At 36.0% G+C, this 122,357-nt stretch overlaps 15 protein-coding genes, 1 long non-coding RNA gene and 1 pseudogene across 28 annotated transcripts in view; 6 read left to right on the top strand and 11 right to left on the bottom strand.

The window, feature by feature from the left end:
• Nucleotides 1-679: 679 nt before the first annotated feature.
• Nucleotides 680-5,228, bottom strand: TT16 (K-box region and MADS-box transcription factor family protein). Its single transcript, XM_059590838.2, is given in 8 exon segments — nt 680-769; nt 922-1,134; nt 1,325-1,366; nt 1,452-1,493; nt 2,388-2,555; nt 2,660-2,726; nt 4,634-4,855; nt 5,044-5,228. Coding segments are annotated over 7 exon segments (810 nt in total). The 5' UTR covers nt 4,822-4,855; nt 5,044-5,228.
• A 1,524-nt stretch (nt 5,229-6,752) lies between these two features.
• On the bottom strand, nt 6,753-19,634 carry LOC132177591 (lysine-specific demethylase JMJ25). 8 transcript variants are annotated; one of them, XM_059589969.2, is made up of 13 exons: nt 18,753-19,630; nt 18,566-18,681; nt 17,842-17,941; nt 17,592-17,733; nt 17,199-17,262; nt 16,377-17,106; nt 15,424-15,753; nt 14,274-14,792; nt 13,438-13,510; nt 13,249-13,319; nt 8,957-9,076; nt 7,406-7,467; nt 6,753-7,014 (listed from the first exon to the last, which is right to left on the bottom strand). In XM_059589969.2, exons 1-13 carry the CDS (start codon nt 19,284-19,286, stop codon nt 6,993-6,995), a joined length of 2,883 nt encoding a protein of 960 aa, XP_059445952.1. In that variant the 5' UTR covers nt 19,287-19,630; the 3' UTR covers nt 6,753-6,992. The 8 variants fall into 8 exon arrangements, 6 of the variants coding, with proteins under 6 accessions (XP_059445952.1, XP_059445951.1, XP_059445949.1 ...); XM_059589968.2 differs by having other exon boundaries at nt 13,234-13,319; nt 17,199-17,256; XM_059589966.2 differs by having other exon boundaries at nt 13,234-13,319; nt 18,753-19,629.
• A 2,165-nt stretch (nt 19,635-21,799) lies between these two features.
• LOC132178558 (large ribosomal subunit protein eL42) lies at nt 21,800-24,029 on the bottom strand. The gene is given in 6 exon segments (XM_088515704.1): nt 21,800-22,030; nt 22,119-22,193; nt 22,377-22,556; nt 23,871-23,897; nt 23,899-23,950; nt 24,019-24,029. Coding segments are annotated over 6 exon segments (405 nt in total). The 3' UTR covers nt 21,800-21,970.
• Nucleotides 24,030-27,537: 3,508 nt separating this feature from the next.
• Nucleotides 27,538-30,713, top strand: LOC132179997 (uncharacterized). The gene is made up of 2 exons (XR_009440001.2): nt 27,538-27,901; nt 29,432-30,713. It is a non-coding gene; the product is annotated as an uncharacterized LOC132179997 (long non-coding RNA).
• A 72-nt stretch (nt 30,714-30,785) lies between these two features.
• LOC132179996 (uncharacterized protein At5g23160) lies at nt 30,786-32,137 on the bottom strand. Its single transcript, XM_059592832.2, has 2 exons — nt 31,662-32,137; nt 30,786-31,542 (listed from the first exon to the last, which is right to left on the bottom strand). Exons 1-2 carry the CDS (start codon nt 32,058-32,060, stop codon nt 31,000-31,002), a joined length of 942 nt encoding a protein of 313 aa, XP_059448815.2. The 5' UTR covers nt 32,061-32,137; the 3' UTR covers nt 30,786-30,999.
• A 6,558-nt stretch (nt 32,138-38,695) lies between these two features.
• On the top strand, nt 38,696-44,197 carry LOC132178559 (Metal-dependent phosphohydrolase). Its single transcript, XM_059591001.2, has 7 exons — nt 38,696-38,898; nt 40,474-40,504; nt 40,820-40,838; nt 41,386-41,483; nt 43,378-43,476; nt 43,737-43,909; nt 44,033-44,197. The coding sequence occupies exons 1-7, from the start codon at nt 38,734-38,736 to the stop codon at nt 44,117-44,119; spliced, it is 672 nt and encodes a 223-aa protein (XP_059446984.2). The 5' UTR covers nt 38,696-38,733; the 3' UTR covers nt 44,120-44,197.
• Nucleotides 44,198-45,171: 974 nt separating this feature from the next.
• Nucleotides 45,172-47,565, bottom strand: LOC132179291 (Cytochrome P450 superfamily protein). The gene is made up of 3 exons (XM_059591996.2): nt 46,664-47,565; nt 46,116-46,461; nt 45,172-45,752 (listed from the first exon to the last, which is right to left on the bottom strand). Exons 1-3 carry the CDS (start codon nt 47,563-47,565, stop codon nt 45,351-45,353), a joined length of 1,650 nt encoding a protein of 549 aa, XP_059447979.2. The 3' UTR covers nt 45,172-45,350.
• Nucleotides 47,566-55,907: 8,342 nt separating this feature from the next.
• On the bottom strand, nt 55,908-61,376 carry LOC148586600 (uncharacterized). The gene has a single exon (XM_088515703.1). It carries the CDS (start codon nt 61,374-61,376, stop codon nt 55,908-55,910), a length of 5,469 nt encoding a protein of 1,822 aa, XP_088371829.1.
• A 10,842-nt stretch (nt 61,377-72,218) lies between these two features.
• On the top strand, nt 72,219-77,794 carry SCPL35 (serine carboxypeptidase-like 35). The gene is made up of 8 exons (XM_059592707.2): nt 72,219-72,560; nt 74,073-74,180; nt 74,782-74,970; nt 75,087-75,175; nt 75,448-75,726; nt 75,921-76,066; nt 77,037-77,129; nt 77,373-77,794. Exons 1-8 carry the CDS (start codon nt 72,293-72,295, stop codon nt 77,629-77,631), a joined length of 1,431 nt encoding a protein of 476 aa, XP_059448690.1. The 5' UTR covers nt 72,219-72,292; the 3' UTR covers nt 77,632-77,794.
• Nucleotides 77,795-78,078: 284 nt separating this feature from the next.
• LOC132179906 (uncharacterized) lies at nt 78,079-84,313 on the bottom strand. 4 transcript variants are annotated; one of them, XM_059592704.2, is made up of 4 exons: nt 84,096-84,313; nt 81,777-81,871; nt 80,373-80,647; nt 78,079-79,028 (listed from the first exon to the last, which is right to left on the bottom strand). In XM_059592704.2, exons 1-4 carry the CDS (start codon nt 84,123-84,125, stop codon nt 78,205-78,207), a joined length of 1,224 nt encoding a protein of 407 aa, XP_059448687.2. In that variant the 5' UTR covers nt 84,126-84,313; the 3' UTR covers nt 78,079-78,204. The 4 variants fall into 4 exon arrangements, with proteins under 4 accessions (XP_059448687.2, XP_059448689.2, XP_059448686.2 ...); XM_059592706.2 differs by lacking the exon at nt 81,777-81,871 and having other exon boundaries at nt 80,373-80,661; nt 84,096-84,311; XM_059592703.2 differs by lacking the exon at nt 81,777-81,871 and having other exon boundaries at nt 84,096-84,311.
• Nucleotides 84,314-86,341: 2,028 nt separating this feature from the next.
• Nucleotides 86,342-91,455, top strand: LOC132178397 (serine carboxypeptidase-like 34; annotated as a pseudogene).
• Nucleotides 91,456-94,398: 2,943 nt separating this feature from the next.
• Nucleotides 94,399-98,436, top strand: SCPL34 (serine carboxypeptidase-like 34). The gene is made up of 10 exons (XM_059592700.2): nt 94,399-94,683; nt 96,314-96,424; nt 96,501-96,596; nt 96,708-96,800; nt 96,910-96,998; nt 97,082-97,378; nt 97,486-97,622; nt 97,776-97,868; nt 97,949-98,054; nt 98,166-98,436. The coding sequence occupies exons 1-10, from the start codon at nt 94,419-94,421 to the stop codon at nt 98,313-98,315; spliced, it is 1,437 nt and encodes a 478-aa protein (XP_059448683.2). The 5' UTR covers nt 94,399-94,418; the 3' UTR covers nt 98,316-98,436.
• A 138-nt stretch (nt 98,437-98,574) lies between these two features.
• HEMC (hydroxymethylbilane synthase) lies at nt 98,575-103,434 on the bottom strand. Its single transcript, XM_059592701.2, has 5 exons — nt 103,056-103,434; nt 101,787-102,192; nt 100,851-101,057; nt 99,034-99,211; nt 98,575-98,914 (listed from the first exon to the last, which is right to left on the bottom strand). Exons 1-5 carry the CDS (start codon nt 103,301-103,303, stop codon nt 98,802-98,804), a joined length of 1,152 nt encoding a protein of 383 aa, XP_059448684.1. The 5' UTR covers nt 103,304-103,434; the 3' UTR covers nt 98,575-98,801.
• A 1,103-nt stretch (nt 103,435-104,537) lies between these two features.
• Nucleotides 104,538-105,572, bottom strand: LOC132179903 (nicotinamidase 2). Its single transcript, XM_059592699.2, has one exon. The coding sequence runs from the start codon at nt 105,436-105,438 to the stop codon at nt 104,851-104,853; it is 588 nt and encodes a 195-aa protein (XP_059448682.1). The 5' UTR covers nt 105,439-105,572; the 3' UTR covers nt 104,538-104,850.
• Nucleotides 105,573-108,338: 2,766 nt separating this feature from the next.
• YLS8 (mRNA splicing factor, thioredoxin-like U5 snRNP) lies at nt 108,339-112,155 on the top strand. 3 transcript variants are annotated; one of them, XM_059592698.2, is made up of 3 exons: nt 108,339-108,551; nt 110,408-110,745; nt 111,630-112,155. In XM_059592698.2, exons 1-2 carry the CDS (start codon nt 108,432-108,434, stop codon nt 110,714-110,716), a joined length of 429 nt encoding a protein of 142 aa, XP_059448681.1. In that variant the 5' UTR covers nt 108,339-108,431; the 3' UTR covers nt 110,717-110,745; nt 111,630-112,155. The 3 variants fall into 3 exon arrangements, with proteins under 3 accessions (XP_059448681.1, XP_059448680.1, XP_059448678.1); XM_059592697.2 differs by having other exon boundaries at nt 111,627-112,155; XM_059592695.2 differs by lacking the exon at nt 111,630-112,155 and having other exon boundaries at nt 110,408-110,982.
• An 804-nt stretch (nt 112,156-112,959) lies between these two features.
• On the bottom strand, nt 112,960-119,453 carry LOC132178561 (NADH-ubiquinone oxidoreductase 24 kDa subunit). Its single transcript, XM_059591004.2, has 10 exons — nt 119,292-119,453; nt 119,146-119,184; nt 118,903-118,968; nt 116,619-116,735; nt 114,540-114,617; nt 114,338-114,443; nt 114,170-114,216; nt 113,681-113,758; nt 113,513-113,578; nt 112,960-113,396 (listed from the first exon to the last, which is right to left on the bottom strand). The coding sequence occupies exons 1-10, from the start codon at nt 119,346-119,348 to the stop codon at nt 113,289-113,291; spliced, it is 762 nt and encodes a 253-aa protein (XP_059446987.2). The 5' UTR covers nt 119,349-119,453; the 3' UTR covers nt 112,960-113,288.
• Nucleotides 119,454-120,418: 965 nt separating this feature from the next.
• LOC132178627 (chaperone protein dnaJ C76, chloroplastic) overlaps nt 120,419-122,357 on the bottom strand; it is a 3,718-nt gene continuing 1,779 nt past the window's right edge. The window contains exons 3-4 of the mRNA XM_059591094.2: nt 121,307-121,490; nt 120,419-121,166 (exon numbers count right to left, since the gene is read on the bottom strand). Coding sequence (XP_059447077.1) covers nt 120,519-121,166; nt 121,307-121,490 — 832 coding nt within the window. The 3' untranslated portion in view covers nt 120,419-120,518. The remainder of the gene's footprint in view (nt 121,167-121,306; nt 121,491-122,357) is intronic.

Here is a 122,357-nt window from a genome sequence, read left to right as displayed (position 1 = left end):
AAGTAGAGGAGCAATATCATTGAACGATAATATCATTAACATCTAGGTCTGTACTTCTCTCTCTAATATGATAGTTGCTATAGTGCTTGGAAACTTAAAGACATACTTGAGTCAAATCCTTGGTATATGGATAAAGAGTTACTTCAATAACACACACAAAGAAATTATTTTTTCTTTAGCTAATTAAGTAGGTTCAGAAACATAAAAGCTGTCTTACTGTAGAATCTCCCATACAAGTAACATCTAGTAGAAACTGTAACCCTTCATCTTGATAACAATGTGAAATATTATTCCTTCATCCCCCTTCATGCTAGAAACCCATCTCACTGCAAATTCGTTAATTAATAGACATATCAGTAAGACATTCAAAGAAGAACTGGTACAGTTTTAACTTATGACAACTGAGAAAAATATGGATTGAATCACCAATATTGCTGATTTTTAGAGAGAGAGAGAGAGGGGAAGATCAGTACTAATGACTTCCACTTCATAAGGTGTATGTTAAATACTGTTTTCAGGCTAGTTTTATCAAGAAACCCATCAAGAAAGTTGCACAATCATTTCACCAACAAATTCACTCAATATGCATTAGTTTTATTTGCCGCCTGTTGCTGTGGATGTCTTGGAAACTATCTGATGCCTCCTAACTGAATTCCTAGATAGCACTCTAACCCACATCTCAACGATTGATTTGTTTTGATGGACATAAGTCAAATTTATAATCAAAACTAATGGCTGCACAAAACTGCCTGTTTACACCTCTTAGAGTCTGCAATTGATTTAAGCTTTTTGAAGCTCAGTGAGCCTACTGATCACTATGTGCAGCAATTCAGTTGCCCAAAATCTGATTTCATTTCTAGAACTATTATGTTGAAGATGATGACAAGATTTATGATGATGATTATAATTATTATGCCATACCTGTGGAACCTGAGACGAAAGTTAATCTTGAAAACTGGGCTGAGCAAGTTGAAGATGATATGGCTGAATGTCAGGAGGGAAAGTGGCAAGTTGAAGCACGCTACAGGGTTGCTCTCCATATAACTGGAATTGATCTACAACTTGATGATTCTCCACTGGCTTTGCCTCCATTGCTGCTTGCTGATACTCTATGGCTGCCTGGTGCTCCTGAATCTGTCCATAGCCACCAGTCAACGCAAGTAATTACTTTGAATCTCCACTGAACTATTTATTTCCTCTACAATTTAAACTGTTTGATACTTCTGCTAATTGAAGTACTCTGATCCCATTAGATGGTCCAGATAACCTAAGTAGGATGCTTTAACTGGACATCCATAGGGCTCTTTTGAAATCCTTTACTTACCCAACGGCACATGCTGCTATTTTCCTCCTCCAACATACGCTCCTAAATATTAACAACAAAAGAAAGTTTAAAATCTCATATTGGTGTGTTTTTGTGTGTGTTTGTTTTGCAGAGGGAGAGAGTTCACCTTCCTTCTCAGGTTGTCCAGCTGCTGCTGCATGAGCTCATTCTGCGCAGTCAAACAAATTTTTTTTTAAAAAAAAAAAAATGACAAAAAAAGAATAGTACGTTTATTAAAAATTCAAGGAGATCTCTATATATACATCTATAGTGCATGCTTTTATTATTACTTATATTTTAGTTCATTTTAAAATCGAGCTGTGAAACTCCATTGTCTTTCATGAAATCTCATATTGTTCGGGGTTTACTTGTACAGTCAGCTATGCAGTAAGCAGTTTCTCCTTGTTATCTTAAGAAGAAGAAAAAAAAAAAGTATGGCAAAACTATCTTGTGAGCTAATTGAAAGCAAAAGTATTCCAAAGGATAAATAATATTAAAGACTGGAGAGGAATGGCAAATTTAATAATTTCAAAATGGAACAATTTTCTCGATAGACAATTAAGCAGTGCAAATTAACAAAAGCACATTGATATCAAGTAATTCTAGAACTTGAGGAAACTAAATATATAATCCAAAAGTATCATAAAGTGATAGCTAGCCAAGATTGACTACAACAAGACAACACAAACATAATACGAACTCAATACGAAATTAGATGGATCGAGTTAGGATTGACTCATATAATCTTTTACTCATGTCTTAATACGACCTTAATACGACATGAACATAAGGGCTGTCAATTTTTTACAGGACCCACGAATTCAATACAAACTCAATGCAAAACTAGTTAATTATATATAATTGAAGAGTCTGATTCATTTAATCAAATGAGCCGAGTTAGAATTAACCTATATAATCTTATACTCATGCCTTGACACGACTTAAATCTAACACACAAATACGAATTGCCACCTCTAATTAATTTTATCATGATCATCAAGAAAGATGTAATCTGGATGCGGAAAAGCAGATTGAAAATAGTAGAAAATTAAGAAAGAAATACCTTCCGATCTCGAACCTTGTTAAGTGAGCGTTCGAGTTCCTTTTCAAGTTGATCCAAATCCTCATAGGATCGCAAGGAACTCAAGTCCTCGCCAGTGTAGCGTTGCATGCTTAGTTGAAGACGATGAGTTTCTCTTCTCAGCGTTGTCATTTCAGCGTATATTTCTTCCTACAATGCGATTCACAATTAAAAGGATCCATCAAATCAAATCTCATATATATATATATATATATATGAAAAACATAAATTTATAAATATATATATATATATACCCGGCCATCATGCTCAGGAACACGAGTGCCCGTAACCTTTTCGTACCTTTCTATCAGTTGCTCCATTCTGTGACAACATAAACAATTTTGTTCTAACCCATGACATTTATCTGCAGATCATATATCTAATTGAAGAAGAAACCTCCGAGTACTGTTTGCATGCAAAACTATAATGATTTTACTTGCTTATCTATATATAATTATTAAATTACTAGTCATTTAATGAACATGCTGCTATGGCTTGATTATCTACAACTACAAGTGTTTAATATTATTGGATATTTTAAATGATAATTAATTACCAGCCATTCATCTTAAAATTGCTATCAATAGATTTTGGTAAGAGCTAAGAAGAACCTAAGAATTACTTGCAAGTGCGATCGAGCTCACTGTCCCAAAAGTTCATGTTGGCAATATCCATAAATAGGAGACAACTTCAATTAACAAGATGTCACAGGAATAAACATAATTAATTTTGCTATTTATATATCTTCAGGTTCAGAAATATTCGTTGAGGAAGGGTTTGATTATGAATTAACAATCTTTTTATTAATTAATGACACTATTTTATTTTTTCTTAATTAACAGATTGAAATTAACAAGAACTCATGATTAATAAAGACTTCAACTGGTAAACATATTTAAATAATTGAAGTTGTTCATCACTGTAGTGTACGTGTTCAGTAAATTATTCAGGTACAATATTTGTGATCAATCTGGTAATTAAAAATAGATCAATCTTTTTCCAGTAAATTTATTGTAGGACTATAAGTACCAATTTATAAATGAATTTCCACATGCAAAAATTAATTAAAATGATGAAAATGGAATGTAAAATAATTATTAGCATTGAATATTTGAATTAATGTATACATTTGAGCTACAATTTTGCAAAGAAAAGATAATGCAGTGATGTAGCAAAACTCAACCAAACTTGCTGATTAATTCATCCCTAAATTAATACCGCAAAACATTAACAACATACTAGATGGACCACATACAATCACTTATATAATTTTGAGTAATGTTATTTAATAGACTTTTATTAATAATACCATACAATTAGGATGATATTGTGGCAATTAAAATCAACCCTTGAGCAAAACTATATATCACCATTTTTAATCTCACAATTATCTCGTAATGGTGACGTCACAATTCCAACCCCAACCCTTGAATTTTTTTTATTTATTTTTTTAATAAGAATGTATTGATCTAAGAATTGATTGAAATCGTCACGTCATTATTATTATGAGATAAAAATATAATGTATATTGTACGTTTATTGCGTCTTCACCCATTAACATCTTTTTTTTAAAAAAAAAAATCTAATATTTTAAGAGGCCATAAATCTCAATATCAGTATATATAGCTGGCAATGGTGCAGTTTAAAACCCATGAAAATTATTAACTTGTTAATTATCAGACGTGTGTGTATATATATATATATATATATATATATATATATATAGCACATTCTACTATTACAAAAAATAACAATAATAAAGTAGCACATGCATTCTGAACAATGTGGATTGAAAACCAAGGACCACACAGATCACAAGCTAGTATTTGTGACTCGAAAACGAAAAAAAGAAAAAGAAAAAGAAATTGTGGAGAAGATTATCAAAGTCCCTATTATAGCTGTTGACTGGGACTGCAACTGAAAAGAAATCATCATAAAGCTGCTTCAGCAAAGCTTACATCTTGCATGATATATATATATATAAGGAAAACCCTAATCTGTCAGAAGCATGAAACTAAGAGCGAGTCAAGCACTCAAGCTGGTCAATCTTTATTTAATGGAGGTTTATTAATTCGCCTTCAATCAGAGAGAGAGATTCTGAAGGGGTAATTAATTACTAAAATGAACAACCCTAGCAAACAAGCTAGCATGAGATAGGGAAAATGAAGTGATATATATATATAGATCGATGATGCAAAAGAAATCAAACAAGTTTTGTATATATATACCTAAAGGGGTGAGTGCAGTAGTGGCACAGCTTTCCAGTGCTTGAGAAAATGATGAGCCCAATTTGTGCATCACAAAGCACCGAAAGCTCGTGAGTCTTCTTCAGTAGCCCTGCCCGCCGCTTCGAGAAGGTCACCTGCCTTGTCGTTTGGTTCTCAATCCTCTTGATTTGTATCTTTCCACGTCCCATTTCCAGCCTAGTACCTTATTTTCTTTCTCCCTATCTTGCTTCCACTCAAATAAACAACAAATTAAACGAATTATATATTATTTCTACTCTTTTCCATGTTAATTTATTTCATAACAAAAACCCATTCATAACATTCTTAATGAAATTCCAAAATATTGTTGGCTAGTAATTTTAGTACTGCTCTGTATTCTTCCAAGAGAGAAAAAGAAAGAAAATGTATACCTGCTGATCAGAAGATGTTTCTTTTCTTCTCTTTTCTTGCTTGTAAATTGGAAAGAGTATTGAAATTTGAAGCTTATATGATCAGCTACTCTACGTGCTGATTACCTAAAAGCCCTTCTTCTTTTCTGCAAAACTACCAAAATGCACCTGATCATCTTGCATGAATCCCTCCATCCAGGAATATACAAAACCTAGACAGGCAGATCGAGAGAGAGAGAGAGAGGGGGTGGGCTTGGATTTGTTGAGGTGGCACTCTGATCAAGAGCATTTGGTCAAACGAACGGACGGCGATGATGCGACGGTCCCTCGATCAGGCGCAATTGCGATATGGCTGCTGTACGTACGTGAACATTATTATTTTATTGCCAAGGCAAAAATATGAATGGCAAGACTGTAATTTCAGGGAAGAAGGGTGGTCCTTGGACATACACTACAGATTGCTGTGGCCTAACCACCACTGCGGAGGTCCGCAAAGCAACCCTGACTTTTTGCCGATTATAGTAATAGTTGGAGAAACCGGACTTACCAGAAATAGAAATCCCGAGAAATAATAGGAAACGACAAAGAGTAACAATCCTCTTGGGGCAGATTTTCATTTATTGATATGTCATCTTGCATGCCTTTCTAATTAATGATCCAGCACCCTAATTCAATACTTTAACAATCCCCTAACGCTCTCTTAACTTCAAAACCCACACCAAAGATCTTTTTTTTAAAAAATTAATTATTATTTAATTAATACTTTAACACAGTTTCTTTACGTGTGGACCAGAGTTTTATTAATTTTTTATTTTATTTATAATTTTGTATTTAGTTTTACTTGGAAAGCAGCTCTGTTTGGCTACAGTGATCAATATTTATTAATTATTGGGTAATTTGGGTTTTGAATTATTTTATATTTGGTTTATTAATTAAGAGTATGTTCATGCATGGAACTGATTGTAAATGCTTGAAATAGTCCATGAAATGATGGTTGTGTACGTTCTCACTGCAGAAGTAAGCCTAATAAGTAAGCTATTTCTTTTTTGTTTTTTGTTTTTTTCCCTTATTTTGAAGATTTTCACGAGAAATTTTTGGTTTGTTTAAAATTAGATGGCTACACTTATTATGGCATTTTCCAAATACATAATAATATTCTAAGGTCAATTTTTCTGAATAATTGATGGTAATTGGTAAGTGCTTTTGTTAAATATAATATTACATCTATCAAAATAAACTTCCTTCTCATTGTTAAAAGTTTCCTTTTGATTTCTTGAAAGTGTGATGAGTCAAGGAAAGGAGTGATAGTGAAATAGGGTGGCAAAGCTTAGTCAGACTAACACGTCAGCAATGTCAGAAATAGGTAGTTGGTCCCCCCCAATTTTGTCTTTGAATCTCATTGTCATCATTATGATATATTCCTCCTAGCTACCTCCTGTCATGTAGTTTTTCAGCCATAGTCTCTCTCTCTTTCTCAATGAGGCCTATTTCACAAAGGCTTAGGTGGAATATCTTTCAGTAAATGTAATATGTAAAGTAAATAAAAAAAAAATACGTGCAATATTATCTCATTGGGGCCAATTGGTCTTGATGTGAATAAGTTTCAGTGAATTGAGTGTATGAAACAACAGCGGCGGTAAAAATGATTTTATAACTATTTTGCTCAACCGCTGGCACCATATATAAACACATCAAGAGAAAATTCAGGTGCACAACAATTGATTCTTTCAAAAAAAAAAAAAAAAAATTACAACTAGCACAATTACCAAAAGAAAATGAAATCCAAAGGCCGATACCACTGACAGAAATCCTACTGATGAATTACTTGAACAAAATTCACCATGACCTTTTCTGTTTGTAAGCAATAACTAGTTGCTGTATGCCCAAAATACAGAAGATACTTCTTATATTATACAAGTATCACTGTTGCAAAAATCACCACCAATGAAGTTGAACCTGCTTTGAATCTTCTAAGCAGTAGCTGTTTCAGACCTGAAATTCAAATATCCAGAACTGGTTTTTTCAGCAGACATCCATGTGTGCAAAAGCATATAATGCATGCGCACCGTAATGAAAGACGCATGAGGAGAGATAATTATCAAAACATTAAAGTATTTGTTATGCAGATCTGATGAAGGATATACATAAATGGTGTAATCTTAAAGGAAATGGGGTATTAATATTCATTGCAAATTTGACATGTGGTATCCTGCTCATTTGTAGCAACAAGGTTTTAATTCCAGATAGAATTGTATTTCAAATTTCACTTTTGTTTATCAAATACATATTATTGATTTCATAGATTGAGAAGCAGCCTGTTTTCGTCAACACCTACAGGCAAAAACTTTTTACACTATATGTGAATCCATGGCGATTAACTAACCTTGGTTTCTGATCCAAATTGTCCACAACCTCGCTAATCGCATGAACGATGATTTTCTTCACCTGTTTCAAGCAGAACAGCAATCAAAACCTCAAACACAAGATTCAAACATAAATGTTAGAAAGAAACTATTTCACATAATATAATTATCATAGCACAAAGTCCTAGCTACCTCGTATTTCAGCCAAACCCAATTGTGCTGAGCTCATTCCAAAATAAAAATAAAGTTAATGCACACCCAAGTCAACATTTATCGACATAAGCATCATTCAAAAGTGGATGAGGCAATTTTGCTACAATTTATCAAGAACTTGTGCACAGCAACAAAGTAGGTGCCAGTGCATTATGCACACTGCACACAAAATGATTATATGTAACAAAGTGGAGGTAGAATCATGGTAGTGGACTGCTGAAGGATGAGAGGTGATTTCTGGTGCCATATAGATGCAGTTAGCTCAAAATGAGGAGGGGTATGAGAAATGATGTATCACATAGTTGCGGTTGTGGGAAGAGGGGAACATTGTGATGGCAGCAATAATAGTGATCCGCAGCAGTAAATGAATAGTATTACTGAGGTTTCTTTGTTAACACTTAAATGTTTTATTCAAAATAAAATGATAAGACCCTTAATGATGATATTGTTGTATTGTTACAAACATTTTTTAGCCGTTGGTCATTAAAATTGCTTCAAATGTTTTTCAGTTTGATATTAAAAAAATTTCATGAGTTTTAATGTGGAAAAAAAACTATACTTTAATTGGTTTTACGTTGTTGACCGTTGGACTTTTATAAAGTTTTTATGGCTTGACCATTTGCTAACTAACATAACTTTTTCAGTTTTGACGTTGTGACCATTTGGTCATAAGATTTTTTTTTTTTTTTGTTTTTTGGAAAACCCACCAGCACCATATATATACACACATCACCATTTCTTTGGTTTAAGTGGCTTTTGAAATTTTTTACTACATTTGGTTTTTCGTGCATTGTATTAGTATCTGTTATTGCCGTCCACTAGCAACTATTTTGTTGTTATATTTCATAATTCACTTTTAAAAAAAAAAAATAGTTGCTCTATTAGCCTTTATTCTTGAAAGTGCATCCTTAACAAAGGTAGACGCTATAATCTAATTCTAAGAGGTTGCATGTCAAGGGATCTGATTATATCGAATTATATATTCCAAGAGGTACAAATCAACCTTTAAGAACAATGCTCTTGCGTGATTCAATAGCATTGTAAGATCTTTCCATTCTCCACTTTTCATTTCATATATTTTATTTATCTTATTGTTAATTTTTGAATTCGTATTAATTTATTTCAACATTTTTGCACCATCCAAAATTTTGAAAGGCCTAAACTGAAACAAATAAGATCTAAGAAAAACCAGTAGCATAACAAGATCTAATTCAATTTCGGGAACCAAATTCTCGACACTTTTTCACGAGTAAAATAAGAAACCAAACTCTCAACAGTACTCATGAAATAGCAAACTATTTGCAACATTGTACAATAAGCTCATGTGAAACATGCTGTGGATAAATGCAATGACATACCTCCAACTTGTCCTCTTTAGCCCTATGATCCTGAGGAAGTGTACGGAATTCCTCTGTCAATCTGATGCACTCACCAATATTTTCAGGTGAGACAAAGTCTAGTGCAACCTTTATGCATGACTGAATAGAAGAAAAAATTTAAATCGATCAAAATATATTTATATGTGTATATGGAAACATATCTATCAATAGAAATCAATTAGAGCAAGGGGCATTCCCCACTAAACCATTCCATTCCAAGTTAATGCTAACGTGTGTGCATTTGGCAATATGACTCTTTATAATAAAAAATAAAAAAATAAAAAATAAAAATAAAAATAAAAACCTAGAGAAAATGACATAGATGCAAGAAATACCAAACACAATGTAATTTAGGAATTAAACATCTCAAGCATACAAATGCATTGATACGATTGCAATACCAATGTAACATTTCACTCCGGCTTGGATTCAAGTTCATGGTTGTGTCAATGCATACATATATATGTGTGCATTTGGGCATATGTATTTGAATTGAAGCATCTAGCCATCAACACATGTTAGCTGTACGCCTGTACAGTTGAAAAGAGGTGAATATAACCATGATAAGAAATAATTTAAGAAAGCAATTCCTATTTTCAAAAGTGGAAGCATGAGGTAGATAAGCATGTCAATCAGAAATCTTCGAGGCAATTCCATAAGGACATCAATTTACATTTATTAGAATGAATATATGAATGTGTCGAATGGTGTGTAATTTTCCAAGGGTGTGAGGAGTGGTTTGTAAACCTCCTAGAAGAAGACTAGGAGCTTATTTGGGATTGCTTTTGAGAAATAGAGCTTTCAAGTCAAAAAGAATTTTTGGACAAAAGCTTTATTTTAAAGCTTTTGCCAAAAGTGTTTTTTGACCATTTTTAGGCTTCTTGAACCATTAAAAGCGCTTTTAATTTTTTTACCAAACGAATACTTTTTCTTCAAACACACTTTTTGTGTTAAAAGCACTTTTAGGCATTTCAAACACAATCTCAAACAGGCCCTAAGTGTCCTATAGCTGTCAAAATATTCCCATACAAACATCTATAAATAAAGGAAGGGGATACAAAATGGAACAGCTTCATTTCATTTTCATAAATTATCCATTTTCATTTTATAGAATTCGTTACATGGTATTAGAGCATGTAACAAAATGTGCCAAGAACATACTCTTGGGTGCCTCATCTTCTAAAATCTTGTCTAATAAGGTAGGATCTTACCCAGTTAGCCCAAATAGATTGGTCACCATCAATACAAATGTGCCAAATGTATTTGAGCATAGCCACTCAGTCCAAACTTCAAAATTTGTAATCCTAAGACCACCCTCCTGCTTAGGAAGAAAAATTCTCGCCCAAGCAACCTTTGCCCCACCATGGCTGATGTCACTCTCCTTCCACAGGCAATTCTGAAGAATTTGCTCCACCATCTTAATCACTTTTAGGCAAAATGAACAAGGATGACCAATATGTCTGGATGGCAAAAAGAATGAAATTAATTAATTGCAACCTGCTTGCGCAAGACCTCCAAGATATGAAAGGGGCTATGAGAAAATAGTAATAACAAGTCATTACATATTTTCTCTTCTCCAAAATGGCTTACAAATTGGAAATATGCTTATGGACCCAATTTGCGGCCCAAGAAAAGCATGGAAAAGAATGGCCGAAACGGCTCATTCGACTGACCGAAGGAAGAGAAGATACTTCATTTTTAGTCGCCATTGAAATCCCAAATTCAAAGAGACGTCGATGCCTTTTTCGCGGGGATCCTCTGCTCAATATCTATAGTGAGCAGCTGGAAACCTCCACTTATTATAGACTTAAAAGTAAATCCAAATACTTTTGAGGCTACCTGAAAGCAGTAAGTTGGCCTAGTCTCTCGCCCATCCTTCGCCTTCTTTAGCAGACAAGTTGAAGCATTCAACAGTTCTTCGGCCTACCACCTTTCTTTTTCAAGGTTGAGCTTGTTCAATTGAAGTTAATGTTATGCTACCCTTCCCTTGTTCAAGAGAAAGCAAGAACTTTCTTTTAGCTACCGGCCCAAACAAAAGAGATTAGCCTCTTGATAGATCAATTGATTGGATCAAAGTACAAAGCGGTTGATTGAAGTGTGAGATCACCCCAAGACTAAGGCTGTGCAGACTCCATGAAAACCAGTAACCACAACCAACACTAGAAGTAACAACCAGCAAGCCGAAAATACAACCCGACACCAAAAGATCAACCAGCAACTATCAAATTTTAGCAAAAACAAACAGTACCAAGAAACCAGCAAACAACCAAGCACAACCAACAGCAAAGGTAAAACAAGAAACTAAATGTGCTGGATGAAACAGAAGAAACAGAGACTAAAAGTGCCTGACCTGACTAAAACTAGGTAGTATATAACTACCAGAAGTCTGAATTTGGACAAAAGTAGGTATGGCTTGGCCGAAATGAGAATGTACCAATTTAAATTGGAATAAACTGACCGAGTGTAACACCCTAACCTAGCCAAAGACCCTATTTTTTAAACCCTATATCTCCTCACTAGTCAATCCTCCTCAATCTCCACTCATCATATCTCCTCATCAACCCCGGTCATCAGATCATCTCTCTCGTATGGTTGTCCTTCTTGGATCTCTTGTTAGAAACAAGTAACAATTTTCATTTTTTTATTGTTCCTCTATTTTCCTTCAATTTTCTTTTAATTTTTCATGCTTTTATGCTGATTGGCCTTCTTGTTGTGATATTGTAACGTTTTGTGGTCTATTAGTTATGGGGTGTGTTTTTTGATAGTGTTGGTTCTAGTGGGTCGCATTTATCGGGTAAGTTTGATTATGGGGCTTAGTATCCAATCATGGGAATGCAAGTGCAGAAGATTTGAGGTCGTGGAGGCCGAAGGTGGTTTGTGGGCACTAGCTGGTCATGATTGGCAAGTCTGAGGGTATGGTTGTTGTGGCATTTGGGGATTTTTCAGCCACATCTGGGGTAAGCTCACAAACCACCCCCAACGAAGAGGACATCTCGACCACCCCCTCTTCAAGCCCCTTTTATTTTTTATTATTATTATGGGTGACACATGTCATAATTTCATTCGATTTGACATGGCATACTAATGGAATCTGTCAAATTTTTTTACGAAATTTAATAGTAGGGAATAGTTTGTTATTATGGCATACCCTAGAGAGCTCTCATAACATTTGGATTCCACAAGAAACTTATTACAAATCAGGTAAAACAAAATGTTACAAATCAGGTAACATTTTGTGTAATTTTCCTTAATTTTATTACAATGTTGTTTTAGTTTTCTTTAAATTGTTGTGTGGTAGTTATTTGTTTAATAACCTCTTATAAATTAGTAGCTTTAATAGATGGGCGAATGAGAGGGCTGAAAAAAGAGTTATAAAGAAAAATGGTTCAATTTTACAAGGAAACCTGAATATTTACTGCTGCCAGATTGTACTCAAAATAACCTACGCTATTGCCCTCAAACCTAGCTCAAAAAACTGATTCTTTTTTCAGCCGTCAGCCAGCTCATAAATCCCAATTAAAACCCAAAATTTCCCTTCAGCCGCCAGTACTTTCAGCCCCATATACACCCAACATGATGTCTTTCTCAGAGTCATTTGATATGGTACCTTCTACAAGTGCATTTGCATGACATTTGGACTCATTTTGTGCATACTGTTTCTGGCTTGCAGACTCTTACAATTGACTCAATGATGAGGCTAAACAGAATGACATTGGGAGAACAAAATTTCCCCAAAATACACTTGAGACACTTTCTACTTCAACTGGCAAACCTAATATGATGCAAGCAGTAAACCCACTGCAACAGGCAAACTGGACCATAAGACGATAATCAAGAGTCAAGGAATATTTAGTTTTCCACTGGAATGGGTACATCGAACCATGAATTACGTTGGGATAAAGAAAAAGTGAATGTTACAAGATGGAAAAAAATAATAATAATAAGCATATATAAACCCACCAACTTAAAAAATTCTCTAATTTCACTTTTATAGGCCATCCTATGTCAAGCTTAGAAAATAAATAAGCATGACAGATGTATTTTGGGGGAAAAGGCAGCACAATAACAATTTATAGCCTTTTTTTTTTTTTTTCACATGTCCGCACAAGGAGAGGGGCATTCGAATTAGTGACCTCTGCTTCATTGAACTATCCCTTGGGGACAATAACAATGTATAACTTATAACTAGGCACTTCAAATTCATATCCCATTTTTTATAAACTAAAATGAAAAAAAAAAATAATAATTTGCTTTACCTTTAAGTTTCTTACTTGATGAGGACAACCGGCAGGAATAAAGACAGCATCTCCAAGTTTTTGGACGAATGTCCATGGTTCAATTCCTATATGATAGCATAGTAGCATTAAAATATGAAGAAGATAAAATAAAAGAAAATGGACTGCCGCATTCAATCCCTATATACATACACGTGAGAGAGAAAGAGTCTAAAAGGAACTAACCATATTCCTCCTTGAGCTTCCTTTTATGATCCAAAGTGAGATAAAAGGTCTGATCATGTATAGGATGAACAACCTATACCGCCAAAAGATGTGATAATTTCCATTAAAAAAATCTAATAAACATCTGTAATCACGCATGCACAGGTATATACATATCAATCAGTAATACTGGCTGAAACACACAGGAAAGATAATGCAACTCCTAGCCACAATTCATGAAATTGACCTGAATTTTTAAACATAATGACTTATTTTGTTTTTTCAGCTCTCTAACTCCATCACTGCTATATCCCAATTTGTGCTATCCAATTCAAATTTCCCATGGTTCTCTTTTATACAACAAGATCATAGCTATTTTAAGAGATTAAGAATATTTTTAGAGAAAAATGACATATCCAGACTAGTTTAAAAAAAGTAATATCATTCTTAGGTATTTTTAGGCAACTAAGTTTCTCTTTCAACCATCAACTTTTACTTGCTAAAAATACTTTATCACCAACTTGTAGTATTTCCAATCAATAGGGTTATTTGAATCATTACAAAAGACAAAGTAAAACACCATTTCTCTTTTGTTAAATTGTAAATTAAGCATCTGGTGAGCTCAAAACCACAACTTCATCATCAAATTATTACAAGGGGAGAAGGTGCTATTTGAAGTTAAGCCCATTCACAATGTCAGGATGATTGACCAAAAGAATAAAATACTCTGAAGTAATTTTACCACGACCAATATAAAGCAACAATCATCAAGAAGAAAACATTAGTTAACGCTTCATCATAATTCGAAAAGAAAAAATCATTGCAAAAATTTAATTAACATTGCTTGACTAAGTTACCTGCTGCAATGGACAACAATGAATGTGCCTAAATTCCTTGAAGTGCTTTTTAAGATATTCCTGGAGCTTAGGAACATCTTGTCTCCGAAAAATGTCCCACAAGGCACCACCCTCAGAAGCTTCTAAGCCTTCCAACTTATTTCTAGAAACTCCAGGACCACCACTCCCATCATTGTTATTTTGATCGACTTCTGCCTCAGTCTTTTCCAGCTCTGATCCCCTCAAAGAATCATTATCATTCATCCCAGTATCACCAGTACTACCAACAAGTTGAAAAATAGGAGCAGCAAGTTCTTCAGTTACATCTTGGTTTTGATCACCAACTTCACTAAATTTATCATCATCACTTTTACAAGATACACCATCAGAAATATTATTCTCAACTTTCCCATCCACAGCCTTAATATTTCCAAAGAGTTCAATTTGGTCTTGCTCAAAGTGTTTCTTTTTCAACTCCTCTATATTCGCAAGATCTTCATCTCCAAGCGTAACTTCGGCCATATGTGTCAAAACATTTACCTGAAAATGTGAATTTAAGAACAAAAAACATTAAAAAATCAAATGAAAAAATATAAGCCTAATCTTTCTTTTAACTCAAATACAGCCACTAAAAAATGCAAGGATTAACCGAGGAAATCAATCAAGTAATCAAACTCAACTATTTTATGATTAAAAATACAAAGAAATAAAAACCTGGCCCAACACAGCCCAGCTGACCTAAACTGTGTTTTGACTTGATCTTGATGCCCATTGAAACCAAGCATAGATGTATGTGTCTAACAAACTTAAAACATCTTTTTTTTATGAATAATAATTTATTGAAAAAGAAGAAAGGCTGAACAAACTATAAACTCCACACCATATTCAATTTTAAAGGGTTATAAAATGTCTCTGTTATAAAATTTATCTAATTAAAGCATGGAATCATATCATAAAGCATTTCCGATGGACAATAATTGACAGAGCTCACAGGGTTCACCTAATGCCAGCCCTTACCCAATTCGTCAGGTCCTTACGTATACTTCCTTTAACCTTCCTTTACAAGTTAAAAATAAAAAATAAATAGATCCATGCAGTACCCAAACAGTACAGGAGTCTTCCTTAGGGGAAGACAAGGTAAAGAGTAAGTTTCAAAAAAAACCAAACATACCGCATCAGACATATCACAATGAAGTTTAGTGACAGAGTCTCCACGGCCAAGTTCCTGAGCAAATCCGTAAGCAATATAGGTCTTTGGACCCAAATCTGGCTTTAGAGATTTCTCAGGCAATTTGACAACAAGATTTAGAGGGCCCTTCTGTGGATGGGTATATTCCTTAAATGGCAAGCAAGAGAGAAACTCAGTACAATGACGTGGCAAACGTTCTTCAAATAAATTAGATGGCGGCCAATCTTTCAGTTTCAGTATCTGGGGCCACTTATCACGATCGGGTCGAAATTTGTTATACCCAATAAAGAACTGGTGGATATTGATAGGGCCCTACAATTCAATACAAGAGTTAATATCACAAAGCAAAATCATCACCAACTGAAACAACTTTTACTTATCATATTCAACCCAGATGGACATGAGGAAAAAATAATTATTAAAGAAGCGCAAAAGCTCATAGAAACCAGATAAAAGTTAATGAAACAATTACCCATTAAATACAAAGATTAGGCATTAACAATCCTTAAAGAGAATGAACAGCAGGAACATGGTGGACCTAAAATTTTCAAATAGAGGCTGAAAGGATGGATAAGAGAAGCAGTTATCATGATGTTCCCTTCAAAATCAATCTAAGGAGGGAACACGTGCAGCTGCTGATTCTAGAGTGCCAAGTATTGATTGTTAATGGCATGGGATACTGATGAACAAGTTGCAAGTCAGTGCTTCCTTTTTTCAGTTATTTGGATTAAGAAAGACAACTGTACTCAGCCCTTCTTTTTATTTCTTCCACTTCCAATCCTCGTACTTGAAGAACTTTCGAACATGTTCTCACAAAAAATGATAAAGTTATCTAAAAACAATAATTAGACACAAAACATAAAATCAATTATAAGCAGTTAAACGCCCAAAAGTAAGATGCTTTCACATATAAAAAAGGACTAAAATGAACTAACCTCACACCAATCTAAGCAATCAATGGCCGTGACTTCCAGATCTCTATCATGCTTGATATGTTTCAACTGACGGACTGCACGCCACATAACCAGTGGTTCCCAGCTTAAACCAGATGCAGATTCAAGCACACAGCTTACAATCACAGGCTCACCTCTGCTCCAATGCCACTGGAAATGCTTCAAATCCCCATGGTCTATATCTTGTGCCCTCGGACAATATAAGTAGTTGTCATCAGAATCTTCTCGAGAAGCCGCTTTCCTTAACTCACCATTGCTTAGGTCAACATCACCCACCGAGTTGAAACACAAGCGCTGCTGTGAAGGAATTGCAGCCACATCCATGAGTTTGTAAGTTCTGGCAATTTCTTCTGCTTTTCTCAGCAACTCTGAAACCAGGTTTTCTGCGAAAATACATCTTAATTCTAGAATACAATGACCACAACCACCCATGTCTTCTGGAGGGCAAGGAATGCTACCATCTTTTTCCGCTTTCCACCAAGATTTTGGCTTCACGTGATCCTTAGGGCTAGGCTCAGTAGACATTTTCACTTTTTTCTCCTTTCCACCATGCAAATAGTCAAATCCCCGGTCAATATACTGCATAGTCACCTCCCCCTCGCCTCCCTGCAGGTGTCCGTCACGAAGCTCTTGACAACAGATAAGGCAGAGATCAAAAGAACATCTGGGACAGCTTCTGTGGAAATCAAAAATAGAAGTTTTGCAGTTGTTGCTGAAAAGGCAAGAGGTGACAAGGTAACATTAAAACATTTACAAAAATATGGAACAAATGGCAACAAAAATCATTTCTAAAAAAGATCTTACCAGTACGTACGCTCATCAATTGGGCAATATGCCTGTTCTATCTTTAACTCTGGAAGTACTAACCCTACCAAATGAACACTCCATAAGCAAACCCAAGAGTACATCCAAAAATAAATAAATTTTAAACTGAGTATTACGATGCAACCATGAGTAATCAAAATTAACATTGACCCACATCAAGGTGTAGACAGAAGCCAAATAATATTTCTCATCAGCCAGTAAATTAGCAATTTTTGCATTTCTGAGAAGTCAGCCTCTGGTTACCCAAAAAAGGAGAAGCTAGCCCTCCGATCTAAACAGACTAAGGAAATCTGTTCTCTTCCAAACTAACTAACAAGATGTGTACTGCAGATGAGTTTCTAAGCTTATTTGACAAGGACTGAAAGAATATACCTTGTATTTTAGCCTCCATTTCCTTCTCGATCATTTGTTCGTCATTAATCCGTCTCAAAAATGGAAGCAATGTTTGTAGCACAAACTTATAACACTCAATTTGCACATCTTTACTGACCTCTAATTCTAAGTTCTTCAAATTCTGCAGCAAAAGATAAAAAAATTTGTTGATCTTGACAAACATAACATAACTACTTCAAAAGAAAATACCACCAATTCATGAGAAGTGAGGGGGGGAAAAAGAACTAACTTTCACAGGTACATCCAATCGCAAGCAGGCTTTGCAATTGCAAATTCCACGGCATACTGGACAAGACTCGGCAATAAAATCCTCCACTGTATCAGGATACCTACGCAACACAACCCAAATAGTATTCGCAATTACAAAAACAGAAGCTCACGCGTTTAATGAAACCAAGTAATTCACAATGGATTGGCTCATTTCAAGATTAAAGCCATGATTTTCTGCCAAAGTATAATAAACCAAGATCACTTCAATTCAAAGTGCCAAGACTACCTATACAAGTTAACCACACCAATTTTGAAATTGAACAAATCCTCCATACTATAAGCAAATCTTCAAGAAAGAATGTCAGCCAGGCAAAACTCACAGAAACAGAAGAATTAAAAACAGAAAAAAGATTTTTTTTTTTTTTTTTTTGGTAACTTGAAATCTGATAAACAGGGGAGAAGACAATCGACAAGTATAACGGAAATCTATCACAGAACAAACATAACAGGAACGACAGTCACACCATTCTGAAATTTAAACCCATAGAAACAGCAATCACGCAACCGATGAGAGACACTAAAAGACAGGAGGAGGATGTCATCTTAGGATTGGCCCATTTAAAAAAAAAAAAAAAAAAAAACGTTAACTGAAGGGGCACTATACAAATCGACAAGTTACTAGAGAAAACATAAGAAATATATAAACAAACTATTTAAGAAAAAGAATAAAAGAAATGAGTTACCATCTAGTCAAGCAGGGGATACAATATCGTTTCCTCTTACATTTCTTGCACCGAACAACCCGGCCATTATCATTCCTCTGACACTGATGGCACATTAAGGACTTCTCTTCAATCCACTATTGAATACCCAAAGTAGTCAGAAACAGAGCCACAAATAGATGACACTGTAATTAACAACGAAACTTACCTTTGAATCCCGTTTACTTGTTGTAACCGTGGCTTGGTTTTGAACCTTCTCCTTTGCATTGGCAATGTTGGTCTTCTTCCTTGGCCTTCCAAGAAGCTTCTTACCTCCATTAACTTTCTTAGCAGATGAAGTCTGGTTTTGCCCTACTCTCATCCTCTTCCTTCCACGCTTCTTCACCACAACCCGATCTTCATCCTCATCACCTTCTTCGCCCTCGCCCCAGCTTTCGTCATAGTTCACCTTCCTGGCCACATTTCTGAGCCTGTCTTTCAAATAACCACCTTCACCCTTCTCCCCAGCCCCAGAATCCCGCTTTCCCACCACTTTCCCCTTCTTCCGACCCCTCCGACCGGGCCTCTTCACCCCCTCATCAGCAACATTCACTTCCATTCCTTTCCCGCCATTTAGCTTCTCCAAAACCCCTTCCTCTCTCTTCCCCTTCTTCACCGCCTCCACTCCTTCCCCCTCCGTCTCAGCACCGCCATTACTTTCTCTCGCTTTCTCCGTGCTCTTCCGCTTTCGACCACGCGCCATTAGTATCACCAACAAAAAAATAAAAAAGCGACTTCGAGAGTAGCAAAGAAGAAGAGTGTGGTGATCGGAACGGACCAACCAGCTTCCCGAAACTCTGTGCGTTAAATGTTTATTAATTAGTTTTTACTTATAGAAAGCTGTTTGGGGGGGAAACTCCGCATGGGATTTTGAATGTTTAGCGCCGAGACTAAAAATTATTACATCTTTAGGGTTTCCATTTCCAACTAAACGTTACGTACACCACTTAATCGTATCATACCAACCTTCTTCTATCTAAGGAAGATAATTCTTCCGTCACGGAAGAAGTAAACAAAACATACGAAAAAGTAGAAGAACCAGGAAAGTGAGTCGTCAAATTGTACGGTGTGGTGGCAGGCATGTCAATTGTCAAATCACCGATGGGTTGAGCAACGTGCCGTGGCCTTGGATTTGGAAAGGATTCAAGGGAGTAGTAGTGAGAGAGTTGGGCCTCGACGGATCGGATTCTTACAATTCTCTTGTTCAAAATTATTAGCTGTTTTTTTTAGTAAAATTATTAACTGTTAGTATAATGAATGTAAGAATATTTTACCGTTACCAAGTAATTACGTTTTTTTATTATTATTATTTTGAATAAAAGGTGACATTTAGCAACTTATTAGAATAGGTTAAGATAATTTTTTTTCAAACCAATTTATCTAAATGAACAAACTGTCACTTGTCACACTCAGCTTGTGAGCTACCACTTTCTTTCTTTCTTTTTTTTCCATTAAAAGCTGGGCAGGGGAAAACGGGATGAGAACTTCCATTTTCCTTTTTAAAAGAAAACGTATTTAGTTAAAATTGTTTTTAAAAAAAGTGAAATAACAAAAATACCACAAGTTTAGAAACTAATTACTTAATAACCTTGAATTTTAAAATGGACAAAATAAATAAAGCCAACGAAAAACAGCCACAAGTAAAAAAAACCACACCCAACATTTAGGGGTGGTTGGCCAAGCCACTAGAGTGGTTAAGTCATCCCTTAGAGCATTATTATCAGCCTTACCAAATTTTATTCACCAAAATAATTAAAAGTATACTTTTTTAAAAAAAAACACCCTAATAGCATTACTATTTTAAATATCAACTTTTACTATTCTATTTAAATATTATTTTTCAAATATTTTTTCTTCTTTTTCAAAGAATAAAAAATTAGAGATAAAATTTATATTATTTTATATTCATTTGGTGAGTGAATAAAGTATTTATTTTGGGTTAAAATGGCGAGACTTAAAATAGAGAATTTTAGCCACTTTCATCAAATTGCCTCACCAAAATAACCAAAAAAATAATTTTAATGAGGCTGCAAAAAATGCTCTTTTGGGGGTAAAAATAGCAAGCAAACAAAGTTAAATCTAACATAATCCGTTTAGTTCTAATGGCATTATTTTTTAAGGCCATTGTGTTCGGAAGGATTTATTTTTTGGTTTAAAAAACATGGTACAAAGGGAAAAGAGATTTTATGTTTTGAAGAGTGTTTTATGTTATTTGATAGTGTATTCGTGTTGGAAAAACAATCAAAAAAATAAAGATATGGATTAAGCCCTCTCCTCTATCTCCTGACTCCAGCCACTTGGAGCATCTCCAAGAGAGTAGTCAAATGCATGAAAAGAGCTAAATTTGGTTATTTTGAGCTAAATTTCATCTCCAGCAGAATGGTTAAACTAACTTTTTTTTTTCTTTTTTCTTTCTTCTTTTTTTTCCAACATGAACAGTGAATAGGATCATTGTACACAATAGAAAAGTTTTTTAACATTATTTTCTCTCTCCCCCTTTCTGTCTCGCTCTCACTCTCTCTCTCTCTTCCTCTGGTCTCTCGTTTCATTCACCCATTCACCCAAACCAGAAGCTTAGGCTGAATGCTCTGGTACGACTAGCATAACAGAAACTCCAACACCTGACGTTGGGCTCCTTTGCTAGTCCCAAGCAAAAGATTTTTTTGGGAAATCCTGGGTTTGTTTTGGTTTAGATTTTGAAACCTGATTCTTTATCTGAGTTAATTTTTGTTTTGATTAATTTAACTGGGTTATTTTTGTTTTGATTAATTTTGCATGTCTGGGGCTTATTTTGGTTTGGGTTTTGAGGGACTACAAAGGCCATTCGGATAGTGGGAAGGTGAAAATTTTGGATGGCAGAGATGAAGTGGCAATGGGACACGGTTGGTTTGTAGCACGGTGTTTGGGCGAGAAGAAAATTCAGGGGAGGAGCGGGTAGAGAGAGAAGTGGGAAAAAAATAATATTTAAAAAAAGTAGAGTTATAATAAATAAATCTGTTAGTTTGCATTAAAAAATTAGTAGCTAAAATGTAAAAAGGTGCACTTTGAGTGGCTAAAATAGCCACGCTTGCTAGAGATGCTCTAAGTGGTAGCTGACAAGTTCTTTTTCAGCTATGACGCATGCGCCTCTACTGGGTTCTCAGAAGACATTTCACAAACTTTCCAATGACTTGTTTAAACAAAATATTAAGCACAACTGCAATAATGATCATCAAATTCAATCTCTAACCAAAGCTGATATCATAAACAGTGATCAGAAACAACATGATTTTTTGCTAAGAAAACATTAGACTAACAGAACAAACTGAAGAATTATCCGATTGTATCTTTCAAGCTCCAACAAGATTGAAAAGCGAAACAAAGTAAAACAAGACCAACAAAATGCATTTAGAAAAGAGAAGTTCCCTTTCCCTTCTTATCTCCGCCAATTTCAAAATGTTTGCACCTCTGCAAATACAGGTCAACAACCAAGCATTAGCAACAAAAAAAAAAGACAAAGGAACAAGGAAGCCAAAGAACAAATGCAATCACTAACCTTGATCGCATGCTGGGACACATGCTTGCAACTCTGGCACTGCAACCTCAGCACAATCTTCTTGGTAGTCTTGGCCTGTGGAGCAAAAAAATAAGTAAATATTAAAATCCAACTTTAATTTTCATAAATTTCTAATGAAAATGACAAACTATAATTTAATTCATCTCCTAATGGTACAAGAACAATTCTAGACATCCCATATCTTTCAAGCTAAGCATCGATTCATGCAAGGTAAACAAGTGAACATTAAATTTACACCTTCTTGTGGAAGACGGGTTTGGTCTGTCCTCCATATCCAGATTGCTTGCGGTCATACCGCCGCTTTCCCTGAGCAGCAAGGCTATCCTTACCTTTCTTGTATTGTGTAACCTTATGCAAGGTATGCTTCTTGCATTCCTTGTTCTTGCAATAGGTCTTCTTCGTCTTAGGAACGTTCACCTGCCAAACACAGGATATCATTAGATTTGAAAGGGGAAAAAAAGGACTGAGAGCATTACAGATTAAGATAAAAGCACAATCACATCCCAAAAATTTAAAGCAGCACATCATAGTACAACAAATATAATATGACCAAGAAAAAAAATATTTAAGAAACACAACCATAATAAATTAAATCTGAATTCTTTTCAACTTGATTAGCATTCTCAATTCAAGGCGAAAACATCCCCTACTTTCATAAAACATTCTTGAAATCTTGAATAGCACCCTTTTGTGGCACTATCCTCTAAATCTGGCTAACATCTATGATCCTTCTAGTTCAATTTAAAATTTCGGACACTCTTCCAGTTAAACTGTTCACGTAAACACAAGCCTTTTAAGTCATATCGGACATTGTACCAGCAATCAAAGCATAACCCCAGGATGTCTCCAACATTCTTATTCTAAAACCCATCCTTGCAATGTTATCTTCTACGCAATTCATCTGAACTTAACCTCATCTCGACTTGATTATTGAATAGGTCTCTTAACTGCCTAAAACTTTTGAAGCAGGTGCTCCAGTGCACAAAGCTCAACATTTGACCATACCATTTCCAGTTATTCCATTGTTTGATAACTTTTTTAGTCCCAGTAATAGGCATTCATCATTCTTGTCAAAAAGGAGAATGACACTAGATTTTAAAAATCTAGTTTTTTAGCTATTCCTCTAAAAAAGGAGAGGAATAGCGATTCACCATTTGATCTAGAGCTCATTGGAATTAACACTAGATTTTTGGCTCTACAATACTACTTGTCTTTTTGTTTTAGCTAGCAAATAGCAGTCTTACAAACATCTCTATGAAGAAGACAAATCAAACGTAAAATCTAAACTTTGATACAAGGAATAATAAACACACGCATAACCACCGCATAACCACCAAGTAATATCCGAGTATGGGCAAGAAATAATGTTTGATTTGCCAAGAAAACGGGAAAATATGAGTTCTAACTCACGATTTGAGTTCTTTTTTTTACCAAAAACGAGAAAATCAAATGGTTGTGCTCGGTTTGATACATTTAAATGGCGGGTTTCAGTTTTATCCGCTCCCGAATATCGAAAAGCTCATAAACAAAATTTCGGATTCATTCCCTCTTCCCACGTTTTCTCAGCAGCCAAACACAACATAGGGGGATGCGCAAAGCAAAAATAGGAAAAACAATGACCCACTAATCCAAAAGACAAAACAACAGATCGCCACGAAGTAAGAAATACAAACAAGTAGTATAGATCAGACAAATATAATGCTTGAAAGGTCCGAAATCGAGAGAGAGTACCATGGCGAAGAATTGAGGTCTGCGCTGCTTCAGAAAACCCTCGGCGGTGAACAAAGAGGCTGCGTATAAAATGAGTTGGGCTTTATAGGGGCGTGTACAGAGAGCAAAGGCTAGGGTTAGGGTTTTGTTCGGCTCAATTATATACAACCTCCGACCCATTTGTTCGGGTCAAAAATAGATCCAAACCGACTGAAATAATGGGTTTTAATTTTTTTTTCTTTTTCTTTTTTTTCTTTTTTGTAAAGAGGGAAATGTTTCTTTTTTAACTATAATTAACCTCCCCAAACTACACGCTATTTGCAAATAAGTCCCCAAACTTCTTAAATAAACACATTATTGCACATGATACGGATGTGCTAATTTTTTACTTAAAATATTTAAATTACCCTTCAAAATTTTATATCACCCCTTATCAAACAACCTCCAAAACCTTATAAGGTGGCTTGGCTACTCCTCGCTATCTTTGTGTGATTAATAATTGATTAATGCTAGGGATTATTTTTTATTCTTCTAAAGTTGATGTAACTTTTAAAATCATCATTAAATTTTAAATGAATCATACTTGAATTTTGATCCAATGGTGATTTTAAAAGTCATTTCTACTTTAAGAGGATAAAAAGATGGTCTCGATGGTCTCTAGCATTACTCTTAATAATTAGATTTTGTAATTGTAATGTTTGAGTTCTCAACAAATTTTGAAATAAATTAGTAGGCTTCAAGTATTCTAAAACTATATTTCTTTATTCTACTTCTTCTTGCAAATATTAGAGATGCTATTATCCTTCTCCTCTAAGGATCAATAATAATGAATGTATAATATCTTATTAGATATTTGACAGAGCAGAAGAAGGGCGAGGCACTCGTCAGTTACAACAAGCTACCCAAGTTACAGCTAGATGGCAGAAACCGTCGGAAGGTTTTTTTAAAGCTAAATTGGGATGCTTCCATTGATGGGGCTCGACAAAGAATGGGGATTGGAGTAGCGGTCCGAAACCATGAAGGTGTCCTGCTGGCTTCCCTGTGTGCAACTAGAGAACTGATCACGAATTCTGGGATTGTGGACTCCCTGACTGCGTGGCACGCAGTAGAGCTTACACAGTGGCTAGGATTTAGGTAGGTTGTTCTAAAAGGAAATGCATCGGGGATTATTAATATCTTTAAACTGGATGGAGAATGGCTAGGTAATTATGGTTATGTGATCCAAGATGCCAAACACATTTTGGGGTGTTGTCGGGAATGGAGGGTTAGCCATATCTATCGTGAGGGTAATGGGATAGCTCATAGTCTTGTGAAGTTGGCACTTTCTCTAGGCCAGGATATGTTATGGACCGATTACTTCCTTGTCTGTATTCAGGAACTTGTACTTGCTGAGTAAGGTTTGGATTAATCAATAAAGTCTACCACTTTTCAAAATAATAATAATAATAATATCTTATTAGAGTATATAAGGAAATATAACTGATGGAATGTATTTTTTATTTTCAATAACAAAAAGCTGTTTTCGAAAACAGCATCCAAACATGGCTGCAAACTTTTTTCTATATTTGAATCAAATCCAATATGATATAATATTATAATAATATAAGTAATTGTCCACATAAGATAAAGAAATTTGGGTGTAACTATTGTGAATTTGGTTAACATACCCGCACGGCCAACAGAGGTTACATACCATGGTTTGAAACTGGTCCTATCGCATCCATGTAGTAGGGGTTTTATGGCCTGTTTGGGAATGTGTTTAAGGGGTCTAAAAGTGTTTTTAACACTAAAAAAACATGTTTCTAAAAAATAAAAAACTTATTTTAATGGTTCAAAATGCCTAAAAATTGTCAAAACACACTTTTGGCAAAATTTTTGCCCAAAAACTATTTTCGACTTAAAAACTCTATTTCTTAAACGTAATCCTAAACGAGCTCTTACCCCCCTTTACTAGTAAAGTGCACTCCAAGCTTAATAAAAGTGATCAAGTCAACTACACAATATACCCTCCTAATTTGTGGGATATTGGAGGCTTAAGCCTAGGCCATCGCAGGGGCACTCACACACAAGGATTGGTACAAAAACATGAAAACAATCACACCATAATCACTATAAAAAGGTAAGTCCAAGGAATATAAAAGGAATTTTTGGCCCTAAGCTAAAAAATTATACTCAAGAGCATTTGTATTTGTCTATTAAATACTATTAACTTAAGTATCGGAACCATCCCCCCATTGGTACTCTCCAGCCGGCTTTATTAATTTAAGTATCATAAACCATCTCCCATTATTTCATTTTTGTAAGGGCAATTTAGTCAATTAGTTGGCACTAGGAAACTGTTCTACGAGTAACAAGCCAAGTGATTATTTCATGTAAACTTTCTCCATTTAATCATCATATAACAAGAAATTTTGAACATTCAACTAAAACAAATGTTACTCAAATTAAATAAGAAGATAAATTAACACCGGAATAAATTAAGGAGATTTTCACAACCAAAAAAGGTATTCTTCTAATCAATACCATGCCCGTATACAATCTCTAGGGGAAAATACATTTTACCATTTTAAACTATCAACATATTTGCACTTTTAATCTCAATGTTTAAAAAGTAACATTTTACTCTCCTAAAGTATCTGACATTAACACTTGACTCCCGCAAAATATATTTTACCCCTGGAGTATTTTGAGTTGACACTTTACCTTCGAAGTAACTAAGACTTTTGAGTAGATAAAGTGTCAATCTAAAATACTTCAGGAGTTAAAATGTACTTCATGAGTGTCAACTGTCAATGTTAATACTTTGGGAGGTGAAATGTCACTTTTTAAACATTAGGGTTAAAAGTGCAAATAGGTGGATAATTCAGATGAGTAAAGTGTATTTTCCCCTATTACCAACCAACCATATATTTAAAGGGGGAAATACATTTTACCCTCCTGAAATATCTACATATTTGTACTTTTAACCCCAATGTTTAAAAAATGACACTTTACTCCTTCAAAGTATCTGAGATTGACACTTAAACCTCCTGAAGTACATTTTACCCCATGAAGTTTTTGAGTTGACACTTTACTCCTGAAGTAACTAAGTTTTAGGGGGGTAAAGTGTAAATTCAAAATACGTCAGGAGGTAAAGTGTATTTCATGGGGTCAAATATCAATATCAGATACTTTGGATGGTAAATTGTCACTTTTTAAATATTATGATTAAAAGTGCAAATGAGTTGATAGTTTAGGAGGTAAACTGTATTTTCTCAACTTTTAAATGTATAGTGATTAGTGGATTTATTATTTTTATATAAGAAAAAAATCTGTGCAAATTTATTTATTATATGAAGTTATGTGAGGATTTTAATAACTTTTATTACACATCAAACATCCTTGAATAATTATAGAATTATTGTTGAAATGATTTTTGTTCTCTCGCTGTAATGCATGTAAAGAATCTTTTGATGCCTTCGAACCTTTGATCTTCATTATCTGTTGAACCGTTCAACTTGACAGTTACGGTTTACCGAAACATTAATGATTTTTAGTGGGTGGAAATTTGGCGGTATACAAATCCTTGACATGTATGATAATGATAATGATCATGATTTTGAAACGTGTTTTTAATGGAATATATATATATATATATTTAAAATGTGTTTTATGTTTTAATGTTAGTTAATTGCCACGTAGACAGCGTCTCTGCCTTCTTCGTTTCAGTGCGGTTATATATATGAAAACGTCGTACAATACGTGTCGTTTCCATCAAAATGTCGTCGTTCCTTCGTCTTTTCGTCTGCACGGCTATGGGTGAAGTCATTCACCTTGCCAGACGACAGCTCTTCGTTTCTCCGATTCATCATTTCTCTCTCGCAACCTTTCCCTCTCTCCACCCTAATTTTGTGTTTTTGTTTTTAGATCTGATTCTGAAATTTCGTTTGGTAGGTGTTAATGGATGCGATTATGAGTTTCTCGCTCTCAAACAATTTCTCAGAAACCGAATTGGAATGAAACCTTGGAGACGGGAAGCCGCATAGACGAGACCCGCTGCTATTATTTCCACGGTGAAATCTACGTCCCTTCATTTCCTTTTCCATTACTTAAAAATTTTAGGCTTCTATTGAATTTGTGAAGAACGAAAAACAATTCTTCTATTTCTTAGATTAAGGTGGTGGTATTTGGTGAACATTTTTGTTTTAAACCTTTTGTTTATGGTCTTTCTTTTGTTATGGTGGAGCATCCAATTTTTCCCTCATTAGTGGTGATTATTTGTTTATTTTCCTGCATTAGTTTACGTTTTATGATTGTTATGAAAATTTCAAATGCATTGGCCATTGTGTTAATCTTTTACATACGTTTTATATTTTTCCTTTCTCAATAAGACAAAGCTTATTACAAAATGGGTTCAAACCCCTTGAGAGTTACTTTTACCCACGGTAAGACACGAAGTTATATATGTTTGTAACATAGATTGTTCTTCTTCTTGAGCTAAATTATCTGACAGTTAATAGTTTGTTTGTGATTTGATTTGATTTGGTCAAGTTTTTTACTAGGTCAGGTTTTATCAACCTGGGAGTACTTTATCAATCTTTATTATAGGACAAAGTTTCTTTCAAACTAGGTTGGAGAATTTCTTATGTTCGTCTCTTAACATGTGAGAAATACGTGCTTTTTTAATAGCATTAAAATTGTTTGTGGAAATTATTTTAAAAAAGTGCTTATGTTCCCAGAATCTTATGAATACTGAAATATAACTGCTTTGTACTTTTAATGGCTTAATAATAGCTAGAGAACTATCCATTCCAAGATAATTATGATTATTGAAAATCTGCATTGTCTATATGATTAGCATAACTTTGAATTACATTTGTAACTATAGGTACATCACAACATCTTTGGTTTCCTGAAATCCCATGCCTTCTAGGTTGTATATAAGAACAAATGGTTAATTATTTTTTTTATACATTTGAGTCAAAATGCATTAGACAAAATAAAATAAAAAATCAGACAGTTACCTTGTGTTCCTGGTGATTATTTGAAACTTAAAGAATTTATGTGAGAAATTATCTACTTTATGAATATTAGGAAGTTAAGAGATTCCTTAGAGGAGCTCAATTCCTTTTTCTTTTTTTTCCCTCTTTACTTGGACAACTGCTTATTTAGCTCATTTAATTATTAACTTTTCACATTTCCTTGTTCTCTTTTCTCTTTCTTTCTAGGTGTTCTCTTATATACTCATTGTGTACTAGGGTTACACCCCTCTGCGCTTTTGATATATACAACATTACTTATAAAAAAATAAAAATAAAAAAAAAAGGAAGTTAAGAGATTTCTTATGAAAATTGCATGCTACTACTGTAATATTCCTATAAATTTGCAGTTTCAGTCCCTCACAATCCTTGGTAGATAATAAAATTAATGAGCACTGTAATATAACAAGAGTAAGTGTTTTAGCTTTGCCACCTCTAGCTTTGCCACCTCTGTCTTCAATTTAACAATAGTCAGTCATACTATAGTCCTGGTATTGATTGTACTTAAAATTTCCTGCAATATAACAGAAGGTTAAGAAGTTCTTTGACTGTTTGAGTGTGCAGGAGTTTGGTAGAGGAGAGGCTGGATTTAGAGAAGATGATGCTTGGGAATAGGTTCACTATTTGGGGTTAAATTGCCAAAACATTTAATTGATGCAACTGAGTGTATTGTACAGCAGAGAAATTAGAATGCTAAAGAGGGAGAAGTGCTGTTGTTAATTGCCAGATGACATATTAGCTCTCTTTAAATGCATGTTATCAATTGCCCTGGCACTATGTTTTTTCTCTGTAGCTGTTCTTAATGTGGTTTCTGAGCTATGCATCCACAGATATGTTGAGGTTGTGAATTTGTTGGCATAGTCAAATTGCATAGAACTTAGCTCATTCCCTGTATTCTTGTCTTTGTTTAGAAAAAAGAAATGGTAAATGTTCTATTGCTTTCATTATGAAGTTGTTCCAGATAAATTCTTCCAATCCTGAAATTTATTGCAATCGTATTGGTTTTGAGGAAATCAGAAGAAAATAGTTTAAGTTGCCCTGAACAAAACAAAGACAATTATTTTTCAGGCCTTTTTGCTCCATGACTTAATACATATGTATTTTTGGATTGTTGAGAATTAGAAGGAAAAAGGGAAAAGAAAAAGAAATGAAAAGAGTATAGCAGCAGTAACATTTGAGAGGAAAAAAAAGGTTATAAATAATCCATGTGTGAATTGGGTGTCACTTTCTGTCTTTTGTGGTTTATTATTTACTCTATGTTAGCCATAAGTTTTTTCTGATGATTTGAATGAAAAATAAGAACAGGTTTCCTTGTTATATATTTTGACATCAATAATGCAATGTATTTTGTAACCGAGGCTTTGGGAATTTCTCAGTTTAGATAAAGGTGAGCAAGAGATTTCAGTTTCAAGGCCGAAGTTTAAACCACTGCTTTCATATATTAGAGAAGTAAAGATTGGTGTAGGGAAAAGATGGGAAGTTTATGGAGGGAATAGAAAATTGAAAGTTTTTGTCTATTAAATTCAGTTCATAGCTGAGGAAAGAAAGAACAATGTGAAATTTGACTCTCTCAATTTGTCAGTAAAAATGAAGATAGCCATGGTTTGATCAGTATTGGCTGATGCTGACATTTTGTATATGCCTGCAGCAGCTTACAGGAGAAGACAAACTATTGAGAAGATTGGGTTTTAATATTGCCTTTTCTATATGGGTGCCGGATTCTAGTCTATTGGAGATTTGTTCTTTCGGCTCTAATTGGACGATACGATCGAGCTTTTTGTTTGGATCTTTATGGTTTAGATGCTGATCCACAGGCATATCTATCAATAAAGGCTTCTTTTGAATACGATGCATACCTTTTCTGGGGAAAAAAGGTGCCATTCTTACCTTTATGCCCTAATTCGCCCCAAGACCAAAATAATAAAAATAATAAAAAATATATTTAAATGAACAAAAATGAAAAAGAAAAAAAAGAAAGAAAGGGTACTATCTCAAAAAATAACAGACAAAATCAAGCTTACAGAACTAGTACTATAGACATTTGTGATTTATCTGTAGCTTATTTACACAAAATGCCATGCCGCTCACTGTAGTACAACGAATACGTCAACAGCTGATAACTACTACAAAGTTCACCCAATGCGGTGGTTCCTTTCAAGAAATCCTTCCAAGACCACTTTCTTCTTGTACTCCTCAGAATCATAATCCTGATCGAGTGAATTTGGATTCTTTTCCACGACATCATCAGATTTCGTCACATTTCTTAAACGTGGCACGAAATAAAACCACGCCGACGTACAAAGAATGGCACATATCCGACCCCAAAACAACATTATTATTAAGGTTACCATGATAATAGACAGACCAACCAACGGGTCAAGTTTCTCGGCTGATCCATCTATTTTCCGGGCTGATTTCTTCACCGTACCTCGAGCAATAGTCGATGAGGGGTTTGCTACCCGTTTTGTTTCGAGTAAAGGCGCGGAGTGTGAAATCGCAGCGGGTCGAGTGGGCTTGGGCTTGGCCTCTGGTGAACCGGGTTGGCTGCACCCGGCTCTGATGGCTTCTATTTTCCGGCCGAAAGAGCACCGTTTTTGACACGTGTCGTCCTTGGAAGCATGATTCACACGATCACGTTTTTCAAGGATGATGTTCTGTGTTGGTCCGTATGCTGTCTGAAACAAAAAGTACCAACGATTTTGTTCTTTTCAAAAACCCAAAAAGGGAAAGTTAACAAAAAGAGAGGCACCATGTGTATGATTAAAGAAAATACAAACGAACACAGATCGCATACCTCTTCACGTTTTTCCTGAGCGGCTTGATCTGAGGCTACTGGCACCACCACCGGAATCCGACTTGGCAGCTGATGATTGGTTACCCAAGCACGAGGCTTCGACGCCGTGAGCTTGTCGGACTTTGACTTCGACTTCGACTTCGACGCCGGAAGTTTGTTTTTCAGATTCGCTTTCTCTGACAGAGTGGCTTCGACCGGCACGGTTTTGGCGCCGGAATTCTTCATGCAGAACTTGGACGGAGAATACCAACGCCAACGCGTCTTCTTCTTCTGGCCATCGGATCGGGTAATCTCATCGGGCCTTTGGTCGGAATCTCCGCTAGAATATCCAAAGCAGCAGCGTAGGAAATGGGTGGTTGGGGGTTTGGTTTGATGGGTTTTCTTTTGGGTTTTGGCCATGGAACCCGCAGAGAGGAATCGGCATGGATTAATGGGAAGACTACTGGCACGGTTGGGTTGGGTCACTATATCTGAAATTCCTGTAATAAATGTTGACAAAGAAATTAACAATTTTTAATCCGTAGATATTATATATATATAAACATTACATTTTGATTTAGTTAATTCGATTGATAGTAAATGCATTGGTTTTGGAGGGACGACTTGGACTTGGTGGCTCAGTCGCAGTCTTTACACGTTTCCACCTTCTAGGTTGCCTTGTTCAACACCGAAGTTGCCAACTGGGCAGGCTTTGGCGCGTGAGTTGGTTAATGACCAGTGGCGGCTGGTACAGTTGGCGATTGGTGAAGTTTTTACTTGACCACGTAGCATCTCAATTATGAGCCCCCTCCTCCTCCGTCCTTTTTGAGGAAGATTCTTTCATTAAAAAGCTCAACTTCTCGGAATCCCACGTAAAAGTAAAAGGGTCCCCAATACCGTTGAGCAATAATGATTATACCTTTGGGATTTCCGAAATGACGGTGAAACCAACGTGTAATATTCGAAATTACTCAACAAAAGAATAGAATTTCCATTGTTACGTTCTCTTTCCACTCGGTTATTATCAAAAGGATTATCAAAAACTAGCTATCACATCTAAGATCCTATGTTATCTGTTATTATACAAAAAAAAAAAAAAAAAAAAAATCAACCATATTAATTAATTAATTAATTAGTAACCAGTCGATTTTAATATCTATTAAATTTGAAGTGAATAAATATGATCAATGAGAAGGCACTTTTAAGGAGGGAGAAAAAAAAAAAAAAAGTTGAAACGGGAATCCACGTCTATTTGAAGGGGACCGAAAAAAAATGTGTAAAGGCAACCTTTACACGTAACTCTTTTTTATTTTTATATTTCGTCTTTTCTTGTCCTTTAATTTGGTGGGTTCAAAATATATTACATCTTATACACTTCACACTAGCTCTCTAAAAGGAAATAGGATTCTCTCTAATTTATTTATGGACGGGAGAATATCCAGTTTATAACTAAGATTTATTCTTAAAAATTCTAAATGCATAAATAAGACACATGCCTACTAACTAAATAATAATAATAAAATATTATTTTAAATTAAAAATTAAAAAATATTTTTAAAAAACTAAGGGTGGCTGGCCAGACCACCCTTGCTGGCTTGGGGTGGCTTCGGCCACCCCAGACCGGCCGGTCTTCGGCCACCCCATGGCCCAACGGGGTGGTTCGGCCACCCTCTAGGGCCAAACGAATTTTTTATTTTTATTTTAGTTTGGCCGTTGGGGGTGGCCAGACCACCCCCATGCTTCGGCCACCACAGACCGACGGACCACCCTTAGTTTTTTAAAAATATTTTCTTATTTTCTTATTTTTTTTTAATCTAAAATAGTATTTTATTATTATTTTTGGTTAGTAAACATGTGTCCTATTTATGGCTTTAGGATTTCTAAGAACAAATCCTAGCCATAAACTGAATATTCTCCAGTCCAAAATGAACTGAAAAAGATCTTATTCCCTCTAGAAGTAGCTCATATTAATAAACCTTATCCGTTAACCAATTTTTTTTTTCATAAATTATCTTAAGCAAAATCAAAATTTCATACCTTAAACTGTGGATGGAGAGCGCAGGTAAGCTACATATAGAAAGGACAGAAACAAGAATACTATAAGTGGAAAGAAAACGAGGCAGGTTGAGGTTGTTGTTATTTTATTTTATTTAAAAAAAAAAACATAAAAAGGACCAAGTTGCCAAATAATTCCACAATGGTAATTTCCTCATTTACAAGATTTAATCGTGGATCATTTGACCAATCATTGTATTTTCCTTTTTTTTTTTTTTTTGGTTCACAACTTGATTGATTTGTGACCCTTTTGAAATTATAATTAGTCTTTCATAATCATTCAAATGCGTGGAAATTTCTTGGCTGGAATTATTGGTAAAGTTAGATATATATGAAATGCATAATCAGGTCAAAAAACAAATATATATATATATATAAAATCCAATGAGCCATTTTTTTAATAAATGAATTAGCCAATAATTTTGAAACATTATAAACACTTAAAAGGGTAGTCAAGGCATAGGGGAATTAGCCATTTTGCTTGGTTCCGAAGGAATGACTTTGACTTTTTGCCGTTTATTATGTAGCGTCCGGTCAATTACGTCTGTTTTGTTCACTCAAGGACGGCAAATACTTTTGGTTATTTCAAAACGAGTATATAGATTCTTGTGATATGCTTTTTGTAACGAGATGATTATTTAATATAAATTTAGGTCTTTTTTTTTTTTTTTTTTTTTTTAGAGCTCTTGTGGAATTATAATTTTAGCCTCAAAAAAAAAAAAAATTTGTTTAAGAACAAAAAGACTTGATTTAACGGTACCTCTCATAACCATTTTTGGGGTGGCTTAAAACCGACTCATGGAGTAGTCAATTATCCTTATAATTGGTTTTTAAGGGGGTGTTTGAGCTACCTCATAGTTCAAGGATGGTTCGATTATTTCCAAAACCGATCATGGGGTGGTCAAACCATCCCATGACATTTGATCGAGATAATTTAACCACCTCTAAACTAACTTTTGAGAACAATCAACCTATCTCCCAATACCCTTTGAAATGGTGGACCACTCCATAACAATCTAAAAGGGTGGCCGAAACCACTAACATAAGCTTATGGGGGTGGTTCAATCACTCTCGAAATATATATATTTTTTTAAAATTTTTTTATTAAGGGTAATGTTGTAATTTACAATAATTATGTCAGAAAAATAGCTGAACATTTTACATATATATATATATATATATGTGGAGGAATTATTTTGTTATGTAAGCATATATACCATATATATTTATATACTGATTTTGAAATCGTAGAAATTTATTTATTACAAGATAAAATTAACCATAACTTTTTCTAAAAGCTAGGAAACCCAACCTACCCCGTTAAAAAATGAGGCAAGGGCCATTATAACATAGCCGTCATTGGCCTACACTACTTTGGACTCTATATGTCCACGTAAATCCTACCAAGTAGTCTAAAGATTTTATAGGTCCCACAATTTAGATTCTTCTTGCTACATGACAACATAATGTTTATTAGTGCTCTGTAACAACCAAAATATCATACGACGCCAATCTACCCCACGAAGAGGATATATATGCTATATATAATATAAATAAAAATAAAAATAAAGCATTGAAATCATGAAATCCATTTCACTTATTATAAACATATTTTAAGTGAAACAGATTGAGATTTATAAACTCCTCGACGCCAAGTCAAGTGAATGAATTTTGAGGAATTCATTGCACTTCTTAAATTTAAAAAAGAATTACAACAAAATAAAACACAAATTGGACGAGCAACCCAAACAACGGCCCTTAAACAGCGAGAAGTTGGTAGGGAAGCTAAAAAACTATGAAAGGCCGAAGTACTAGCTAGATCGATAGTATGTCCTGGACCGCAAGTAAACTATAATCTAAAACATGTTTTCTCCACCTTAATTAAGAAATCAAATAGAAAGTGATAATTAATGAGTCCAGAAGGTATTTAATGACAATTGTGTAACTTAATTCATAAAAATAGATGCTACGTACTCAACTGTACGTAGAATAATATTGTGAAATTGGGTGTAGGCAATGATAAACATAAAGACATGTTTTCAGGAAAACTTTAATTTAAAAAATAAAATAAAAGCATGGGCTTTTACCAAGTCATTTCGGCAAAAAAATATATGGCACAACATGGCGGCATATATTAAGGATTTGATAGAACGTCATGGGATATGTAATGCGAGCTTGTCGAATTAAAATCCTGCTGGCTGGCAGGGACAGAAAATCAAAGCTCTGACGTCGTGAGCCATGTCCCATGTCAACGCATAACGTGAATCACATGCAACCCTAGCAAGCTAGCTACATATTTTATGTCGCAATATGTGTTATAAGACATAGATTTTGTTTATGTATTTGAATTCTGATGATGCTGCTGCTGCTGTATTTTGTTTTTTGTTTTTTTAAAAAATGTTATTCTACACCTACCATTCTTTCCCAAGATACTTCATTTTATGCATTGGCTATTCTCTTTTATGTCTTCTTCCTCTTCCAGCAATCTATCTGTCTTTTTTAAAGAAGAAAAAAAAAAAATTGTCAAGTGAAACTCACACTAGTTAACCAGTTGGACTAAGTTTTAAAAAGTAGACAGCTATGTATATATAGATAGTGGGTATAGACAATTGATTCAAAAAATGAAAGTGGTCGACATTTTGAAGATCTCCCAATTATTTATTTGGACTTTTTATTTCTCCATATATTTGATGTGTGCATCTAATGGTTTTTGTTAAGCAGATTTTTTAAGAATCAGTTGGCTGTGCGCCAAACTTGATATAATATGCCTGCAAAAAATGAAAATAATTTTTTAACCCCGGCCTGACTAAGCTCATGTTGCTTCTTGACAATGCAATTTTTCGGGGAGAGCGCGCCCAAGCCCCCCCGAGCCTTAATGTGGTTACACCCCTGACACTGAGGGTGCTTGCTGACCCCTCGATTGTTGAAGCAATTGAAGACCAACCCTTCTGCCTTGAGTCCCTTGACCCTACAACCGGAAGTTATGTTTCTTTGGGAGCACACACTTAGGAGGAAAAGTAAAGGCTACTTTAATATATGAGAAATGTTATATTTATCAAATTTCCTACACGGACTCAAATATTTTTTCCACTTTTTTGGTCTCTTTCTATTTTATTGAAGTGCTAGTGGTCTGTCTGAATTGAGTTTTTAAAAATAATTTAAATCGGTTGAGTTTCAGATTTTGAGTTTGTGAAGGGAACCATTTTTTTCTTGTTCTTTGTCTACTTAATCGGTAGGAAACTTGTCTAGATTCATGTTTTTATGGGTTTTCATACTCTAAATGGTTTTATCCATCCTAATATGCAATGACTTTCATCAACTGTATTCGCAAGTGACTTCAACTGTTCTGGTCTCCTTCTAGTTTATTGAGGTACTAATTATCTATCTGAATCAAGTTTTCCGATTGAACTTGTATTTATCTTTTGTTTTGTTTTGTTTTTTTTCTTCGTTGTAATTTCCTTCGAGTGAATAAATGAATTTTCTTACAAAACAAAAGAAATAGCGGTCAAACTTAGAATTCCTCTATCTCTTTTCTTGTAGACAACACCAAAAAGAACTTCAAGAGAATGTAAGTTCTAGATCTAAATCTTCCCTCCTCCTATTTCACAATAGCAGTGCTCGGTGTATTATCTGTAAATTATACCGGTCTCTGTTTCGGATGGGTTGCTTTAAATCTAGTTTGTAGATCTAAATCCAAATCTAGTCTCTTCAACCTTAAATCTGATTGTCTCCTTCGGCTAAAGCGTGTCTTTCGAAGAGATGTCTATGATACCGTACTCCTCCGCTGCTGCTTATGATGTTTTTGTGTTTTATTTTTTATTTTTTATTTTTTTTATTTGTCCTAGCCTTCAGGTTGGGGATATAATAGATCGGTGTAGGGACTTAACTTTCATGGCCGAATTTTTAGTTTCTAATATTTTTTTAAAATTTTAAAATTTTATTTTTTTGTATTTGGGCTACCCATGCTAGATGTACGAAGCATATATATTCCTTAAATGTAATTGTACATGAGTAAGCAGAAGTTTAAAGTTATTTTTATGACAAGTCAACGGACGCAAATGACGCCGAGGTTCTATTTCCACCAAAAAGCTCACGCCGTCGAGAATATTTTCTTTCACGCAATGACGCCAATGGGAAACTTCTTCACCACTCTCTATTCCCCATACCTACTCCCTTCGAGAAGGGCATTGACGAAGTGATTTCCTTCTGTTTTTAACTTTTTTTCCTCAAAAAAGTGTAGGAGGGAAACTGTGCATTACACCTAGATTGGAGCAAGTACAACCACTCTGCAATATTCTTATTTTCTGCACTTAGATATTAAACAAAAGATAATACATTTTTTTGTAAAACAAAGATGGATCATTTTGCTTTGATTGAAATTATTATATCAACATTTTATTATAATTATAAGATAGAAATATAATTTTTAGCATTATTTCATTTAAAATTATTTAAATAACTATATGACATTAGATAAAATGAACAAGTCCTTAATGGACAACTTAATCGGCTGAGAATTACGCCTTATGAAGTGGAAGTCACTAAGGTGCGTTTGAGATTGCGATTTCACAAAAATAATTTACGTTTTTAAAAGATATCGTAAAACATAAGGCGTTTTACATTGTTATTTAAAAAGCATTTAATTTAAAATAGGAAAAAAAATCTGCGATTTCAATAAGTAGACTAGGGGTGCTTATTTGAAAAAGTGTAAATTTAAACCAAAATCATGAATTCACATAACAAATATTTAATAAAAAAAATATTTTTTAATATATTTTATCAAACGTTTTTGCGATTTAAAAAAGTAGCGATTTCGAAAACACTATTTTTAAAAACGCTAGTTTTAAAATCACAATTTCAAACGGGCTCTAATTCAAAACCTCTTCCCCGCTTATGTGGTTATGTAAAAAAAAAATAATAATAATAATAAATAAATAAAATGAAGAAAAACTTATATTGATCATTTTTTTTTTTTTAATTGAAACAAAAACCCACGAAATGCATAGGCGCGTGCCCGCAAACACACAGTCAGGGAGAGATGGCAAGGAAAGAGACGGTGAGGAACGCAGAGAAGCTGGTGGAGAGAGCCATGAGAGGGAACGATGCGTCTCACGACGCAGCGCACGTGTGGAGGGTCAGAGAGCTTGCCCTCTCCCTCGCACGTGAGGAAGGCCTCTTCTCCAACCCTGACTCCATGGAAATAGTAAACCACTCCTCTGTTTTCTACTTAGCTATGTAGTCTGTTTGGTTTCCAAGAAACTTGAGCAAAAATGAAGAAATGGTAGGAAAATAGAGACCTTTTGCTTCTCTTTGAATTGCGTTGTTAATTATGTTTTTGGTACACTCATTTGGCTCAATTAGTTTCCTTTATAGTGTTTTCTCGCAACCAAGCAGTGGGGGTCTTAATTTTTGTGCATGAAATCGTGGATGCTCAATTTATATATGCTGAAGGGATATGAATTTGTGGGTTTATGAGATTTAATAGAAGATAAATGCTACACGTACTTCAAGGGTTTATTCCCAGCTGCATACTTCGTGGCATTGAAAATCACCATTGAATTTGGAAGGATTAATCTATATACTTCACATCAATGGTGATTTTCACTGCCATATCAGGGAGTAAACACTTGAGAGTAAGCACTTGGAAAGTACATACAACATTTCTCTTAATAGAATGTTGTGGATGTGAGGAAGGTGTGAAATATTGGTGTGAAATATGGTGCGGCTGTTTTTACCTTTCTTAATAAAGAATGAATTTCATGACTGGTGTGAACTTTAATTTCCCACCTAATTGACATTAGCTGCCACTTTTTTCTATTTGGGGTTACAATTTGTAATAATTGCAGCCTATGACTTTTTAGCATCCTTAGAAATGTTAATCTGTGGCATGATGGGGACATGTTTTGGATTCTCCTCTCTGTCAGAACATCATGTTAGGGAGTTCTTGGAGAATTAGGAAAAATGATCAAATAGCAGTCTTGGCAATGAGTAGTTCGTGAGGTCTCAAAACCAATTTTCAAGCTGCCCATATATATGATTGTTTCACATTTGTTCGTTACTTTTTTTTCTAGATTGACAAATCACCCTGTCCCCTGCCAATATGTGTGTCTTTGGTTGACACTAGAACTATTACCTGTTTATGTTGCACATACTTAGCTCTATCGTTCATATTCCTCAGTACCACACAATTTAAAGAGAACTTCAGAATGCTTTTGAAAACTTTCAATTAGCTAGGAACACAACATAAGGTACAGTAGATAGTGAGAGATTTGAAAGGCAAGTGTAGGGCTGAACTGCTCCATTATGGCTATATTACCTTCTTGTCATGTCCTACCGTCAAGTAGGATGATTTGGTAAGTGGGAGCCGTCATCTTGAATAATCAAGAAATCGAGCTGGTAAGAATTGAAACTTGTAACATTGACGCTAGCATTCTTTTTGGTAATGGCTCTTATTTCTTATAAGAGAAATGCTACATGTAATTCCAAGTGCTTACTCCTTGACGTGGCAGTAAAAATTACTATTGGATTTTAAAAGGGTTAATATGTATATTTTACAACAATGGTGATTTTCATTGCTATATCAGGGAGTAAGAACTTGGAAATACATTTAGCATTTCTCTTCTTATAGCACAATTTTGAGAGTTTTTATTTTTATTTTTTTAAATTTTTTATTTATTTATTTTTAAATATCTTCAGCTCATCCACGCATTGCTTCTTTTATTTTATTTTTTCAAATTTGCCTTGACATCTTTCTAAATCCTAATTTTTTCCTTGGCAGGTAGAGCTTGCTGCACTTCTTCATGATATAGGTTATTACTCCTCACTCTCCTACTAGCAGACATGCTTTTTATTCTAAATTATGAATGTGGTGTAGGTGGTTAGTTGTACCATTACTTATAAAAATAAAAGCACAACAAACATCCATATGTACCCAAATATGTACAATTTTTATTTCCCGCATAATTTAAATTGTTTTCTTTTCGTTTTCTGCATATGTGCGTTTGTGGGTGCAAGGTTAAAACACATAAAAACAAGAAAACATGTGTGCATGTGCGCGCACACATATATTGTAATGTGATCCTATGAAGCTACTAATCCTTTTAATTATTGGTTGCTGCATGCAGGTGACTACAAATACTTGAGGTTTGTATTTCTCTTGCTTGCTTAATGTAAGAAACTGGTTCTTATTTTGCTTCAAAATGCAAAAAAGGCTGTGGGTTAGGATTTTATAAACTGATACTTACCAATGAGTTTTCTTATGATTATCTTTAGTGAATTAGTGCTCAAAGACGTGAATTGTATTATTGAGGTTTTGTGACCCATTTTCTACTACTGAAGGTTATCATTTTTATTTTGTTGTTGTGGTTTTCCACAAATGGCACACACAAGGATTTCTAACTCTGATTACTTTATGCTTAATTACACTGGACAAAGACATAAATACATATGTTCACTCATTATTGCATACACATTTAAAGCTGTATCCCCTCAATTGTACTCCATTATGATTGTTATGCTGTGAAACTCATGTTTGTCTGGGTAACCCATGACTTTGAGTTTTTGACTTCCCAATTTGTAATTTTTTTTTCTTCCAGTTTTGGGTTTTAAGTTATTTATTTATTTACTTTTCATTTAGTTTTTTTTTTCTTCCCTCTTTCTGTGATCTATTAGCTGCTATTGTGACATGTAGAGATCCATCTGAGGAGAAAATTGTTGAAAATTTTCTCGAGCAAGAGTGCATAGAGGAGCACAAGAAGATGAAGATTTTACAGATTGTCAAGGGAATGGGTCTGTTCTTTGGAGGCTATTGTTTGTGACTTCTAAATATTAGCTCTTGTTTCAATTTATTTTCTTCTTATTTTGGTACCATCTCAAGTTTAAGATTATGACAATAACTAAGCATATAGATATCAAGTCAGGTTCTATTTTTTATGGTAAAACTATAGGTGAATAATTTTGAAAATTGTTAGGATATTGTAGTCTATTTTGTTCCTGAAAGAGGAAAAAAAAAAGAAAAAGGTTGTTATTTAACATATATGAAGTACGCATATTCTACTTGTTCCATCGAATATTTACTAACTTGTAGTCTAGATGGAACTGGTCTTTTGTCATTGTGATAAATTTGACAGCTGTCAAACTTTTTGAGTATATGTGGTTATGATTGTGTCATATTTTATAGTTCTGAATATAGATCATCTGTCATGCATAATGTTGGAGAAGAGATGGATTCTTGTATGATTTAATCCATCCTTTCTGATTTCTGTCTCATTAGTTCTAATATTCTCCCTCTACAACAATTAGTTTGACAGTTGGACTTTGGCATATTCTTACACACTATTTTTTGCAGAATAGCCTTGTATTATTACTGAAAAGAATAGACATGACATTTGAAACACTCAGCACTGGCTATGATTTTCCTGATACTCTTAGCGTGTGTTATATTTTTGGAGCCACCCAAAATGACATTGAGAAACTTTTTTATTTTTCCTGGCATTAGTTGTTGAATAATCCTTGCATGTAATTGTCTACAGTATCCATAGTATCCTTTTTCTTTGATATGAATACCTGATCTTAGTTTGCAAAGACTAGACTTTGGGGGGAGGCTTCATTTAAATTACGTAGAAACATATTACTGGTTTTAGTAGGAGTTTAAGGAATATGAGCCAATGGAGTGATTTGAACAAACCCTTAACCACATGGACAAATTTAGTAATTTTCTCTAAATTTTATGGACTAATTAGTGATTGCCAATAAATTCCCATGAGCACTATCTTTTGAATAAATGTAGATTTGGTGCAAGGTATTCTGTTAGTACGCAACATAGTGACTTGAACATTATTCTTACTGACCAGAGTTGTGTTTACCCAAAGCTTCTGGTTGGTTTGGCTTATGAACATATCAGTAGATACAGTAAATGTTCTGTGAATGTATAATTATCCAAGTTCTGTGACATGACATGCACATTTCTTTTTACACCCAAATCCCCCGCACAACACACGCATTACTTAGCTGGCCCTGGTTTCTTACAGTCCCTCTCTTTTTGTAGAAATATTTCTTTGCATATCAAACTTTTTCTTATCTCTTTTGCAGCATTTTCCCCCTGCTCTTTGATAGCAAATCTCTCTCTCTCTCTCTCTCTCTCTCTCTCTCTCACACACACACACACACAGGCAAAAAGACGTATCTGTGTTAATATTAATCATTGCATTCTATTTGGATGTCAAAAGGAAATCATTACATGATTTTGTACGCCAGTAAATCATATGGATGCTTAGGAATAAAAAGAAGTTTATAGTACACTTTCTCACGTCAAATAATTTTTCCCTTATTTTAGTTTAGATTTCTTGGTCGTTGTCATAAGTATGAATTTCCTCCATTTCTTGTTGCAGTGTGCACATTTTATGTTTAAATTCAATCACAATTTGGAAATTTTAGGTGTATACCTCATTCATCTTTGAAGAATTTTATTTTAGCTTTTAACATTATTTTACTCTATCTCGTAATGCTTTTAGTTTGAAGCACCTTTCTTTCGGCTATTACCTTAATTTTGTTATTTGTTGAAACACATTATATGCTTGTATGGGCATTAAACTTCTGAAAAATTTGCTTCTTTTAACTCTTCACTATAGTTCATATTTTTCCTGCAAAAGTAATTAAGGCAGATGTACCTTTAACTTTTCAGGTTTTAAAGAGGAGGTTTCCGGGCTTGCAAATGGTGAACTTTTTCCAGAATTTGGAATTGTGCAAGATGCTGATCGTCTTGATGCAATTGGTGCAATTGGTAATGTGCCCTTTTGTATAAAATGCATCCATATTATTCTGGGTTAGCTACTTGAAAAGTGAGCTGTACATTAAGATACATGTGTGGATAAAGATTTTCTCTTTGTTTATTCATATTTTTACTTTATTATTTAATGTACTTGTTTCTTTTGCTGATTTAATTCACCTTGTCGATGCCATTATTTGATACTGCATTACACACTGGAATAAATTCTTTATTGACAAGCTATGCACAAATCTTAAGCTGTCTCTCAATTTCAGGTATTGCTCGTTGCTTTACTTTTGGTGGAAGTAGGAGCAGGGTGCTACATGATCCTACGATTCAGCCTCGATCAGATTTATCCAAGGAACAGTACATGAAGAAAGATGAGCAGACTACTGTGAATCATTTTCATGAGAAGCTTCTGAAGCTGAAGGATTTGATGAAAACCAAGGTAAAAGCAAACTCGCCTGCCCAGGTTTTCTTATCATTTGTGTGCTTAATATGAACTTACAACACAACAGATGCATGTGCATTATTAGACTTGTATACATTTATATTCACTATATAAATTCAGGCTGGGCAGAAGAGGGCTGAGAAAAGGCACAAGTTCATGGAGGAGTTTCTAAAGGAGTTCTATGAAGAGTGGGATGGGAGAGCTTAAAAGAGAAACCTGTTGTTACTGTCAGCAATTTGATCCTTCAATTTAACACAATAATGAAATGATTTGATTTCCTAGTTCTTTTACATTCCAACAACACACATGGACAAAACGCCAATTATGTTTTGGATGAATGGACTTTGCATGTTATTGAAATGGTAATAATTCAGAGTGCCATAATTTTTTTAGCTAAAACTATGAATATTTTTTGTTGTTGGAAAGTACATGTACGTTCAACACGGATAACACATGAACTAGACAATTGTAGTTGGCATTAGTTGCATGAATTAGCCAAAACTCAAACTACCACCAAATTAACAGTATCTCTCATACTTTTAATTGGGACATTGTCCTTCTTAAACTATCAAAAAAATTGACAATGTTCTTCAAAGCTAATAAAAAAACTAACTTTTTTGAATTTTATTAAGGGTATTTTTGTTATTGAGGGATATTTTCAATTTTTTGATAGTTTAAGGGTAGTTTTAAAAGGGGTACTTGAACTTTCTAAAAATTATATATATAGCTTATGAAATACTATGGATCCATCATACATGCCGTGTTTGATTTGATAATTAGTTTTTTTGGGGCAAATGAGTGAAGATATGGAATATTATGGGTCCATCATCCATGCCGTGTTTGATTTGATATTTAGTTTTTGGGGCAAATGAGCGAATGGTACTTTTAATTGGTAGCTCACGCAGTTTGGGGGGGTGGTTTATCCAACTTTACCCATTTCTTTTTTTTTTTCTTGAATTTTTGAGCTGCTTTCTTTCATGAGGTGCCATCTGTCGTCCTTGATGGCCATCTCCTTAATTCTAAGCTCGTCAAATGCTCATTGGAAGGAAGAATTATGTTTTCAACCCCTCCTTTTTTTTTTTTAAACGAGAAAAGGGATCACGAGAGAGGGTTTTTCCCATTTTTATTTCAAATGGGAGATCAATTGGAAATACTTCTAAAACACGAGGTAAGAAGTGACCTTCAAAATATATATATACTCTTTGAAGAAGAAAGCAGATTACTAATTAACTATCAAATTATGAAATCCATTATTCAAATGTATAAGGTTGCTAAACACATAACCAAACTGCAACCTTCTGATCATTGTCTCTCACTCTACAGTATTTCATCATTTTTCTTTAGTATATGTTGATCTTGATCATATGTATATATATAAAAGAAGAAAGAAATAGAAAGTCATGATTATTGACACCTCCATTAAAACATCCATTAATATTTATTTAATCTTGAAGTAGTTTTGAAGCTCGGACTCGTCACGCCTATGAAGATTCACCTTCAACCCATGCTTCATGTACATCGTCAATGCGAGCTTTGGTAGCACTGGGTGATTCTCCACCACCTTGACACGATACCGATAAATGATGGAGGCGGCAACGAATTTCATTTGATAGTAAGCAAAATCCTTTCCCAAACAAAGGCGTGGGCCGCCGTTGAAGGCCGTGAACTTGTACGCCGATTCGCTCATATACCGGCCATCTCTCAGCCATCTCTCCGGCTTGAACTCTCGGCAATCCATTCCCCATAAGCCTTCCATCCGCCCCATTGCATAGATTGCGTATATCACTTTTGTTCCTTGTTTTAGCACCGTCCCATCCGGAAATACATCATCTTCAACAACCTAAATTAATAATGTTGAGATAATTAGAAAATAATAATAATAATAATAATAATAATAATAATGTTTAGTTTAATTCTTTTATTTTACTGTTATTTCGTAATTTTGAATAGTCCACGTTCTTTTTAAAGTAGGCCATGCATGCAATTAAAGCATTGGGGTTAGGTTAACGATAATTTGACCCAATATATATTACATCTATGATGGTTGTTCTTATCTTTTCCAGTTCTCCAAGTACAAAAGCAATTTACGCAAATTAAGAATTTTTTTTTTTAATTATCTATTTTACAAATATTATGAATAATAAAAGTCCATGAAATGGATATGAATTTCTTCGTTTATAAAATTTATTCATTAGCTACTTGCCTCCTTGTGATCCACCGGCACCGAAGGATACAACCTGAGAGCTTCCGATAGAGCGGCATGCAAATAATCCATCCTCTTTATCTCCTCCGCTCTAAATATCAACGGACTTTTGCTCTCTCCCCTTTTGACCTCCTCTCTTTCACCAACCATCCCGCAAATCTCTGCAAGAATTCTCTCTTCCACCGCCGGATTCTGATCAAGCAGCCAGAAAAACCAGCTCAATGCCACCGAAGAAGTGTCTCTCCCGGCAAGTATAAAATTCACGCAAATATCCCGCAAGAACTTGTCCGAAAAAGGTTGTCCATCCTCGTCTTTCAGTCCCATAAACACCGTCAAGAGGTCCGACCTGTTATTATACGTGTCGGGTCTCATGATGAATAAAATTATAAAAAGTGTTACATATTTTAAATTTTCTTTTTAAACGATGGATCATAATTTCATGAAATTTATTATTTTGAGTGACACATCATTTGAAAATTAATTTTTGAAATAAAAATTTTGAATGTTTAGCATGAATAAATAATATATAATTTCAATGAATAAATAACCTTTGCTTCTTAATATCGTGGCATTGCAAAGAGAGCTCCTTCTTTCTCGTCCGAATCACGTCGTCGGCAAACTCGTCCACTCCTTTTATCGACATCTTCAGCTTCTTCTCCGTCCCGACGTTGAAATGCCTCATGGCCTTCCATACGCACGTGGGCATGACGAAGCGGAACATCGTGGCTTCCGTCGCGTCCTCAAAGGCTCTGGCAAACGGTATTTCGGGCGAACCCGGGTTTAAACACCCGGGATCCGCCCCGAAAGCTATCATGCAGACGTTATCAAAAGTCAGGCGTAATAAGATGTCTTGGAGATCAATGGGGATGGACTGTTTGACTGAGTTCTCTAACACGGGCAAGAGCCTGGAGTGGACGAGTTCGAGCAATGACTCAATGGTCAACTGCCGGAACTTAGCCGAGTGGAATTCAATGCTCGCCGTCTTCCTTTGTCGTTGCCACGTGTCATCGTCGGCGCTGAATATCCCGTCGCCGAGAAGATCACGAACGGTGTCTCTGAAATACGGCCCTTTTGGAAAGTTGGGGAACTTGGACTTGAGAAGATGTTCCAAGTTACGGGGGTCTGACGTCACGACGCAGTTGAGACTACTAAACAAAGGGCCTTTGAATCGAAACGTTCCGTTTTGATGGCGAAGAATGTCGGTGAGCCAGTCGTACATGTTGGTTCGAAGGCCGACCGCCAAGGAAGGTAACATGCCGAGGACGGGCCAAACGGGTAGGCCTTGAAGCTTCTTTTGCCTTAGCGAATGAATGGCTACGAAAACAAAAAGAGCGAGGAGAAGCTCTAGGATTTGGAAATCCTGCAAGAAAAAGAGCCGCCGGAAAGTGAAGTATCCGGCGACAACTTCATCGGAAGAGGAGGAGGAGGTGAGGTTGCTAGGGGTGATCATGGTGTTGGGATGATAGGTAATGTGAAAGTGCATGCGCTTGTCACGTTTTATATATGGGGAGGAATGGGATGGTACTTAATTGCTTGTGTTTCTTGGCGTGCATGATTTTACCCAAGCGTACGTTATGATCATTTGGTGAGCTGAAATATTGTGTGACTACCCAACAGGTCTTTATGGTACATATTCTTTCTTGGGCTATAGTGTTCACCTCGGGAGCTAGTGTTTAATTAATTTTTATAGCTTGGACAACTTGGGAATGTAGGGCACAATTTGGTTGACACCTTTTGTGCGTAGGAACAATGGTGGGTGCGGCTGATAACCTAAGTGCAACTATATGTTGATATATACAGTTTAAATTTCCCAAGTTTCCAAACGCGCCTTATTATATTAATTCTATTCAAAATAACCATATAACCATATATATATATATATATATAGAGAGAGAGAGAGAGAGAGAGAGAGAGAGAGAGATACTGTGGGTGGAATTAAGTTGATCACCAACACATGACAATATGTGGGAGAAACTTGGATAGATGGCTAAAACTTTTGACCCTTTCACTTTCACGGGTTGTAAGTCTTCAACCCAGTTGAGTCGTTGGCTCATTTCTTGTATTTTCTTTTCTGCTTTGATTTCAGGTTGACGTACTCAACCACTAAACTTGTGTGATAAGTTTGGTTTTGATCAATTAATTATATTATACTAATTACTATATATATTCTTTGCAAATGGGTTGGACTAGTATGCATTGGTTGGTGGTTGGTAAGTTCAATTCAGGTTATCAAGTATTAATTAGACCAAAAAATAGAATAAAATAAACCAGTTTTCTGGCTTGCGTACGTAAGGGATCCTAGTATTTCAAAAATAAGTGGACGGTAGTATTTCAAAAAAAAAAAAAAAAAAAAAAAAAAAAAGAAAGAAAAGGTGGACACTGGACAGCCAGACAGACAGGCATTGATCTGGCAGATTCTGAGGCTGGGAAACGTATGTATACTAGGAACCAATATTTCTGAAAAAGAGGAAAAAAAGAAAAGGCATATGCATATTCTGATTAACACACATTTGGGAGTTGCATGCTGCATCTTACCTAATTCAATTCCAGCTTCACATATTGTAGTGTGTATAATTAACAAGTGAAAAATACAGGCAGCTAAGAAATCCAGCCATCTAAATGTTAAGTTCAGTATGTTTGTTTCGACGATGTAAAATGTTTTCTGTTGAAAAATGTTGTTAATTGAAATTGTTTATACTTTTGATAATTTAAGTTAAGGTAATGTTTGTTTTCGTGTAAAACATTTTTTGACGTTTGGCTCGTATAGGAAATTAGTAAGTATTTTTTATATTTTTATTCAATTATATTAACCTATAAATATCAATTTTGATTCGCAATATAAAAATATTAATATAAAAAAATTCAAGAGGTTTGGTTGAGACTACCACATTAGCATTGTAAGATAGTTGTTAGATAAGAATATGATTTCTAGCTAGCATTACTCTTTCATTAATTTCATATAATATGAGGAGTTGCAAGGAAGAGAGAGACAACGAAGAAGAGAGCGTATATGAATGTATAGAAAGCATTCAGGAGTGGGATTGAGATTCATATATATCAATTGTTTGTTCACATTTCTTAAAATTTGGGCAGGCACTTATGATAGGGTACTTGTGAAGCCCTGGGGCAAGTGTTTGGATAGCCTGAGACTTATTCGGGCAAGTAGACCTCATAAAGGATCAATTCTCTCACAATTGTCTGCTCGAAAAGTGTGTTAGAGAGCTGCAAAAAATAGTTTGTACAAATGAGAAGCATTAAGATTATTTTCCTTAATCAAGTGAAATCATTTTTAGGTTGAATAATATTTTGGGTAACACCCAATACTTAAAAAAATAAAAAAATAAAAAAATAAATTTATATTACAACATGCTATATATATATATATATATATAAACATTCCATACTCATTCATTGATAAAAGGTCACGAGCAAAAACTCTTATAAATAGAGCAAAAAAAACTCTAAAAGCAAATCATCGCCGAAGCTAAAGTTACAGACGTCAACAACATACCAATCAACCATAACAAAAAACATCCGCTAACCCATGACTATACATCGGGTTTAATATCATATCTGCACCAAACATACACCATTCAATGCATATATATGTAGCGCTTATTCCTCAGCCTTGAGAGCAAAACCCCCATGCCGAAACTTATTATCCTAAACCCGAAAAGCCAGAATAACGTTCACATCCACAACTCAAAAGTTCTGAACAAAAATATCACAACATGCTATAGAGAGCATAGAGGGGTTGAAGTGTGCATGCCATAATTAAGCTCCATCAGATCCCCATCTACAGCTAATTTTATGGAGGAGATCGGACGTACGTACGATGCACCTGAAGTAACAGTTTAATAACTAGCTACTAAATAGATATCATATTTTAATTTAATTTAAAGATTATTATTTACGAAATTATAGAATCAGCAAGTGTTTTAACTCTTAAGGTGTGAATCTAATTTGTTAGCTAGAAGTTTTTCACGTCAAATTTAATAAGGGTGGGGTCGTTTTTTAGATATGCCATAATGACAATGAAGTACGTAGTCACTTCAATTTATAACTCAACTAAAAAGATTATATTTATTGAAGAAATTTTATTTTTCTAAATTAAAACCTAGCTAATTAATGTGAAAATCTGTCGGTTGCTATCATATAAATTCAGTATCTAATGGGGGATAACTTGAATTGGATTATTAACCGTACCTTTCAATGATAGGAACATTTGGATCATATAACATGCAAATTAAAAGCTTAGAGTTGGGCAAATTAATAAAAATCTATACGGCTAAAGAATCCATGGAAGAGGAGTTTTACAAAGCTCTACATAGTATTAAAATAAATTGGGATGTAGCGATAAATAAAATTAAGAAGCAGATGAACGTATGAATCATTCTTAGATGGAATCTGTAGAGCAAAAAGTGTGGTTAAGGTGTGGGCATCGCAAAAGTTCGTAAAATTTTGCAGAGATCTAAAGCTCCAACGTGTCATGATGATTGAGAGAGATACATTAGAAATAGTACACGCTATGTGAAGGGATGGACGTTGTTGGAGCAAGTGATAGAGGATGCAAAAACTATGCTGCATGCAAATAGGGATATGGACGAAACGGCTCACTAGTGAAAGCAGCAATTCTCTCATTCTTAGAGCAAGTGTGGATGGAAGAATATATATATATATATATATATATATATATATATATATATATTGTATTTATTTGAAATATAATACTTTCTATTAGATTTCTTTGAACACAACGTTTTGGGTTTTGACTCCCATATATAAATCAATGAGAGAAATTATCCTTTATTTATAGTAAACCCACATGCAATTCATGAGTTATTACACGTTACAATACACTTATTAAAACTTTAAACCTCAACAATTTTCCATTATACGTTACAAACTCTTCTACTTCAAGTAGTGATTTGTATTTCACGTAACTTCTCATTATTACTATAACTCCTATGACTTTTGTATAGTTTTCTCTGAATATTCTTCTTATCCTTCAAGAATTTGTACTTCCTTGATTTCAATGGAAGTATGTCCAAAATATATATATATATATATATATATATATATATATATATATATTGTTATGAGACTTACAAAATGACCTGTTAACTTGTTCTGAAAATAATAAACATGTAAGCCGTGCCGCAATGGGTTTTTTTTTTTTTTTGGGGGGGGGGGGTCATTTCTGGGTGTCAAAGCTCGTGGGCATCGCGTAAAACACGAAAATTTTGAGATCATACTTCCACCTTGTTGATGCACAGTTTTCCAAAAGATGACGTGGCACGCCTGCCGAGTTTGAGTTGAACCAACTCACGAACAGTTTGACTGCACAACAAAGAAGAAAGAAGGATCGAAGTGACCGGGGGTGAGCCGGCGTGGGCACTCCGATGCCTAAGTCAGAATGGGAAAGGATATTTGTAACAACTATAGAGCTCAAATTATGAGAGTTGTGATTACCTTTGCTTTGATCATATGACTTGTATTTATAGGCATTGGAGGGAATTTGATTTCCCACTTATTAAGGAATCTTATCCCTTGATATCGGCTGAACAAACATTTGAATGAAAAGATCATGTTTGTTAGTTCTTCCGCGATTTGAGCGACTTGAGATCAGAGGATCAACTTCGTAATCTTTTAAGATATCAGAGTTATCCCTTTTACTGCGACTTAAATGTCCTGAGTTATTCTCGGACTTTATGGTCTCGGCTAGGGGTTGCCTCGGATTGGAGGTCTCGGATCTCATGAGTAGTCCTCGTCTCGGATCACTTGAGAAGGTCTCGTCTCGGATCACTTGAGAAGGTCTCGTCTCGGATCACTTGTGAAGGTCTCGGGCTTGGGCCTTTTGAGCAGGTCTCGGACTTGGGCCTTTTGAGCAGGTCTCGGACTTGGGCCTTTTGAGCAGGTCTCGGACTTGGGCCTCTTCTGGCTGGGCCCAAGGACTGCTCAATAAATGATAAGCTAGTTCATGACCCAACAGTTACCCCCCAATTTCGAAGTTTGTAGAACTAAAGAAATTTCATGTCTTGATGGAATGAACCGAGGCCAGCTTTTCTTAAGAGAGATTCCAAGACAGTCAACGTCTTTCCGACTCCGTCCCGGATAATAAGGCGGCAAAATTTGAAATTTAAACTTCAGATTCAAAATTTAAATTTCAAATCTTGGAGAGTACATTCAAATTCAAATTTCAAATATTAGGGGGAATTTTGACTCTCGACATTCCAGGTGTCGGTTGAAATTCCGAGACCCTATCGCTTCATTAATGCTGGCTCACACGTGTCATCTACAGGCGGCGTCGGTTGAGCTTCCGAGGCCCCGTCGCCTCATTTAAGGCTGGCTTTTACACGTGTCATCTGCAGGCGGTGTCGGTTGAGCTTCCGAGGCCCTGTTTCACATGGCGCTTTTAATGCACACGTGTCCGAGGCGGTCTTATTTATAGGACAGTATCTTCTCTTTTTCCATTCTTTCTATCCTCCGCAGCAGCTTCTAGCTTTTCTGTTTCCTTCTTTATCCTTCGAGAACTCTTTTCGTTTTCATAAACCATGTCTGGAGATGAGGGATCAGGGTCTGATGGCCTCGGCGACAACACCTACCCAGCCTGTTGGCGGCCATTGTTAACTAAGGCTGATGAAGCCAGAATTCGGGAGGAGTGTTTTATCCCCAAATCCGTGAAGCTGCGATTCGATGATGAACGGATAGGTGCAATAGTGCGTTCTGATGCGCACGAAGTTTGTCTGTACGAGACGATGTTCCGTGCTGGTTTTCGCTTACCCATTCCGCCGACCATTCGAGAGTTACTGAGCTATCTGAATCTAGCTCCCCATCAGATTGTGCCCAACGCATGGAGACTTATCCATGCCTGCGTGTTGCTTTGGCCTCTGGCACTCGGACCGGGGCATCATCTCACAGCCCGGGAATTTTTGTGGGTATATCGCCTTCAAAAGAACCCAAAGTGTGATGGTTTATACAATTTCCAGTCACGAAGGGGGAAATTCGTTCACGTAGATGGTAAATATTCCAGCAACCATGCGTGGAAGGGAAAGTACTTTTTTGCAACAGGGAGGTGGGAATTTCATCCTACCGAAGTTGCCCAGGGTCCGAGAGTGCCTCGGGAAACCAGTGTTCCTGCAGCGAACGCTTCTAAAGAGCCAGCCCTTACCGATGACGAACAACAGCGTGTAAATAAAGTTTTAAGGTGGACTCAAAGACACGAGAATTTACTAAGCTATTCATTGCTAATGAATACGGCCTCGCAAGGAGGGGGCCTCGTCAGATTGGAAAAAGGCAATGGCGGAGGTAAGAAGGGACCTGTTTCCGCGGTTGTCCGAGACCCAAAGGTTCCTGCCTTAGACCCTCCAGCGGCCAACACCCGAGGAGCTACCCCGCGGAAGACCAGGCTTGATAAAGGTAAAGGAAAACTGGTCGAGTCACCCAAGCAGAAGAATCCTCCACTTCAAACTGGGGGGGCTCTAAGAATTAGTGGGAGAGTGGATCCTCCTGGTGCTGCACAATTTCGAACTACAGGGCCTTTGAAAATGGCCACAAAACCTAACCCTCCAACCCGGGCAGCTAGGGCTCTACACTTGGTTGACGAGCCTGAGGGATTAGGAGAACCTGAAGCTCCTCACCCTAAAAAGAGGAAGCTGGTGAGAGCAGCAGAAGTGAAGGTACAGGATCAGTTTGCTAGCTTGCTAGCTGCTAGGCGAAAGGCTGCTCCTGGACCTGTGGTGAAGTCAGTTGCAGAGGTTGAGGCCTTTCTGGCCAACGAGCCTGTTCCTGCACGTCCATTAAATGCCACTCCTTTGGCCTCGGATGGCCTCGAGGCTAAGAATGCCATTCCCATCCAATCTCTCTTGCTCCAACCCCTGGGATCCAATATCCAACACATTTTGGATGATATAGAGTTGGTGGAGCATTCGGATGGCTCCGTAGAGATGGTGTGTGAGAGGACCAAGGGGTCATCTGCAGCTGTCGAAGGAGCTAAACCTCTTTCCCCTGTTGACGAGGCTGAACCGGAAGTCCACGCACCTCCATCTACTAGGGCTCGGACGCCGACTCCTGTCGAGAAGGTTACCGAGAAGGCATCGGCTAAAGAGACGGAACCTACTGCCGAGACCTCATCTTCTTCCGCCTCGGCTATTAGGCCTCAAGGAGTAGACTGGACTGTTGGCGGACGTCTGGCAGATTTTAGCGGTGATTTGAAGGGTAATCCCTTCTTGGCACTGGTAAATTTAATTCCGCACGAGAGCCTTACCATGGAACGCGACATCTCTGCTCAAGGCATGACAGAGCAGATGATTTATTTTCAACTTACTGTAAGTATACTACCTCTTTTTTCTTTTTACTCTATGCATAAACATACTGACAGAATCTTTGCCACAGGCTATTATGAGGTCGTTGGTTTGGTACTGCTATTTCCGGAAGGTAACCCAGGAATCGACCAACAAGACCGACATGCTCCAAGGCTTAATCACTGACCTGGAAGCCGAAAATACCAGGCTAAAGGAGGTAGTGGCTAAGCAAGATGAGGAACTATTGCTCTCGGGCCAACAGCAGTCAATAATGCAGGCCGAAACATCCGAGATGGCTGCGGCTCGGACAAGGGCTGAGTCTGAGGCTGCGGAGTTTGCGGCCGAGATTAGGGGTCTTCGGGCTGAAATAAGCCGACTCCAGGAGGACAACTCCATTATAAGAGAAGATCGGAACCAATTGGAGGAAAGGCATTCGAGCGTCTCGGATCAACTGGAATTGGCTCGGGCTGAAATTCTGGAGCAGAAAACCTTGGTGGCAAAAACAAATGACGCCAAAGTGATTGCTGAGGAGAAACTGAAGTTCTTCAAGGGCAAATACGCTCAGGTCAAAGCTCGATTGAAGGAGGCTAAGAGCCAAGTTGCCAGCTATTTGCGCCAGCTATCCTTTGCTTCATGGGTCCGAAACTCTGCCTGGGCTGACGGACTCATTCTTGGCTTTGAAACCTTTCGAGCATGGGCTAAGGACTCGACCCGAAAAATAGATCTTGACAGGATAAAGATCGAGGACATCCCTTGCTCGGACGCAGCTATGGCTCAACTCGTAAACCTAGGCCAAGAACAAATGCCTGACGCCGCAGGAATAAAAGAATTTTTCTTCGACCCCTTCTCGGCTCAACATCGCCAAGGTGCCGAGTCTGATCCAGATGACACCCAGTCCGAGGCCGTTTCTGCTGAGTCCGGCTCTGCCGAGGCCCCCGATGCTAATCTTGCTTCTGCCCCTAAGGCAAAATAGTGTAACACCATATAATAGCTCTTTGTATATACCTCAAGTTTCTTAATTAATGAAACAAGTTTTTGTGTTTATATGAGTTTCGGAATAACTTTTATTGGTTTGTTACCCAAGGTAGTTAGGGATTTTATATTTCTCCGAGTTATATCTTGGAGATTTCAAATTAATTTTAATTATACTACCTCGTAATATTTGATTGTTACTCTGAGTTAAGTCTTGGAGAGTTTGTTTGCTACTCCGAGTTTAGGTCTCGGAGAATTTGTTTGCTACTCCGAGTTTAGGTCTCGGAGAGTTTGATTGCTTATCCGAGTTGGGTCTCGGAAAGTTCAATTACTTCTCCGAGTTGGGTCTCGGAAAGTTCAATTACTTCTCCGAGTTGGGTCTCGGAAAGTTCAATTACTTATCCGAGTTGGTAATTTAATTTGTACATATGTACCTTGTATACTGCATAACTCCGAGATGCTTTTATTCATTGAAATGAAAATAATGAAATGGCAAATAAATCACATATCACTGTGTTTAGACATAATACTTTTTAAGGTGCTCAGCGTTCCAAGGCCTTGGTAAAACCTTACCTCTGGAATCTTCCAAGTGGTACGCTCCAGCTCGTTTGCACTCAATCACCTTATAAGGTCCTTCCCAATTAGGAGTTAGCTTTCCCTCAGCTGGGTCCTTGGTTGCGAGAGTAGTCTTACGTAGGACCAGATCTCCAATTTTGAAGGTTCGAGGCTTGACCTTCTTGTTGAAATACCGAGTCACCCTTGCCTGGTATGCTGCCATAGCCACCTGGGCTCGATCCCGCTTTTCTTGAAGCAAGTCCAAATGCAGTTGTAAACCCTCGTCATTAGTCTCGGATCGGAAGGTCTCTACACGATAGCTGCCTGAGCCTATCTCGGCTGGAATGACTGCTTCAGTTCCGAATGCTAAGGCATATGGTGTTTCTTCGGTTGGAATTCGCTTGGTTGTTCGGTATGCCCACAAAACTTCTGGAAGGTCTTCTGCCCAGTTTCCTTTCCGATCACCCAGCTTCTTTTTCAAAATTTTGAAGATAGTCTTGTTGGTAGCCTCCACCTGTCCATTAGCCTGGGGGTGCCCTGGAGACGAGTAATAATTCCTTATTTGGAGTTGGGCACACCAAGCTCGGAATGAGTCGCAATCGAACTGCTTGCCATTATCTGTGACAAAAGCATGAGGAATACCATACCGGCATATGATGCTCTTCCATAAAAATCGCTCAATTGCCTTAGCTGTGATATGCACTAAGGCTTCGACCTCTGCCCATTTAGTGAAATAATCCACAGCAACAACAGCAAATCTTAAACCTCCTTTGCTCCGAGGCAATGGTCCTACTATATCTACCCCCCATTGAGAAAATGGCCAAGGTGAAGAGATTGCACTCAAGTCTTCCGGAGGTTGATGAGTTATATTACCGAACCGTTGGCATTTGTCACAATGTTTGACTAATTCTGCCGAGTCCCTGCTCATGTTGGGCCAATAGAAACCCGCTCGGACTGCTTTATGCGCCAACATTCTAGCCCCCGCATGGCTTCCGCAAATCCCTTCGTGGATTTCTCTAAGGATATAGCTCCCTTCTTCTTTTGAAACGCACTTCAAAAGTGGTAACATGAAACCCCTCTTGTAAAGGATTCCATTTACCATTGTAAACCTTCCTGCTCTTATCTTCAACCGGGTAGCAAGCTTTTTATCTGAAGGAAGTACTCCTCTTTCCAGGTATTCTACGATTTCATGTTGCCAATTAGGCATGGTCTCGGCTGTAGAGACCGACACCGTCTCGGTAACCGATGACTGTAGAAGAATTTGGATAGGAGTCTCGGTTGTGACCTCTCCATTAGCAGTTGAGGCTATTCGGGCCAATTGGTCTGCTTTTTCATTCTCTGGTCTCGGAATTTTCACAATATCAAATTTGCTGAACAATGTTTGCAAATCCTGTACTTTGGCTAAGTACAACTTCATCTTGTCTCCCTTGGCTTCGAATTCTCCTCTAATGTGCCCTACAACAACCTGGGAGTCACTCCGTATTTCGACAATTTTGGCTCCCATTTCAAGAGCTAAACCGAGTCCTGCCAAGACTGCCTCGTACTCGGCCTCATTATTCGTCGTCTTGAACTTCAACTTCAATGCACTACATAACTCTTCCCCATCGGGAGTAATCATGACTATCCCTGCTCCACCATGCTTCTTCGTAGATGATCCATCCACATAAACTACCCAGGTTTCATCACTTGGCCAGCTGGTGATGTCTGGCAAATTAGTGAATTCTGCTAGAAAATCAGCCAGTGCCTGGCCTTTGAGGGAATTTCGAGGGAGAAACTCAATATCGAATTCTCCTAGCTCAATGGCCCAGTTAGCTAATCTTCCCGACAGATCTAGCTTTCTTAGTACTTTCTTTAATGGGTATTCAGTCAACACTCGGATAGTATGAGCTTGGAAGTAGGGTCGGAGCTTCCTGGATGCTATAATTAAGGCAAAAGCCAGTTTTTCCATCTGGGGATACCTTTCTTCAGCGCCCCTCAAAGCTCTGCTTGTGAAGTATACAGGCTTTTGAATTCCTTCCTCTTCTCGGATTAATGCCGCACTAACTGCCGTTTGAGACACAGCTAAATACAAATATAGCACCTCCCCTGCCTTTGTCTGGCTCAGCAAAGGAGGGCTCACCAGATATTTTTTCAGCTGTCCGAAGGCTTCTTCACATTCGTCTGTCCATTCAAAAGCCTTTCGCAAGACTTTGAAAAACGGAAGACACTTATCGGTCGACCGTGATATGAACCGATTTAGTGCCGCTACCCTTCCTGTCAATTGCTGGAGCTGCTTCAAGTTTTTCAGAGATTGCATATCCAAGACAGCTTGTATTTTTTCAGGATTGGCCTCTATTCCTCGGCTGGATACCATGTAACCGAGGAACTTTCCTGATGAAACTCCGAATGCACACTTTGAGGGATTCAACTTCATCCCATACTTCTTCAAGGTTGTGAACGTCTCTTGCAGGTCGAGTGCGTGGTCCTGTGGCAGCACGCTCTTGACTAGCATGTCATCAACGTATACTTCCATATTGCGTCCGATCTGGTCTCGAAACATCTTGTTTACCAGCCTCTGGTATGTCGCCCCTGCGTTCTTCAAACCAAAGGGCATGACCTTATAACAGTACAAACCTCGGTCAGTTATGAACGCAGTTTTTTCACGGTCCTCTGGATGCATATATATCTGGTTGTAACCAGAGAAGGCATCCATGAAGCTAAGTAATCCATATCCAGCTGTTGAGTCCACCAATGCATCAATACGAGGTAATGGAAAACTGTCTTTTGGGCAGGCTTTATTGAGGTCAGTGAAATCCACGCACATCCTCCACTTCCCATTGGACTTTTTGACCAATACTACATTAGCCAACCAATCGGGATAATATACTTCTTCAATGAAACGGGCCTTGAGAAGCTTCTCTACTTCCTCTGCTATGGCCACATTCCGTTCAGGGGCGAATTTTCTTCTTTTCTGCTTTACTGGTTTCACACTTGGATCGACATTTAGCTGGTGGATGATGTCTTCAGGGTCAATTCCTGGCATGTCTTCGTGGGTCCACGCAAAAACTTCTAAATTCCTTCTTAGGAAGATGGTGAGACCGTCTCGGATTGTGGGACTGAGCTGCGTCCCAATCTTCAAAGTCTTGTCTTCACTTATCACCACATCCTCCAAAGGTTCAGCTGGTTCCCCCTTTGGGTCATTCCTGTTATTCCCACCTACCGTACCAATTACAATAGGAGTCGGATCCGAGACCTTCTTGAGAGACGTATTGTAACATCTTCTTGCCTGGGTCTGATCTCCCTTCACCTCTCCGACTCCGTCCTCTGTTGGGAACTTCATCATCAAGTGGTATGTCGAAGTTACGGCCTTTAACTTATTCAAAGCAGGTCTACCGATAATGGCATTGTAGGCACCTGGTCGGTCAATAACCAGAAAATCTACCATCACAGTTTTCTGCTTAGGTGCTGTTCCTGCCGTGACAGGAAGTGAAATAAGACCAACTGGCTGGACCTGCTCTCCTGCAAATCCAACCAGGGGAGAGCTAAATGGTATGACCCTATCTCGATCGATACCCATTTGCTGAAAAACTGGCCAGTACAATATATCAGCTGAGCTTCCATTATCCACTAGAATTCTGTGGATCATGTGGTTGGCCACTGTTACAGTTACGACTAGCGGATCATCATGGGGTTGCATTACCCCCCTTGCGTCCTCTTCAGAGAAAGAAAGGATCAATGAATCCTTTTTTGCAACTTTGGACAGTCTCTGCACTGTGAAGACCTCCTCGGTATGTGTTTTCCTAGCATGGGCTTTCCTGGCCGAATTAGACTGTCCTCCACCAGCTATTCCTCCGGCAATAGTATGAATTTCTCCTACTACTCTTTGATCCCGAGGGGGTCTCGGATCTTCTCTAGGACCATCGTCCCGATCACGTCTCGGCTCCTGTGCCCTTTCAACTCGGTTTCCATCTAATAGGAGAGGTTGTTGATGCACTGCGCCTTGGTTCCTCTCCCCTGCTAGGAATCTTACCAGCCTTCCGTTTCTGATGAAAGTTTCGATTTCCTGTCGCAAGGTTATACAGTCTTCCGTCAAATGGCCGTGATCATTGTGGTACTCGCAGAACTTCGTCCGATCTCGCTTCCTCGGATCACCCCGCAACTTATTTGGCCATCTGAAAGCTGGATCTCTTCTGATTTCCATAAACACTTCATTGACCCTGGTATTCAAAGGTGTGAACCTTCGATCTTCACGTCGCCGGGGTTCCGACTTTGGGACTGATGGTACAGTCTTCTTTACTACTCTCTTCTGAAACCTTTCTTCCTTCGGAGCAGATGCTACAGGTGGCTCCTTTTTGGCATCCTCTTCTTTTTTGGCGTCCTCCTTCTCCCGGTCTTCTTCCTCCTGACCTTTCGTGAGAGCTTTAATCATTTCCTCCTGATTAATATACTCCTCCGTCTTGGCAATAAACTCGGGAAGAGTTATTTCTGTCGAACTTTTTGATACTTCGGCCATTAGAGGCCCATTTGGCCTAACCCCATGCCATAACGCAGATAACACCGTTTGATCCCCCGGGTTATCCACTAGCAATTTTTCTTTATTGAACCTATGCATGAAATCTTTCAGGCTTTCCTCCTTCCCTTGACGTAAAGATAGTAAGCAAGCCGAGTGCTTTCTCCTCTTCTTGGTAGCCAGAAATTGGCTTAAAAAGAGACTTCCAAGTTCTTTGAAACTGTCTATTGACTTGGCAGGCAATCTGGCAAACCAGTCTTGAGCAACTCCTTCCAAAGTGAGAGGAAAGGTTCTGCATGCTATTTCATCCGGAAACCTGTGAAGGGAGAAGTGAACACGGACGCTTTCCATATGCTCCGAAGGGTCGCCACTACCATTAAACTCCTTGACGCGAGGCATCTTGAAGTTTTCAGGCAAAGGGAAATTTAGCACTCGATCAGTAAAAGGCAGGTCGGTGTTATCCATGAACCCCGAAGCAGGGGTTTTCTCATCCCTTGCAGCCAACTTACGGGTCAGCTCTTCGTACTTCTTCTTCAGATCCTCCATGTCAGCACTCATCTGGCCGTCATTTTGCCCATGGGGTTGTTCCTGTCGAGGCCTCGTGTGCTGGGACCTCTCCTGCTCATGGTGCTCCTCATTCTGGACAGTAGTATGATGGCTAGCTTGGACTGAACTTGCTTCTTCGTCACGGTGCGAACCAGCCGTCCGCTTTCCACGGCGAATTTCCCTTCGCCTTTCCTTTTCACGCCGTTCATCACGTCTTCTTTCTCGCTCTTGGTCCCTCTGGCTATTACGGCCCTCAGCAGCTGTGAGCCTTACAGCCAGGTCTTCATTTTGCTTCTTCAGAGCCTTCATGGATTCAGACATCTGCTTCATTAATTCGGTTAGATCGGGTGGTGGTGGTGCGTTGGAGGCTGCAGCAGTGGAACGGGTAGTCACCATTTTGGATTAGTAGCGAACTGATGAAAATCGAATTCCCACAGGCGGCGCCAAACTGTTGATGCACAGTTTTCCAAAAGATGACGTGGCACGCCTGCCGAGTTTGAGTTGAACCAACTCACGAACAGTTTGACTGCACAACAAAGAAGAAAGAAGGATCGAAGTGACCGGGGGTGAGCCGGCGTGGGCACTCCGATGCCTAAGTCAGAATGGGAAAGGATATTTGTAACAACTATAGAGCTCAAATTATGAGAGTTGTGATTACCTTTGCTTTGATCATATGACTTGTATTTATAGGCATTGGAGGGAATTTGATTTCCCACTTATTAAGGAATCTTATCCCTTGATATCGGCTGAACAAACATTTGAATGAAAAGATCATGTTTGTTAGTTCTTCCGCGATTTGAGCGACTTGAGATCAGAGGATCAACTTCGTAATCTTTTAAGATATCAGAGTTATCCCTTTTACTGCGACTTAAATGTCCTGAGTTATTCTCGGACTTTATGGTCTCGGCTAGGGGTTGCCTCGGATTGGAGGTCTCGGATCTCATGAGTAGTCCTCGTCTCGGATTACTTGAGTAGGTCTCGTCTCGGATCACTTGAGAAGGTCTCGTCTCGGATCACTTGAGAAGGTCTCGTCTCGGATCACTTGTGAAGGTCTCGGGCTTGGGCCTTTTGAGCAGGTCTCGGACTTGGGCCTTTTGAGCAGGTCTCGGACTTGGGCCTCTTCTGGCTGGGCCCAAGGACTGCTCAATAAATGATAAGCTAGTTCATGACCCAACACACCTGTCTATATATATATATAAATCTCGATTTAGTATTAAAATGCAAAAAAAAAACAAAAGAAAAATATAAAAGAAAAAACAAGGGTGTTTCCAGTTCAGAGGTTGTCCTCCACCCCCTTACTGACATTGCCAATGATCAACCAGATATCCCCAGAATGATTAATTGCTTCTTTTCTTTTTTCTTTTTTTTCTTTTTTTTTTTTTGTTTTCTCTCTCTCTCTCTCTCTCTCTCTCTCTCTTATTATTATTATTATTTTATAATAATATATAGTGGACAAAGAATTAGTTGGGATGTTTCATGTTTATCTTCCTGACCATACCCCTTCATTTAAAGCAGCATCTAGCAAACATTAATTAAGCATTGGGTACGGTCCAACCAAGCATATCTCCTAAAACATGCTTCTTTTACAATTACGTGCATTATATCTGACCACAAAAAGAACGTACATAAATAGTCCTTATTATTATTTTATAAAAGTGGTAGTAATTCCCCGTTAATCTAGAATATTTGGTGAGGATACTTGTAATTTGGAGGTGGCCATCAAAAGGAGATGGAGGGTATAATTTTGTGATAAATGTGTATGGGTAGAGAGTCTTTTCATGTTACCTGAGAGGAGAACATATGTACGTAACATGCAAGATTATAAGCACATATGTAATATACCTCAATCTCTATTTAACAAACACATATAGCTATACTACTTGAAATGCAATCCTTTCAGCTAAAAGCCGACGTACAAATTACAACTTATATATATATATATATATATATATATAGTTGTAGATTTTCTAGGGATCTGAACATTAATGGAACGCCAATTAGGATCTCTCTCGATTCATGTAAGAAATACAAGAAGTTGTACAAATTTAATATTTATTACATGTTTTATTGATGGCCATCAAAAGGAGATCACATGGAGGATATAATTTTGTGATAAATGTGTATGGGTAGAGAGTCTTTTCATGTTACCTGAGAGGAGAACATAAGTAAGTAACATGAAAGATTATAAGCACATATGCAATATGCCTCGATCTCCATTTAACAAACACATATAGCTATACTACTTGAAATGTAATCCTTTCAGCTGAAAGCCGACGTACAAATTAAAACTTATTAAATTATATATATATAGTTGTAGACTTTCTGAGGATTTGATCATTAATGGAACCCCAATTAGGATCTCTCTCGATTCATGTAAGAAATACAAGAAGTTGTACAAATTTAATATTTATTATATGTTTTATTGATGACCATCAAAAGGAGATCACATGGAGGATATAATTTTGTGATAAATGTGTATGGGTAGAGAGTCTTTTCATGTTACCTGAGAGGAGAACATATGTACGTAACATGAAAGATTATAAGCACATATGCAATATACCTCGATCTCCATTTAACAAACACATATAGCTATACTACTTGAAATGCAATCCTTTCAGCTGAAAGCCGACGTACAAATTACAACTTATATATATATAGTTGTAGACTTTCTGGGGATCTGATCATTAATGAAACCCCAATTAGGATCGCTCTCGATTCATGTAAGAAATACAAGAAGTTGTACAAATTTAATATTTATTATATGTTTTATTGATGATATAGTTACTACATTTACATTATAAGATTATTTAATGTTACTTCTTTTTAACTATAGCTATTATTTTGTTGATCAATAAAGGAAGTGGTTTCCTGATAATTGGTATGCATGCATTGGGTTACAACAAATATTTCTCTAAGATACAATAGAGCTCATAATACTTTTGTAGAGAAGCATGCTAAGATCCAGTATTAGAGATACAAATCAGTGAAAAAAATTTCCGTCAAGCTGGTGGTAACGGCCGGAGTTATGTTATGAGCATGTCGGTTTCCGCTCCTATTAATTTTGATGGCAGTCTAGCTCACTATCAAAAGAGATAAGAGAACCAGAGGTATCAGAAATAATGAGGACAATTTTCGAATTAGACAGATAAAGAATCTATCATCTATTAGTATAAACATATCCAAATTAGGAAAGAACCAGTACAAAAACATTTTGTAATGTTTTGTACTAGCTGGTTGGTAAATAAGTAGCACTTTTTGTCCCTTCATTTTCTATATCTATTCGATTTGCTAGCTAGTTGCGAAATAACTAGCACTTATTGCCATTGCAGTTTATATTCCACTTGCTAGTTGGTAAATAAACTTAAATTCTCAACTCCATCTGCAGCTTCCTTTAATTATGTTATGTTTGAAGCATGGAGTTCATTTATACTTCAATATTCTAACCAGCGTTCTATCATTCAGATTTTCAATCGTATAAAAAATTAACAGCTTTAATTTGGAGGCATGCATACAAATACATCCAAAAAAAAACATATTTTGTTGCGTCGTTAGAATATTGGTTCAAAGGTGTTCTTGGGGTTGATAGATGTAATAAAATGAAGAAAAAATTGAAATCAATCCTTAACAAATTATATGATCACTACAACTCTAGAGAGAGTTCATTTCAAGTTCCACATAGTATTGGATTGCTTCAAGGTTCCTCAATGAAAATAGAAGAAAGTGAGAATGCTAACCTCTACTTCATTAATAGGTTTCATAAGTACTTAACTTCTAAAAGTGATATTGAAAACAAATCGGAGATGGATCGATATTTGATGGAGGATGTTGAAAAAGCAAATGCGAATTTTGATATTTTAAATTGGTGGAAGGTGAACTCAACCAAATTTCCAATAGTTGCCAAAATAGCACGAGATGTGTTGGCTATTCCCATTACAACAATTGCTTCAAAGTCGGCTTTTAGTACCGGAGGACGTGTGTTGGATCCTGTTTCGAAGTTCATTGGCCCCAAGTGCGGTTGAAGCATTGATATGTTCACAAAATTAGTTAAGATCAAAGCTCCTAAGTTCTAACTTAGATATGGTTGATGATGCTGAAAGTTATAAGCTCGATTTAGGTCAGTTTTTCATCATTTATTCATTTTAGTTTGCTTAATATATTTTGCTATTTACAAATTTCATTTATCGGTTTCAATTGATATTGTAATGTGTTTTTTTTTTTTTTTTTTCATTCTTTGTAAAAGTAACTTTGAAGAACATCAGCATTTTACTTGGGGATGATTAGTGACTTGAAGTTGAAGTTGCATTCTGAATGATTGGTCATTTTACTTTAAATTGCATTTTGTTGGGTTTTGTTGCTTTTAGTTTGAAGTAATGAATTTTTGTTGTTGCTTTGATGTAACTATAAACTATGGGTGTTAAGTAATTTTTCGGTTTGTGTTTTTTCCTCATCTTTTTGAAGTTACTTGAGGATGATTAGTGACTTGAAGTTGAAGTTGCATTATGGATGATTAGTCTACTTGAAGTTGCATTTTGTTGGGTTTTGTTGCCTTTAGTTTGAAGAAATAAATTTTTATTGTTGCTTTGATGTAACTATAAACTATGGGTGTTAAGTAATTTTTCGGTTTGTTTTTTTCCTCATCCTTTTGAAGTTACTTGAGGATGATTAATGACTTGAAGTTGAAGTTGCATTCTAGACTTGAAGTTGAAGTTGCATTATGGATGATTAGTCATTTTACTTGAAGTTGCATTTTGTTGGGTTTTGTTGCTTTTAAATTGAAATAATGAATTTTTGTTGTTGCTTTGATGTAACTATAAACTATGGGTGTTAAGTAATTTTTCGGTTTGTTTTTTCCCTCATCTTTTTGATAAAAAAAGAAAGCTAACCATATTTTTATGAAAGCCAAAATATCATTTTATGAAAGATTGAAAGCCCAAAAAAAGAAGCCAAAATATTATTATAAGTGTAGCCTTTTAGGCTAAGGCCCAACAAAAAGCCCATATTCGTTCAAAAATAATTAAAAAAGCCCATATAGGTGTGGCATTTTGGGCCTAGCCCAAAAAATTGAATAAAGTAAATTACAAAAATGCCATGCCAATAAACCCGACCTGACCCGCAAACCCGCACCTATTTAACCCGCACGCAAATACCCGACCCGCGTGAATCTTGGTCATTGGGCTCGGGTGGCGGGTTGAAAAATCCCAAACCCGCAAGGTGCGGGGCGGGTGGGAAAAAACCCAATACCCGCCCCGACCCGTGCCCAGCCCTAGATCCAGTATTAGAGATACATAACAGTGGAAAAAATGTCTATCAAGCTGGTGGTAATGGCCGGTGAATTATGTTGTGAGCATGTCGGTTTGCGCTTCTATTAATTTTGATGGCAGTCCCGCTATCAAAAAAGATAAGAGGACCAAAGGTATCAGAAATAATGAGGACAATTTTCGAATTAGACAGATAAAAGAATCTATCATCTCTTAGTATAAACATATCCAAATTAGGAAAGAAGTTTTTGTACTATATTAATATTGTACTAGCTGGTTGGTAAATAAGTAGCAGTTTTTGTCCTTTCATTTTCTATATCTATTCGATTTGCTAGCTAGTTGCGAAATAACTAGCACTTATTGCCATTGCAGTTTATATTCCACTTGCTAGTGGGTAAATAAACTTAAATTCTCAACTCCATCTGCAGTTTCCTTTAATTATGTTATGTTTGAAGCATGGAGTTCATTTTTACTTCAATATTCTAACCAGCGTTCTATCATTCAGATTTTCAGATCGTATAAAAAATTAATAGCTTTAATTTGGAGACTTGCATACAAATACATCCAAAAAAAACATATTTTATTGCGTTAGAGAATTAATATTTCCGGGTTATGTGACAGCACCAATGAGTTTAAGCTAATCTCAATCCTAGTGTGGTTGTGGTCCTAATAAGATGAACATTTTAGCTCAAAAAGAAAAAAGAGATGAACATTTTGATAGAGGAAATGCAAGTTTATATGCCAAATTTTAAATAAATTAAAATGGTGGGCTACATATATAATTAACTAAAGCTAATTCTAAACCAACATGGTGGTAGAAAATTCAACCATCATGAATGAAAGGAAGGATTGTTTTGGGTTGGCCAAATGAGGCAACTTCTTAAATGATAACAAAATATGAAAAGCATGAGCATTCATAATTAGCTCAACTCATCTGAAACTGATCTTGTGCACAAACCTTACTCAACATTTTTTTTCTTCTTTTAATAATTATTTGAGAAATATATTAAGTTAATTAAGCTTGAAAATATACTCGACCTTGCTCAACTACAAAGAAGGAGAAAGAGAGAGCCAATCAAGCATTTATTGTGGCTCGTTGGAATCTCTCAAATTAAAAACTAGAGCCTAGGGTTGGGTATTGATTAAATCAGTGTTGATAAACCTATTTTCACTTACCAAACTGACCAAGTCAGTTAAATTGGTTAATTAACCGACTTTATATCGATATATATATTAATTTCGACAAAAATGGATCTATTTAGTAAAAATCCTTTAAAAAAATCATTTTGTCAACTATTTCTCTAAAAAAAGAAAAAAAAAAAAAAAAAAAAAAAAACCAAAAGGTTTTTTGGGGAAGCTTGAAAATAAGGCTTCCATTGGTAATTAAAGATATTCGACAAGCTTCGTAGATAGGAAATTCTTGTTACTATCTAAAACGCTACCTAAATTCTTGTTCCATTGTCTAGCTTTTGAAAAACAGTTTCCTTAACTAACAATTCTATGGCCATATATATAATTATTAAATTTGTAGATTAGAGAGATAAAATAATAAAATTGTATCTGGTTAACCACTTTGATAAGAGACCAAGGTGAATAATAATCTTGCTACATGATTAAGTTGCCAACTAAATACCATAAATTATTGAAAAGAGACCTACCAACCGAACCACCCCCACCAAGAGTTGAAGTTCAACCTCGGAAGCTCTACCTAGGAAGCAGGGGCCAACCACCTTAGCAAAAACAAATTATAAAATATACCTTAAAAAATTATTTTTGCCCCTCAAACTAAAACTTATAGTTCCGCCTTTGCTAGTAAGAATAGATAGGTTCATTATCCCAGGAATACTATTGTTTGTCAAATTCTTAGCATCCATATAATGCGGTAATAAAAATTTCATTTATAATAGATTGTTATACAACTGTCGTACAATTTGATATAATCTAGTAATAAAACCAACTCTTGATTTTTTTATTTATCGAGTGTTAATTTAAACGCTAATTTTTTTCCTGCTACATCATCAAGTTGTGTATTTTTTAAAATCGCATCCCTTGTATGCACTGTTAATTTTTTCAAATGCATTCCCAAATTGGACATTTTTAGGAATTCTGTTGAAAAGCACTCTTAAAAAGAACTAGATATGGTCTCCAAAAGGTAATTCAATCGGTTAGGGATCACGCCCCATGAAACAGAAGTCATTACTTTGAATTCTCCTCCTCCTCTTATGCGAACATGTCAAAAAAATATATATATATAGATATGAGATGGTCCCACACCATTTTACTCTTAAAAAAACACGCATATCTATGGATGTAGAACTAATTGGGGAAGCCTTTGAGATGAAAAAGGGCTCAAAGGAGGTATTATTGTGGGTGGGGGGCTTAGAGATGGGCCGACAAATGGGCCGTGTTAAAGGTTTTGGAGTTTGATCTAAGCCATTTGTATTTTTAAGCAAAGAAGGTGGATCGGAGATGGTGATTCCCATTTGGGTTCTCCCTACAGTTGAGGATGCAAAGACGAAGACAACACCTTTTGACACAAAAGGACAACTTTTGATCTTCTTGTCGCGATCTTCCCGTTGTATGATTGTATCTACTATTACTCCCACCGCGAAATTCACTTCTGCATTAAGGGTATTATCGTCATTTTACAACACAGAAACACTTTTTTTTTCTTTCTTTTTTCCAGCTTGAATTTATCACTAAACTCAATAATATGCTCAAGTTCGATCAATTTATTTATTTTTCAGCCGAACTCGAGTTTGTTGATAAGCTTCGTAGTTAACTTATTCCTTCTGTATATAAAGTGAATATCATAATTATTATTATTTTTAAAAAATTAATACTAATCATTAGTTAATTAATTATTGTTAAGGTTTTATTATTTGAGTTAATCGAATAAATTACCTTGAATCTTAAACTTTCCAATCGTCTATATATATGTTTTATAATATATGTATATAAATTAATTATGCGCGCACACACATATCTATACACACAAAAACACATATATTTATGTCAAGATTCATACTAACAATAATTTAAACTATATCTATCATATTAGGAATTTATACAACTTGAACCAAGTTTATATGAATTGACTCATTTAGAGCTTGTTTGGTATTGCATTATGGATGGTAAAAATTAAGAACCTTTTTTTTTTTTTTTTTTTTTTTTTTGTGAATCAGTACATTTAATACCTAGAAAGTTGTACTAAAAAAAAAGCTAATATGTTTGATAAAAATTTCAAAAGTATTTCTTTGATTTTTTTACTCTAAAAATGACTAAAACCCACTTTTGGAAAAACTTTTATTTATTTATTTATTTATTTACTTTAAAAGCTCTACTTTCAATGCAATTCAAAACATGTTCTTACTAAAAGAGTTTGAATTTTTGTTCAAACTCAATTTATTTAATAAACAAACCGAATTCAAATTCAGTTTATACGAGTTGCGTCCAAACTATTTACAAACAACTCAATTGAAAAATGGATGAAAAACATAATCACATTGGGTGACATTTCTTACTTAAAGTGCCAACTTGCCCTGATTTTACATGTTGGATTGACATAATTAACCACCATTAAATGGCCAAAAATGCACTTGTGAATCTTGTGATTCACATATATATATGGGTTAATACAGAAAGGCTAAAGTACCTTTAATAATTTTTTTTTTCTAATTATTAAAGCAGCTTTAATAATTGGATGAGAGGATGTTGTTTGCAAAATGCCCTCGAGTTACCCTAATCAATAATGATGACAAACGATGACAAATCTGACCGTATTAACGCTAAACAAATGATGTTAAGTTGTTAACTGCGATTAATGCCCCAAACTTGTAAGAAGAATGTCAGGAATACCCATTATTACCAATGGCGCCAAATGGCAATATTACCCTTGATATGCGAAGATTATATATCCTTCATTTCACAGAGTAGTACTGCGTGCCCTCATCTTTTTGTTCGTGGTCTGAAGCTCGATCTCTTTCCCTCTGTCATATCGCCGTAATCGATGATGAATGTCGTGAATGTAGGACATAGAAGTACTAGGGGCAGAGTCACGCTATGTTTGCCACTAAGCCTGAATCAGTTACCAAGAAAGATCTCCGAGCTCTTTTGATTGGTTTCAACGATTAATTAGGGACGGGTATTATTCCGTCTGTGTGATGAAGGTCGGTTGGGGAAACTTCAGAAAATCCCCCTGAAGTTCCAGTCGATTTGAAAAGATCCCCCTGAATTTTCAAAGCTTTCACTTAGACCCCCTGAACTTTGGTTTTCTCTCACTTTGGACCCCTTTAACATTAAACTACGTCGTTTTGGATGTTTTATACCCATTTTACCATTCCTCAAAACTATGTCGTTTTGTGTCCTAAAATCACAACACATATCCAGTCCAAAACGACGTCGTTTTAAGCATAATTTTTTTTTTTTTAATTAAAAAAAGTAAAATATATATATAAAATTTTTTTTTTTAAAAAAAAAAAAAAAAACGGGGGTGGCTATAGCCACCCCCTAGCCGATCTGGGGGTGGTTCGACCACCCCCATGGCCAAGGGGGTGGTCCGGCCACCCTCTTGGCCAAAAAAAAAAAAAAAAAAAAAAGGGATGGGGTGTTTTTGGGGGTGGCCGGACCACCCCCAAGGGGCTGGGGTGGTTTCGGCCACCCCATACCGCCGGTATGGGGTGGCCGAAACCACCCCAGCCCCTTGGGGGTGGTCCGGCCACCCCATATGCACCCCCCCGCCCTCCGTTTTTTTTTTTTTTTTTTTTTTTTTTCGCCCCTTTTGGGGGTGGCCGGACCACCCCCATGGCCAAGGGGGTGGTCCGGCCACCCCCAGACCGTCCAGGGGGTGGCTGAAGCCACCCCAGTTTTTTTTTTTTTTTTTTTTTTTTTTTTAAATTTTTTTTTTTTTTTTTTTTTTTTAAAAAAAAAAATTAATGCCTAAAACGATGTCGTTTTAGGCTGGATAATTTTAGGACACAAAACGACGTAGTTTTGGGGAAGGGTAAAATGAGTATAAAACATTCAAAACGACGTAGTTTAATGTTAAAGAGGGGTCCAAAGTGAGAGAAAATGGAAGTTCAGAGGGCTTAAATGAGAGTTTTGGAAATTCAGGGGGGTCTTTTCAAATCGGCTGGAACTTCAGGAGGGTTTTCTGAAGTTTCCCCAAGTCGGTTAATAGTTGGTTATAAGTTTTTATGTTAAGATTTATGAAAATCTCATTGTAACTACACGATTAATAAAGCATATGCTTTATAAATAAAAATAAAAAGTAAATTCATAGAACACTTAGTTACCAAAAGGACAACCACGAATTATTTGGACAAAATAATAAGAAAACTTAATAAATAAAATTCAAATTCACTTGAAAAATGAGTTAAGTCAGTTAATTGACAAAAAAAAAAAAAAAATCGACCGCCTACCAATCGAAGTTAAAACAGTATTTTTATTTCGTTTACCAACCGCTAGAAGTCAAACGATCAATTAACCCACCCCTATTCAACATATACATATAATACATACCCTTGCTCAAGGGTATACAATTATTAGATTTCTTAAGACAACGGTCCAATTAATTTACTAGCACGTGCGAATTTTTGGTATCTAATGCCAAAGCTTTGGAAGAGTTCCATAGTGAAGCTAGGCATATATAAATACGTGCATATCCACTTTGGTCTTCTAATATTTAATTAGGAATTCTTATCCCTTAAGGACCAGAAGTATGTCCAAATTCATATATTAATTCCGGCCATGTCCGGTAAACCGACCTAACCGTGTCGGGATGGGTCGAAATCGTCCGGTTGACTGGTTTGGATTGACCCATTACTTTTAAATATCAAACTATAAATTTAAATAGATTTTTGTTGGATAAAAAAGTTGGGCCTTTAGCATTTCTCTTTCTCAAATTAACAGCATCTTTTAAAACCGATATATATATAAAAGGTTTCACGGTCACACAACTCACACACACATTCTCTCTCTCTCTCTCTCTCTCTCTGACGCACGCGCAAAGCAAGGAGTGGAGGTTCTAATTATTTAAAAGTTGCAGCGTCTCCAATGGCGCTTGTCTGGAACTTGCTTCTCTGCTGTCTAGCCGCCGCTCCGGTAGTCTTCACTGTGGCTACCACACAAGAAATTCACGGCGAAGAAGCACAGCAAGAGGCTGACAGAGTCACCAACTTGCCTGGACAACCGGCGGTGAAGTTCAGACACTACGCCGGCTACGTCAAACTAAGGCCTCAAGATCAAAAGGCACTCTTCTACTGGTTCTTTGAAGCCCAAGAAGCACCGCCTCTCAAGCCTCTTGTCCTTTGGCTCAATGGAGGTCCCTCTCTCTCTCTCTCTCTCTCCAATTCTTTAGATTCAGAGTACATTAAAGCTTCGACATTGCTCTTTTTTTTTTTTTTTTAGTTTTTACGCCCAAAATCGTTTTCATTTTCTGAAAGTTACATTGAGAAGACACTAGCAATAATGACCAACAGAGAATGTAGTAGTATATTATTTTGATTTTCTTGCCTTAGTTTCTGTTTGTTTATATGCGTCCCCTATACAAGCAAAATATTTTGAAAACGAGAAAAACAAAAAAAGTAACTTATCGCCGTTGTCTTTGAGAGCGGCAGGAATAATCCCGCCGTTATCTCTGCGCACGAGATTGCATGTGCGTCTGTCCGCTAACGGACTTCGGTTCGGTTAGTAGCAGAAAAAGTACTCCGTCACTTTTCACAGAAATTAAAAGAATATTCCGCGCCCCCCTTATCTTGAACGGTTAGCAGGTCAGAAAATGTAAAAAGAAAAGAAAAGAAAAAGTTTCTTTTGATGTGAAAGCTCATGACCACATTTAGACAAAGTTTTCACTGTTCAATACGTGTGGAAAATTGATTGCAATCTTTCAAAATGACAACTAAGAAGCTACAAGAAGTCGGATGATCGAGGATACAATTAATTGTTGGACCCTACCGGAAATCCGAAATCCCGATATCTGAAGAATTGAAAGGTTAACCGTTGAAAATATGCTCCCATTTTAACTAAATTGAAAAGAGTAGTACAGTAGTGGGCCACATCCATTGTTGGACAGATCGATTAATTTCTTATGTTTCAATCATGGATGGGAGGATTGCCATTGGATCATGAATTTGGTATGAACACACTCTAGACTGTAGGCTGTCAAATGCACTAGAATTTGTCTCCCATCATTATCATCATGCTTTTCTTGCTTTACTTGCTTTCATTGCTATCTGCCTTTTTCCCTTATCGCCTTTTTTTTTTTTTTTTGCTTTAATTTAAATTTTCTTAATTGGTTTCTTCACTTTTGTCTTGTACGACAACCTCTTTTTCCTCTTGGTCTTAAGACGATTTTCCTTTTATGAAATTACCTCTCGACCTAGCTAGTAAAGTTAGTGCATATATATATATAATTAAATAATGTTATGTCAACTTTAAATTTTAAAAAGAAAGAAGATACTTTTAATTTTATTTGAAAGGCAGAGAATTCTGTTCAAATGCATTTATTATATGAACTGTCCTGATTTTTGTTGTCATAAAAATAATAATTACAGTTTAGTAAAGTTTTATTTTTCAATTGCAGAGAGATCGAGGTTAGTGTCTAGTTTGAAACAAGGAACAAATACAATGCAATTAATTAAGAGAGCCTTAAGGGAAGTTAAAATAATTTTCTCTAAACAATAATTGTTTTCACTATGATAAAAAGTACTGGGGAAATTTTGTGTATCTATACTACACCCTAATTCCCTCCAATTTTCCCCTATATTGCTTTGGTTAATTTCCATGTAACTCCGACATCCTCAATGATCTCAACAAAAGATTTGTGTATCTTCAGGACCTGGCTGTTCATCCGTAGCATATGGAGCTGCACAAGAACTCGGACCATTTCTTGTCGGGAAAAATGGAAACCAGCTCAATCTTAACAATTTCTCCTGGAATAAAGGTAATTTAATTTGCTTTTAAGTTCCACTTAACAGCATTCACAGTGAATTCTTTACATTTCTATCTAAAATAGATAATTTTTATTTTTGCTAATAACTTGTCGAACGCATTAATTCTACGATTATCTATTATTTTTCCATATCATTTAAATATAATTTCTTTTATTTCATTTTCCAAACATATACTTTAATTGATGGAGAAAAGAGTAAGAGTGAGAGAGAATTAATGAATAAAAAGAAAGAGAGAGAGAGAAAAAAAATGCATTTATCTACTGTTCTTTCCTACATTTAGTTTAAAAAAACCCGATGAAAATGTTTTTTAAGGGCTTAATTAGCCATTTTACATAGAAATCCAAAATGCATAAATCATTGCGGACGCTCTTCTACTAGTGACTAATGTGTTAAAATATTTATTAAATAATTAAATTCTCGGTTTCTAATCAACTAAAATTTTTAAGGTAACTAATGATTTAACATATTATAAGAACAAATGTTCTGATCGAGTTCGAACCTTAATTCTACCTACTCTCATCTCTCAGTTCATTTTATCTTTTTGCCCCCCTAATCTTTTCAAGTGTATATTACGTTGGCTATAATGATCAGTTGCAAATATGTTGTTCCTGGAGGCACCTGTTGGTGTGGGATTTTCGTATACAAACAATTCAAAAGATTTAAGTGTGCTTGGAGATCGAATTACAGCTGAGGACTCTCATGCCTTCTTGATTGGATGGTTCAAAAGGTTTCCAAGCTTTAGATCCCATGACTTCTACCTTGCTGGCGAGAGCTATGCTGGTAATCTCTCCTCTTCACAAAAGATAGAGACAACCTTAACATTCTTTTCGGTTGCTTCATAAAAATTTGCCTCTTCTTTTATTTTTACTTTTTACCTCTCTCTGTGTCTGTGTCAGGTCATTATGTTCCCCAGCTTGCGAATCTCATTTATGACAGAAACAAAGGAGCCAGCAAAAGCTTGTACATAAATCTAAAGGGGTTCATGGTAAGCCGGCCCTATCTACCTTACCTACCTAGTCAATGTAGTCATTCACTTCAAAGGCTGCTATTGATTGCATGTTTCCTTAGGAAAAGGGAATCACGTTCTGTCTTTTACTAAATTGTCCGAACCCCACCACAATGCGACAAAAATTTATTGAATTCGATGTGTTCGAGGGGTGGTTCTCAACTTCTCAGACAAAAAAAAAAAAATTTTGCTTAAAAGGTATTCTAATTATTATGTAGATTAGACTAAGTGCACAATTATTGTGAATATAGATTGGGAATGCTGCGCTCAATGATCAGACAGACGTTCGTGGCATGTTTGAATATGCATGGAGCCACGCGATCATCTCCGACCAACTTTACAATAATTTGGTGAAGGAGTGCGATTTCAAGCATGAAAACCAGACAATAAATTGCAATACCCATGTGAGGGGCTTCCTGGAAGAATGCTCTAAAATTGATATCTACAACATTTTCGGACCCATTTGCCTCACTTCCTTAAATAGAACCTCCCCAAAGCTCGCTGTTGCGCCCCGTCTCTTAACACCACATGTAAGTCCTTCTTTGTGCATTAATTCTGTCTGCAAGAGAGAGAGAGAATAGTACTGGGTGCATGGAAGAACCTTTGTGTTAGAGACTGTTTGAAATTGTGTTAGAAAATAGAACATTTGTTTATAGAAAAACATGAAAGAACCTTCTTCTTTCAAACGTAATTACTTGTGTTTTTTCTGTTTTCCTGAATTCAGGACCTCTGGCATAAGATTAATAAGCTGCCGTCAGGCTACGATCCATGTACAGGGAACTATGTGGAGAAATATTTCAACAGAATGGATGTTCAGAGGGCACTACATGCCAATGTCACTAAACTGTCCTATCCTTACACCCCATGCAGGTAGGTAACATATAGAAATATACCATACAATCCTCTCTCTCTCTCTCTCTCTCATAATGTAATGCTTTTACTCTATTTTAGACTTTTACCAAAGAACGAAAAAATTCACAATCCTCAATCCCTTAAGTAAACTCATGCATGTGCTATATATTGTTTGATCCAAAGAAACTCATGCATGTGCTATATATTGTTTGATCCAAAGAAATCCCTTATTATTAGCTTAATAATGCTCAAATTTCAAAAAGCATGGAGTTCTAAGGTCCACCTGTTCCAAACAGTTTAAGATGCAGGATTCACCAACCCAGAGCATGTGAGTTGTGCAACCTCCTCTCTTCAAGCTGTTCAAATTTCTACCTAATAACATCCAAATGATAACCTACTCTAAAAATGCCAATTTCACATCCAAATTTTGCCAATCCATTGCGGGTACGTTTGTTAAAATTAGGATGAATTGTGTGTCATAAATGTAGGTATTAATTGATTTGCCTGTTGGGTACATCTGGGGGGACAGGCCAGGGGTAGCTAAAAACAAATCCTTTTCACTTTCAATTTACTTGGAGTATGTGTCGAACTGGAGCTTTCTTTCCGTCTCCCTGCCATAACACACAATCAATGAATGAAACGTTGCAGCGGGCAGTGAGATTGAACTCTCCTTTTCATTTTCATCTCTCGTTAATAACTCTCTCCACCTTGTCCCAATCATTGCAGCTGTTATTTTCTTCTTTTTGTCAGTAAAAATCGCATTATCATGACAAAGGTGTAGAACCATCACACCATGGCTGTGGTGGAGAGAAGCAATATTAAAAATAAAAAGAAAAAGAAAAAAAAAAACCCAGTAGTCTTTTTAATAGCACACAAATAATGACGACTGTCATTATCTTATCTAGTAATTTGATGAATCATGAATCATGAATGAATATATATAGAAAATTAAGATCCTCAGATTTTGAAATTATGGTGTATACTGCAGTGATGTTATCAGCGACTGGAATGACTCTCCCGACACTGTACTGCCTATCATTCAGAAGCTCTTAAGTGCTGGGCTGCGCATTTGGATTTACAGGTACACCCTTCAAACTTCAAATTCAACCCATGAATCTTCTGCAGATCTTTGCTAGCTGTATAAAAATGCATTGAACGGTTTCAAAAATAAAATCAAAATGTTCCATATAATCTTTCTATTTTGAAGAACAGTATATATATATATATATATAGTATTGGTAATTATATATAAGGAGAATAAAATAAAATGAAGAAAATAAGAGAAAGAAAATGTGTCAGTATTGATGATTGGCGATGCATGCAGCGGTGACACGGACGGGAGGGTGCCGGTGACATCAACAAGGTACAGCATAAACGAGATGGGGTTGAGAGTAGAGGAAGAGTGGAGGGCGTGGTTTCATAAAAGCCAAGTGGCCGGGTGGATGCAGACGTACGAGGGCGGGCTGACATTAGCCACAGTAAGAGGCGCGGGCCATCAGGTCCCAGCCTTTGCTCCTCATCAGTCCCTTTCTCTCTTTACCCATTTCCTCTCTTCAAAAACCTTGCCGGCTTCACGATTTTAGCTGCTGGCTCGTGCATGCAGGCTGCGTATGTCTTTTGCTCCACATTTTCAATAAATTGACCAAAGCCTGACAGCCTATTCAACTAATTATTATCCTCTTTTTGTAAGTTTTATTATTGTCTTTGAATGTGCTATAACAGTACAACCACAGCCATTATTGTCTTTGTTTTTTTTGTTTTTGTCTAATATCGATTATCAAAAGAAAAAGTAAGCACAATCAAACTTATTAACTTAAGCATCGAGTAGTACTTTCTTCATCTAAGGCTGTAATCCAACAAAAAAAAAATTCCGCATTCTGCTAGCCATTTTGATTAAAGATTCAACTGTGCTCATAATTTGCTAAATACATAAGTTAAATTAATAATAGAAAAAAATCTTATTCTCTCTCTTTTTTGAGAATAGTGAAAATAGATGAAGATAATATTCTAAATGAAATAGAGAAAGTGAGTACCAAAAATGCCGAGAGGTTTGCAATTGCAACTGCAAATCAATTGAAGTGAACAGTACAATAACCATGAAAAAAGTACACCCAGGGTAAGAAGGAATCCAATGCAGTTAGGGCTTAAGGCCAACCTTAGCTCCATCTTCTTCGATCCTCCTCTTCGTCCACAGGAGTATACCACGCTGGCCGTCGTTTTGAGTTGCTCAACCTGTAGTTTAGGAGAAGTTCTTCATTACAAAGTGCCCTTGTTGCCACCAGAACAAGAGTCTTCAGAACTGGGGAATCTGATCCACCATTTCCTGAACCCCCTAATTTGAACCAAAAGCTGCCAAATCTTTTCATCTTTACTTCTTCAGCATTTCCAAACAATATATTTGGAATATAGACTCTCATGTCCTTCTCGGTCAATGGGAAATCATAAGGGCAAATCATGACATTTGGGACCATACCCTTTGCCGGGTGGTTAGCAAAATGAGCAAGAGCTAATGGGTTTCTTCGCTCCAACAGATCGCCGCCCCTCGTTCCCCTCGTTCCCACCTGCGTGCCTTCCAAAGGACTATTGAGCAGTTTCCAGAATCGCTCTGAACCTTTCTCAACACCTTTAATATCAGGCTTGAATTCTGCCATGCTTCGGCCATCCCAAACTTCACGGGTTTCGCCTCCAAAACCCCAGGTTTGGGCATTGATCACACTTGCATCATACCTTGTGATCAGATATGGATTCTGTGCATCGACTCTTGGGTATCCGGGAATGTAACGGTAGTAAGCTGGGGAGTATATTACACCAGGGTAAAAGGCTACCACTTCACCCACATCAGCTTCGCCATCTAAAAATAAACCTAGGCCGGCTTCCTGGTGTTGTATTTGAGATGGTTTGATATCAAGCTTGTAGCCAGTGAGGTCCTTTAATCTCTCGGAGAGTTCAGCTCGTTTTAATGGTCTTGTTTCAGGTACAACTGTTCTGAAAAATCCTTAATAATCAGTAGTTATACGGGAAAACTACAAAACCCAACTCACACACGCAGACAAAAACAAAAAAAAAAGCTTTTAAGTAATCAGAACCAAAGGCCGGAAGTTTTGTCAAAACTAATTCAGGCTTCTCCTGTAACCAGAAGGTTGGTTCAGAACACCCAAACCATGAAGTCATGATCATAATAATTGCATTCTAAGTTCATGTAAATTCTAAATTGTTGTTGACAATTTGACGAAAACTATATATAAAAAATAACTGATAAAAATATACAAGCAGGACGGCTTCAAATCTTATTTGAGAAACAAGCCCAAACAAGAGAAGATCAAATGAAAGTGTCAGATGACTGAAATGTAAAGAGGGCCTCTGCACTAGAAGATGTAGAAGAAAGAGATGAGACACGACATGTGTATCAAAGTATTCAATTTTTTTTTAATGCCAAGTGCAACAGATAAGGAACAATAACATGCCCATCAAAGGAAACCCATCACATTTCACAGTTCTTGCTGCTAGACAAGCAACTCAGGAGATGATAACAGTACTGATTTTAGGCTTTTTATGGTTTCCTACAGCACCAAAGTTATCCAGGTGCAATGGGAAAATATATGCAAGTACCTTTAATCTATCAGATCGTAACCAAATCTGGGTGCAGAATATTCTTATTTGATTCCAGTATACATAATAAGATATGTGGTATTGCTCACTTGCCCCGTTGTAATGAGTTTTGTTAGAATCAAATATAAAGGACATCCATGAAAGCAGAACTGGTACCCTGGTTGAAGCCCTCACGTCCAACCTCTGTTGTGGCCAGGGTTGATTTGAGACATTGAGCATATAATAAAAACAACGCCAATTAACTCTTGCCATGCAAGGAGATTAAACGTGAAGGCTTCAGTCCAGGTTGGAGGCCACCCTTGTACTTCTAGAGATTGTTCCTTTCTTTTTTGTGTGTGTGTGGTATATTACAAATAATTTGTCTTTTATCATCTACCAAAGATTGGTGTATATGTCAGCCAGCAATGCCCATTCAAATATCAAATAATTTGTCTTTTATTGAACAAACGCTAATAAGAATAGTAGTACCTATGAATGACATCACAAGTACAACATGATTTCGCCTTGCTAAATTTGTTAAGGGAAACTAATAAAAGTAGTTAAGGTAATTAATTGAACAAATGAAAAGATCACTCCATGCTATCAAGATAATCCCATTACAACTGCAAGGTTAAGTCGGAATAAAAGTCAAAGATCTGGAACATCTGAAGGTACAGTAAAGCAACCATAAGCTCATAGTTGGAAAAGGTTTTCTGGATTGCAAATAGAATCTTACCAGGATGGTTAGTAGGTTGGTCGTTCCTGCCAACAGCAAAACTAAGGCCACTACGACGAGAAGCAGCATCTGATGGTGGAGGTAATTTGAGTGCCTCATCTATGTTCTCAATATCAGGAAGAAGAATTTCATCCATAGACATGCAAAAACCTTTAATTTGAGAATGGATGTTTTCTTGGACTTGCTTCTGTTGATCAGCAACAGAGGCTTTATTAGCCATATTAATAATCTCCTCTGCATCTGCCTCTTCAGCATTCCTTCCCAAACGATTGTAGCTGGACGTTTAAGTCTTTCATGAGAAAAAATTTGATATTCAGAAGGACAACCAATGAAGTACGTATACTGAGTACCAAGGTAGCATCAAATTCATATAAAACCCCATGGTAAAATAGAGAGAGAGAGAAAGAGATAACATCCATACAAAATATGATGGGGAAGATGAGGTCTTTGAGGTGTTGAAAGCCTTGAATGATGATAAGGTCACAGGTATGACGGTTTTATTATGGCGTTCTTCCAAACTTGTTGGGATGTTCTTAAAGCTGACATCATGAGTGTTTTCAATGAGTTTCACACTAGAGGTTTGTGTGAAAAAAGTTTCAATTCCACCTTCTTCGCTCTTTGTAAATAGTAGCGGAGAAGAAAATTTCCAAGCCTCAAAATGCTTTCATCAGAAGCGGGCAAATTCTACATTTTGTTCTCATTGCCAATGAGTGCCTTAATAGCAAGATTAGATCTGGTGATCCAAGCGTGCTTTGCAAGTTGAATATGGAAACGGCATATGATCAAGTAAATTGGGAAATTTTGTTGTATATGCTAAGGAGATGCGGTTTTGGGAAGAAATGGTGTAATTGGATAAAACATTGTATCTCTTTGGTGCACTTTTCTCTTTTGGTGAACAGCACTTTGGCTGGCTTTTTTAGTAGCTGACGTGGTTTGAGAAATATAGACCCTTTGTCTCCCTTACTGTTCATTAATGAAGGTGTTAAGTAGAATAATTTCTACTATTTTGAACAGGGGTCTCTTATCAGGTCTTTCGGTGGGTTGGGTTGACAAAGAGATCTGATTCATAATTTTATACCAATTGATTTATAATTTCATAGAAATTATATCTGCAGCAGATTCTAACCAGTTGTGATTTGAGTTGACAAAGAGATCTGATTGACAATTTTATACTAATTGATTTATAATTTCATATTGGTTCATACTTCAAAAGGCAATCATGATTATCAACAATATTGGGGAAAGAATCCATCCAAGAGGTCTATCAACCAATCAGATGGTATGCACTAGTAGTTTGGCACCTATCTTTGCACAAGAACAAACAGCAGTGTGACTGAGACTAGCCACATACAGTTCGTGTTTAGAGGCAAAAATTGTTAATTCAAATAACAAAGTGAGACTGACCTGGTATAAAGAAACAACCGATTTACGTCTGCTTCAAACTGAAGTTGTCTTGGATCCTTGGCAAACATGGGATTTTTCGCAAGAGTTTTCACAGCCTGGGAATATCATTTACAAACAAGAAAGAATATTGTGTAAACGGCTGAAAATAACAACACATTTATTCATTTATATTATTGGTCAATTAGCTTGTTGGGGAATATATCAATCATTGAATTCCACCACGAACTCCAATTATAAAATGCCCCTTATTGGATCATCTGACCTCAAAGATATGCTCTTTAGGGTCATTGATTGGATCAATAATTGAAAAAGAAATCCTTTTGATGGAATTTATTCATGAGTAGATTTAATTCAACGTGTATGCAAGTAATTCTTAAACACAAATTGGAGAAATCAGTTTCAAATTCCTCATCAAGCAAAAATAAAAATTTAACTAGAGAATTAAAAGAACAAAAAAAGAAAAAAAAAAAGGAAAAAAAAAGGGGAAACTATCAATGAATGAAAGAAAAAAGAAAGAAATTAATCAAACTGGCAATACACGAGGATATTAAAGCCTAAAGTGATGAAATGTAAATCTTTCTTCCCTTTTGTTGAAATCATATACCTTCCTCACACCTCCTACTCTGTCCCAAAGCAAAGTGTCTTCAGTCTACAAGTTCCATCTACCTTCTGATACTATTCATTATACTATAACTAAGCACAGATTAGCAAATAAGCCACTTTTACTCATACCCATGATAATTTACAACTTGTATTTGAGGTACCCACCATCTCCTTTGCAACCAAATTTGCCATGTCCAAGGGTACTTTTTAATATGTCCACAATTTGAAAATATTATTTATGCTAGATAGTTTCAAAAGGTTGATGCAGGATCTCAAGATCCTCTTCACATTTTTGCTGTCCCCCTGATATGATCCAACAGTGGGATCCTAAAATTCCCCAAACCGATTCTTGAATCCTGGTCCGACCCTACAAGACCATGAATTTTCGGACAACCTGATGGTTCATTACATATGAGATCATAGGATAATACAATCCCTGATCCATATCAAGATCTAAAGGCTGCCCTCTCTCGGCTGGATGATATATATACATACAAGAATGATCCATATCAAGATCTTATAAACCATGCTAGGCATGTCAGGCAATTCATTTCACTCCTATTTGACATATCCGATCTATCAATAACTCCACTTATAGAAAAATGAAAATCCCATCAAACAGAGACCATCCTCAACAAATAAGATTAGCCAAAAAAATATGTATTTTTTGTTGTTGTGATAAGGTAAGTGTTTATATTAACTCAAAACAATTAAAGACATATAACAAAGCTCAAGACAGGCATTAGAAGTTTAACCCTAATGCACAGAAGATATACTACCCTAACGCTCTACAAACTAAAAGCACTGACCCTCACAACCTGAGAGACAATGAAAGCTTAAAGCCTACCAAAATGAAAGCCTTTATATAAGGCCCTGTCCCATATTGGGAAGAAAAGTTTCCCAAATAGAGTGGATAGTTTATAGAAAGATATTCATGGGTGGTAAGTCTCACATTGGTTACTTGCTAGGTCAAACTAGGCTCTATAAGTGATTTTATGAAAGCTCCAAATTGACTAGTCTTTTTGGGGTAATAACGTAGACGTTACAAACGGTAGGAGAACCACCTAGTAATGCACCATATGGTATTGTCAGCACCGCATAATGTGGCCTTAACGAGGACATCAGGAGTTTAAGAGGGCAGTTTGTAACTCTCTCCCATATTGAGAGGATGAGTAACCCAGATGAAGAGGGGATGGTCTATGAAAGATGTTTATGGGTACAAAGTTTTACTAAGTGAAATTTATAAGTAATTCTATGGAAACTCCAAATATACTAGTTACTTGGTGGGTCTATACCATTTGAGGACTACCCAGAATTAAAATAAAAAATAATAATAAAAAAAAATCTACGAATATCAAGCTGAACCCTTTTTCGGTTGCTGAGAGAAAAGAAGAAACAAATGCAAAATTAAAGAAAAAATTAATCTTATGTCTATTGTTATTGTGTGTTTGCATAAAGATCAGAAACCTAGCTCAATTAGTTCAATAAAGTCAAATATTAAGCTCACTTCTTGGTTCCATGAGGTCCCAACTAATGGAAAATCCACTATTGAAATTTTTTAGTATATTATCTTCTTCACTTCCTTGCATTTTCTGGGCAAACAAACGGGCCCCAAAGATTGTTAATTTGGAAGGAAAACCCTCGAGAAAGAGAGAATAATCGTTCGAGTGAAAGAAAAAACCCCTGTTCTAGAGAGAGAGAGAGAGAGAGCGATACCTCTTGGAATTTGTGGAATAGAAAAGTCATTGTGAAGTGAGCTCCGAAAGCACTCTTGTCTGTGACGGCTTGAAGAGTAGCTCTAACTCAGTTTTGCAAAAAGAGAAATGGACTCTCCCAAGGAACAAGAAGAGGCAGAGCATGCCAAATGCTCAACCCTCCACGACTCCACGTGCTGAACCTCGATACCAAATTTTCAAGAGAAAATAGAATTCCCTTCTTATTTTCGGCTCATTTGCTGATCCAATATTGTCAAAAATCAAGAGAGTCGATGCCCTATTTTCCAGTTTTTATTTTTTGTAAGTTTAAAATAAAAATATAAAAAATATTTGGTAATTTTTCATATGAGCTAAACGTCATAAAAAATTAAATTTTTTTTTTTTAAAAAAAAAGAAGTATTTCATAATTGCAAACAAACATTATAAAATAGCAATTATTTTCAAAAAATATTTTTAGTTAAAAATATTTTAAGCCGAAACAAACCACCTAAATGAATTGACAATGTAAATTCTAACATATTTGATAGATTATGCATCGAATTTAATCCATATGAGACGTCTATATAGGGGTTTCACATGCCTTTTTAATTATATTCAATATTTATTTAAAAAAGTTAATGTTGCACTTTTAATTAACTTTTGAATTAATTATTATTAAATAAAAAAAATCAATAATTAATTTAAAATATCAAGTTAATATTATTAAATAATTATAAACTTAAAAATATAGTATCTAACATTAATAATTTATTTATATTTATCTGGCTATTATTTGCTTATTAAATTTAAGGATAAAGTTTACTTTACCCTCTCAAACTACCACCCCAATGACAAGTTACTTCACAAACTATCAATTACTACAATTTACCCATTAAACTACCAAAACAATAACAATGTACCCCCCCATGCCAGCAAAATGACGAAATTACCCTTATAAAATTTTCAATAAGGCAAAAATACCCTTAAAAATTGAAAAAAAATTAAATTAAATTTTTGTATTTTTGTATTTATTTTAGTAAGGATAATTTTGTTATTTTGTTAAAATTTGGGGTACATTGTCATTGTTTTGGTAGTTTGGGTGATAAATTATTGCAATTGATAGTTTTGGGAGTAAATTGTCATTGAAGTAGTAGTTTGGAGGAGTTAAGTGGACTTTACCTTAATTTTTAACTTTTACATGCAATATTGCACAAGAACACTCATGCACATGTACACTGGACTTGAGCATTAGAATTACCCTATTTCTTTCTTTCTTTCTTTCTTTCTTTCTTTTCTTATTATTATTATTATTATTTTATGATAGGACTACTCATTTACTCTTGGTTGATATAATGTAATGCAGCCTGCAGCATAAGTATTATATGTATTGCAGTTATCTATTTATTTTATTTTTTATTTTTTGTTTTCTATTTATGTTGTGTAAAAAACTATAGGTTGGAGGCTAGCAAGGGCGGACCTACATAGGTACTTAAGGTTTTCTGCAACCACAAAAAATTTAGAACTCATAAAAATACTATTGTGGCCCCTTAAATGTTTAATTTTTCACCCTCCATATATATAACATGTCTACTTTTATGTCGAATCTTTTTTAACTTTAAACTTGTGATGCATCTTCAATACGCGTTCAGCTTAAAAGCAAGACATCCATAAGTACTTAATTTTTAAAAAATGCAAGTACACTATGATTTAATATAAAATTAAATTTAAGATTAATTATATGTTTTTATTTTACATAAACGCATGCACACACATAAAGAGACTATATATATACATCGATGTGTTTATTTATTTACACATGCATATTCGGACTCCTAAGTAAAAAATCTTAGTTCCGCCCTTAGAGGTTGGACTATTACCTACGAGCTAGGGTTTGGAGCAAACCATGATGTTCCCACATTTGCTCCAAACCATCAGACATGTCTTCCTAGCTATTTAGCCAACAAGAACCTGCCATATGGTGCATTTTGGTCATTGATGGGTGCTTCCTACGTAGCATGAGATGAAAAGATAAAAAAAATAATAATAATAAATAAATGAAGAATATTTGATCAGGTCAAATTTGACCCTAGAGAATGCATTAGAGAAAATGTATGTGAACAATTAATCTTTTCGAGAAATGAAAAGGTTGTCGAAGAATATATATATCTAACATTGCTTCGATCTAATTGTCTTCGAATCACTTGCTATTTAAACCAGTCTTCAATGAGAGATGGTCAGAGAAGAGAGAATTGGGGACCCTAGCAAGCTATGGATTTTTCTTCATATTCTCTGCGGACGCGTTTTTCTCTTCTTCATCTTTTGCTTACTTTCTGTTCGGCAAAAGAAGCTTTAGCCGGGTTTGAATCCAGCAAAGTCAGCCATGAAATCTTAGCTCAACAAGAAGCAGACCAGGTGGTTAGACTTCCAGGCCAGCCTTCGGTGAATTTCAAACAACATGCAGGATATGTTACAGTCAATGAAACACATGGAAGAGCACTCTTCTTTTGGTTCTTTGAAGCAACCGACGAACCCCAAGAAAAGCCTCTCCTCTTATGGCTCAATGGAGGTAATTCAGCTAATACATGAAATATTTAACGAAAATTAAAGTTAATTAGAGTTCGAATTCAATTTTTATATATACCATGCACGTTAAATTATTATTTTTTCAAAAAATTTAGAGTGGTAGGAAATGCTATATATATATATATATATATATATATATATCAAATATTTCTTAATGGTCTCAAAATTTTCAGGTCCAGGATGTTCGTCCATTGGTGGAGAAGCACTAGAGATTGGGCCATTTTTCCCTGAAAAGGGCAGCGAACCAATGCTAAAGTTCAATCATCATACATGGAACAAAGGTTGGATTAGGTTTTTAGAATTTATGTAAGATGGGTATCTCTTAAGCGCCTGAAAGTTTTTAAAATTTGAGATTATGATTGCAAAATTCTTAACACTACGTTTCTCTAAGGGTAACATGATTTACTTTAGTAGCTTAGACAAACAAGCACTGCTACTTGTAATTTACTTATGTGTTATCAGTGGCCAATTTGTTGTTTGTGGAATCTCCCTTTGGAGTCGGGTTTTCCTACACCAATACCAGTAAAGATATCGGTGAACTTGGCGACACAATCACGAGTAATTTTATACTCCCCTCCTTTTCTATATGTATAACATAGCATTTAATAGATGAAAATTCATTTTTTTGGTTGGGGAGATACCACGCCACATCAACTTTAGTGATTGAATACATATACATGCAGTATATAATTAACAATATTTCTCGTATATTTTTCTCAACCTCATGATTAATGTTATAAATCTTTTATTTATTTGGTCTCATAATCACTTAATTGTCATTGTTCTTGCTGTAAAATTAGCTACGGATTCATACAAGTTTCTGATCAACTGGCCGGTTTCGACGATTCCCACAATTCAAATCACACGAGTTCTACATCGCTGGAGAAAGTTATGCAGGCAGAACAAATAAAAATAAAGCTTTTATTTTTCATCTAGATATATTTCTGGCACTATACGATAATGCTCGATCCAGCTGTCGTAATTTATCTAGCCCGTGTTTTACGTAACCCCAGGGCACTATGCTCCACAACTTTCGGAGGCCATTCTCGATCACAAGGAGGAAGCATCCAAGGAGGATTATATAAACCTCAAAGGGTTCCTGGTAAATTTCTCCGCTAATTTTTACTTAATCTAGTATTAATTATTAATTAATTAAATCTTGCAATATTCCAATGCATGCATGCATGCAGATTGGGAACGCAGCATTGGATGACGAAACGGATATGAATGGGATGATTGATTATGCATGGCATCATGCGTTGATATCCGATCGCCAGTACCAAGAACTGAAAATCAGATGCAACTCGAAGCAATCGGGCGAGTGCTTCTTTGCCATCAATGAGTTTTACGCTGCATATAATGACATCATTGACATGTAAAGCCTCTACACTTCCAGATGTGTCCGTACAAATATCAGCAGGAGTAGTACTAAACGACGCCGCCATGCGTTCCATGGCAGTGATGATGATCTCCATTATTTTTCCCAGCTTGCGAGTAAACAGTAACTACGTAGTTCTCTTCATTTTCTGCATCAATTAATTGATGTAATGTGAAATTATCAGTTATATCAAAAGCTTAAGTTTATAGGAAGATGTAAATTTAAAAATTTAACCATTACTTTAACACTCCCCCTCACTGTGGACTTAAACTCCATTTTAATAGGGGAGGCCTAATACATGAAATATTTAATTTAAATGGATCAATGTTTAATCTTAAGACATTTTGACTCTGATACTATGAAGAAATTCATAACACTATAAATATTATATGTGGAAATGATAAAACAGACAAGATATTTATGTGATTCGGTCTATAACCTACATCCACAAATAAAGCCCTAAGGAGGACGTATATTATGCTTTAATTCAATGAATAATTTTACAAAACAAATGTTTCCTATTTATAGGGATGGGAGATAATAAATCAATATCAGGTATATTTAATTCAATTATGATTTAATTTTATCAATTACGATCAATTCTAATATATTCCCATAATATTACAATATATTCTAACAATAATCAACCTTTAATTAATCGTATAAGTTTGAATAATAAATTGATGGGGGAATTATGGTTTGACTTTGACAGGATGGGTTGCACCAGAAAGGAGATGGCTACGACCCTTGTGCACCAGATTACGCTGAGACGTATCTGAATAGGCCGGATGTTCAAGAAGCATTGCATGCCAATCTTACCAAAATCCCTTACCCATGGACTCGTTGCAGGTAATTAATTATATCAACTCTAGCCCCCTCTATTAACAACTATAAAAATAAAAATAAAAACCTCACATGATATCTAGCTAGGAGTGGATCTAAATTTATCAGGGGTACAAAGGCGGTTACGGTTAGCGGTTAGTAGCAATAACCGCTAACCGTAACCGCCTTAGCGGTTAGTAGATTTCACTAACCGCAACCGCTAACCGCCTAACGGTTAGCGGTTAGCGAAATAGATAACCGCCCGCTAACCGCTTTTTTAAAATTAGGCTCTTTTTTTTGGCTTTTTGGGCTTTCTTTAGGGTTTTTTGGGCTTTTTTTTACCCTCATTTTTTTTTTCTTGTATTTTTAATATCTTCTAAATCCTAAATTTCTAAAGTATCTAATAATGCTTTAATTAAATTGTTGACTTGTAGTTATAATTAATATATTGTTTAATTCAATTGAATCAATTGTGATTATCATTGTACATGAATCATATGATTAACTTGTAGACTTATGACTTATGACTTATGTCATATTATATATGCATTATTTATTATTATATAATCATATGATTTAATGATCAAGTCATCATGTGATATAATCATATCAATTATAGTGATAATATATAAATTACTAAAATTATAATGATAATACATTAATACTTAAATTGTGTTTATAAGTAACACATTGGTCATTGTTTAATCCAATGTCAATTACTTAATTTGATATTATACGAATCATATCATCATTGTACATTAATAATATGATTCACTTGAAGTCTTGAATAAAATATTTGAATTGTCATTGAATCATATGATTAAGTATTGATATTATACATTTATATTATTCATATACATATGTAGACTTATATAGACTTATAAGTTTATAACATACATTGGAAATAAGTCTCTAGATATATAATTGTTGTATTAGTATGAATTGATATACTTATGAGTTATGTCATATTATATATGTATAATTTGTTATTATATAATCAAATGATTTAATGATCAATCTCATGTGATATAATCATATAAATTATAGCGATAATATATTAATACTCAAATTGTGATTTAATTATTTTTTAAAAAAATTGTGATTTAATGATCTAGTGATTATGTTATATGTATAAATATTTTTATAATTATAATTATAAAAATATATTATATAAAAAGGCGGTTAGTAGTTAGCGGTTACGATTAGTAGACCTAATAACCGCTAACCGCTAACCGCTAGGCGGCTAGGCGGTTATAGCGGTTAGGCGGTTAACGGTTAATGCGGTTAGGCGGTTAAGCGGTTGGCGGTTATAGCGGTTAGCAGTTAGCGGGCGGTTTTTAACCGCCCGCCTTTGCACCCCTAAAATTTATTGTCAAATATAAGAAAATAATAAAATTGATTTGGCGACATGTGTAATTCCAACTTATTATTCAACTAAATTACTTATGAACAACTAATGGGATTATATTGAGGTTCCTGCAATTCTTTGGAATTTTGGGGCATGCAATTCTAAGAATCTAGACCATTTATTCAAAATGAATGGCTTAGATTGAGCCACATCAGCCTTAAAAATAGTAAAAAAATATAAAGTAAAACTAAGTATAAGGGTGGCTGATCACCCTATCGCCCACGAGGTGGTGACCGGCCAACCCCCATGACTTAAGGTTGGTCCTGAGCCTTGGAATGGAGCCGTTAGGGGTGGTGCAAACTGCAAAGTGCGTGGTTCTTTGGGGCTCAATGGTTCTCTCGGGTGGTTGGCCACACTTTCAGGGGTGGCTATTGGCCAACCACCTTAAGAGTTGGTTCGGCCATTCCTTTACTTATTTTTATTTTTGTAAGGTTGACGTGACTCAATTTAGGCTATTTAATTATTTTGTCTGAATTTTTTAAAATTACAAAATCTTGCAGTTGCAAAGAAATTGTAGGGGACCTCAATCCCTCTAATCCCACATTATCTTTTGTAATTTTCATTATTTATTTTGCTAATTAAGTATATAAGTGAGTTTGTTTTGGTCCACATGCAGCAACGAGATCCAAGCTTGGCAAGATGCACCAGCATCAATACTACCTACAATCAAAAAGCTTATTGCTGGGGGTCTGCGCATATGGATTTATAGGTAATCTTACTACAATTGCATTAATTTTAAATAATTAACAATTAAAATGTCCTCAAAAGCCTAATTAATTTTTGTCATACAAGAAATTTACATGCATTTATAATTGTTTGCAGTGGAGATACCGATGGGAGACTTCCAGTAACTTCAACTAGGTATACTTTGAGAAGGCTTGGATTAAAAATTACCCAAGATTGGACTCCTTGGTACAGCCACCAACAGGTAGTACGACGTAGTTTTTGTTTGTCTGTTCAAGTTTAACGAAGTAATTAATATTAGAACTTTTAACCTTCTCTATTAATTAATCATCTGTTAAAATGATCGGAATTTGATAGGTTGCCGGGTGGACAACTGTGTACGAGGGGCTCACGTTTGTGACCGTACGAGGTGCCGGCCACAAGGTTCCAATGTTTGCACCCAAGAGGGCTCTCCAGCTGGTTAAGCAATTCCTGGACAATAAGAAACTCCCACATGCACCATTTTAATATTCCTCGTGTACTTTTTTTTGCTTTGAAAGGAATTCAATAAGCGGCCATTTAATTAGTCGATAAATTTGTAGTCAAGGTATACGTATAATTGCAGTTTATTTCCAAAGAATAAATGTAAACATATATGATATATGGTACCAAACAGAAACTGCCACTGTGGGTGCAATTTATATATATATTGAAGTAGAGGAGTTCTTTTGACAAACATTCTTTCTAAAGAATCAATTTATGTTATTCCAAATTAAAGGATATCGTACGTACTTATATACTAGGGATCTCTCATCAGTTTATTTCCAAAGATTAATCGGATTAGCGACTGAACGAAGAACGACGTACGTACGTGGGAAAATTGACCTTTCTTCTTTGATTTCACCAAGCATTTTTACGAAGAATAATGTTACACTTACTCTCACTTTCTTACACTCATTTTTCCACGTTCATATGTGGCATTTAAAACCACCATTAAATATAAGATAGATTTTTATTAAATTTTAATCTAATGATAGTTTTAAAAGCCACATATGGGTGTAGTGGGTTCTGCACTGTTGATGGCTTAAATCAAAGGCATTCATTGATCTCTCTAATTGCTAGGCGGCTGCCACCCCTTTTCTTTTCTTTTTTTTTTATTTTTTATTTTTTTTAAAGACTATTTTTTAACATGTAGCATGTGACATGGCAAAACTACTTAATTAATAATTACTTGACATTAATCTCGATATAAGTGACCCCGTTGCCATCCAGCTAATTGTCTGCCATTGGAGGTAGTCGTGCATCCACCTCTCTCTAATATATATATATATATATATATATATATATATATATTTTAACTTACCTACCCTTAAAAATTAAGCAATTGTTTTTTCAAAATATTCCTATAAGAAGGTCTGATTTTTTTAAAAAAAGTGTTTTGTGCTTTCAATTATTTGTTAATGAGTTTGACCACATAAAAATGTTTTATAAAATATTACCAAATGAGGAAAAAGTTTTTTCTTTTATTCTTCTAGATTTTTTATTCATAAAGAAAGAAAAAAAGAAAAAATCAGTAGGAATTTTTTTAACTTATGGTCTGATTTTTCATATAAAAGCAACAGAATCGAAGCCCACAAGCGCCAAATTAAAGCACGTGATCAAAGTTTACTAGAACCGCTCAATATCATGAAAATATCTTAGCCGAATTTTAGAACCATGCACAAAAAAATTAGAAATATCCTAGCCTCCTCCCTTTGGATCAAAAGAACTCATTAATCAGAAAAGGTCCAAAAAAACAAAAAAAAAAAATAAATCTAGATATGATATATATTTTTGTTTTCGGTAAAAAAAATCTTAAATGGTAAACATAAATTTCTTTGTTATTAAAATATTGAGTAATCGGCAGGTAGTTAATTTAAGCTAGGCATGTTTGGTGGATGATCTTCTCTAAATTTCTTTTCACTTCTCAAAGGTGAAAATTCTTCTAAAATACCGATTAACCAAACCGATTTTTAGATATGGGGCCATATGGCCCCTATTATTAACACATTTTCCAAAACAAAAGACAAAACTTCTATTAAAACTCAAAACACTTCTTAAAACAACAATTACCAGATAGCTAGCCGAACAGTAGCGGGATCATTTTTACATTTTTTTTTAAAAAAAATTCATAGTTTTTACACTTCTCAAAACTTAATTAAAACCCAAAACACTTATCAAAACTTTATCGAAATGGCAACGAGTCAAAGAGGGTGAGACAGCAACAAGTTTTGAGACGTCTTTAGTTCGTCAATCGTCATAAACAAATTTCTACTTGTTTGCGAAACACAAACGTGCTGCCACAAAAGCCATTGTGGTAACGAACAAATAACGGATTCAGCTTCTTTTTTTTCTTTTTATTGGTAGGTCCCATAGTAATAAAGTTTATAAGTACACATCACATTTCATACCATTAGGTGTGTTTCAAAGGCTTCAATGCCAATTGCAGTTGGCAGGACCACAGATCTCGTCCTTTGATTCATAACATTAAGGTGTATTTCAAAGGTTTCAATGCCAACTAATTGACAGGACCGCAGATCTCGTCCTTTCAATAACTCCAATAATCGAAAAGGTTCAATCACATGCATTTAGCAGTCTTGAAAAGTCCCTCTTTGTTTTTGTTTTTTATTTTTTATTTTTTTTTGGCTTTGATGGGAAGCATAAAAGTTCCTTGTATCTCAATGCATGTCCTCCCTATGCAGGAGCTTCTGAAATTCCTAATTAACTTTTAAATTAACTCACGACTTTATTAAATTGACATATATATCTTTAAAGTACGTGATTTTTACATATATTTTTAATAAAATTAAGAGAGTATGCACGTAAAAATTGCATGTTCAAATTCCTTCAACCCAATTTAAAAAAAAATAAAATAAAATAAAAAATTGTCTAATAAAAATATTCATCCAACGTACCCAATTCGAAGAAAACTTTGTCCGATCAAATAAACGATGGCTCCGTTCAAGTTCTTCAACCTATAAACATAACATTTATAAGCTTTTTTCTTTTTTAACTTGTAGGGGATTTTAAAACATTTTAGGAGGGCAGGCCATGGCTAGCTTATGATTTTTTTTTTTTTTTTTAAGTCCAAACGTGGCCTTTATTTTGACTGGAAGCAACAATACCCACTATATACTTCCAACACAAGAGATAAAATTCTACAGCTTTAATTAGGAAATAAAAATAGAATAGAAATATAGAATACATAAATAAATAATTTTTTTTTTTTTTTTAAAAAAAGGAAATAATTAACAAAAGAGTGCACCTTTTGTATTAACCAAAAGGCATCAACCGCCATATATATTACAAGAATGACTCTTTATTTGTCTTCCAAACGCTTACTATTTAAACCCCACATGGTACTGCTGCTTGTATTTGAGCACGTTTGAGAGAGAGAGAGAGAGAGAGAGAGAGAGAGGAAACGATAAGGAGAGAGAGGTGGTACGGTCCTGATGGCTTTCTCACCGCTCTGGCTGAATTTTTTTGGGTGGCTTTTGGTTACTTTGAGCTTAGCTAGGTGTGAGCGTGGGATTGAGACTTCTGCGCAACAAGAAGCGGACAGAGTGGATAAACTTCCCGGCCAGCCTCCGGTGAACTTCAGGCACTATGCCGGATATGTTACCGTCAATGAGAGCCATGGAAGAGCTCTCTTCTACTGGTTCTTCGAAGCAACGCAAACCCCACAAAGAAAACCTCTTCTACTTTGGCTCAATGGAGGTATTCCTTTTCACTTTACTTCTTTTACTTCACATGTTAATATGGATAAGCACAGATGTTATCCGAAGAATATAAACCACACAGAGATATATATATCAAGTTGCTTAATTAATTTACTTCACTGAACATGGATAGATATAAATGAAACACACACACACAAAATGAGAGTTATACGTAATTTCCATATCTAGAATAATAAGATAAAATAGTTTATAGCATTCGAATTCTTACTAAAAAATTTGGCTTAATTAAATTGCTATACGATTGTTATATAATTGAAATAACGTGTCAGAAAAAATCATCTTTTGGTTTTTTTTTTTTTTTTTTTAGAAGTGTCGATTCAATGGCTAAGTTTTACCATCACATTATTAAGTTATATGTCAGTTGTATAGTACTCTGCTAAATAACATTATTAATCCATAAATTATTATTCACACTCATTTCATAACGGGTTTTAGGTAGCCATGTCAACCACTTTAAAAAACAAAAGAAAAATCATGATTAGTGTAAAATCAGTGAAGTCAACTAATGTAAAACGGGTATAGGGTGTGGGTTCGAATTTCCGCAATGGAAAATCTCCATGTCTTATTAGTATAAATCACCTTAGTTTCCATTGATACCTTGGTAGGGCGGCGGACGGTTAAGCTATGGCTCGGCTGGTTTTGAGGGTACGTCTGTGGTTTCCGCCATCTAGGTCCCTCCTGAACAGTCCTCCGCAAGTTAGTGCTACTATGGTCACACCCAGGTAGAATAGCCACAATTAGTCTCTCCTTCCAACCTTTTAAATGAGAGAAAAAATAAAAATAAAAATAAAAAACTAATGTAAAAGTAGCATTATATATTTTAAGAAATAATTAAAAGATATATTAGAAAATTAGGTAAATATGAAGGTGTTAATAAAAAGGGATCGAAAATCTTCACACGTGCGATTTACTCCCTGCCTCCGGGCATGTACTAATGGTGGTTGGGTATTGGGTTGTCAGTTGACGAAAATTAAATGTAGTACTTTATGCGTAATTGATAAACGATTTTCTATTTTAAAAAACTTGGTTTTATTTTTATTTAAAGGTCAGTGGTTTAGACCATAGCCTTTACCATATACCCTTCCTCTCTTGAAGAAATCTTCATGAAATTGTTAGCTAGATGATCTGTATATATAACTGCCAACAAGTACTTGCCATAAAGAGCAATCTTAATATATTTGTATCTCACAATTATTTTACAAATGCGACAATACATGTTAACTTGGTGTTGATGCACGCATTGGTTCACCTAACTTTTAAACCGTACAAAATCGGGTTTTGCCTAGAATAATAATTGCGGATCATGTTATATATATCAAATCACCAATTATCATAAAAAACTTAAACTAATAAGAGCATGAGACTAGATAACATGCCGATTATGTGGAGTAAACTATAGGGTTAATATTTAATACTATGTTAAATCACAAATTATTTCAAAGTTGAAGTCGGTAAAAAATGACAAATTTACTCATGTAACTACTATTCTAACAATGCAATCATATTTATAAGTATATGTGTTTGAAGTTTTGCATACATAAGCATGCATGCATGCATGTGAAAAATACTATACATGCATGTACTCTCATTAACATGTAAAATTTCAGGCCCCGGATGTTCATCCGTTGGGTATGGAGAAGCAGAGGAGCTAGGGCCTTTCTTCCCTCAAAATAGCAGCCAACCAAACCTAAAGCTCAACCCATATTCATGGAACAAAGGTTTTATATAGAAGTTCTCTTATCAATGAACCTATAATATTTATTACTTTAATTTCCCATTTTGTCTTTCTTTTAGCGGCCAATTTATTGTTCATCGAATCTCCTATTGGAGTCGGGTTTTCCTACACCAACACTAGCAGTGATATCAAAGAACTGGGCGACAAAGTTACAGGTAATTCCACTATCCTTAAAAAACAGTACAATATTATTAATTATTGTAAAAATTCTTTCAATAATATTTCTCATGACTTTTGGTTAATTAATTTGAATGATCATTAATTAGCCGAGGACTCATACCATTTCCTAATCAACTGGTTCCAAAGATTCCCACAATTCCAGTCCCATGAGTTTTACATTGCTGGAGAAAGCTATGCAGGTAGCTAGCATATTATATATATACATCCTTTTGCCTAGTTTTTAATTAATAGTAATAAAAAAATAATAATGTTAATTAATTGATATTAATTCCATTTGCCACGTGTCAGGACATTATGTTCCACAACTGTCGGAGCTCATTTTTGAGAAAAATAAGAAAGCGTCCAAGGAAAACTACATAAACTTCAAAGGATTCATGGTGAGTACTATACTTCCAATGAAAAGGACATTATTTGTCGACAGGGGCTCATGAGTGGTGATGATCTATAGTGATTAGTGCAGATAGGGAATGCGGCCATAGATGACGTTGCAGATCAGACGGGAATGATCGATTATGCATGGGATCATGCGGTGATATCAGATCGGTTGTACCATGAGATCAAGAGCAAATGCAACTTCAGCGATGAACACCCTCCCCGTAGCTGCGAGTTTGCCATCTATGACTACTTCAAAGTGTACAGTATTATTGACATGTATAGCTTGTACACTCCTAAGTGCCTTGATCAGAGTAATAGCACCGGTGCACGGCGGCGCCCTTTTATCCAAGGCGTCGTCGCTCCACATTACTTGTCCAAATTTGTAAGAATTCTCGACCTTTTTTTCCGGAAAAGATAAAGAAAAAAAGTGTAGGGTTGTTAATTAATTATAAATCGATAATAACAGTTGGTTTTTTGCATTATATATAGGATGGGTGGCACATGAAACCGTCAGGTTATGACCCTTGTGTATCAGAATACACTGCAGAGTATTTGAATAGGCCAGATGTTCAAGAAGCATTGCATGCCAATGTCACCAAAATCTCCTACCCTTGGACTCATTGCAGGTACGTACGTAATAAAGACAGAATTGAACTGTTCTCCTGATTCCGTCTCAAATTATGCACAAATTTAACCTAATGAAAAAAAAATTGAATAAGTCTCACGCCAACGATCATGTGAAGGTATTCGAGGTATATGAATTTGTATTTAATTTACAGCGATATCATCAAAGTTTGGAATGACTCACCAGCATCAATTCTTCCTACAATAAAAAAACTTGTGGATGGGGGTCTCCGCATTTGGATTTATAGGTAATGGAAATGTTATTTATAATTCTATAATTATTTAGTCTAAATCAATATTTAGTCTAAAACACGTCTATTCCTTACAGTGGAGATACTGATGGTAGAGTACCAGTAACTTCAACTAGATACGCGTTGAGAAAGCTTGGACTACCTATTATTGAAGACTGGACTCCTTGGTACACCAGTCAACAGGTATTTCTTCTTGCTTCTTTTTCCTTTTGTTACTTATTTCAATTATGTTTCTCATGTGTGAATTAAAAAAAAAAAAAAAAAACCCTAATTGTTTTATGTTGATTTGTTTAGGTTGGCGGTTGGAGAGTCACGTATGATGGGCTTACATTTGTAACCATTAGAGGAGCAGGTCATGAAGTTCCGACTTTTGCACCCAAACAGTCTCTCCAGCTGATTACACACTACTTGGCCAATCAGAAACTGCCATCTGCACCATTTTAGTTATTGCTAGTTCATCTGCTTTGAATTTCATCCTTAATTTGATTTGATTTCTGGGACCAAGCATATATACCTTACCATTGTATTGCAATCATGCTGAATTGGGTGCCAAATGGTTTTTACTTTCAGTCAATTGTTTTCCCTTTTTCTGAGCTTTTTTTTTTTTTTTTCTGAGCTTTTTTCAGACAAATGTTTTCCTGGAAACCTAAATGCTTGAATAGATATGCCAAATGCAATCATTGTGTTTATGTTGAAAGCTAAGTAACAAAACAAATTTAAGAGATGGCATTGATCAAATTAAAAGAAAAGACAATGTCTAGTACTACTGCATGATTGATTTGTCTAACAGCTTACAATGAATTAAACAATTATTCTTGCTAAAAGTTACAACAAACAAGAGCTCCAAGGATGAATCAACTCTTTGGAAGCAATCACCTAAGATTTAACACACGCTTGATTTCACTCACCTTCTTCTACAGTAATCCTACTTTAACAATCAAAAAAGCCAGGACCAGCCCGTGAAAGAAGCTCCTTGCCAGCATCCTTTCCCATCAGAACCATATCTTCAAAAGCATATAGGCCTTTTCTTGAAGTTTCAAGCACTAAAGTAGACAGAGGAAAAAAGACAAGGAAAAAAGTTAAAAGATAATCACTCCTAAAATGGAGATGCAGCTAAATAAGATTTGAGTGAATTATCCTTGCTGAGCATAGATGTTCATACCCCGGGTTCCATCTGGGGAAGCTACCAACCCTTTAAATATGCAGTTACCATCTTCATCTTTGGAAGCATATCCAGCAATAGGAGTGCGGCAAGATCCATCTAAGGTCTCAAGGAAGGCCCTCTCACAGGCAACTGCTAGTCTTGTTTCCTCATGGTTCAAAGAGGCTATGAAATTGGCCTACAAAGGAAAAATAAGATAAAAGTTTCAAGAAATGTGATTTTTAAACAACCACTAATTACAGCTTAAAATCTTGATATCAAGTTAGAGACCAACATATAATGCGGGCACCTACCAGAAAAATATATATATATAGCTGGAGGAAAAATCAGCAGTATTAAAGTCAATGCTAATATGCACACATACTAACCAGCAGAAAAATGGGAAGCACTACAGAATCATGATAAAAAGCTATGTTAGTGAATTTTAATCTCATTTATTTCCCACAAAAACCCTGGTCATGAGTTATATAGGCATATAACGTTAAGCTCTTAATAGACACAAATCTTTTATTCTCTTGATCAACACCATTATTTATGAAAGAAACCAAGAGGCGTAAAAGGACATGGACAAACAAGACAAAGGCGAACGCGCTCAAGGTGGAAAATCTTGAAATGTTTTCTATGCCAAAAATCCCTTTCAAAAAGAAAGACAGCCTCACCATTAGCCAACTGGCAACTACTGCAGCCACAAACAGGCAATTCTAATATCCCTTCAAGGCTCGAGTCCCAGCTTAAACCCTGGAATTACTGTGGAAGGGCACATATATTGGCCTCAATTGCGTAAAGCAGACCTTAAGGCATGGAGAAGTTATAAATAAAATCTCATCATGACCTCCAAAAATGCTGTCAATTTCAATATCTGTCAATTTCAATATCAGATATAGATTCATGCAAATTAGCACGCATAAACAACCCTAGTTACATTCAAAATCATAAATTTAGGTTTTTTAGAAGAATATGAAATCACATTAACATATCATTTGGTTTGGATCATGCAAATTGCACAAGCCGGTCAGGAGCATGAATTATACTGACATTTGCAAGCTTAGTGAGTTGAACACCATTTTGAGGAGATTATGCTCCCACTCATCTCCAGAACAATAATATTCATCCATGCTTATAGCACATGGATTATTACACAATAGTTAACTTGCGAAACCATAACTGTTAGAACTTTTTAAAAATAAAATATAAGTGTCATGTTGGTGTTAAACAAACTGTTAGCACCCCTCCTCCTTGGATGGAAGCACTTGAACAGAATAGGGGGGAGACAAAAAGCAAGAAAGTTCTATTGGACGCATTTATATCCAGTGTTGCACCTGCAATATATCCCCTCATGTTTCCAATTTCTCTGAATATAATTTCACATTGCTTCAATGTGTCATATTTATGCCATTGCTTATGGTATATAAAAGCTCCACAATTTTTTGTTGATAAGTAATAACCAGTCTTATTAAAAAGCTCTACTATTTCTATTTCAAAATCCAATGTTCAGGCCAAAAAATAAGGAAAAATCCAATATGACCACTCTTCAAGAATTATATTCCTCCAAACCTCTGAATCCAACGAGGTTGTGTTATTTTATTTGATCACAAATTTATTAATCTGGCAGTTACTTGTTAGACCTATTACTAATTGACCATGAAGTAACAAAGAACCACTCAACTTAAGCAAATAAATAATTTTGTTGTGGCCAAAGGTCACAAGTTATGGTCATGGGAAATGATTTACTCACTACAGGAAATATCTTGGTCAGCTGTTACATGATCAATGAAATTATTAAAACCAGTAACTCAGGCAAGAGTAAATAAATGCACCATTTTATTGTCATCGCTTCTACAGGCAATCCCAATTGCCCCTTGAGCAACAGCTGGAAGCATTTCATCAATTGAAAGAATCGAAGTCACATTCTCCGTCATATCTAAGCGTTTAAGCCCAGCTAATGCCAATAGTGTTGCTTGAACGACACCCTCATTTAACTTTCTCAATCGTGTCTGAACATTGCCACGGAAATTTTCAAGTACCTACAAGATGAAGTTAACCCAAAGCAAATAAAGAATCAATAAAATGACATACAAATCCCAGAATGCTGAACCATCTCCCCAAAATAAAAAGGAATAAATATGTAATTGTGCCATAGAGAGAAAAAAGAGCTCTTTAGAAAATAGTACAAATGGGAATGAATGGACTAACAGCAGAAGAAAGGTGGGGGGGACGAGAAAACCAACCATTCAAAAAATGATGCATGCTAAAAGGGCACACCACCTCATATTCATCCAAAAATTCATGTGCTAAATAAGCCCATCTTCATAGATTCCATGTAAAGAGCTTTTACATAAGAAACCCAAGCATTATATCTCCAATCACTTTGGATCCAAGCAATTTCATGTCAATTCTACTAATGTCATCTAATTGCCCATCAAGATAACCTCTAAATATAACACTAGCAACACCCATCCTGGTAAAAGAAGTCAATCATTTCCAAGTGCCTTTGTGTCCTGTGAAAAAGTTTACACAACTGTAGTATTACGTTTAAGTAGTATGCATATCTTTAGAAGCTGATTCTGTGCGGTTTGTCTGACATTCTTGCCCATCAGGCCTACTTCTACAAACTAGGTAGCCAATTTCAAACCTCCAGCGAATGCAGTAACATGAAATTGACTTTATAGTTCAATCAAGACATGTTTACAGCATGTGATACAACATACTAACTTAAGTTTTTTTTGTGATAAGTAAACAACATACTAACTTACATTAAGAGACGGATATTTATGGAGTAATTGTGACTTTCTTCTGAGTGAAGCAGTACCAACAGTGCTCCCAGCTGGAAGCTCTGCTACTGACGCTGCACTCAGGGAAATAAACGCATCTCGAACATCCTCACGCTGAAGGTTACACGGTAAAATTGTCTTCTCTGGTAAGTAAGTTGGAACATCTTTCATTGAGTGGACGGCAATGTCAATTTCACCATTTATCAGTGCCTCATCTATTTCCTTAGTGAACAAGCCCTTCCCACCTATGTCAGCAAGTGGCTGACTTAGTATTTTATCACCTGTTGTTTTTATTATTACGATCTGTATAGCCCCCTCTTCAGCTAGCTCTGAATGTGTTGCCATGAGTTTATCTCTAGTCTCATAAGCCTGAGCAAGTGCTAGTGGGCTGTCCTGCATATAAAAAGAATATAAATAACGCCCCTCATAAAAAAATAAATAATAACCAGTAGAAGATTTACAAAAACAAAATTTACATAAGCAACTAGAAATTGGTACAAATGAAGCAAATTTAGCGAGTCTGCATCATTACTGAAAGAGAAATGATAACTTGCTTGCTCCTACAATTATTGATATTAAAAGCATCCCAATGTACCTTTTCTTCATAGATGAGAGAATACACATCATCTAAACACAAAACCGAGTACAGTAACTCAGATGGCCATACCGCATAGGCAAACCAACAAAAAAAACATTTAACTGACAATCAAAAAGAAAAGTGCAACACCCAAACTAAATCCCTGAATTTCACAAAGAGCTCTATTCTTGGCTGAAAGGCTATGGAGTACAGACTGCCCATATCTGTAGGCATTATGATGTCATCTGCTATTCTACTTTTCATACATAGTAAATGAACCCATATCCAAGCAATTCGACCAACAATCATCCCCGAAGTTCTTACCTTTTGGCGAGAAAGAAACAATTGAAACCAATTTTCAGCATAATAATTGTAACGTACAAGGTCCCAAACACAAATAGCACAAATGAACAATGTAATCGAGCAAGATCAGAGGAACATAACACCTAAGTTACAAAGTCCTAAATGATCAACAACCTAAAAGAGAGAAAGACAAAGCGGACATAACAATGACAAATCATTCCAGCAAATAAAGTATACCCATTACAATTCAACCATAAAAAAAAAAAAAAAAATCAATAATTCACAAAATTTACCAAAATCGAAGCCACACTATGAAAGTTCAAGCAGGGCCAGAGAAGGAAACTGCGCGAAAGAAAGGAACTGAAGGGTACCTTCCTCGGGTGCCAATCCTGATGAGTGCAACTTTGGTCTTCTGTGTCTGCTGCTCAACTGCCACAGAGGCCCTAATGACCCTCACACTATGCTTTCTTGCACAGTTACGAGGAAAAGCTGGAGTGCTAAGGCACGGAGAAGAAAACCCAACACGTGAGACCGACCCACCACTGCAACATTTGATTGGACAAGAATGCCGTGGGGTAAGAGCCTGGTTCATACATAGATAGGAAGAAATAGCATCCATAGAGAGAAACAGAAAGCGAGAGATTGAAGAAGAAGAAGAAGATGGGAGTTATTTCGCTTTGAAGGAACTCCTGTCTAAAGGAGTTGGATGAAAGCTTGGGGGTGGATAGGATTCCGGATTTGGTCCCACTACTGTTCTTATCCTCAGGTTCTATCCATTTAGGCTTTCTTTCAGGCTTTTCCTTTCCAATTTTTCGCCTATTTTGTTTCAATTGGGCTTCACCAAACCAGTCCAAGTTTCCTACCCTCGTTACAAACAAAGAGAAAGCTATGGGCCTATGGCAGCTCTACAAATGGAATTAAATGAGCCATTAATTTTTTTTTTTTACAAAAATTTTGTTAATTTAAAATTTGACTTCACATTTCGTACATAATACATAAGTTAAGTCTTTGTAATTTGTAAATAGACTTATTTGCAATAAACTGTACTATAAAAATGTTTTGAAAAATGTTACATTAGTATTAGTACTAATCAGATTATGATATGTGTCACTCATAATAAAAAAATTCATTAATCCTGTTCTTAATTTTTACTGTAGACAAGCTTATTATAAGTAGGCCAAGACATCCATAATTTTTTTGGTCCTATGCAATATGCATGGAGTTTGGAACTCAATTACTTCTCAAAGGTGAAGCTACGTCAATCGGTATGGGGGATAATTTATGTTCGCATATCGAGTTTAAGTCTTGTTGATGTATATATATAAGACTATATATATTAACTTTAACCATACCTATTTAATTAAACAGGTCAAGCCCTTCAACCCTAATCCTCTAATTTTGCATTGAATTCGTGTCGAGTTTGTGGGTCATGTCAAAAATATCATGTCGAGTTCAAATCGTGTCAAAGCATACATATAAAATTATATAGGTCAACTATAATCCGATATATTTAATTAAATAGATAAAATTTGTCAACTCTAACCCTTTAATTTTATTTTGAATTTGTATTGGGTTAAGTTCAATGTCAAAAATTATCAACTCTATCGAATGGCCTTTCCCCGCCGGTTATCTCCTTCATAAATCACAAGGATATAAAAATAAATGAACAATAAGGATTAATCATTAGAAAATTTTATACAAATATTTGGCAGGACTTCAAGATTATACACAACAAAGACTCATCTTTTTTTATTTTTTAATCAAATAAGAAAAATGATACATAAGGTGAGTTATTCTCATTCTTGACCCGAATAAAGTAAAAAACCCAAATAAAGTAAAAAATAAGAGACCAATTAAAAAAACTTCCGAGCCCGAAAGTCGAAAGCGGCTAATCCAACTACATAATGTGCAATATAAAGTACACTCCAAACAAGGCATATAACAAGAGCAAACAGAAAAACAAAATTACAATCTTGACCTCACGGGGAGGTGAAGAAGTCTCAGGACACCAGAATGAAACACAAGTTTTCAGAGCCTCTCTCTAGAACAGAGAGCAGGACTCGTCTTATTTTAGAATAACACCCACCCATGCTCCAAGCCGTAGCCGTTTACAGGAAAATGCAATGCTGAAAAAAAAAAAAAAAAACTTCCACTACAACTAGTTTTTCATTGATCCCCGAACAGCCCTTCCTGAAGCCTCTTGCAGTCAACCAAGTAAGCGAACCCATAGGCCAAGTTCTTCAACGTGGCCTCGTGCATCTCCTCATCCGCCGTGGCAGTCGCGTCTGTGGAGAAGAAAACCCTAAACCCCCTCACGAACGCCTCACGCGCCGTCGTTTCGCAGCACAAGTTCGTCATGACCCCCGTCACGATCACCTCCTCCAGGCCCCTCTCCCGCAACAACTTCTCCAGGCGCGTGTTAGCGAACCCGCTGTACGTGTTCTTCTCCACGACCACGTCCTCGGGCCTCCGGTCGAGCTCGGCCATGAGCTCGGCCTCGACCGTCCCGTCGATGATGAGGTCGCCATTCCACCACTCCCCGAGCATGCCGTGGTCGTCGGGGGACTTATGGGAGTGGCGCGTGAAGATCACAGGGATGGAGGCGCGTCGGCAGAGGTGGATGGTGGAGAGGAGATTGGGGAGGATTGGGTTAGCCATGGAGGAGAAGTAGTTCTGTATGTCAATGACCAAGAGGGCTGAGGTTTTGGGGTCTGGATTTCTCTGTCTGATCTCATACTTTTTGTATGAGGCCATTGATTTCTGGGTTGAGCAAGAGAAGTGCTTAGGCTTTGTTTGCCTCTCTGGGTTTTGAGATTTGATGGATCGGAAGAGAAAGAAGGTGATCACTGATCGATATAATTGTAGGGATCAGATCCCCAGCAATAGCTTCAATTTTTTTAAAAATCTTGACCTTTGATTCTCATCCAATGGTCTAGAATCTGCCATGTGTCCACTAATTAAAAATAATAATATTTTATTATTTAAATCATATATATATATATATATATATTGGAAATTATATCAAGGGAAATTATATCAAAATACCTTGGGTGAGCACGCCAAAATGTTTTTGTCCATAAGTTTTTTGTGTTTTTGACAATTTACTCCTTGAGTCAATTCAAAATGTCAAGAAAATCTCTACTATCAAATTTGTTTTAATTGTCGTTAGATTGGTTGAAATGTACAATTTTGTCACGTCAGCATAATAATTTTTTATTAATTTAATTTAAATTTTTAAAAAAAAAAATAGAAAGGGTGCCCTCAAACCATCTAGAGGTGGCTGTGAGCCACCCAAAACCACCCCTAAGGTGGCTTGCGGCCACCCCTAAACCTAAGGGTGGGCTGTGGGCCACCCCAAACCACCCAAGGGGTGGCTCGCGGCCACCCCTAACCACCCAAGAGGTACTAGCACCCCTAAGGTTTAGGGGTGGCCCACACTTGGGGTGGCTCGTGAGCCATCCTAGGTGGTTTGAAGAACTAACGAGTCGGTGTTGTATTTATTCTTTTTTGGTGGATTAGTATAGTCATTTGTTTTGTTTTGGGCACATAATGAGATGAGTCAATTTTGTAGACATATAAATAAGCTATTTACTCTTACCTTATATATAAGTAAAGTTTGCCTATTAGGCTTCACTAGGTCATTATGTAAAAATTAAAGTTAAGAGTAATAGTTTATCTCCGCACACAAAACATAATTTTTTTTTATATGTTTGAGCATCTACAAGAGATTTGATGAGGCAAATATTGAAAGCATGTTCAGAAAATATTGAATGTATGGTGTTCTTAGATTGATTATCATACTTAATCTATACTTGATATATAGAAAGAACAGATTTATTATCGATTTATTATAATAATTGGTGTCAGAGCCTCTGTTTCTTTTCTTCATTGCTGTAATAAATATTGTTTTAAGCCATGTTAATTTTTTTTGTTTGTTCTAAAACGAGATTTGAATTTGGAGTAGATGAGGCAGCAGATCTACTGATCTAGACTTATTCCTACCGGTGTGTCGTCCGTGCTCATCGACATCAAGGTCTAGTGAGCGTTGCCGTTGTGTTTGGACAATACATAATGTGGTGTGCGCCCTGTGTCGATCGAGCAAGGGAAGATGTTGTGGGTGTGTGGGGTGGTAAACTGAATTTTTGTGGCTATTTTTCCTTTTCCCTTCTGTTTTTTTGGGTGTTGTTTGACTGACTTTTATGTTGAAGACATTGTGGATGGGACGCTGCTAAATTAAGATGTGTATATATATATATATATATATATACACAATCACAGATCAATAAAAAAAAAAAAAAAATCGGATGGAGGCAATTTTTCATCGAGAAAAGAAAAAAAGAAAAAAATTGCTTTGAAAAAGGGGTGATGTTTATCAAAGTTGATTTTTTTTTTTTTTTGGAGGGAATAACATGTAAGTTTTTGTGAAAGGCAAAAGATAAATGACTAGCGTTGATGACTTGTTAGCCTATCATTGATGAACCATTTGTTATTATCTATGTTTCAATAGAACTCAAAAGACGAAGAATATTATTTATATATAAATTATAGTTTTTGATGTTTTGAGCGTGTGCGTGAAAATTTTTTGGAAATATTATAAGGCTACGAAATGCTCTCTGAAAGCTAGGAAATTGCAGCATTTTTTTTCTTTTGTTTTTAGTGCATTGAATTTGTCATTTTGCTTTTGCTTCATATGAAGTATAAAGGCTTGCTTTTTTATTTTTATTTTTATTTTTTAATTTTTTTATTTAAAGAATATATGCGTACCATCAATTCTAAAAAGGCAAATTTGTGTCATGTGGCATTATATTTTATGCGCCATTTGTGTTGTAAAGATTGCAATATTTATTTCAACATTGTTTTATTTTGTGAATATATTATTGTTTTGTTTTATGAATTCATATCGTTTTGGGTATACATATTATTTTTATCAATAAAAAATGAGGGCTTTGACAACTCCATTGATATTTATTTCAGTCATATGTGATTGTTATTTTGATTGAAATGTTTTTTGTCGAGCATAAATTATTAATGTGTTATGCATACATTTATGTTCGACGTAAAGATTTAAGCTTTATGATACATGAATTGACAATTTCCTGCATGCGTGTTAAACGTGAAACATATAATCAAAATTTTTTATTTCCTTTGTTTTGGACAACATTTTTTTTTTTTTTTTTAACCCAAGAGATTTTCAGTATTATTTATTGAAATGTGTCGTATTATGAAAGTAATAAATTACATATATTCTCATAAAACTTTGTTATGCTCTATCGGTTGATAAAATACAAATGATGCAACTCTTGCATTTGTGACACTCGTTGATTTGTAAAATGACCCATATACGTGGAAGAGTTGAATCAATGTAAAATAAACTCATGCATGAAGGAAAAATTTATTGTAAATGCACGTGTGAGTGTTGTGTCTCATATTAAGAAAATAAATAAAAAATTAGTACATATATTATATTGAAGAAAACAAATGTTAATATCTGCATATTTTGTATACAAATTGTTTTGTATACATTGATACTGAAATATTTGATTATAGCATTTCTAAAAAATTTACTTCCTTAAATCATCAAACGTACACGTGGTCTAATACGATTGGAGGTTTCAACAAAGTCTCGACGCTTGCTGGGCCGCTAGAGGCTTTTCCTTGGATCCGTAGGCAACACACCTCACAATTACTGTTTGAATCGAAACGCAGAAAGTAAGAGGAGAGCATAAGCGCACAAAGGGGAACGTAGGATGTCGTACCTGCTACCTCACCTGCACTCAGGATGGGCCGTAGATCAGGCCATCCTGGCCGAGGAAGAACGACTCGTCGTCATCCGCTTCGGCCACGACTGGGACGAGACCTGCATGCAGGTTCGTAATCACAAACAAAAAACAAAAATATTTTTGAAATTAATTTTAGTTTCAGTGATTAGGATCAAACCCTAATTCTTAAACTCACCTTTTTATTTTTTTTATTTTTATTGTAGATTTAAAGCTTTTAGGTGTTTTCATGTTTGAACCAGATTTGTTTCGAATCTTCAAAACCTAAATTTTACGCAGTAATGAAAGGGCGTCCGCCTATTTCCCTCTTGGGAAAATCTTGTTTTTACCAATATTCTTGATTGGAAATTTGGCTTATGTGCTGGTAATTTGTATTTGCTTCATTTCTCACCTATATCGCTATACCTGTTCAACCAGGCTAGGGTTCGTGCTTTTTCAATGTTTAGTTAATACCTTTTTCATCATTAGATTTGTTCAAAAGAACTACGACTATTGGTTCATAGGAATTGTTGCTCATCTAAGATTTGTGTATTGCTTATTAGTCTTGCATAATTTGGTTTCTGTATGTTCCCTTGGTGAAGAGTTCGATTGGTTGGCCTAAATTATGAATCGAACTCTGTGGTATAAAAAATAATTCAGAGGTTCTTGGGGTAGGCCAAAATAACAATTTAGTTCTTGCAGTCAAATTTCGTCAAAATACTTGACGGATTCCGTTAGTGTGCCACGTTAGCACCAATAAAATGATGACATGTGTTCCTTTTCTTTATTCTGCTTGTGCAAGTCTTGTTTTGCTTTGGGTGGGTTGAACATATATTTTTGCATCTGCCATCATACCCATAAACATCCCCTGTATGAATGATCTGTTTTTGAAGTTAATTTGGTGACTAGTGGACCCACTCTCATGCTGAATATGCATTTGCATGCTTTGAACAGACTTTGCGTGGAGTCTGTTTTAAGCCAGTAGAAAGGATGAGGGTTGTAATAGCCAATTTTGGATTTAGTCACATTTCATGAATGGAACCTTCAGTTTGAAACAGGATTCATAAAGCCAACCCCGCAATTTGATTAGGAATAAAGGTTTAGTTATTCAAGTTGAGTTGAGTATCTATTAAGTGTATTTATTTCTTTGGAGGGTCTAGAGTTTATAGATACTTTGAGCTTCATGCCTGTCAACAAGAGAGAGCCCCGCTTAAGTAAATGCCGAAGGAAAATGGAAATTAGAATTTAATGAATACAATAAAGAAAAAAGAGATATATTTTGGTGTAAATAGATGGAGCACGGCGAAGCTCATAGGCTTTTAAGTGACCAAACGTTGAGGTTTTAGGGTTTAAAAGCTTTAAAATTGCAAATATGTGGTGTCGCATTCGGGTTTGTAATTATGGTGGAGCCCAAGTTTGGGTTTGTAATTATGGTGGAGCCCAAGTTTGGGTTTGCAATTATGTTGAAAGATAAAATTGAAAACTCCATTAGTTCAAGGGCATCACAGGATTTTACTGAAATACATGTTTCCAGGTACTAGGTGGGGTTAATGATTAGGCATTACCTTCTTTTTTCTTTTTGGGAAGTTACATCTGGTGAAGGTTCTCTGTAGCTCAGCAAGCCTCTAGTAGTCTGTCTTTAAGGCATCTTCATTTAACACACACACACACACTCATTACTTATCGAAAAAAAAAAAAAAAAAAAAAGAAAGAAAAAATGAATGCGCACACACGCCCCCCCCCCCCACCCAAAAAAAAAAGAAGCTTTCTGATGATCTTTTCACTTACAACACCTGAATGGAAAAGGTTATGACGAACCGTTACCTTGTTATCTCGAATTATCCCTGCTGTGGTTTTCTAGACGAGGGACTGCTATTTCTGTTGAATTGTTTCTCACTTTGTTGTGAAAGCTGGCTATGTTCTCAATCGTTATCTGTTGATGGTCTAATTAATTTGTTTTGATCTAGATGGATGAAGTGCTGGCATCTGTTGCTGAGACAATTAAGAACTTTGCTGTCATTTATCTTGTGGACATCACGGAGGTGCCCGATTTTAACACAATGTACGAGCTGTATGACCCATCCACAGTCATGTTCTTCTTCCGGAACAAGCACATTATGATTGATCTTGGCACTGGAAATAACAACAAGATTAATTGGGCTCTCAAAGACAAGCAAGAGTTCATTGACATTGTGGAGACAGTGTACCGTGGGGCAAGGAAGGGACGTGGTCTAGTGATTGCTCCAAAGGACTACTCCACCAAGTACCGCTACTAAGTCCATGTGCAAGTTGTGATGTACTTGAGGTTTGTAAGATCAAATCTTGAAAACCTGTTGCATAATATTGCACATTCTCTGGAATTAGTTGATTTGAAAACTTGGAAGATTAGATCTTGAAAACATATTGCTTGAAACTTGAATTCTCTAAAAATCAATGCTCGGAGATATCAGCTTTATGGAGTAGAGGTCACTACTTCGAATCTCTCATTTTCCCTCTCCTTGGGGCCAATTACTTTTATATATATGGGGATATCATTCAAGGAGTTTTACAAGTAGTGCTTTTCGCTTTGGCAATGCTCTATTTAAATTCAATAATAGTACCAGCCCTAGCATTTAAAATCCAAAATCAATTCTGTTACGTATACAAGATTTTGTGCAGCATGTCTGAGTGTAATATCATGTCAACTATTGGTTCTAGACTGAAATTTAGGACGTGATGGGCATTCACATGTTTTCAGTCAAGTAGCAATCTGAGTCTCGACCGGTGGGCTAGATAGGAACCAAAAGGCTAGTAAAGGTGTAATAATTTCATGGTGGGACTAGCAATAAACTCATAGCCATTGCTGTTGAAGTTAGGGTTTTACTTCTCATGGCTCTCTTGAAATTTTATTTTGAAGTTTTCTCTTTTGCGCCTGTTAGTTTATATATCCGTCGACCGCAAGGGACAATAGGCAGAACTCATATATCTTCTTCATTTTAGCTTTAATTATTATTTATCCAACACAGATATTGAGAAACATAAATGGTTAGGTGGTCGTAGTGGTATGTTTTGTGCTTTTCTAACTCAATGTCTGTGTTTGATAATGATCTCAAAACAATGATGGTTTGGTTCTGAGATTAGTCATGATTCCCCATATAGTTTTCACTCGTTACTGAACCAAAATTTTTGTGCCAATAATGTGATCAGCAGTTGAAGTTTCCAAGAAGGCTTTATGCACAGTTGAGGAACGGTAACTCCTTACTCAGTATTTACTTTCCAGTTAGACTGATGGATCTATAAATTTTCCTCTTTGAGCCATTAGTATTGCACCTGGTACTACTTTTCAGCAAAGTTCTGATGCCATGTAAGCCGGCACAGTACTCTGAGAACTGAGCTTCAATTAGTGGTTTGAGTTTGGTTGGTGATTCTAGGTGATCTAAATTACCATCTGGGTCGGACTCCAAATACCCGAAATTGATCTTACTCTTGAAGGATTTACTTGTAAGAAGGTTGTGGTGTATGTTCGATGTGTATAGTCTTTGAAGTCTCCCTTGTGGTAGGGCAGGAAGAGTAAAAATTCCGGCATAATAAGTGATTGCTTGCTCTCTGTGTTGTAATGGAAGCAGTGATCCAGGAATATGCTCCAAATTGTCATGGGAACTCTTCTTCTGTAGTCTGAAAGCTAGTATGCTAAACGACCTAACCGAATAAAAAGTCTTTTGCAGCGTATTACACATTATAATGAGTTGGCCTTCCGCATTCACTCTGATAGTGTGTTGGTCATTTTTGGCTCGTGCTTTGTATGCTTGTCTGCTTCGATGGCACTGTAAGATTATGACCTAATCAATGGTCCAGATATGTCAGACCACTATCCTCATCTCAAGAAAAAAATTGAAATGTGGAAGGATTCAGGGTGTTCGGCCATATTAAACTTTTTAAAAAGAAGCCTCAAGGTGGGTGTCAACTCTCAACGGGTGCAGTTCTAACTAGAATTGAATGCCATCTGAATCCATCAACTAAAATTGGCTTGTCAGTCTTTTGTTGCCGCATAAAAGAGCTAAAATGGTTTGCTGTTGAACCGACAAGTAATGGGGATTTAGAAATAAAAGACAATTATCTTATCATCCATACCATGTTACTGCAACCATTGGAATTCTAAGAACTTCAGGTATTGGACAATATGTACATGATTAGTGTTTCATAAGCTCAAAAGCAGCTTAAAGATCCTACATCATGGCCCAAAGTAAAAATAGAGAATAAAAATTTTCTCCAAGTTGGCTGAAATTTTTTTGTAGTAATACATTTAAAACGTACAGTTATTGTCTTCGAAGTTATAACCCCCAACACAGCCAAAAAAACGATGGCTATTCTGCGTTTTATCCCTCTTTTTACTTCGAGACAACTATCACTTTGTTGGTAATCTTTCCGGCAGCTGATGAACTTTTTCCACCCAGTACATAATGCATGAAACTTCTGCTTGTTTGCGTGTAGCAATTAAAATTACGGCAAATGAGATTATAAACGGAAGAAAGAACTAATGAATCACATTCAACTCAATTTATAAAAAAATCATTTCATCCTGAACATTAACAGGAGATGGGAGTCATGGTGCTTTACTACGGCAATTGTTCAACCACGTTGAAAGTTCCTGAGAAATTTTATCAAAGCATACGTTCCACTCGTTTGCTGGAAGGTAAATAAACCAAGTTATGACTTGAATGTTGTATAGAACAACATTTACCAGATATGTACTGGCATGGGAAATTCTAAAATGGTTGAGGATCTAACAGATTCAACGAAAGCAAACAATTCATGGAAGCCTGAGAATATCCAAGCTTTACATTATTTGAGACAATAAATACCATGACTTTAGCAGGCATCAAGATCTCGGCATGGAGGTGGCTTGGGCTCACTCAGCAAAGTAGTATTCCCTCCTTCTGGTCCACATCTAATGCGCTGTGGATTTTGTGTACCGGGCTGAAACGTACATAAAAAAATTAGTTCTACTATGTAGCATCGTCATTAGGCAAATGAGAACAAACGTTTTTGGAAGGCAGAGAAAAAAAAACTTATCCCAAGCCCTGTTGCCTTACCGGTAGCTTCTCGCCCCTTCTTAAGGTTTCAACTATCTCAACAACTCGCTTGGGGGTAACATCTTCCTGCAATTGACAGAAAAGACTCATAAATTCTAAAAGTTCCCAACCATTTGAGCTCAGAAGTCACAATGATTTGGCAACAACAAAGGATGATCATGCACCCACATAGTAATTGTAAGTATATCCTACGGATCCGTTGGAGTAATCAGCCACTGTAATCATGGGAGCATTCACACAACATCCCTGCAGAAAACCAATAATTTGTATCACACCTTGCTTTGCATTTAAAAATGAGTCGCTGATGACAGAAGTATTTTATTCTCATTTTTTTATTGATGTCAAAAGTAAAAATATATATTATAAAAGCTAGTAACTCTTGGTCCCATTTGTGTCCAACCATCATCAACTTAAAATTTGCCTGCTTGAGTTTTTTCCTAAACAGTAAAAATTGGACCTGAAGGAAGCACACTCATCACAAATTCAGTCAAAATCCATTTGATAAAAAATATGAGATCACCAGTCATGAATGCACTTCCCTTCCAATGGATGTCCTCCTAATTACAGAATTAAGTCGAGCAAAACTAGTGTAAAAGGCTACTGGCCTCCGCAAAAGCCACAGGCTTGGATCAATGAACAGTCGACACAAAGACTCACCATGCATTCCATTTCTCCAACAGAGAACAGGCCATCTTTAGTTACTTCTGCAGATAACAAATACTAGAAGCTTATTCTTCAAATGTGGTTTAACTTCAAAAACATTCACAAAGTTTGGTGAAATGTACAACAAGAGAAATTAGAGCAAATACTTCGTTTACTACTTACCATTGCGCTTCACTCCAAGGTGTTTCAGTAAAGCATCTTCAATTTCTCGAGAACCGCGTATCATACAGGGTGTCGTGCCACAAACCAACAGGTGGTACTTTCCAACCTGCAAAACCAAACAAGTTCATGCAAGTAAACTTTAACTTTCAAATGGAACTTGGTAACAGAAGTATTAAAATCTTAACAAAGAATTAGTACTCACCTTTGATCGATTGAACATTGAATAAAATGTTGCAACCTCATATACACGGATCGGAGCAACTTCTATAACCTTAGCTACCTGAAGCGTTCATAATACAATCTCATTACATAATTATTCACATACCCTCCAGCATTCCCAATTGTTATAACATTCTGTTCTGTCACATGAAGTTTGATAAGAACCTATAATGTAGCAAGATGATGAAAAATACCATAGAAGCAGTAGAAATATATGCTATTCCCTGTACAATCAAAACTTCATTTAAGGGAGAAACTTTTGACATGAGAAGCACATAATGCAAAACAAGTAGATATTTTAAAACGGATATTAAGTATGGCTGACATTAACACTAGTGCACCAACAGATTCTTACCATAAATGAAAAGATGCAGACAACCCCCAAACCAAATGTTTTTTTTTTTTTTTTTTTTTGAAAAGCCAAACCAAATGTTATTCGACTTTGTATTGGCAACTTATGTACTGAAGACATATAAGGGTAACTAGTCTGCGGCTAATTTAAGTAATGTAACACAATTACAACACCAACTCAATTATCAGTATCCAAAAATGCAATGGAAAGGTCTGACTTAAAAAGGGGGGCTTGCTTTATGCATACTACTAGCTTGATTAACTCTCAGATCTAATTTCCAAAATATGCACGAGCTGTCAGCATCGTATGCCAACACAGAGCACACTAGTGGTTCACAGAATTTCTTCATTATAAGGATCACACAATTTGTATTCTTGTTTGATTTCATTACTGAAGCTTACAGAATTGGCCTTGTATCCTCAATTACGTAGTCTGAACCCATTCTCCAATAGTCTTAAACAAAAAATCCCAAATCCTATAGGAAATTACAACTTAAATCTTTGCTAATATCTACATATTAATTTGAGATATCCGCATTACCTGCATATGACAAAGTATGCCCTGACTTGAACTAGATATCTTCCTAAAAGGAGGAGCCCTCTGTCAGTCCACTCTGCCTTTTTTCATCTCTCCAACATAAATCTCTCTCTCTCTCTCTCTCTCTCTAGAAATTATTTTCCCGATGGAAATAATTTGTTTGCTAAGAGGTTGAAAGATATGAGATTGTCTCTTACATGATATCAGAAAGTAATGTTTAATCCCAAGAGGTTGACTCAGTTGGTGGAAGCCGGGACTTATGCTCCTCGTGGTCTCAGGTTCAAAACCCATTAAGTGCAAATTACTTGTTGGGGCTAGCCCCCTGAGCGAAACCCGCAACTTAACCTGTCCATGCTGAGATACGTGTGAGGCATAAGTCTCGGGTTTACCTAATACGGGTGGATACACAAAGTGACCATGCCTTGGAGGGGTTTCCGGTCATTAAAATATATATATATATATATATATATTTTCTCTATCAGGCTGCCAAAATCCTTTGTCTCAATTCTTTTCACAAAAATTAGAGCATATTTAGATATGGCACATTGATCTGATCAGGCAGAATTAGGCCATGCTGAACACACACGCTGGGTCTCTCATTGCAGTGGACCACCTCTGATTTTATGTTAATAGGGCTCTAATGTGATCCTGAAAAACCGGGTTCTATTGCAAATAAAATATCTTTGTTGTCCTTCTTAACATTTACATGGAAGATATTCATTTTGCAAAAACCCAGCCCCAGTCATCTACCACCACTCACCACCCCCACCAACACCTTGACAAGTAAAAAGTATCCTGTAAATACGGTAATTGAGTTAGGTTATCTTATGGCTTGGCAGAGACAAAGAAGGGGAAACTGCATAAAGAAGTTGTATGGTAAGATGTAAGTCAAAAGATTGGAAGGTGGTCGAACACAAGACATCGTTCCACCTTTAGATTCAAGGAAACCAACAGTGCAAGTACCGTGTCAGCTGATCCCATCCCTATATATGAAAATTATACTTAACTTTCTAATTCTACAGAAATAATATTCAGGCAAGAGGGAATCACTGAAGATTGCTTGTATGTACTTTCTAATTACAAAGAAATCCAGGCCAGATCAGATATAATAATATATGCATGTACTTATAGAGATGCAAATAGAGAAATTTTAAATGAGTCATTCCAACATACTGCATTCATAGCTGAAACAGGGAGCCATCCTCCATGCTGCTGTTGTGCAAGATCGAGCAGAGGAATCACTGCAGATTGCTTGTAGTTTGATGGATAGTGAGATAATATTTCCTTTGCCTGCAAGTGCATAACCTAAAATTCTTAACGCAAGATTAAAAAAAAGAAATCTTACATGTGCCAAGCAACATCATCAGCCACTGAGTTAGATAGGTTGTGTGAAGCTATGTAGCAGTTGTAGATTGAATTCAAGATCGTTGTCTTCATGATGTCCGATATAAATTGGAGGATTTCAATCTTTTATTTTATTTTATTTTCCTTTCTTTAATTTTTATGCAAGTGATTAACCTAGATGAAAGCTAGAAATGCCTTCCAAAATTGTTTACTATTACACTGCAGCGGCCAGGCACATAGGCTAGTTCACAAAACATGAAGCATGAGAAATTGTTCAAAATAAAGGGTAAGGAGGAATGTAATGCCATATGACTTTGGATGCTGATGCAAGCTGTTAATGTGCCATATGACTTTGACATCAGCACACTGTTAGTGTGCTGGCCGTTGAAGGTTAATGAAACCAAGCAAATAAGATGATTGTGCAATTGAAAGACTCATTTATGTCTTCACAGAGGAACATACCTATCCTTACAAAGCTGTGTATTTGACAAAGTGATACATCTTTACTAAGCTGTGTACAAGACTCATTTTTCTTTTCTTAAATAAGTAAATTGAGCTCAATATGGCCTGTACTCGTGGCTTGTGTGCTAGTTGTAGTTGAAGACTTGGCATCCTTGAAGCATGTACTCCAACTCTTGTCATGATCGGAGGTTGATATAGATGATTGACTTTTGATGTTCCAACGAAATTTTTGGCATATTTGTTTTCTTGTTATTCTTCTCTTGGACGAGTTATAAGAGAAATGGTAAGAATGAGACCTTATAGGAAGCCTTTGATAATTTATAGGAAGGATTTTTGTTGTGATCACATCATATAGAATCATATTTTGAAGAAATTTGGCATAATTTGGCACATCAAACATGCTTGTTCCTTCTGTTTTTTGTTCTGATACGGCTTTTGAGTACGTAAATAGGATATCCTATATAAGGGTCATCAAAACCATGTCTACTTGTAAGCTTATTTGATCAGAAGATAATAGGCATGGTCGTAATAATAACAGTAAGGGATTTATAGGAAGGATTTTTGTTGTGATCACATCATATAGAATCATATTTTGAAGAAATTTGGCATAATTTGGCTGGCACGTCAAACATGCTTGTTCCTTCTGTTTTTTGTTCTGATACGGCTTTTGGGTACGTAAATAGGATATCCTATATAAGGTTCATCAAAACCATGTCTACTTGTAAGCTTATTTGATCAGAAGATAATAGGCATGGTCGTAATAATAACAGTAAGGGATTTCAAAATGTGACGGAAGTTCAAATAGGCTAGCCAAGTCAATCGGCTTGTGTGCAGGCTCCAGCATGGCCAGAAACAGACAAATCAAGCTTCAACAGGTATGTAAATCTCACCCATAGCTCAGGCTTGGCTTGAGCTCATAAAAATTTAACGAAGCCAAGTGCGGAAATACACAACACTCAGCTTGCCCCAGCTTGTTTTACCTTCCAGGGATGAGATGCTAATTGTTTACAGTAGCTCTCAGAACAGTATGATAGTCACCAAAACTAACAAAACAATGAGCCCATAGCCTTATGATATGGTCACCAAAACTAACAAAACAACAAATAATAACATCGTCGATTGCCTAAACTTCGAGCACAATCATTCCCTTTCATTCTAAATATCAGCATTCGGTCACAGGGGAATGACCACACAGCTACAGAGAGGTCGAAGACTAACATGATATGGACCAATAAGTCTTCATATGAGCACACACTAAAGAAAAATATCCTTAATTCACAACTTTTCCATTGAAATATACCGCAAACAACAAAATATCAAGGACCCAATGCCAATAATTCGAACAGTCAATGATAAATATGCATAGCAAAATGTAAATTTGCAAGCAAATGTTAGTTATGAAGAGATCCACTAATATAGGAGTAAAGCAAAGAAAGGTTTCCAAACTATTTTTAGGAGCAAAATGGCATTGTTCAACTAATACGAAATACAGGCAAACGGAGACTCTTTTTTTTTTTTTTTTTGGTTGCATATAATACACAAAAAAGAAAGGAAAAAAAAAAAAAATCAAAATAACGATAAAAAAAAATTCTCATTTTCACAATTTTACATTATCTTCATTCATTAAAAAAAATATATATATAATAATTACCTTCTCTTTGTTTACATCTGAGAACTCCCACTGAAGGTCCGGATTGTTATCCGGCGAATCAAGGTGCTGCTCAATCAATATGCAAAAATATATACAAAAACTCATTCAATTCAATAAGGAAGTTAACCAAATAGAAATCGAATAATTAGAGATTACTTTTTTTTGATAAGTAATTAGAGATTACTAAAATGAAGAAATTATTTGGATTAGTGGAATGAAATGATTGGGGACTAAGAAACTCACGTAGTTGAGAGCAGTGGAGAAGGATCGCGAAGATAATGGCTGCAGTAAAAATAGGAAGACTCAAACGGAATGAAACCAAGCGATGCGATTGGATGAAACGAAAACGAGAGAGAAAAGGCGAGAAAACGAAGAGGACGGAAATGAACCTGACGGAAAAGCTGACGGATCTCGAGGAGACGGTTAGCGGCGAGGCGAGCCAGCATTTTCCTCCGAGACCGGCGAGGCGAGCTGAGCTTAGCCGAGGAAGTGAAAGAGATCAGAGATGGTGTAGACCAGAGACTAAACGCTTCGGAAAAAGCCTATAGCCGGTTGGTATTTCAACCAAAAAGAAACATACAAATATCTGGTATGGGCCGAAGTGAGTAGGCCCAAAGGGTAAAATTTTATTAGCTTCGGTTTGTGTTTAGACTGTCTCTTCCTATAAAGGATCCATAAAATTGTCAAATGTGTGGTCATCACTAATCGTCCACCATGGATGCATGGCTCAACATTTGTCAAAGGTTTTGGGCATGCTTGGTTGCGCGCTTGAGAGGCTTAAAAATTTGTTTAATACTCAAAAAGTTGGTTTGAAAAAAAAAAAAAAAACTTGTTTGGTAAAAAAAATTGAAAGTGCTTTTAAGAGTCAAAAAAATAGTCAAAACGAATTTTTGTTAAAAGCTTAAAAGTTAAAAATGAAGATATTGCAAAAAAAAGACGCTTTTTATAGCATGTCTGAGATTGCATTTGAGAAATAGAGCTTTTAAATAAAATAAAAAAACGTTTTTTTAGCAAAAGCTTCATTTATAAGCTTTTGTCAAAAGTACATTTTGACTATTTTTATAGTAAAAAAATTAAGTAAATACTTTTAAAATTTTTTACTAAACATGTCAGCTTTTAGTTTAGCATTAAAAATATTTTTTATCTTTTATAACGCAATCTCAAACATGCTCTTAAACCACTATTGTTTTAAAGTTATGCCAATCATTGTTGCAATATTATGGTCACATCCTTCCTCCCTTGGTCACTATCATTTTTCTCCATTTTATGTAGTTATTTATATTAATGTTGCAACTTTCTCACATCGCTAACACTACAATTACTATTTGTACTTATTATCGTTGTTATTGATAAAGTTATCATTATTACTACTAATAAATTTGTTATTGTCCTTATTGGGAAAGCCACCATCATTTTTAACATTGTAGACTAACGTCGTCATCACATCAACATTGTCACATTGACATGAAAATCCATGGCTTGTTGAATATATACAGGGCATGCGTGCAAGAACATCTCCAAATGAATTTTCGGTAATTTATACTATATATAATAATTGAATATCGTACTCATATATATATATATACAAATTAACAAATGCATGCATTTCACAATGGCTATTGTTGTCTACTTTGAATGGCTTCCACGATTACTTGTGTTATTGCCACCCCAATGATAAACCACGTAATCCCTGCTAATATTACCGGTAACCAAGAGCTGTTAACAATCTCCAACGCCAAAGAACCGCCTATATGTTCTTTTACTCCACCAGTAGCCCCTTCTGATCCAATCTGTACCCGAATTATAACCGAAGCAATCACTGCTGCCATGGCTGGAACTTCCCATATCATGGGTCTCTTCTTCTTCTTATCCACTCTATAGTTATCTCTATCCTCTGTATCTTTGCCTTCTTTGGTAGGTGAAGGCTTTGTGTTATAAGCTGCAGAGTTATTGGAGTTGTCTTGGGTTGAAGCTGGGAGAGCAAGGACTGATGGAATCCAATACTCCTCGTCGTATAGATGATGATTTGATGGGATTTTGCGAGAGGGTGATGTGCTCTGCCTTGCCTGCTTTCTTGCAGCTACAGCTTCTCGAAGCTTGTCGAGGTTTGGCTCTGCAGATTTACGTGAAACGTGTATCAGGCTTGTTTGAGAATCTGGTGTGGGGCCATTGGCATTGTTAGGTGATTGCCAGTATAACCAATTTGAAATAGATCTAATTGCTTGAATTGCTGCCATTGTTGCTTCTCTTTGGAGGTCTGTTTCCTGAAATTAATACAAGTGTTTTTCCATTAGTTTTCAGTAGTCAAACAAATACAAATTCTACTTGAAATCCATGCATGCTTTATATAGATGAGTCGCTAGCCATGATAGATTAACATTAATTGTATGGGAACTATACTGACCTTGGAATTTTGTGTAGAAGTCTTTTCCATTGCATCCTGGAATCTGCTCTGGAATTTGTTAACTTCTACGAAGATGTTTGAGGCACATGCTCCCGCTGCATTACTCGTGCCCACTCTTACATTGCCACGTGGCTGCTTTGACATTAAGAATTCTAGAGCTGCTAGCTTCGACCTCTCCACCATCCTGTTATTAATTTAGCCATTAAGAATGATATTAAGCCGTACGTACAAACATGGGGGATTGAATTTTCAGTAATTTGTTGTCTAGATTATTAGTAATTTTGGCAAAAAATGTGAAAGAGCTCTTATGAGATCCACTTGTTCGAATAAGGGGCGGACTGCCTGAAACTTGATTGGATAAGTGAACTTTACAGAGACTCTCTCACTTCATTTTTTCAAAGTATTTTCTGATAGTAAGTAAATGTAATATTGAGAGATCATTTCCAAATAGTTGTACCATAGTGTAGCCACATGCATGTTAGATGTGTCAATTGATCAAGTTATAATTACTAAAGTCGTTAGCTTACTGAGCATTTCGATATTAAATGGAAATTTTTGCACTCCTTTTTCTCATTAGTAATTAACTTCTGCAATGAATTGATTTTATGATTTTATCTACTTCTTCTTAGGTTCTAAAACAATTATTTTCAAACTTTTGTTAAATTCATTACTCGAACAGCATGAGAAGGGCTTAAATAAATACATGCATTTGCTATGATTACTCAATGTATTTAGGCCCACAATGGAAAGAAACAAATCAAGGAAATATATCATCTCAATCATCACTCCATGTAGCCCTAATTCTGAAGGTTTATCCGAGGTAAACAATGTTCATATATATTCCATATATTTCTTATTTGAGAGTTTATATGCTGGTGAATTTATCAATTAAGCTGGTGAGTTTCTAGAGTTTGAGAGTTTCTCGAGTGTTCTAATAAAATCTTGGCTTTATTCTGCGTGTTCCTTTTTTATTTATTTATTTGGACAATCAACATTATTATTTTTGCATTTGAAGTATACAATATGGGCAGAGTAGGTTGACAAGCTAGAG

This window comes from Corylus avellana, chromosome 4 (genome assembly GCF_965113065.1).
Source record: "Corylus avellana chromosome 4, dhCorAvel1.hap1.2, whole genome shotgun sequence".
In the NCBI taxonomy this organism is placed as follows: domain Eukaryota; kingdom Viridiplantae; phylum Streptophyta; class Magnoliopsida; order Fagales; family Betulaceae; genus Corylus; species Corylus avellana.
The sequence above is the reverse complement of the archived record's forward strand: the minus strand, read 5'-3'. Positions and strand labels throughout refer to the sequence as shown.

Bases quoted from the DNA above. Each gene is read 5' to 3' on its own strand.
- LOC132177591 (XM_059589966.2), bottom strand. From the start codon at position 19,286: ATGGCGCGTGGTCGAAAGCGGAAGAGCACGGAGAAAGCGAGAGAAAGT. The intron at 13,511-14,273 runs GTAACTTAGTCA...TTGGCGGTATAG, and splicing joins ATTGTTGTCCATTGCAGCAG to GTTGTTCATCCTATACATGA. The intron at 13,320-13,437 runs GTTAGTTCCTTT...GCTATCATATAG, and splicing joins GAAGCTCAAGGAGGAATATG to GAATTGAACCATGGACATTC.
- LOC132179996 (XM_059592832.2), bottom strand. From the start codon at position 32,060: ATGGCCAAAACCCAAAAGAAAACCCATCAAACCAAACCCCCAACCACC. The intron at 31,543-31,661 runs GTATGCGATCTG...TTTTTGTTTCAG, and splicing joins CTCAGGAAAAACGTGAAGAG to ACAGCATACGGACCAACACA.
- LOC132178559 (XM_059591001.2), top strand. From the start codon at position 38,734: ATGGCAAGGAAAGAGACGGTGAGGAACGCAGAGAAGCTGGTGGAGAGA. The intron at 38,899-40,473 runs GTAAACCACTCC...TTTCCTTGGCAG, and splicing joins ACCCTGACTCCATGGAAATA to GTAGAGCTTGCTGCACTTCT. The intron at 41,484-43,377 runs GTCTGTTCTTTG...TTAACTTTTCAG, and splicing joins ACAGATTGTCAAGGGAATGG to GTTTTAAAGAGGAGGTTTCC.
- LOC132179291 (XM_059591996.2), bottom strand. From the start codon at position 47,565: ATGATCACCCCTAGCAACCTCACCTCCTCCTCCTCTTCCGATGAAGTT. The intron at 46,462-46,663 runs GTTATTTATTCA...GTATAATAACAG, and splicing joins CACGATATTAAGAAGCAAAG to GTCGGACCTCTTGACGGTGT. The intron at 45,753-46,115 runs GCAAGTAGCTAA...TTATTAATTTAG, and splicing joins TGCCGGTGGATCACAAGGAG to GTTGTTGAAGATGATGTATT.
- LOC148586600 (XM_088515703.1), bottom strand. From the start codon at position 61,376: ATGGTGACTACCCGTTCCACTGCTGCAGCCTCCAACGCACCACCACCA.
- SCPL35 (XM_059592707.2), top strand. From the start codon at position 72,293: ATGGCGCTTGTCTGGAACTTGCTTCTCTGCTGTCTAGCCGCCGCTCCG. The intron at 72,561-74,072 runs GTCCCTCTCTCT...GTGTATCTTCAG, and splicing joins TGTCCTTTGGCTCAATGGAG to GACCTGGCTGTTCATCCGTA. The intron at 75,727-75,920 runs GTAAGTCCTTCT...TCCTGAATTCAG, and splicing joins CCCGTCTCTTAACACCACAT to GACCTCTGGCATAAGATTAA.
- LOC132179906 (XM_059592704.2), bottom strand. From the start codon at position 84,125: ATGACTTTTCTATTCCACAAATTCCAAGAG. The intron at 80,648-81,776 runs GTCAGTCTCACT...TTAAACGTCCAG, and splicing joins CGGTTGTTTCTTTATACCAG to CTACAATCGTTTGGGAAGGA. The intron at 79,029-80,372 runs GTAAGATTCTAT...TTTTCAGAACAG, and splicing joins CCAACCTACTAACCATCCTG to TTGTACCTGAAACAAGACCA.
- SCPL34 (XM_059592700.2), top strand. From the start codon at position 94,419: ATGGCTTTCTCACCGCTCTGGCTGAATTTTTTTGGGTGGCTTTTGGTT. The intron at 96,999-97,081 runs GTGAGTACTATA...TGATTAGTGCAG, and splicing joins TAAACTTCAAAGGATTCATG to ATAGGGAATGCGGCCATAGA. The intron at 98,055-98,165 runs GTATTTCTTCTT...TGATTTGTTTAG, and splicing joins CTTGGTACACCAGTCAACAG to GTTGGCGGTTGGAGAGTCAC.
- HEMC (XM_059592701.2), bottom strand. From the start codon at position 103,303: ATGGATGCTATTTCTTCCTATCTATGTATGAACCAGGCTCTTACCCCA. The intron at 99,212-100,850 runs GTGCATTTATTT...TTTCCTTTGTAG, and splicing joins GAAGCGATGACAATAAAATG to GCCAATTTCATAGCCTCTTT. The intron at 98,915-99,033 runs GTATGAACATCT...TGTCTACTTTAG, and splicing joins TTCCCCAGATGGAACCCGGG to TGCTTGAAACTTCAAGAAAA.
- LOC132179903 (XM_059592699.2), bottom strand. From the start codon at position 105,438: ATGGCCTCATACAAAAAGTATGAGATCAGACAGAGAAATCCAGACCCC.
- YLS8 (XM_059592698.2), top strand. From the start codon at position 108,432: ATGTCGTACCTGCTACCTCACCTGCACTCAGGATGGGCCGTAGATCAG. The intron at 108,552-110,407 runs GTTCGTAATCAC...GTTTTGATCTAG, and splicing joins GGGACGAGACCTGCATGCAG to ATGGATGAAGTGCTGGCATC.
- LOC132178561 (XM_059591004.2), bottom strand. From the start codon at position 119,348: ATGCTGGCTCGCCTCGCCGCTAACCGTCTCCTCGAGATCCGTCAGCTT. The intron at 116,736-118,902 runs GTAATTATTATA...ATGCACTTGCAG, and splicing joins CAGATGTAAACAAAGAGAAG to GCAAAGGAAATATTATCTCA. The intron at 113,759-114,169 runs GTGAGTCTTTGT...GGTTTTCTGCAG, and splicing joins TTGGAGAAATGGAATGCATG to GGATGTTGTGTGAATGCTCC.